The following is a 122,532-nucleotide window of genomic DNA, read 5'->3' as shown; positions in this document are numbered from 1 at the left end:
ATGGTCATGTTAACGTTTGCTCAACCTGTCACCCCTGAGAAGGCCTGGCTAATGTGACTTTAGGATATTGTGTAAAAAGGTCTTGAATGACATTATTAATTCAGTCACTGTCATCAAGGAAAGAAAAACTCACTCATTAAACTTTTGTTTTAAATAAGTTCTGTTGTACTTAAAAAAAAACATGTTAAGAAACAAACAAACAACAAAACAAAGTATAGGATTTTTCCTTTCCCTGTATGCCGCACAGAGCCTACAATAACATAATCTACCCTCCTCTATGATAGCAGTTCATTATGATACAGATAACAATAGCAACTCTGATAAAATCTCTATAGTTAATCTATGATTTCTACATATAATATCCTTCTCTAGATTCTTTATGTTAAGAAAGTTTCAGTTCTTTAGGTCAGAGTTCCCACTGAGCGATAGAGACAAACAGACGATGAAGATTAAAGGCTGGCTGGTTCACTGAGTAGTGCGACTTGGGAGAATCACATCAGTATGGCCTCGCTTACCCAGAAGGACTTGGGGGTTCTTAAACAGAAATGTACACGGATCAAAGGTTTTCAGAAGCACTAGTACTGGATGGCATTACAGGGTTTTCACGACAGATGGCACTGCTGCATCACACACAACTATACATATTGCACAATGAGAATGCATAGGATTTGCTCCATTACTGTAGTTTAAGAATACATGATTTGGTATGATTGTTGAAAGAAGGATGACATGTACGCTCCTAGATTGCCAACAGTCCATTCTGGCAGAGGGAGGGTTTGAGTGTCAGTAGATATCCTGGGGAATGAAGGAGGGGTGGGGCGCAACCTTGCATGAACAGCAATATGACAGTTGATGATGCACTTGTGACACTTATCCCATACAATAGTCTCTGACATGTTGTTTTGCTCAGTGGAAGTCATATAAAAGTTCTCCTGCACTCAAAAGTGAAACAGGAACATCATATGGCGCTGAAGCCGCCTCTCAGAGCAGCTATAAACGGAACACCTCGGTCCAGAGTCGCAACACGTTGGAGAAGGACCGTAAGCATCCAGCATCAAGGCCAGGACCGATAGGCAACCCCTCAATTCAGAGTGGACCCTTGGCTTTGTTGGAGTACTTAATACATTGTTACAGGTGTGTACAGTATAGAATAGATAAAGCCATTGACACACTAAAAACACATCATAAACATAAACTCACAGAATGTATTGCTTTAAATATGAAACTTGTCTTAGTTATGAATGAACCATAACTTGTAAATTCTCACCTGATTGTTTTTTTCTTTCTTTCAAACTAACATGGGATTGTAAAAACATACACCAAGGGCAAAACAAAGGCATATATCAACACAATTTTCATTGCTTTTGTAAGTAAATCAGTTTTAAGGTGCTATTAATGTGGTTGCCATGGCACTGTGCTTTGTTCCCTCCCACGCTGTGCGCTGACACTTCGACAGGATGTCAATCAAGTACTTGCTGAGAAGCCCCCCCCACCCCCCCACTGTCACCCAAACTTTCCGCCGAACACTGAAATCAAGTCTTTCAATTATCCATTGTGTTTTTATCATGTGTGATTTTGCATGTGCGCGTAGTACGAGAGGCTTTCACTGCTCTTTATCATCGAGATCACGCCACACGAAAATCAAGGGCAATGACGAGGTGAAAGCTGGGGGAAGGATAAAGGAAAAGAGCGTTCACAAGGAGAAATAATGGCATTTTTCAATGTAAGACATCCACAGCTTCATACATGTTTTCGTGCAGCTCGCTTGGCGGGAACATGGTGTTGACGCTGCATTACATAAATGACGCACTGAACAAAATAATTTCAAAGACAGACTTGCAAATTGAAATAAAGTCAACTTGACAAGCTGACCTTTTCTTGATCTTAATGAGAGCTTAATCCTGAGGATACAGGAAGAAAAAGAAAGTCTGGAGAGATATGACTGTGTCTGTGACTCAGAAAGAAAAGTTAAGGGCTTGAGAAAACAGCTGGAGGTGCTAAATGGTGGTGGGGTTTTAAATATATGAACATACAGTTATAGCTTCACATACCACCCACAGTGTGGACTGTTAGATAATTACCATATCAGAGACATGATGATCCTTTAAGCTTGTAACATGAAAACACTGATCAATGCCACCCTACTGTCCATTGAGGACGATGCCTCTGGTTCAGCTGCTTTAATGACTTATGATCCTCCAACTTCATTGAACCGCCAAACCAATAAGTTAAAAACCTTTTAAAAGAGCATCAAGTAAAGGGACCTTATTTTGTGGCAACCACACTAAACATACATCTACACTTGTCTATATTTGTTTTCTAATAAATTACACAATAATATCCATAATCCAAACCATGATGACCCATGAAATGGCTATAAAAGCAGCCTCTGTGCATCAGTCACTGTCTCGAGGCCTGTCCTGCTCCTTTGGTCATTATAAGAGGAGCAGAAAGAAGGCATGATGGGGGATCTTGGCCTTTATGATAGGAACAGCTCTCAGGCCTATAAGTGCCTACTGAGCATCAGGACTTGTGCTCTCTCTCTCAATTATAAGTCAGACGGGCTGCATAGTTTGCGTGTGGCCTTGTCTTGTGGGACACACTAAAGGAGGGCCTGGGGTTTGATAAAGGGACAAGGGTGGAGCTCAGATGGGATGGGCATTAAGTCTTCAGTAGGGGGAGAAGATGATGGGTGTGTGTGTGGCCCGCAGCGGCCCCGGGGCAGGCCGAAACAGTGCAGGGCCCAGGAAGGGTGTCTGGATGAAGGTGGTGCCCATTGGGTGGCGTAGAGCTAGTGGGTTAGCCATTGTGCACAGGGTCGGCTGGGTGAGGGGGCTAGGCAGGAAGCCAGTTGTCAAGCTCTTGGTCAGCTGCTTCTGCAAGGCCAGTTTGGTCTGGAGAAGGCAGAAGGAGTGGGGGGAGGGCACACATAAGCATATTGTCACAGTACATGGCAACACTTAACTTTTAAACTCTTGGATGTTAAGATGATGGTTCAGATTCTTTTTCACTCTTTCACACAGAGCAGTAGCAGCAGTTCTAAGATTGATAGGAGTAGTTCTTCAACAGAATTGCTTAAAACAGCACTTATCACACACTATTTCTTCCTTGTAGCATATTTAGCTATTTATTTGCAGAGCACCACTTGTTAGGAACACACAGATGAAAAAAGGCTTTAGTGCAAAAGTAATTATGAATGTTTGAATATGTTTCTGTAGCTGTATCCCGGGGCTGTCATTTTGTTAAATGTGAATCCAAACTGAATGCTGCGTGCGGTCCTCTGAGAATGAACAAACTATAAACTTTCTCAAACCTATAAGGGGTTAGTATTTGATGCGCAAAAAATATGCAAACCTCTCTGTCATGCAACTACCAAAATTGTTTCATGATTCAAGAAGGAACTAAGCGGAGATTCAAGCATCATAAGATGATTGTAATTGCTAGAATTCTGTTCCTGGGAGATCAAGTCTTGTCAGTTAGCTTCATAAATAAAAATAATACCAATGAGCTAAATTAACTATTGTTATACAGCAACACATTTAAAATGCTGTCCTTCAGCTTTGGAATAAAACACAATACCATGGTAACTGAATTGATTAAAAAAAAGACCACAAACTCAGTAATTCATTTGTTTAAGCTGCAGATTGCATTTCTTCTTCAGTGTAATTTTTAGCTGCATCCTTCTGTTATTGGTGCACATAACAGAATTTGAAACAACTGTAATGACATGATTATCAGCTTACTGAAAGAACAATGGGAGTCGTTGCAACTATCTTACACACACCAGGGGCACCTGAAGCATATGGTGGTCTACAGGCGAAAATAGGCTATGCCAATTCAAAAACACAGACAAAATCCACTATCAGATTTTCCTATGAGCTGTACGTATGCACTTAAAGACCACCTTAGAAATATCTCTTTCCATAGAAATACTGTATTGAGATCACCGTTAGCGAATAAATGGGCAAAACATCTTGAGAAAACAGAAAACTAAATGATTACTTTGGCTTCTTCATGATCTCCGCTCAGTCCCTGCCCAACGCCCAGGCTTTGAGTTCAGAACATCTGCTCTTTTAAAACCCAACTTTTTTAGAATGGCTTTTCTTTAGGTTTAATTACTTTTTTTTACTCTCTGTGTTGTATAATGTTATTCTTACTTTGTTTTACTTCCAACTTTAGTTCATTATTCATATTTAATTGTTTTTTTATGTAAAGCACTTTGTAACTCTGTTTGAAAGGTGCTATATAAATAAAGTTTATTATTATTAGTATCATTATAAATCACACCCCAGACTCTCCTGCCACTGACCTGTGCGGAGAGGGAGGTGAGATTGTACTGGCTGAACGCTTTCTTCATGGCAGACACAGCCACGCCTGCATAGCCACTCCATCTCACGTTCTGGAGGAAGATTGAAGAGGAGGAGGAGTGAGAGGAGAAAGAGAGATGGGGAGGTGTGTTTATGACAGGAACAAAGAACTGATTCATCTGGAGTGCTGATCCAGGCTGCTGTTGTCAGAGATGGTCAAACTATTTTAGACCTGTCTCAGGGGAACAGGAATCACAGAGAACAGTGTGCTTAACCTCTATGACAGTATACAGGCACACAAGCAGGCTGCATCACTGAGACATACAAGCCCCTCTGCTCAATGTAACGAGATCTATGTGTGTGTTCCTTTACTTTATGCCTGTTGGAGTGAGGGTCATATCAGTTTACTGTAACTGGAGATGAATTGGTGTTTAAAAATGCATTAGTTTACAAGCTAGACTTAATTTATTCCAACGTGTACAGCTTGTTCGAGCATCTCTGCTGTAAGAGAAAGGCAATTACCAGTTGTTTGTCTTCCCTAAGTGTGTGTGCATGCGCGCATATTTGGGTGACAGTGTTCTGTTTGTCTGTGTCTTTATGCTGAGACTTACCGCTAAGCTGGTGCTTGGCTGGGTCTTGGTGTGGGGGGTAAATTTGGGTTTGGGTGGTTTTCCGGCCAGCCTATCCTTGTGCCTTCTGCTATTCATGTGCTGCCGAGACCAGAGGAAAACACCATCAGTGAGCTAACAAGCATCTGTTGTACCACAGTGGAACAACTTCAAATGTTATCTGCTGATTAATAATGGATACCCATTGAGTATGAATGAAGAGCAGGGAAATTACATCACATTACTTTCTACACTGCCATCTCCCTGTCTTGCTGCGGCACCGGGAGGCTTATGTACTCCTGGGATAGAGGTTGTTTATATAAGACTGGTGGAATGCATTCACGGCCGGTTGTTCAAACACGCCAGTATATCCTGCATCTTTTCCTCACTCTAGTTTATGCAAAGTTTCCAAGAAAATGTGATGTAATATTTAATGAACATCAGAAGAGGAGAAATTACCTCGCCGACTTGGTTCGATGCCAACAAAACCAGAACATTAAATAGAGGAGAAATTAGTAGCTTGCAATAATGAGTGTGAAATAAATGCCTGCTCGCTGAAGAGCTTTGCAGTTAGTCATGGAATCAGATGTTATCTGTCTAATGTGGAAAAATTGCTGCTGCTTGACTGTACTCAATGGCTTCATTCATGTGGCTGTAAATTAAAGTGTTTCTTTAATTTAAGCCATGCTCCAAGAAGGTGGTTTTAAAATGGTCTCTTGTGTTATTATGTAAGGTCTTTACTAACTATATGCAGGCAGATTAATTCTGTGGCTGCATCATCTGTCTGTGGAGGTAAGGTAATTATATGCAACTATTTCTTCACAGCCAGTTGTGATTGGGTATGAGTGCTCTTCCCTGCAGAGTCAACTGTACTTCAATTAAATATACTCGGTTGCTTTGCCATGACCAATCTGCAGGACTTCCTCAAGCCCTCGCTCCCCTGCTCAGCATGCACGTCATACATCACATAAAGTAGAAAGGAATTCTAGAGGGAAAGCTCTATAACCGAAAAGTTTGCATATAGTTTGTGTCTTTTCACAAAGGTCATAAGCCATTGCTTCACATGCACATTTTTGTCCATTTTTTCATCATATTATACCAGATATCATCCATGAACTTGTATAGACTTGAGTTTTTCTTTTACAATGTCCTCAATTCACAATGGGATTGGTCTATTAAGTGGGAAACTAAACATAATATGCAACACAACCTAAAAACGATTTATTTTGACACTTACTTGGCTAAGCTGGGTCTCTGAGTTCACAAAGATCTCACACACTTCACACTGAAAGTTCTTGCTGGGCACACCGACGCTGCCTTTGCTAGCCAGCCTCTTGCTCTTGCAGCCCGATCGAGCTGCCACCACCTTCCCCCTGCGCCGCGGCAGAACACTGTGACCTTCCAGCATCAGTTTGTGCTTTGTACCTGGTGGAGAGCATAGAGAGCTGTTTTAGGGAAAAGTACATTTATAAAATGTATTTGATACTTAAAGGTTCAACCAAACAAAGCAACATATGAAAAAGCGTTTTTAAAAAGCCTCATACCGCTGTTATGTGCATCCAGTTGGGAGGTGGAGTTGACTGTGACTTTACAGACAGGACAATGAAGGTGAGCCTTGCTCTTTTTTGACTCGGGGTCCTCATCTGTTTGTGGCTCCTCCTTTATGCTGGATGCGTCCACAGGGCTGCCTGCCTCAGTGATTGGGCCCTCAGCATCGATGGCCTCTGGGACTTCAGGGGTGCTGGTGTCCGAGGCGGTCTCTGAGAGCTGTGAGGAAGGCGAAATCTGAGGAGTGGAAAGGGTGACCAATTCCATGGAGGAAACCTCGGATACTGCCGTTAGCATTACTGAAATCCTCGACTCTCGTCAAGCTTTTCCTCCAGATTGGCTGGTTCTTGGTCAGACTGAAGACCTGCAGAAACAAGTTCATACAAAGGATAACAATCAGCAAACTGTGTTTCCTTTAAACCTACAACAATTGATTTGTTTTGCCACTTGGGAGCAGCGAAAACAAGCTCTGAAAACCACATTGACTATTTCCTTGTAAGTTGATATGGGGAGCAGTTGCTTAGTTGCTTATTTACACATCCAACAATTACAGAGCAACATTATCATTCATGTGGGATTTGTGCTTTTGGCCACCTGATGAATGTCCAATATTCACTCTGTTGTTAGTCTCTATCAACTCCTGTAGAAAGCATATATCTCATTTGCTAAATGCTCCACTATGTTCACGATTTTGTCCGTTGGGGTCTTTTTTTTAATTGTGTTAAATATTATTTATTGTGTGATATTTATTGTGTGCATGGTTGTATGTATTCGTACAGTACATTTATGAGTATAAATGAATGGATGCATGTGTGTATATATATAAATGTATGTTTTTAATATGTTGTATCATGTTCAATCATGTATAGCTAACTTCCTATATTTCAATGTTTATTCTGTTTCTATTCTGTTGATAACTGTGAGCATGCATGCTGATAATCTCATTCCCAGTTTTCAGAATGACTGAACTTTTTGGAGTTGGTTGAATTAATCTCCAAATAACCTTTTCTCTTTTAATACAACATTTGAGCCAGAGTGTTTGAGCCAATTTAACAGGGCTTTTCAAGTACCAGCTTTGTGGCATTTTGTGATATATTATCAGCCTTTCCTTCAAACCACGTGGAACACACTGGATTAGTTTTGGTTTGGGCAAGAAAATGCCATCAGGCTTTCACCTTGTTCCCTTCTCCTCTCTTCCCTCTCCCCCCTCTCCCCATTACTATTCAAATATCAAGTGGACCCGGAGTCTCAGTCAATATAAACACACCCATCGACTGCTGGGGCCGGTCGATAAGTCACTGGAGTTCCATTACACATCTCCCCTTCACCCCCTCGTCTTCCCGAGGGAGTCACACACTTCACCCCAGAGCACTGTGCGCTACGCTCACTGAATATCTCCATTTCATTGAGTGCGCTTTCTCCCGCACACAGTCACAACCTTCCTCTATACAAGCCTGCTCTATTGATTTTCCCTGTTACTTCTTAGAGTAAATTCATCATTGGAGATAAGGGTCTTCCTCTCTTATTCCCGCTAAAGAAGAAAGAAACTATATAGGGGCAAGATTAGAGCGTCCCCCTGGCATAATGAGAGTGACCCCTGAGGGATTTAAACTGCTTTGTTCGGGGAGGTGGGTGTTGGTATGATCCTAAGCTTATGTGAAAGACAGGGCCACCTGAGAAGTCTCTGGAGGGGAGTGATATTGATCAATGGATTTAGCAGGAACCTTACAGAGGAAGATTTGGAGGATGGAGGGAATCGACGCCCTCAAAAATCCAAAGATTCATATCCTGAAAGACCTCATTCAGTAAAGAATCATTTCAGATGTTCCCTGCTGAGTTTAATATATCCCCATTTAATAAAAAACAAAACTTGAACAGATATAAAACCCAAGTAAAGCTCTGTTTATTGCTCCATTAATCGAGCAATACAGAATTATAATCACTCAGTCATTTATGATGCCGCGGTGACAAAGTGGCATTTCGGCATTTTGGACTGAAAAGATTAATTGATTTAATAAAAAAACAACCAACATTATTGATAATGGAAACAATCATTAGTTGCAGGCCTGGTTCTGCAAGAATGATCGATCAATTATTATTATTAATCAAACAGCCTGTGGAAATGATAAACAAAGACTGTGCCACTGTGCCTGTGCTTGTGGGTTGTCTCTTGCTCTCTGGCCCTCTACGTGAAGAGAGAAACTGACACCAACATTGGCAAACTGTCAGACCAAAGGCCAGCGTATTGGCAGTGCCAGCATGGCGTCTGTGGGGTAGAACTACACAGCAGCAAATTATTGACATTTGGATCAACATTATGCAGGCAATCATCAGTTTTCTTTAACATGAAAATTATTCAGTCAATTTTTTAACAATCCACTTAATTCAGACAGGCTTTCAGAGTGTAAACACATCTGGAGAGATCTCAATTTAGCCTATTGATTTGTTGAGAACTTCCACCACAGCCAAACAGAAAATTAATATCGGACTCATTATGCACAAGCTTGCTGATTCGAAGCATAACATAAACAACTTCCCGGGGTAAGACATCTTTGCTTTAAATCATCATATTTGTGTTGACAATCCCAGTGAAAACGGTTTTAACAGCGGAGTCAATCAAAGCGGAGGCTGATAGATGCTTGTCACAACTGATGCAGGCCCTCATTCTCCAGGCACCTGCCTGCTGATCTCTTACTTGCTCATTCGCTGTGTGCTCACTCCCTCCTTTGTTGGTCTGGGACATGGTTTATATCCATCGATTAATCCCTTTGTATGGTTTAAAACGTCTTCTCTGCGCTTCCCCGTCTCCCTCCATCCTATATGATTTGTTGTGGTATCCTTAAGGACAGAATATCTTTAGAAAGTACAAGATGCTGGAAAGTTTGAATGTAATGTAATAGATTTCTTTGAGAGAAGGAGAAGAGCATGTGTAACACAGGTTGCATAAACGAAATTGACGTAGTCTACAACCAAACGCTAACAACAATTTAGACAAAATGTTTACAATTAACTTTTACAAATTGAAAGTGTAGGCGGAAGATTTAAAGATGTAAGACAAAATTACAAACACCAAAACGAACAACCCTATGGAAGAGAAGACATGTCAACTGGCAACACCTTAAAAGCATACACAGAACTATCTTTTTTATACTCTAAATAAAGCCATAGTGAAAAAAAGATCATCCATTTGTATTGAAGACTTGAAACTAGATATTAAGACCATACATTTATCAGGATATGTTGACTGAGTGAGAATTAGGTCATTTTTTCATAGACTTCTATACAATCTGATGTCTTTGTGCAACCATTGGAGTCGCCCCTAAAAGGATAGTTTAGAGAATGTACATTTAAGACATTTTTGAATTAGTTTTACTTTTCAGACCCAGAAGTTACCCCATGGTAGTGAAACAGACAACATATAGGCCATCTTCATTAGTTTCCAGGTAGTGTCTCTTTACTGTCTACTAAGAAAACTCAGGTGTTATAAGTTAATACAACAGTCTTTTAATAATCCAACTCACCTAATTAATTCATCAACATAATTTGAAAGCTAATTTAAATTAAACCATATTAAAATGAACCAAATCAAATAAGAGTGTTCAAATTGTAATAAGTCATTCATTTAATTAAATCCTACTCAAACAAGTCCATGAAAATTATTAGCTTACATTTTTTAAGAATTAGCAAATCATTTTATTTAATGCCGAAAAAAAACACGTTTCATTTCCACTTTTCTTTTCATTTGTTAGAAAACATTTGGAGCGTCTATTTCATGGACCGACTTTGAGTCTGGCACTCTCAAATTTGCTTTTTAATTCTCAAGTGTTCTGCTCTGTTCTTTTTTTAAATGTTTGACAAGGCCAGGTGAATTTATATGAATGGTAGAGGCCTCTTATGTCTGAAGGTGCATTTGTAGATATGGAGCTGAAGAGGCTGACCTTGGGGGTCTAGAGTGTGTTTATTCTGAGTGCCGACAGGTGTGTTATTAGTTCCTGGTGGCAGACAATGTGAGCATTACCCTCAGACAGCTCCCCACCAGCCGTCAGTTTCATGGCAGACATAACTCATTTCATGGAGTTAATTTGGAGCGCTATTCCATTAAAGGTTGGCATTGTGGTGCATGCCACCACTGGCTTGCACTGCTGCATTTCAATTTCACATTAGGCCAATCACACAATTGGGCTAATTAAAGAGTGTTCCTCCTCACAAAACTGCCTCAGAACTGTATAATTATTCACAGCATAAAAACTGGCAATGACTTATCTGCTTTCTTTCTCCTCTGACCCCCTTCTTCCTCTCTTGTTCCCATCTCTCTGTGTGTCTCCTTCATTCATTTCATCTTATCTTTCATTTTCCACTCATCTTGTTTCGTCTCCACTGCTGCTCCCCTCTTTCAGAGCTCCCCTTTGCAACAGCAGAATATTAAAATGAGATTTGATGAGAGTATTATCAGGCCCCCAGTCTTTTGTCCACTTTCTCCTTTCTGAAGGAGACTCTTAGTGCTCAAGGCAAAAAAAGTGTGCGTGTGAATCCACGTGCACATGAGCATGTCTCATGTCTACCTCTACTCCCAGCATCGTCATATCTCTTCTCGGATATTCCATCTAGCATCCAGGCGCATTTTGAAATTCTGCTCAGATAGTGATCTTCTGTGGGGCAGGGAAAGTGAAGGGGAGGATGAAGTAGGAAAGTAGAAGAGAGGGAGGGGAACTGCTCTGCACCTTGGATGGATAAATGAAAAGTATGGACCCAGACGAGTGCAACATGAGAAGGTAATGGGCTCACTCTGCAGTCAAAATGCCGTCGGGGGAATATTTGCTCTCCTAAAATGCAGCAATGTGGTGCTTGGTAAAAAGTCAACATTCATATTCTGCTGAAAGGAAACCAATGCAGTTTCCTTTCTTTCTAAAACGTTAAAATGTCTATATTTACACCACCAATAACAAACATTTGAACTGTTTGTAAAAGAAGTTGAGTGCCTTTGATTTGACAGCCCCTCATATGGAAACTCTCAACATTATTTTGCTCCCTCTCAACTCAGCGAGAACTGTGTCGATCTTTTCATGCTGCACAAAAACACCATATCTGCTGCTGCAACTACCCTCTGTATCTAACCGAAATAGATAGAAGAGAGCAGAAGAGTCAAGCAGTGGTAAGAACAACCCCAGTGAGGCTTCGATCGATCTCAGCCTGCCCCTTTATTTACACAACATCTCTTGCCCTTAGACATCCCATGATCCCACAGCGTTGTAGTCTACCATCCATCACATGGCACAGGGACAAGTCAGGTCAGGGAGTTGCAGCGGGCTACAGTGCAAGTTGAATAACCTAAAAGTTTGAATGCACAGTAACACAGAGACGACAGAAGGGCAAGAGGTTGAAGGTGCACTGAACACATAATCTCCAACAGTAACACAATGGAGGCAGAAGGGAAGAGATAAGGATATGGAGGAGGACGTTGGAAGCTGTCGATGATGTGAGAGGAGGATTTGTGGAAGGGGTTTAGAAAGACAAAAGGGAGCTCAAAGAGGAACTAAAGCCTCATGAGTGATAATCAAGAGAGGATTTTTATTTACGTACTTGATCCCTCAATTAAGCTCGTATCCATGAGCGTGGGAAGAGCTTCCGATGTGGATGTCTTGCTTCTGTCACGATCTCGTTCCCGATCTCTGTCTCGGTCTTTGTCCCTTCCTGTGGATGAGGCCTCCCCAGCTCGTCGCTGCCTGTTCTTCTGGGCCTCCATGGCTTTGAGCTTTCGGGCGTGTTTGTGGCCCTTATAATGGGCCTCTGCTTGGTTCTGCAGGGAAATGAGAGAAAAAAAAAAACAGGTTAGGAGGGGGAAAGCAGAAAGGAGTGTTTGACTCAATGCATTATCTGCTGGAAAGACGTGCAATAATTGTTAAAATGCACGGCTGAATATTCGCTCTCTAGCAGGCATGCACAGACTGCAAGGAAGAGAGTCTGTTTCCACCTGATAACAGCACCAGCACATCGGGAGGCCAGAGGTATAATTGCATGTGTAATATGCAACAAGAAAGAGGATCCCATCTCCAGAAATACCCTATTAATGTGCTCTGCAAGAGGCTGCAAATCCTAGACACGTGGCAACACATCTGAGCACACAAACCCATAAATACAAATCACACGCAAACACACATTCTGACTGACTGACTGACTGTGATGCAGCATTAAACACGTTTACACACATTTCCCTCTGGTTGCATTGAGGTTTACCTTCACATTCTCATCATTCTCACGGCCCGGTTCAAGCTAAGAACAAAACCCCTATTGTCAGAGCAAGCGTGGATACATAGGAATAGCAGAGAAATCAATACAGCGATTACTCATTAAAAACCAAAACAACCTCCGGGGATCGGTTCTCATCGGCTCCTGGATAGGGCCTTTTTCAGAGGGGAGGAGCAGAAACAGAACCTGTCTAAATGAGGGGTTTTGTTAAATTAAATCCAAAGTGTGAACGGAATCTTAAATGTCCCGAAATAACCCAATTATAGAGAATACTGAGTAATATGTATACATTTTATCCCATCAATATTTAAGAGATAAACGGATTAAGAGTGATGGATTAACAAATAAAGTAGCCTTTTTTTCTGAAGGGTATATTATCTGACATGTGGAGAAGGTACATTTTCCCCCATGAATAAAATGCTTCCTTTTCTAGCTTTCATCCAGCTTTAATTCCTCAAGAAATAAATCATGCAAATCCTCAGGGACCAAACAAGTCAAGTTAAGTTATTTTGAAGGAGTGAGGAATAAATACATGAAGAAACAGCTATACGATTTTTTCAGTTGGAGCAAAATCTGGATTTCTCTGATTACCTGAGCATCAACAACACATTAAGTCCCATTAGCAATAAATAGGATCTATATCTGTAACAGCCACACATACAGCACCAGTGTCATGTGTTAGCTCTCTGTAAACACCAGCAGACTAGGGATGGAGTTAAACATGCACACTTCCCATTAGCAAGCCTAATGGTGTGATATAGAGGAGGCCTATGAATAATGTGGCTGTCAAAGCATCTGTTAAAACAACTCCAATACTTTAGCACATAGTGTGACTGATCTGCCATGAAAAGGCTTCAGATATTAGCGTGATGTGACAAATTTAGCCAGCGCCTTCTCCACCAGTCTCTCCGTCCATTTAAGTCTCAGAGGAGGCAGAGGGACAAGGTGTGAAATGAGCTTCGGTTTTCACATCAGCATGCCGGCCAGCAGGTCACAGTACTCTTCTGAGGGATTTTTTATTGTCCTGCGATTAAGCAATCCTCCGGCTAAAAGTAAACATCGGACAATATCTGGTGCATAGCAATGTGTGGTGGGTGGAACAAGTCGTCCCATAAGCCCAGAAAATGAATTTTCTCTTCCCAAAATTACTCGCCTGTAGCAAAAATAACAAAGACATAGAATTAAATCGGATCTGCCAGTTTGCCTAATTAAACAATCACTGAGCAGCCCGTTTGGTTGTGGACGTGCATCTTTTCCCTGAAGGATGTTGGTAAAAAAAGAATATTTGGCAGTCAGTTGTCACCGTGAAACTTTTTGTAGTTTCACTGAGCTATACATAGTTCTTCTATGTTATCTGGATTTAAAATGAATATGATGAACAAGAGGAAAGACATCAAATTAAAAGTATATAGAGATAGTAGCCTTGTTGAAATGGGCAAGACAAAACCTCCTATCTATTTGTCTGTTTTAAAAAAAGAGAATATATGACAGAAACATTATATAATCCATAACACTCACTGTAGTAACACTCAAACTATTTCATTTCCCTTCTTTGGATTAAAAATGGCAATTTAACTTTACAGCAGCAAGGTTAAATGAAAACCAGGGATATAGTCCTTCCTTTAGTGTGACTTTGCTTATTGGTTATTTTCCAGAGAAGTACTAAAAATAAATGTTGATGTCTTGATGTGTGCAACGACTACTGACCCCATGTTCATGTTGGAAGGGTGTAGCATGGACGAAGGAAGAACCCATGCTATTGTGTGTTGATTGACACAAAAATTAAGTTCAAATCTTTGATTAGAGCATTAGTACAATTTTTAAAAAATGCTCTTTTGCACCTACACTATTACCACACCGAGCAGTTACAGTATGTCACGGTGCACTAAAACGCCCTGAGGTACACCTCTACATCACGGCAGCCAAGAGTAACCACAGGAGGTCAGCAAAAACTTGATTTTAAGCTGATGTTAGGCTGCTCTCTGTGCTACACTGAGCAGCAGAGCAAGGTTATACTTATTTCCCTTTTGAGCATTATGCATAAGGATAACTTGGTATAATATGTGAGCAAACTCCGAGGAGGGTACATTGGAGTGTTAGGAAAGTATCCATGCTCTCAGAGAGACAGATAAAGCAACAGTCAGACCTGACACTCTCCTTTAAGTCGGTGTGCGGAGGCGGGGAATGGGATTTGCTCTAGTGTGTGGGGAGCACGTCGGAGTTTCTTCTCCCTCCTCAGCTCCCTGTCTCCTGTGCATCAGCCCTTCTTTGAAGATGGAGACCAAAAAAGCGTGTCTATGTGTTTTTTTTACTGTGCCCAGACAAGAGTTGTCTTAGGGCTTTCTGGATTATTATCTATTTGTTTATGTGAAGATGCAATAAATATCATGGGATTTTGCCTGTTTGTCACTTTGTGTAAGTCTGTACTCTCATGTATATATTTGCAAGTGTACATTATGTGTACCAGTGTGTGTAAATGTATGTGTTTGGGGCGGCAAAGATAGGAAAAATGGAGCGATGAGCCGAGGATGCTGCTTCCTGCTGGGGCTGCTGATTGTTTCTGCTCTCTGCAGATAAACGACAGCTCTCCCTGCTGTCTAATCCCTCACACCAAAACAACAGACAGACATACATACAAATTCACTGAAAGGGAAACTAACAAACTGCTATATGCACATAAGTAGAAAAAACAATTAAAAGAGTAACCTTAACTTTTACATAATTTGCAAAAAGTTTTAACTTTTGCATAAAGATACAAATATATCCACATTTGGTTATTCACACAAACACTCTGCGTACACAAACACACTCAGAGGGTAATTGAAAGACGACTGTTCAAGAACAAAACAAAGAGATTATGTTCTCTGAGGCTAGACTTTAGAGCACTTTTATGTTGTAGATCTCACAGTATGGCATGCCAGCTTTTTTCTCTCTCTTATCATGCCCACAACCTCTCTGTAATTCCCGTAAACACCAAGACATAAAGCCACTAAAACATCTCTTACCGTTGAGTTAAAGCGCAGGTGGCAAATGTTGCAGGAGATAATCTGTTTCTTCTTGAGGGGCTGAGGGACACCGAATGTGTGGTTGATCACTGCCTTCTGGACAGGGTCCATCTGAAAGACAGAGAGAAAAGACCGTAAACAACAAAAGTCCTGGAAGACATCATTTCCCCCAAAGAGAATTGTCTGAGCTGCAGAACTACTCTGGTTTGAGGCAAGGTGAGGATGTTTCCAAGATAGTGCAACATCCCATGCAAATACTTCCGGCAACTACAACAGCAAGTATAAGGGAAATAATTTCAGTTGTTAGAGGTTAACTGTGTCAGCCCCTCAGAAGAAAAATAGTAAGAGGATAATGTTGGCTAGCTAAAATGAATGCATTCTAAATCAACAGTCCTAAAATAAATCCTTCTGCCATGGAGGTAAAAATGTTAAGTTCTCATTAAATATTTATTAGTGAGGATTAACCTGTGTATTCATTCTGGAGGTTGTAGTTTGTGGTTCTGCCACATCTTAAAACCTCCTATTTGCTACCAGAGGGCATGAAGATCATTTTTCACTGTTGTAGAAAATATTAATATTATGTCTAGCAAGATCATTTAGCTTTACTCATAACACTGTAGCCTAATCAGAAATATTCAGTATATATGTTATTAGTGTTGTTGCTTGAAGTCTCAATGATTGCACCTGTGCCTGCTATATTAAATTTAGCAGTTAAATTAAAAAGTTAATTAACTTAAAAAGTTAATTTAGGCCTTGTTACTAATTCACCAGTACTTTTAATGGTATGACTTGTTTGAAGTGGATACATCTGCACTTTCCCTGTTGTTTGGAGTTTGAATCTTATGGGTTTTTGTACTTATTTTAAGTCGCTTTGGATAAAGCTTCAGCCAAATGTAATTTAATGTAATGAAATGACCTGAAAGCACGTCTCTGTAAGCACTGATGAAAGTCTGGGAGACACTTTATTGTACACATTCAAAGAACACATATTTGGATTTCAGATATGGTTACGGCTGGCTTTTTGATCTTAATTTCCCTCATTGTAAAGACCGAAGACATTCGGCTGGAGTACAATCGGTTTTTGCTCTATGTGAATGGTCACTATGTTTAAATAATGAGGATGTGTGCCAACTCATAATGCATCGCAAGCTTAAGTGATCACCATTGCCGCCCCCTGCTCTCACAGGGCGGAATATATTAATAGCATTCCCCCGCCCTCTAACCACTACAAAGACCCCATAATTTAACAACCAGACCTCAAAAATGGGGCTGAGCCAAAATGGGCCGCATGCTGTATTTAGAGAGCTGGGGCTTTATACAAGGGTCCAGGATGGAAATAGCAACAATTCTGAAAAAATGGCTCCATAAATGATTCTTGCTGACATAAAAATCTAAACGTTTAACTCCACCCAGCCCAAGAATGTCCGCAAGTTAAAGGAGTATTTAGATATCTGATGGATGCCAATGATCTTTTTATGCATTTTTAACTGTGGGGAACACCTTACCAATCACTTTAGATGTTAGTTTATATCAAGAGACACACATGGACCTCCCAGGGAATACGAGAGCTAGGGCAGGCCAGCCTCGGCAGCTAGTATTTTCTCATTCAGGTTTGTGATACTTACAGAGATAGTTGAGCATGCTGACAACATTAGAAGTGGAACAAAGCCTCTCTTCCACTAACACACATCTAGCAAAGCCATTGCACTATAGATCTACCGACGCCGTGCTTTGTATGAATGGATGTAAGGTAAACGCAGAGATTCCACAGTGATTTTCTTCTACTATGTAACAAGATAAGACATGAAAAAATGACATATTTAGTTACTATAGATCAAACCTGATAGGTATCTAAGAGGGACTCCTGTTAACCCTTATAGTATAGCTTTGTTCTTATCACAACTGTGTTCTCACGTTGTAACCAGCCTGGCAACTGCTCATTTTAAATGCACTCATAGTTCATTGTAATCTTAGCAATGTGTCTGTTCTGTAATGATATTGCAGCCCAAAGGGAAGTGTTTACAGTTGGTTTTGGACCAACATAATTCGGTTCTAACCGTCTGTGAATACACTGCAGACGAACAGTCTACTCAGGGTGGCCCAGTCCATTCCTCTGTTCGCATGGCAGAAGGATGTCAAGGGGGCGCGCTGTTCTCACAGACTGCTCCCTGGAACCACAGCGGTGGCACGGCAGAACGCCTCAGCTGCCCAGAGATCAAGGGGTGTTGTTGTATTGATGGCATCAAAGATGGCACACTGCCTTGCCCAGCTTCTGATACAAAAGCCTGAACAGCATTAGCTCCCTTCCTATCACACAAAGAGCTGTGGCTTGCCCAAGGCAGCTGCCTCCTCTGCAAGAGTGGCACCTGTTTACTATGGATTCCTCAAGAAGGCCAGGTGTGAGAGGGAACATAAACACACCTGACACTGAAACCACTATGCAGGAGGTATATCTCTCCCTCAGGGCTCTCTCTGCCTATGTTGCTTTATTCTGGCCTCTTCTACATGACTAAAAACTACCTCTGGGAGCAACTGACTTTTCCCTTCACCAGCCAAAACCTGACCACTGAAACCTAGCTCTTCCAATCCTACTGCCCACCGTCCACCTTAGCAGGGCAGGCTGCACACAGCTATTTGTTTTGGGAACTGAAGAATGTGCCCATTGTCTGTCCGCAGCCATCCTGAACCGACTGCTATAAATGAGTCTTTTGTCCAAGCCCTCCGTCTTCCCCCGCCATCCTGGTGCAGACAGGACTCATCCTGCGCCGGGCGGCTGAGACCATGATGGGGTTTCAGGTTGGTAGAGAGAAATAGGTAGAAAGAGAGGGGGGTGGGGATAAGGGACACCAAGGGACTGGAGGATATTTAGTTTTGAAGACAGGTGCATTCATCTTCCCCCCTGCACACGTCCGGGACAACGTGTGCCTTATCAGTGCTAAGAGAACCTGGGGCTCCGAGTTGATGGACTTTGTGATTAATGCCACAGCTGCACTGACAGACTGTGTGTTATGGAGGCTAATCATCTCCTCCCGGGAATGAAGCAACACTGATTTGATGTTATTCACAATTTCTGCATTCTAGTTGTGGTTGATTTCACGTCCTACTGCGAGTTGTATCGTACTCAACAATGACTGAAAAACGGAGTAACATTTCAATTGATCGCATTTCCTGTGAACTCGCTGTGCTGCAAGCATTAATAATCTACTGCCTTTTTCCTCTTCAATAAAAGGTTTCTAATGCATTTTTGCTTTTTTATTATAAAGAAAGAAGCATTTAGCCCCCCAAAAAGAGTGTACTTTACTTATTCTGAAATACATTGCTGCCAGGCATAGATGTTGGATTGAGAATAGAAAAAGCAATTGAAACTTTGAAACATAATCATAACACTGACCAGAGACCAGCCCTACTGAATCCACCAATACAAATACATGAAGTGAATTATTGTTTTCCATGCTGCTTTTTCTGCAAGGCAAACTCCCTCCTCCATAGGGCAGTATAGGCAACCCCCCAACCTACAGCAGTGTGTGGCAGGCCAAACGAATAAACTGCACTTATGGCACATGAAGAACCATCACACACATGAAACACATGTTTATCCAACCCCTCACGCACCCACTGTCTGAACCAGCCAGCCAGATGTCTGTGGGGCCCTCTCTCCTCCTCGCTGCCTTTTTTCGCTTTGTTTGAAAAGGTGTAGAGTGTATGCTGGAGAGAAAGCTCTGGCTTATGTTTCATTTACAGACTATAGAACTGGAGATGGTTTCACAGTGTGCGATGAGGGAAGTGAACTCACACACCCTCATGCACACACATATTGTAAAACCAGGATCAAAGATATCAGAAGTGCCTACACACATACATACTCACACAAAACGACAATGGATATAGCGCTGGTAAGTAAAGGATCAAAGATACAGGCTTTTAATTCCAGGCACCGAGGGAAGGCAAGCATCAGAGCCACAGTGCTTGAAAACTGAGCAGTTTGCTGCTGACGTTCGAAGCAAAGTAATAAGGGTCTCATCTGTAGAGATGCTGATATGGAGGTGACAACTGGAATGCTGAGAGGTGAAACACTGCTTGAATGAAGATTAGCACCCCGGACCTGAGGAAAGGCCTCTGACAGGGGTAGAGTTTATGGGACACGTACTGGAGGCTAAGGTCTGGCAGTAAAGATAGTGAGTTGGTGAATAAGGACATGATTTTATGGCCTGTCTGTCTTTATCCCTCTACCTGATCATGAGGTTGAACATTGAAACTGAATTTATGAAGTATGGGGCTCTCAACCCTGACACATAAAATTAAGGTTGTTCCTGCCCCAGCGTACAAACAACGTTAAAATGTCTGTTGACGTGTCTTTAATTCAATACCACTGATATTTTGCAAGTGTCTGCAAGACGAGACGAGAACGAAAACATTTTTGTTCTCAAGCTATAAAAAGCAAGTTACAAAACAGTGTAGACATAACCTTTTTCTTCTGTGAAATGAGTCACCTATTCACATGATATTCCTGGTGGATCTAATTGGGTACTATATCATTTACAGGTCGGCCTCTGTCAGCGACCTTCATTGTTTAAAAATCCTTGTAGATAAAAAGTCATAGATCAATCAGTTCCACTTCGTCTAACTGCTATTTTCTATGATATTAGAACCCAAGGAGCCATTGCACTTACTGTGTTGAAGTTAGGAAAGAGGCTGAGGGGAGAGGATCCGTTGAGTCTGAAGGGCAGGAGATGTTTGAGGTCAAGCTGCGGCTGCAGAGGCCGCCCTGGGACGGGCAGGGAGGCCAGTAGGGGGCTGCCCTGTGCCGACGTACCTGGACAACACAAAGAGGTAGATGCTACAAGTCAAGCAACAACTTGAAAAACGAACATGTGGGACTTTTCTGTTCCAGTGTGGGCAGAACTGCACCAATGGCTTCCAAAAGGTGAGGTGCTCTCAGAGGGGGCCTGACTTTGATTTATTTGATACCAGAGGCACCATTACACCTTCAGCTGACACACAGCACACACATAGAACCACTCAAAAGTGTGTGTACAAGTGTGTTTGTATCCGGGACAATACAGTGTGTGTTTCGGTTTTCATGCAGACAAAAGGGGGTGTACACGGGCAGTCCTGCTGGAGACTTAATACTCCCATCACCCCAGCTGAGCGGCCTGATCCCCCAAGGACAAGCCACCTGTCCTCATGTACATACACACACACATCATTTAATTACTGATTTATTGGCTGAGGAAAGGTGCCTGTGCGAGGAAAGATGGGAGATATCGGATTTCAAATGGACCAGGGATGAAGAGATTTCTAATTTTCCGCTTGGCTGCGTTTCAGTAGACCAGTGTGCTCACCGGTGCACAGGCACTTATCCCAGCACCAGGATCAATCATCGGTGTCAGCTTCGGGTCACCGTGGCCACACCAAAGTATGCCTATCATGTAAGCCCTACTGCAACACACACACACGCACACCCACATGCGCACACATACACACATACAAAAAGCAATCACCAACAATAATACTAGCGGCTTAGAAATACAAAAGATTCCCCAAAAGGAGTCTCTTCTCTGGGTGGGAATGAAAATGTGCATTTTCAGAGACAGATGGTGGGATTCCAAAAAGGAAAGGTGAAGAGAGAAACAGTAAAAAGATGCTAATATATTCATAACTGGGAGTGCACCATGTATGGTACTGTTCTGCACTGTATTTGTAACATAGCATGTGAATTTACTATATCACTATGAGAAAAGGACTTAATTCAACACTGAGTCTTAGAAATATAAAGATATACTACACCCCGTTATATAAACACATAGTGTACAAACTCTTATGCTCACTACTTATTACTACTATGTTTGACAAAAACGGACAAATAAAACTACAAGATAAACCGACATTTTTCCGTTCATCAAGACTCCTCTGTTTTGATTCTTTTTTCACTGTGGAGTCATGCAAAAAAAAGGTTTTATCACGCATAGATGGAAACACAGGATGATTAATTGATGAGATTCATTTTAAACAAAACGGATTGCATTCTCCAGTAAGTGCAAAATCCAAACCTGATGTAGCTAAAACCATAGAGGTGAATCTTGACAAATCTTGAACTGAATCTTCTCTAGATCCACAAATACATACCTAAACTATAAATCTGTTTCCTCTACTAAAGCCAAACATGCACATATCCATCTCTTCCCTATTGTTTGGTTCGTTGAATGAGGACATACTCCTACACCTCTCATAGAAAGACTGCATAGACAGGATGAATTATAAAGCCATTCCATTGACCGTTCTGTTAGATTACACAAATATGACTACAAAGCCATCACAGACATCAATAAACAGAAACTCCAATTTTGTGGTTTTTGTTTGTTGTTGCATATTAGTATTTTTTTCTTCTAGCACTGGTTTCAAGGTTATAATTCTGCTCTATGGCCTGTGCGAAGTACAGAACAGAGTGTAAGATGGGAAGTCTGTCAGTAGTCTGGCCCATAGTTGCCGCAGCTTGGCAGGATTTGGCACTATGATGCGAGGTGTATGTTTTTGGTGTGTGGGGGGACAGAAAGAAGGAAGCTCTGAGCATATGCTCCTCAATGCTGGGCGCAGGCCTGCCTTTGCCATGTGTGGGCTCTCCTCTGCTGTCTGTCTGACACCTAGAGAGATGCAGTAAAGCATGGGCGCAGGCAGCCTACAGACACGTGGGCAGCAGCCGGCAGGGGATCACTCACACACTCAACACACATTCACATTCACACAGAAAACGAGGAGAAGCTGAGTCTCCTCTTGGCAGGGCTATCAGAGAAAAAGCTGGGCTTGCAGAGAGGACAGTTATCAGCTCATAGTGCTTCCCCACCTCTCTGTGACTCCAGGCAGCTTATTAAATCAGGGGCTGGCTGTTAGCCTCTTTGGATGATAACGCAGTCATGTAGGCCCAGCCCGGACCCAGGCATGTACGACAGGACTGTGTGTGTTGGAAATGCATGTACGACACACACACACACAAACACACACGCATGTACGACACAAACACACACACACACACACACACAAACACACACACACACACACACACACACACACACACACACACACAAATGCATACAAACAGCCTACGCACCTCTGAAAACAAATAGCTCCCAGGGAGAGGGAGAAGTCAATATAGACAGTCACCTAAAGCCACACACACACACACACACACACACACACACACACACACACACACACACACACACACACACACACACACACACACACACACACACACACACACACACACACACACACACACACACACACACACACACACACACACACACACACACACACACACACACACAGATTCCAGTAGGAGTATACTTTGAAGTAAAAAAAACATCAATTTTTCAAGCCTGTTTCTTATGTTGTTGTTTTTCCTGTGTGTATTTTTTTCTTCTTCTTTGTGTGTGTGTGTGTGTGTGTGTGTGTGTGTGTGTGTGTGTGTGTGTGTGTGTGTGTGTGTGTGTGTGTGTGTGTGTGTGTGTGTAAGAAAATAGGATGGCTTATTTCTGCCTGCAGCTCCTGATAACCTCCTTCTATCACACTGCGTGATTTTCCACTCATTTAATGTGTGTGTGTGTGTGTGTGTGTGTGTGTGTGTGTGTGTGTGTGTGTGTGTGTGTGTGTGTGTGTGTGTGTGTGTGTGTGTGTGTGTGTGTGTGTGTGTGTGTGTGTGTGTGTGTGCACATATGTACATGTTTGCATGCGTATGTGGTTATGAGCACATGTCTGCGTGGAGGCTCAGGTTTATTTACGCCTCACTTGTGGTCCTAGGGTCCAGACAAGTTGAGGCAAGGCCTGAGATCAAATGTCCAGCCTCTTCCTCTCTCTCCCAGATGACTTTGCTAACGGATCTGACTCTCTCCGTCAGTCTCTCCCCAGGCAGACCTCTTCCTCCTCCAACCATCACAACAATGCATTCCTCCCTCTCATGACTCACTGGGCTTAGTTACACAACAGCCGCCGTCACATCGCATCTACTCCGATGCTTGTATGTTTGTGCGGTGCATCTGAGCCATAAAATCCAAATGTTGATTTTTCAATTATTTTTCTTCTTGCACATCTGAATAATGGTTTCCAACATGAACAAGCACACTAACTGAGCCTTCCTTTACGGTGCTCGCAGAATTAGCTCAAAACAACCTTTTAGTCCTTCTGCTGTAATCATTCCTGTACTCTCTAGGTTTCTGACAAATTGTCTTTTCTCACATCTAAATACCTCCACCCCGCCCCCTGTGCTTTGCGTATCACAGCAAAGTGCTGCTTAGCGGCTCAGGAAGGAGAAATGCAGAAGGTCGGGCAGGAGAGAAAACTGCCTTTCTATTTGCGGCCCAGTGTAATTATGTGGGAATAGATGCTGGCACAGCAGGGTCTTAGAGTTGGTTGAATAGATCTCCACCTTCTTTTCCTTCTGCCTGTTGTTGCCTAGCATTACAAAAAATGACCCACAATGCCGTTATGGGCCATGGGCGTCTAAAAAATACAATTTTCATTATCATTTCATTTGAGGTATTTCTTATGACACTGTATGTTAACATTTTCATCTTTCCGATAATGTAGGAAAGCTAGTTTACGCTAAAAAGTGGTGTCACTGCTTGGCTTGTGATTGGTTCAGGCAGGTATTGGCGGGACCTCAATACAGCTGCTCTAGCCACCAAATCACTACTGCGCAGACTCTGGCTTCAAAACGACGTCCAATAAAGATAGCAGCTCCCCTATCTGGGATATTTTGGATTAACTTTGATACAGAAGGAGGAAGAATTGTAGATAAGTTGGTTATCTACACACACAACCTATGCCTAGATTCCAGTACAGCAGAACTGTCTTCATTCCCAGAGAAAAAAGACAGGACAATGTACTGCTGCAGCGATGCACCCCTGTGGACCCTCGAGGAGACACATGACTTGTTCAATTCTGTTTGTATAAAATGTAGAAAGGTTGCTTCTTGAGTAAAATAATGTACAAGACTACTCATGCTGGAAAATCCTTCCAAAACCCCAATAGAGAAGGGAATGTCAGGAAAAGAATTACTTGTATTTTGCAGTTTTCAATAGACCCGAGCAGAAGAGAAAGCATGATGAAATTCTGTGTGTAAGAATATTTTAAAAGAATACTCCACAGATGGAGTTAGCTGGTTTTGTGTTGTTTTTTTAGGAGCGCTTGTCTTTGTTGATTTCTGCTGAATTTAAGGCTATTGTGTATTGCCTGCCTGCTGAGAAACAGTTGGACTGTCAGACAGACCTTCACCATTAAGCCTCTGATCTGATTATCCAGCTGTGATAATGAATATCTACACATACAAAGTTAAATCTGTTGAATAGGGAAAATGGAAGGAAAATTGCTGACCGGTGAAATGATGAGTACTTATTGCAGGCACTATATGAGCATAATAACTCTGCACCATGTGGATGATTGTCTCGTCCGTTGCCAAGTACACATAATAATCGTTCTTTTTGATGATGTTTAGCACCGTTGTTATATGCTTCCACCAAATGTGCATACACTTGAGTCCTGACACACACACACACACACACACACACACACACACACACACACACACACACACACACACACACACACACACACACACACACACACACACACACACACACACACACACACACACACTCGGAGTCATAACACGACGATGCTCATTGTGCATCTGCCACATTGTTGCCACACTGTTTCACCATCCCCCAGCCACCCTACAAATTTCCCAGCAGCCGCCGTCCTACCTCTGATGGGACTGGATCTGACAGGCCAGGAAGAGCCTGCAACGTCATGCCTCCATATAAATATAGAACTGTAGTTCCTTCCTTACAATCACCCAACCAACAAGGGCTTTTTTTTTTCAACTTAAGTGTTCAAATAACCCCAAAAAATGCTATGCATACAAATGGCTATATCACAAGCTCTGTGCCTGGAAATTGTAAATTGGCCTCATAGTTTATTAGAGGCTCACAGCCATTCGAGGGCATGAAATGACATTGCACTGCCTCTTGAAGTCCAAATGTACTCCACTGAAAGACACAGTGAGCGAGACAAACAGGAGGGGAGAGAAAAGTGACTCTCAACAGCCAATTAGCCTCCGCTTGATCAGGAGTTGGTGTGAGGGCCAATGTGGGAACCATTATGGCATGGACGGAGAACATTAACCACCATCAGTTTTAATTAAAGACTGACACTTTTTATGTCTCTCTATCCCCAGCCATTCCTCCCTAACTTCTATTATCCACTTTATATTCTCCATTCCCTTTAAAATATGATCATTATCTGAGAAGCTGACTTTAAGATTGCAGGTTACTGGACTGATTAGATGAAACAGTGCGGAGATGATGAAAGGTCTTCAATGAGCCCGCAATTAAGACATTTTTGATTGGTTCAGTTGCATGAAACAGGCAAGAATTAGATGCTTCTCTACAGCGGCAGATATGATCTCATCATCATGAATACAGCGTTATTCTGAATGAGAAGCAAATTCTAAAACAAGGCCAAATAAATACATCATATCAGCTGCTTTTGTATTCAAATTGACCTTTTTGTAGACTTTTATGTCTCTTATTAACCACTATTATCTATCGCATGTAGTTACATTTTTTACAAAGAGCCATTTCATTTTGCCCACCTACTTCTCCCTTTTCCTCTCCTAAATTCACGGCCTTTAAAGTTGTTTATTTGAATCATTTATTTGCTCTTCTTTCTGGGTCACTCGGCATGCCGTGCTGGCTGCAATGTGACTGTATATTGTGTACTGGAGTGTGTGAGTTGATGACTGTGTGTGCTGCACATGACAGTTTGTATTCTGGTGTGTGTGCAGCAGGCAGATACAGTTTATTCGGTAAATATGTGCAAGGAATATTTGAGCCGAACAGAGCTCCAACTTTACCCTGTTTGATGTGTGAACAATCAAGTGTCGCCTTGTCATCTTAAGTGTGTGTCCATGTGAGGGGAGAAGAGCGGCATGATAAAAAGGTTGGCTGATATATTTCCATCAGAGGAACTGGATCCAAGCTCTAATAAGGTTGTGAAAGGTGTTTTTATGAGGATTATATTTAATCTCAGAGCTCTTACTTTCTTTCTGCGACCCTATTTTAAAATAATCTTTAAAAAAAAAATCTCATATGAAGTTCTGCCCTCCTTTCTCTTCCCATTTCCTGTATTGCAGGAGGTGGCAGATTGCTCCATGTGGCCTGATTATATGCAAGGCTAAGCACAGTTTGCCCTGCAACTGAAAATAGAGCACTCTCAGGAAGGGAGATGACTTCATAACTTTGCTTCCAAATGCAGTTTTAGAGGAATTATACAAAGTAAGACACTGAATCTGTCGAGTTCATCTCTTAGTCAATCCCAACATCTCACCTGTACTCAGCCAGGCGTCTGCTCTCCTGCTGGCTCGGGTAAATTAACATCATCATTTTAGAGCTCCATTAATCACAGAACACAAAATGAGAAGAAGCTTGGCGTGAGATAAGAAGATTTATGAGGATATTTAGACCTCATGCAGCTCCATCATACTGTGGATGAAGGTATATGGTGTAATTTAAAGCCAATAAATAAAATGTGATCTCAAATAATTTATATCACTATTCAGCTGCTGCCTTCAGATGTGATGCTGCCTCACTAAAGAAAGATATGAACCGTTCAGTGTTACTGCCATTGACAAACAACAGGGTCCCTAATACATTATGACAAGAACTGCACAATGAGAGATGAGGCAAACAAGACCTTGTTATCACTATATTTCGTTTTTTCGTTTTAATGTTATATTATGTTTAATCTCAACATTAATTGTTGCTTTTTTGACGTGAAACTATAAGAACAGTTTTGCATAATCCTACACCTATACCATAGACTTCAGAAAGTTTTAGTATGTTTGTTTGGATCTACATTCATGGAAGTCGGATAGTGGTTACAGGACCTCGTGGACAAACTTCTTCTCACGTAGAGTGCCTATAATGAGTTCTGTCAGGCAAGCAGCGAACAGTGTAGCTACTGAACCCAACCTGAGCAGAGGCAAGGCCCATCTGTCAAGCTGAGACGATAAGCCTGGAGCCATCCAGAAACAAATTGCTCAGCTTCCCCACTGTGAAGCCCTACGAGGCAGGCAGCTACGGGCGGGCAACAGAGATGCTTTTGATTTCTGAATGCTACACAGGAAAAAGGAGGAGAAGAAGGGAAATATCAAACACATTAATCTATGCAGATGGTGCCGATGGCCAGTCATTGCTTTGCAGAAGCAGCAGCTGCACACAAAACTCTATGATTAACGGCAAAGAAAATAAAAAAATTGAAAATACATTTTTATTTGCTTACAAGCCTCAGGGTGAGCAGCTTTATTGAAATAACCCACGCTTTTACTAATCTCCTTCCTTTTCTTTACAAAGATAATGACAGCTGTCGGACCTTTCCCTCTAGGTACAAACAAACTTTTATAATGCGCAGTTGATGAGGTGGAAGATGATCAAAGCTAAAATAAAAGCAGTTTAAACATCTGTCTGAGAGAGGCGACGTTGGCATCATCACTGTTTTCATTTACAATAACTAGCATCTTGTCAAAATAAACAAATATAAACTAATTCAAAGTAGTGCAATGACAACACATACAAAAAAATAAATAAACAAACAGGGCTGGGAATTTTACAGGATTGACAGGAACTCAGATGAGGTTCGTTTCCTCTGCAAATTGAATAATTTGTGGAAGTGGCATTAAGTGCGACATCATTTTTTACATGAATAAATATCAGGCTGGTCAACCAAGCGTCACGCAGCCATCATGCCAACTGTGACAAGCCATTATAAAATGATTAGATATGGTGGGCGAGCCGGACTGGTTGGATCTTTGAGAGGGAGGGATGTGGCGTACTAGAGAAATAAGCACAAGACAGAGGTTGCTTTCTAATTTTAACTCCTCAGCTGATGAGTTGAGAGCAGCAAGAGATGAAAACACCGAGGCAGACATAAAGGTGGTTACGAGTCTGTGACGAATGGGAAATGAAATTGAAATTGTAGCTACGCTGAACACAGTGGATCTATCCTCTCCTGAATTTCTCATCAGAGATGAATAGTGTATAACACACACACACACACACACACACACACACACACACACACACACACACACACACACACACACACACACACACACACACACACACACACACACACACACACACACACACACACACACACACACACACACACACACACACACACACACACACACACACACACACACACACACACACACACACACACACACAAATTAATGATTCATTTACACAGCTGCAAGTATTTTGAGATTCTTAAGTGTCGCAGGCGGTAACAGCCCTTTTATTTATATAAACGACACTAGCAAAATGCATGCAGAGAGCATTGCACAGAACATTGCTTGTGTATTATTACATTCATGGTTATGCAAAAGAGCTCCGGCTAAGGTAGTTGTATTAGTAGTAAGCCAGTAAATTGCCTTCCCCAGCAGATCTATTTTTTATCAAAAGGCCTACTGATCATATACCCACGTTCCACCTGAATTTGTTTTTCACATAACAACACTTTCCCACGTATTTCAAGTTCCTAGTTTTATCTTCATATAACATAGCTCATTTAAATTTCCCTTTCAGGTATGTGTTTCTGACCAATTAAAACTCTTAATGGAAATGTGTACTGGCTATAAAAAGGCAAAGCTTTTCTTTTCAGATCCTAGCTGTAGGGCCAAGTTTTTTCTCCCCTAACACATAGCAGGGAAGTGCGAGAGAGCTTTTATAATATTTGAGGAACAGAAATGCAGTTACATGAGAATTATGGGACGAGAATACGACTGTGGTAATAAAAGTCCTCCAGCTGTGAACTGCAGTAATGCATACATAAGCTTACATTCTATAATGCAGATAGCACCTCAAGAAAAAAACAAACATAGTAGCAATTCATAGATAATTAAATACAAAAATCTATTTAATTAGCTTACACAATTGGAACAATGACTCATTTGTGTTGACTGAAAGCCATTTTACAGAAATAAATGAACCCTAAATTGTCCGTGGTCAAGTTAAAAGGTTTGCTGAAGGACGAAGCCGATGTTAAAAAATAATTACCCCTTGGTTGCTTTTTAAAATGCCCTCACTCTCAATCAGCAGAGGCCTTGTGAAATAAACAAGCTAATTTTTCCCAACCTGTGCTGTAATTGTTTCAAATCAACCTCACGCCTCAGCGTCACTGCCAGTATAATTGCTCAGGAGCGTGAAGATTAATCTACAGACGCACATCTGTGGGACTTCATTCACGGGTCGCAGTGCCATGCCTTGTGGATCCAGACTCATTTGGTTTTCAATCTTGTAAAGCATATGCAGCCAAACAAAGGGGGGAACATGGTGAGGGAATGGCTACCAACACCTATACAAAGCGTGCATTAAAGACAAATGCAGAAACCCATGTTCCTAAGCAGAAGGTGATGTATGCGAGTGAGTAACTGTCATCAGCAAATGATTGGTCTGTTATCATGTCCACCTGATAATGGAAGATAACAGTCAGGCTCAGTCAACACATTCTAACAAAAGAGGAAAAGTGTCATAATTTGCAAAACGTTGGACTCCAATCAGCGGCGGCTCAGAAATCAGTGATGGAATTGTGAGCCACTTTCAGGCAGAGAGAGGATGGGCTGTTCGACAAGCTCTCTGAAGAGAAACAGCTGCAAGCTGCAAATTGGAAAGCCTTTGAGAAGCTGCTCTGTCCTTTGTTGTCTTCTTCCTCCTCTCCTCAAAGTGCTGGCATGCAGATGTCTCCTCTCTTTCCTCATGCGTAATTACAAAGATGGGATAGTGGAATAAAGGGATGATTCTACATGAGGCATTGTACTGAAGGCGGCACACCCGGACAGCGCAGCCCCTGGGCCTTTAAATGGGTGTTCTTCACCACAGATTTTTTTTTCAAGCGCAGCCCCGGAGCTGCCTACTTACTTGACGCACCAGACACAATATGGTTAAAAAACAAACAATGTGACCACCCATTGTGGTGTTATATACCCTCCACTTAAGCAGTAGAGTCCTCCTGATCTGCCCGGGTGCAGAGAAGAGACAAGGGGCTGAGCAGATAAGGATTCTTATCAGAGGCTGTCCAGGTGTATGGAGAAGTGAGGCCATAACAGGATTCCTGAGTTACTATTGGCCAGCAGGATTTCACTCAGCGTGAAAAGAGTAAGAATAGAAGTGCAGAGGGATGGATGTGTGTGTGTGTGTGTGTGTGTGTGTGTGTGTGTGTGTGTGTGTGTGTGTGTGTGTGTGTGTGTGTGTGTGTGTGTGTGTGTGTGTGTGTGTGTGTGTGTGTGTGTGTGTGTGTGGTGTGGCGGGTGAGTTGTTGGCCAGGGTGTTATAATTGTGAATCCCCTCAGGGTGCCGCAGCACAGAGCGTCTTAGACACCTGCTGGTGTGGTGATAAGAAAGGAAAAGCAATCACTCCAGTTACCCGGCAGCCCAAACTGGCATCTTGCTGCCTCTCAACCTGCTACTTGGGTATTTCTCTCAAATATAACTGGCTTTCTGTTATAGGTCAGCTCCTCAGTGGGCTTTAGCCTAGGGAGAAGAGAGGAAGAAACAAGAGAAAGGAGAGGACTGAAAAGCAGAGAGGAGATGCTATAGGCCAAGATGGAGGCTTTTTTTTTGTTCAGAGTTAGACTTATAGTGCGTTTGTTTTAACTGTATGGGCAACTGTAACTATGCAAAGCAGGATGTGCGGCAGAAGTTCCTCGTTGCAATACAGGCTGTCATTTCAAACTAACTTTATCACCCACAGAGGTCAAGGACATGCGGTCTGGCTCCGAGTGGGTCCTCAGACTCTCTGCAGAGTATTTCTCATTAGCGTGATTCCAACAGAGGATTATAATGCGAATCCTTGAGATAAATCTTTGCTCGTCACAGAGAGACCATCAGCTGTTGCAGTCAACCAGCGAAGACTCCTGAATTATTCATTTCCTGTTTACAGCAGGCGACAGGTGCGCGACCTCTGTGATGAGTGCCCAGGGTGTCTGGAAGAAGTGGTGACAAGGAAAAGGAAGGAAGGGGGAGGAAGCCTCGGAGGGACGGCACTGGAGACGCTGAGGAGGAGAGGGGGGGATTCAGAGGAAACTGCCAATTTGTCAGACTCAGGTGCTTGGTACGGTTTGGGTCTGCTTTTGCTTTTCATGCTTTTAATTTTAATTATGTGGCAGGACATGCAGCTTTAGCGGACTTTATGTGAGACTGCATGGAAGGTGTTTTGAAGGGAGGGTAAGATTGCCAATTTTAGGGGGAGTGTAGCAAGGGAAAAAAGCAAGTAAATTACTGTTCCCCCAAAAAGTGAGAGTAAAACCCAGGGTGGCGGTGGAGGTCAGGGAGGTCTGCCAAGCTTGAGCTGCACATCAGCCGAGTGGCATTTACTGTAACCTTTCCCCTGGCTTTTAATAACTGCAGCAGAAACAGCAGAAACACGGATCACTGCCATTCACTGGGGAGGGCTGGGAAATGGATCTCCATCTGTCTGTGGCCACACAATGCCCACAAACACCTAGAGAGGAACATGGAGCCCACAATGACTCAGTTTCAGCTCTTTGAAAACTTTAATACAAGTAAAATATTTAAACTGAGGGGCTTGTCACATAAGAAAACAAGAGGAGAATGGCTAAAAGTCAAAAGAACAGGGTGAGTTGGACAGACAAAAAGGGTAGGGGCTGGAAATAAGCAGATGTTGTCAAAAAACACAGTCAACCCGTCTGGTTTGTTTAGTTTAACACCAAAGAAATACCAAACTGAATCACACGGAATTCAATCTGGTTCACTCATCCTGAACAATAGTCTCTGACACCTGATAGCTCAAGAGTAAGCCTCCCATTTATTCTCATATATTGATGTGGACATCGGCATGAACACACACACAAGAATGCATGCAAACAGAAATGCGTGCTCTCTGTGATGCATGGGGTTCACCTTCAGGCAACTGGGAAGAGAGACAGACATTTCTCCCCCTTTGGCTAACTCCTGCTTCAGAGAAAATCACAAACGGCTGGATGATATAGTGAGCTGTCCCCTCTGGTTGCAAAGTGGGAATGGAAGCACATCTCCGAGACAGCAGCTACAAATGGCCCATCTCTGTAACTGGTTTCTCTTTCTCTCTACGCTGTGCATCCACAGAGACCTTGGCAGATCCCAAAGACAGATTAATCTCGATTGAAAGTTGCTGAAGTGTCCTCAAGCGTCAAAGCATTACTACTTATCGCGGGAAAGCACAGTGGAGACGATCCAATGAAAAGACAATAAGCTATGAGGTCATTTGGGATGGACAAACACCCACGAATCGGGCAGTACTGTAAAGAGCCCACAGACGAGATTATCATGATGTGAAGTCTTGATTTTAAAGACTCAGTCTGCCTGCTTTGGCTGCTGCTGTTGGAACTGCATGCATGCATGTTCCCACCACTTGAGACAACAGGAGGATCACAGTTTTGGCATCTGAAAGACACTCAAACTCAACAAATAACATCTATAACAAGGTTTTAATCAGGCACTCAACATTTTCACTTCACCGTGCATCGCTGCCTAAGTAGATGATTATTGGTTAAACACTCTTAAACATCACACAGGACTTTAGTTAAATCGACTTATCTTACTTGCTGTTAGAGTTGAAAATATTTTTCTTTTAGGTTTTTACAGTTTTGAACAGGCTAGTTCCAGCACATCTCAGTGACCTTTAGCATCGTCACCGTCCTCCGAAACACTGAGGTCATCTGATAAGCTGCTGCTTCCAATCAATAAACGTTTGCGACACTGGCTCCTTTTGTTTTTTTATATGTGAACACTAGCAGTGACATCACTTTGTTAAGCTTCTATTGGCTAGTGCTCCAACACACTGTACGTGATGTGGCTAAGAGGTGGGACATAAAGCGGTTGGTAGTTCACCATCATAGCAGACTGGGCTCTGGTTTCAGACAGAGGGTGAAAAGAGACGCTGCAGCACAGACAGTATGAGAAAAATAAAGAGCTTTTGAACATTAGACTATTAAAGTATTTACGCTTCCACATTAAATGCACAATAAACAAATAGGAACCTGAACATTTGCATCATAGGGCCCCTTTAAAGTACATTTTTCTTACAGAAACTAATGCATCATTAAATGTGAGATAAGACTTTCAGCTGTTATCATAGTTGAGTATGCTGGTACAAGATCTTTCCAAACAGTTACATCAGTTCGAACATCTCAGAGAGCAATCCTATATTTATAAAGGTAGCATCCAAGGGAGTCTTCCCTATAAAGTTGATGACATAATTCTGATGTAACTAGAGCTTTGATGACCCGTGGCTAACATGCTGTAACCTCCTCTGACTGCCAGTAGCCTCAGCTAACCCACTCAAACCAGTCTACGTCTGTCTGCTGAGACAAAGAGGATTTAATGTTAATCTGGCCTAAACAACAGCAGGAGAGCATGCTCCACAACACTCCAGGGAAAAGGACTAATCAAGACATCATGAACATCAAACAGGGAACAATTACCTCTAATAAAATCAATTCTGCTGATTGACTGAGAAAAAAGGTAGAGAGAACGAGAGCCAACAGTTATTTGATTGGCTTTAATTACACTTGATGTTTTGTGTAGGATAAGGCAAATGAAAAAAACACCACAAAAAACAAATACCTTATTAGAGTGGAAAGGAAGACCCTGACCTGAGTTAGTCCACTTTCTTGAAAGTGCTACTTAGTAGTGTGGTTTGGACAAATCTGCCTCGTTGATATGCTCAAACATCAAGGCGGTGAAATTGGACACCCAAACATAGGATGATACAGATACTTTTGCACTAAACTAAAATTCTGCTTCTCCTCCTGAATGTAGACTAGCCTTGTGAGATGACTTTGAGTACCAAAAATGCACAAAGGCGACTGATGAGCTGACAAAAAGGTTTGATTTAAATCGAAAAAAACGCTGTATTTGATTGCGGTAATGAGCAAAAGGCTTTAACAGGTGGAGCTGTGGAAGTGTACAATTCGCAATCCCTCCTCATTAGTAAGCAAATGAATTCAATCACCACTCTTTGGTAAGCGGTTTGATAAATCCCTTCAAAGTGGTGTGTGCTTCAACCCCAGCAAGCAGCTTTAATAGATGCAGAGCTGCTAATGCATCATTCTCATTGACTCCGCACTCGCTACTCCGCGAAGATCAGCCTGTACACAATCGTTGGCCTCAGGCAAACAAACCCAGGTCAATGAGGTTGGTGCTCCGCAGGGAGCAGTGGGGTGTATTTTTCTTGCAGTGGCTCCAATAGCTTTACAAATTGTATTCATATGTCCCTAGAGAGAACAGACCGCAGCGTGCTTATGCTTCAGGGGAAGGCAGGAGCCCTTAACAGGAAATGGAAAGAGTCATATCTGAGAAGACAAGCTGTGTCTTACTGAGACTGGAAAAGGGCAGCGGCAGATCCTCCGACCCCGAACTACTACACATAGAGAGATTTTCACCCAGATCAGAAAAAAAGCAGCAGAACACCATTACTTTCTCCTGCTGAAATCCTTGAAACATAATGTCCATGACACAGCAGGATATGTCCCCTGGGACTGATGTGCAAGAAAGACAGAAGCATGAAGACAATGAGAGAAAAGACACTGAAGAAGCATTTTCATAGCATTGCACAGCTCTGCAGGACTCAAGTCCCTAAAGTTACCCAGTCTTATTATGTATTTAGTTTTTTGATGCAGATTGTACCTCCTTAGTGTGGGTAGTGTTACCAGCTCATCACGAGACACTGACCCAACAGAAACACCTGTACATTGACAATTTTACAGCATCCTTTAGCAGGCTGCCATTTTAAAAATCTGGTAGAAGTAAATAAAAGAATTGTGGTAATGACAGTAACCTCACTTCTAAAATCGTGATTATGTGCACGATATCCTGCATTGCACTAATGATAATGATAATTAATGTTTTTTCCTGGTAATCAGTGGTCTGCAGGGTTCTAAACTTTAGCTTAGCTTGCCTGGAACCAGAATCGGGGTGGTGCTGAAAATAAGTGCCATGTATCAGTTAGTATTCCCAACTTTATCTTATGGAAAACCAAAAAAAAAGAACAGTTAAGTAGAGCCATGTCGCACCATGCAGTAGAAATGCGGCTGTAGAGAATGACAATTAATATGAGAAATGAGATGGTCGGGAACAGACTTCTGCTTTTAGTCTGATTCTGAACACATCTTCAATGGCGTCACAACATGTGACGCATCAGAAACCGATCAATGTATTTGTTTACTAAGAGCGGGACAGAACGCAACATTTGGCAAAGGATTAGACTGAGAGAAACACAGACAAAATGTATCTCTCCATGCCTGCTTACAAATCCCCAATCCATTGGTTAGACAGTGTCTTCTTTAACACGTACATGCACATACACACACCAGTGTGGCACTGTGATGATTAGCTTGTCCTACTTAATCACTTCCTATTAGAGACACCTGCAAGGTTGCGGCAGCCTTGTGTGATTATATGTAATCATAGAAATGTCACATTTGAATGATAAGCTGCATGGAAAGACGGCTTCAAGCACACCATAGAATCATCTGCTATTCTCATGCATAGAAGAAATATTCATTTTCAAACAAATACATATATAAAAAAATTAATTCAGACACGTAAGAATATAATCTCCCATACATTTTTTTGCATATGCTGTGAAGGCGTTTGAATACACACAAGCACCCACACTGGGCTTTTTTTTTGGGGGGGGGGGCTATCTTCTTTGGATAAAAGACATTTCTTATCAGCTTCCTCATAGAGGAGCTGGGAATGAAGGCTTTTACTCAAATGAAAGAGGCAGCATTTGGCGATAAGCCGAGAGAGATGGAGCTCAACTAAGCTTTCAGATTGGCCTGGGCCTACAGAGGGAACAGAGGAGGGTGTAAAAAACAGAGGATGGACGGATGAATGGATGAAAGATGGGTAAAAAGTTGATGATGTGATGGGAGGATGGTACTGTGTTGTGCTTGCAGGCAGATGTGTGCCTGCAGAGGAGTAGTGCGTGGCTTTTGTCTGCCATGGAGGTGCTTACCTAAAGTGTATTTGGAGGATGTGGGTGTAAAAGCTATTCTGTTGACCCCTGGTATTTAGTCTGTGCTGGCGTGCATGTGTGCGTCTGTACCTTCTGTCTATCCCTGTGCTCTTAGCTGGCCATGTCTGCACAGCAAGCTGGCACATCTTCTCCGCTGCGCTGGGCTGTGGGCCGCGCTAGAATAACCCACTTCAAAGAGACCCATTGTCACACACTAATGTGGCAAACGGCAGCAAGCGCCACAGAACTCAGCACACAGTGAGACTGGATATTCCCTCTGAGATGGGGGAGCAAGGATGGCGTGGGATGGGGAGAGAGAGAGACAGAGAGAGAGAAAGAGTGAGAGAGTGAGAGAGAGAGGGAGCTTTGTTCACAAACACACTGCTGTGCCAACATTAATCATGTCGACTCTCATAAAATCATTAGAGCTGATCATTCCCAGTCAGGCTCTCTCCACCGCGGCTCAGTACAGACCAAAAGTAGCGAGCATGCCAATTTCTGTAGGAGATGTATCAAACACACACAGATACATTTGTAGTGCAAAGTGAGACTTCTGCACTGAACAGCAGGTGACTTGAGATGTATTTATGTACAAAAGCTTGTACATACTCGACGTGTTTCATATATAATTATGTTTTTCGTGTGCAAAAACACCCACACCCATATTTGTGAACTTGCATCTGCATTTTAAAGACTAATTTATGTATATTCATATTCTGTTTGTGAGTTGCACTCCCATTACACAACAAACCACTGATTGCATTTAAATGTGCGTCTGTGTGAACAAAAATGCTTGGTAGAATTTCAGTTTTTGTGGTTTTTATTTGATTTATGTGTATCATAAATGTGCTAAGCGTGTTCTGCTAGCCACACGCTCTGACAATTTGTACACGTCACTGTGTGTGTGTGTGTGTGTGTGTGTGTGTGTGTGTGTGTGTGTGTGTGTGTGTGTGTGTGTGTTTAAAATGCTTACTATTTATATTGGAGATTGAATTGTGTATGCAAGGAAACTGCAAACCATGTGTTTTGGTGATTGCATTTTGTCAATTGATTTATGTTTATCCCTTTGCTGTTCAGGCACAGCAATTTAGAGCTGAGGAATATTTTTTTAAGTGTGTGTCACAAAAAAAAATACTAGAATTTATGAATTGGGATTACTTTTTTACCCAAAAATTATACATTTCGTACAACGCTCAAGTCTGGGTTGGTTGTTATATGTTTAATCTAATCACATGTATGGGTAAGCGTCTAATGTTTTTGTTTTTATTTCTGGTGGATTTTGTGTGTTTATGCAGTCGTGATTGTGAGTCCAGTATGTTCTTTGTGTGAATCCAGTACAACATTTGAACATTAATTCCCAGCCCCTGTAATTAATCCAGCAAGCGGTGAGCTGTTGAAAAGATGCCGTGCATTACAGGAGGAGGTCAGAAACCCGACGGCTAACAAAGAGCTGGAGCACACACAGCCATTAGAGATGGATCAGAGAGTCTTCTGTTTACACTTACCACCATTTACACACTAGCTGCACTCTATTGTAAGCATTAGACCCTGGAGTATTGCAGATCGGTGGACAGGGCACCAGGTTCTGATTGCTGGAGCTGACTGTAAAATCGATGGCCTTTGTTACTCTCTCAACTGCTGATGATCCTCCTCCCGCTTGGAGAGTAGGGGAGGTTATAAAGACAGTCTGGTTTGATGACTTACAAATACACTTGAGATGAGGACTGAGAAGACGAGAGAGCATAAGAGGGAGATATCCTTTTCAGTTGTATTCCCTTTATGTTTCAATCCTCTCTACTTACACCTGTCTCAGTTTCTATTCTAGCTTGATTCATTTGTCTGCTTTCTTTTCCTTCATGTGCTTCTTCTCATTCTTAACAGCCTTTAACTCTTCTCTCGCTCATGCAAGTCAAGGTCAGAGGATGTGGCCCACTTCAGTTAAAAGCTGCATTACCTGGTAAAGACCGATTCATTTACAAGTGCAGAACAGCACACACACAAACATGCTGCTCTGGGAGATGATGTGCTGCTGCTTGCCTTCAAGGTCTCCCATCTTTAGTCTTAGCAACCAGGGATGAGAGGCTAAGTGGTGAGGTTTTGGTGCCGAGAGCAGCGCAGGACCATTTCTCATGTTGTCAGAGCTCCCGCTGGGCCTCCCATATGCCTGCAGCTCTCAGCATCCAGAAGCTATCACTTCAGCAGGCGGGCTAATCAAACCCTCGCTGTCACTTCAATAAAATGACTTGGACTGTCACTCACAGGAGGGCATTTTCCCCACAGGGGGGCCCCCCCTGAGGCCAGGAAGGTGAACATACAAACTGTGCATACGAACGCTGCGTGTGAAAAGCAGACATGTAGTTTTTGTCACAATACAAATCACACACTTACATATTAACAGCACTACAAAGAGCATACAAGTGTGTCTAGGAAAATAATGAAAAGGATCTCATGAATAAATATGGGCGTCAGGGAAAACCAGCACAGAATTGGAAATGTTTCAGTATCTTCATTGACTTGTGACCTCTGCTCTGAGCTGACCCCTGACCTGCCTGAAAGGCCCCTGCAGGCCCGTGTAGACAAGTTTAATTATTGTCACTTCAACGGTCCACCCACTCTCTAAACCCTCAATACAATTCACACACAAAATCCCCCCTGAACATTCAAACACATTTACATACAAATGTGCATTTCCCTTTAATTTAAGGAGTTCTATTCCTGCATATATCTAGACGGTGGAGTTTGGTGAAGATAATGTCCACTAACTTATATAAAGATAAATCCCAGACACATAGGTGAATAAACACAACATAAATATAAAATGTCTGCATTGGTGTGAGTCCATGTTTTCTCACACCAACAATTTAGATGAGCAGAACCAGAGTCTTGTCAAAACTTGCTGCCTACATTACCAAAAATGAAAAGTATGTGCAAGGCTACACAGACCTAGAAAGCTAACTCTTTTTAACTCAACAACCCAAAAAACGTTTTTTCCTTTTCATGCTTGCATGCCATGTATCAGATTTTCTCTGTGCAGCTCCCTCTGGAGCCACAGCAGCCTTTATGTGACTCCCCGAGACCTGACAACCCTTTACTGCGTAACATTAGTGGTGTTCCCCTTTACCATATTGCCACGATACAGAAAGAAATCCATCAGAAATTAGTCAGGTATTCTTATTTTTTCACCTAGAACCAAAAGAGTGTGCTTCCATAAGATGCGTTGTATTATGAGTAGAAGTTGTGACTCATGCTCTAATAGCAGAACGAAACGACTCCTGAAAAGCACTGAACATCAGACGTTGATGACATACAACACTGTGAGAGCATCCATGAATAGAAATCTCCTTTAAAACTCTCATCACCTCGTGGACTGAGCGCTACTGGGAAAGATAAAACAAGACCAAAAATAGTGTCTACAGCAAAACAAAGAAGAAACAAAGGAATTGTTTAGGAGGGATAACACGCCCAACAGCTCCTGTTTCCCGGACGAAACAACTGACTGGCACATTAAAGTGAAAAAAGCAACACACATTCATCGACTACTGCATAAAAGTGGGATGGAACTTTACACCAGTGGGACGAAGTATAAAATGCAGTAAGATGAGAACCAATAAATATGAAATAATATACTATACACTGAGTGGTAGTACTAGCTATTCTTCTGGTTCTCACAGGAGTCTTTACTCAGATGATGCAGACTAATAGGCCCTCAGGTAATGAAAAATAAAAAAGTCAGTTTGACTACATTATTTGTCAATTTAGGCAAGGTGTTTGTTGAGCTAATAGAGCAGTGGGTTATTCGTCTCTGCTGCTGTGAGATAGAGCGATAGATAGAGCGATAGATAGAGAGAGAGAGAGAGAGAGAGAGAGAGAGAGAGAGAGAGAGAGAGCGAGAGAGAGAGAGAGAAGGTAGAAATGGGATGAGCCTGAGCTGGAGAACTGCCACCTCCATCCCTATGGCCCACTAGGGATGAACAAAGAGACGGGAGGCCCAGGAGATCCATCCATCATCATGTCTCATTGCCTAACACACTTTGCTTTTGCATGCGTGTTCACAGACACACAAACACACACAGTTAGCTCAGATGGAGGCCCAATGCTGCTCAAACCGAACTCTAAAGCAAACACTTGAAGAAGCCCTTGTTTGTCTGAGAGGCTGACAGTGCAGATGTGGAGTTGGTTGGAAGTGGACCCTTAGTCCAACCTTTTAATTAACCCCCCCATTCACTCCCCCTCCACCTGCAAAACCACTTCAACAGACGTGGGTTTGCTGCCCACTGCTTGGGAACCCCTCAAGCCTCAAAACAAAAAGCTGGAACCAAGGGCAAGTGGACATCTCGAGGTCAAGCACTGCTGGGTTATACTTATGCTATCATTATGTTTGTCTACTACAGAAAACTCTCTGATTTGAGTAGAATCTTCTTATGGTCCATCAATCTTTCACAGCCCCGCTTTAAGGGTGTGGCCTGACTCTACTCTATAGTCCCAGCATGTAACCCTAACCTCATGTAATTAGGCCTGATCAAGCTTGGGGCCCTGTTTAGCGCAGATTAGCCCCGCTTCCCATGCATTGCCAGCGCCCCCACCTCAGATCCTGCAGATAAAAAAAGAGTGGAAGAGGAAGAATGGCACCCACCCCCAGAGGGACAGGCCTATAATCAGCCCTCCCACAGCCCAACAGCCTGTCTCCTGCCTGGGGGCCCGGCAGGGGGTAATGGGTGGATGGGTGAAGTCAGACAAGGTTGAGCCCCCACCACCAGCTATTTTTCATCCTCAAGTCAATACTGAATAGGAATAGAGTCATTCCCCTTATGGCAACAACATACTGAATAATCATGGCTGTCATCAAATAACGACAGATATTGTACTGAGAAGAAGCCGATGCAGCCACAGAGCTCCCATTTGAGCCACCAAGCAGCTTTTAAGACGACATAATGGCCAAGCTCGAATCATCAGAAGGCAAAGGCCAGAGCAGTTAGAGCTTCAATTGACAGAAGAGCTGCACTTTTATGAGCTGACAAAAAGGCAGAAAGAGCACGAACATGAGGAACAATGCTTCAGTCAAACGCCCCGACATTGAATGCTGCATCCATCGGATTTGGAAGTGGCGTTGGAAGTAAATATCTGGAGAAATGCTAATGTGGCATCCATTTGCATGAGTCATTGGCCCATGCACCGAAGCCATTTTAAGAGCACGGATATGTCAAAGCACCCCACAATCTCACTTATAGCTAGCTCAATCAGATCGGGAGGTCTGGTGTACCTGTGTGTGAGTGTGTGAGTATATAACCATTAAATCCAATTCAGTCAACAAGACTGTCGGCATATTCCCTTGAGATCTTTGTAATCTCATACTTTTCCCTTTCACATCCTCTTACGTCTTCCATTGCTTCATCTCTGAAATATAACTAAGGACTCAAAGCTTAGTCCACTCAGAAAAACATTGATATGCATGAAAGGAAGAGAAGATTTAGCCATGACTATAAATCAGTTTTTCATGTAAAGCCCAGTGTCACAGGTCTATCCCTCAGCTCAGCCCACACAAAAGAAAAATGTACACCTTTATTATCTGATATAATGAGTGATGAGATGGAGTTTATTATGGAAATGAAGTGAAGTTCTAGATTTAATAGGTATTTTCCCCTTATAGGCAGCTACACAGATATCAAATTCAAGCAAAAGTATCAAATATAATGTAGAACATTTATTCCCTCCCTTTAGAAAAAACTCAGTAGCCTACTTTAATTAATCATTTCAAATAAAAAAATAATAAAGATCAAGTCATTTTCTGAAGCCTCTGGTAAATTGAGTGTGCTTTTATCGTTCAGAAGCATGTTTGACTCGTATTATCAAGCAGGTATGAAGTATATTCTAAAAAAATGTATATCCTGCCCACAGTCACCCTAGCATATACTTTCACTATCAAATGAATTCTGCTTCACAAAATCATTTCAACACAATTAATTCTTTAAAAAGGTGAGGTTTCTCTAGGCCTATATTTTCCAACAGGATGCTTAAGATACTTTCAGAAAAAGACATTTAACATTATCAATATTAATTTGCTGAAGAATGTGGTTTGTTTTCCCAATTGAAGACAAAAGTTCGCGCTATGGAGGAATGAGGAAGAGGCTGAGGTGTCCGTAACTCCGCACCGGTAAAGAGACACGCATTTGGATTTAGGGATCTATTTGCAGCTCTATATAACTTGATATATACGATTAAAAGAATGCACTCACAATTATAATGTCGTGAACAAAGTTATTGATAAATTCCACAGACAATGCAATCATAAAACGACTCTCACTCCCCGTGCGCTTCCGATTTCACTTCCTCAGAAAGAATCCTCCGTATTTCTGATATTCCTGACAACAATGTGACTGTCAGATACTTTACGTGTTTTGAGTGACAGAATAAGAAACTTAAATATCATTACGTTTCTAAGTGTGCCGCTGGATTATTTCTATGACATCCATATGGACCTACAACGTGCCATTTCTGCATTTCAATATATTTCTCGTTCAAGTTACTACAGCCAGCGCAGCCACATCATCACCGATAATAAATAGTGAAGTACTGAAGGTGTTTAACACTCACCGATCAACATCGTGCGTCCGGGAACGTATACGAATCTCTCCAGCTCGCAGAATCACCGTGCGTAAAAACAGTAAATATTTTACGCACTTTTATCCCCGGAGAGGGAGGACAGGTGCGAACCAGACGCGTCCTGTAGTTGTTAAGAGCAGAATCGGCCCCGACAGATTCCGATTGATTTGTTCCTCTCTTGTCTCTGTAATGACAATTTATGTATCCTCTTTTTCTCAGTCTTTGGTGACAAATCCCCGAGAAATCTCAGATCCTACTGATGCGCGGTGTCCTCAGTTAAATCCTCTCGCTCGTGCTGCTGCTCCGCTTGGCCTGAAGGAGGCGAGGAATGGGGCTGTTGGAGAGAGGCTGGGTATACAGCCTGTTTCTGCTCTCTCTCCCCTTCTCTCTCTGACTCCACTATCCCTGTCATCCCTTTTCTCTCTGCAGTCCTACCTCGTTCTCTCTCCTTCTCTCACTGAGCACCTTTCCACTTGACAAGAATGCACAGATGGGGAAATAAACTGCCATTTTTCCACAGTCATCACTACTTGGAAACACAATAGCCCTCTTGTCAAACTTACTGTCTTACAGGTCAGCATCAACTGATGTTTGAGTCATAAGTATGCCCTGCCATGCGGCTAAGGCAGAGAGTGAATAAAAAGAAACACCAGGTGTAGTGGAAAGGCTCTGACAGGCTTCAGGTGGCAGAAGCATGATAGGAGCACTGTTAACATTAAGGAAAAGAAAAGGAGCATTTTCTGACACAGGTTTCCATTTGTGCTCTCATAAGGATGATTTGTTAGCACTTGTCAAGGCAGCTGCCTCGTGTGCACGGCAGTGTGAGTAAGAGCGACGGGAGAGTGACTGCAAGTGATGGTTTCTCCCAGCCATCCTTCTTGCCAGTCTGCTCTCCTTTGTGTCTCTTCTTGTCGATGCATAATTTGGTGAAGCTGACACATTCGGGGATTCGGAATTGGCTCGAGAGCACAGAGAGCCGGCTCGTATTAAATTTCTGTTTGTTCAAATGGAGTGTGTGTGTGTGTGTGTGTGTGTGTGTGTGTGTGTAAGCATAGATAGAGGGTTGAAGAACCTTGGTGCATTCCTGGAGCCAAGCCAAAGCACATCTCCCAGGGTGCTATCAGGAACTTAATTACAGCATTAAATTGCTCCCTCTCTGCTGCTCACCGAGTCTTAGTTCACTTCCCCTTTTACCCTTTTCGCCCCCTTCCTCCTCTCGTCACACTGTGTATCCATATAATGTAACACTTGCCTCTCTCTCTGTCTTCCTCTGCCTTTATCTCTTTCCCCTTCTCTTGCACTTGCCGGTTTGGCAGAAATGCATGCTGGAGCTGCAGTGTTCGTGTCATTATCATGGGAAAAGGCCTTCAAATTTGTCTTGGTCGTTCGTCCCACTGTGCACCCAGGAATAAGAAGAGCTCATCCGCTGTCCCGACTGAATTTTTCTATTTTGTTTTTTCAAACTTGCATATCAATAACCCACTCATGATGCTGCAGTCAGTTTGTTGTAGTGAATGCGCTGTTCTACAGGGTTACACTGCAAGTGTGAATGTGGAGCATGGCAGCAGTGAGGAGTGGAAGAGATCAGATTGCTGATAGAGAGTTCCCTTTAAGCATGAAATATTGCCTCTGACAGAGTGTTATGCCGGGTGAGAGCTACCTTTCCCCTCCGATCCAGGTTTCTGTTTCTCTCCATTCACCAAGGCAGCAGTGGACCCAGAAACTCTCCCCCGAGGCAGAAAGGAGGACACGGGGGCAGCTGGGCTGTCCTGCTGCCTCATGCCAACCATCGGTCTGCTGGCTGGCATGCCAGAGTCGGGGCTAATTAGAAACATGGGAAGGGCTCCAAGCTTTTACATCAGTCAGCCATGATTTCTTTGAACCGTTTTGTACTATATGTTAAAGATCAACTGGAGTAAGAAAAGATGGTTACATCTCTCAGTGGTTAATTCTACCTCTGCAACATGGTTAATTTGATTAGAAAAACCCGGTTATAGCCCTTATTTGCAACAGTTGCGAAACATAATGCCTCTGGTTACAACAACCTTTGTTGAGCATCAGGCCCACCTCCTTTTCCAAACCATGAACTAAGGCAAGTTATTGGAAAACATGTCAATCACAGAGCTAGCTCACTGCTCATATCTTTAAAGACCTTACACTAAATTAATAGATTTTCCGACCTGAAAAACCTAAAGTCACTTACAGCGCTTATCCAGATTTACTCACTCGATTGGTCAGTCAGTTCAGGCAGCTGAGAGACTAGGCTATCATTTGACACCCTGTAAAACTATGTCATGGATAAAATGATTTTAACATATTCACTCTTTTCCAGTTGCTACGTTGCAAGTACTACTAATGCATTTCGGGTCAGCAGAGATGATCTCAAGCATGATTGTTTCTCTTTATAAGTTGAACGTGCAGTTTACAACGTTGGATTTGCTAATGGTATTTACTGAGTTGCAGAGAGTCGAGTATCTTTGGTGATGCTCTTATCTTATGATTGACGGACCCAGGAGAAAAGAGAAGGTCTGTCACACTCAAGTCTGACCAAATTATGTTGTCTTTTACAGCTCTGCACTTTTCTGCTCAGCTAAAGCCACTTGTATGCCTGCAAATACTAAAACGTTTCAATGCTGGATTTCTATACAAGTGAAAAGTGAAAGATTTATGATAAATAAAGAGAAATGTTGGCAGTGCAACGAGGTCTGTTTACATGCTGTGTGTGATTTTGAGGATGGGAAGGTAGGTGGAAACTACAGAAGAGGTGAGCGACTTGTGATTATCATGCAGAGTGTGTTCGCTGTTGCATGCCAGCGCTGTCACCGCAGAGGGCCGGGTTGGTTCAGGGTGGATAAGCAGTGGGGTGGGTGTGGGTATATGGTTGGGAAAGAGTGGCGGGGGGACATTGGGTGCTACTTGAAGGCATGACAGTGAGGGCAAGATACCTGAGAAGAGGAAGTACGTGGAAGCGTGAAATATGGATAAAGCTGTTGTCACCTGTAAAGATGACAGCGCAGTGCAAGTCTAATACCATGTGACGTCTTTTTAGCGGTGGCATCTGTGCATCTCTACAAAATCCAGCCACTCACCTCCCCTCCCTCCTCTGCCTACATTTTCCCAACACATCCCAGCTTTCATTGGTCATTAACAGATGGCAACAAAATACCCAGCAACCCGCTCCCTGGTGCTGATGGGAAGTGTATCTAGCTGTCTCTCAGGAGCAGCCTGATCAATAGCTGTCATGGTGTGACAGCCTTGTAATGTCCAACGTTTTGTTTTCCAATACCCAGAGGGAAAGCAAGAACATGATGAGAGTGACACAGCGGCTGTTGATGAACTGATGTGCATATACGAATGTGGCTTTAGGAGTTGTGTGGTTTACTAAACAAGACGCATGCTGCTGCTGCAACTCGTCTGGTTTAATAGATATTGATGCAAAACTGAAGAATATAGTCATTATCCTGCTGTATTCTCATTGGAAAGGGATCATTGGAAAGTTCACAGCGTACATGTGTGGTGTTCACTATAAACACAACAAACAATCAGCATAGCCAGGCTTCCTGAGCTTTTACTTTACAGTATATGAATGTATGACAAATGCAAATGAGTTTGGAAATTGTATTTTCTGATCCCAAACACATGCCAGGATGTAATGAGTGACAGGCTAATTTATGGACCATCAAAGAGGAAAGCTAGCCCTGCCTCTTTGTCTGCTGTTCCGAGCCAGCGGCCTCCTCAATTAGAGCTGGCGCTGCCAACCTGCCGCTGAGGCCGACTAGGTAATGACTGGCAGCAGCACACAAGGCAAACAGCCATCTATCACTTTCTCTCCCTCTGTCTCTAAAACTAACAATTTGTCTTTCTCACTCTCCAAACTAACAGCTTTAACTCTTCCTATTTTCTTTCTAAACCCTTGGCGCTCTCTAGAGCAAAATCAATGTTTTTGTCTAAAGTAAACTCTGGAGATTTTTGCTCCTCTTTCTCACATTCTTCTAAATCTGTCAGTAAGCTCTCACTCTCTAAATTGACATCGCTCTGTCTCCCTCTCTCTCAGTCACTCAAGCTATTTGCTTATTCATCGGCATATTTTTTCCACTTCACTATGTCTCACTAGACCAAAATCTCTCTACAGCTCTCCACACTTTTCCTTTCTCTGACAAACAATCCAATGAATTGAAGGGCATTAGGAAGGAACACCCTGGATTCCTAACGGCTTGGCCAGCTACGTGACTGACAGAGAGACTAACTAACTATGTGACAGAAAGACTGACAGGAGGCTGGAGGAGGACTGAGCGTGTTGACAGTGAGCAGCCACAGTAATTTAAGATGGGTGGACACGAAAGACTGATGCTGATGGGTGACAGTGTACGATGCCCTGTTGTATGACAGCACCCGAAGGCAACTCTCACTGTGTGTGCTGTAGGTGATAAGCTGGTTGGTCAACCTGCACATGAGAATATTATTCAACTGTCACTGAAAGATTGCTCACATGTATTTCCAATTCACCTGTAATATCTACCCATAACCTTATTGTTGACATTATTAAAACCCAATATGTAGTATCCTTCACTTTGCTAGAAAACGGACATACAGTATATGATAGTGGTTATTAAATGGAGTTGAACGTAAAGCCTTGTTATTATACCAAATCCCATATTTCAGCTTTTCTTATTTAATATTAGTGAAAAAAACTAAAATGGTTCATTAATAAAAACAAACCATTTACCAGAACATCATTTTGGTTGCCAGGTTGTAAAAAATCCATTTGGCTAGGGTACTCCATTATTTTATTAACCACTACTTAGCTTCTGTAAAAGAGCTGCAGAGCATCGGGCCAGAGTACATTTAGTAACTGATTTTTACCAACTGATTTTTACATCCTCATTCTTTGTCTTTTTATATATTCCCTGTAATAATCCATCACATCTCGAGTTATAAATGTTGTGGTAAGAAAAGAAAGATAACAGATGTATGTCCAATCCTTTTAAAGTTGTTTTACATAACAAAGTTTATCTGAAGAATTAATAGCCTGCATATAAAGACAAAACATCAACTCAGACAATGTCTAACAAATTGCTTCTAATTGATATATGCCATTAAATAAAGTTTATTGAACTCTTTGTACAGACTGCTGCCTCTAAAAGAGAAGCATATTATTCTAAGTAACTCTAAATGGCCAGGGTGTCAGTTTCTATATTGAGTCAGATTTCAGATGTACAGAAAACATAAGGTTTGATTCAGCAGGCTTCCCCTGGCAATACAAAATGTGAATGTTGTGGGCGATGGCTGGCGAGACAGCATGCAGCGCACAGTCACTGTGCACTAAACTGCTCCAAAAATAACCCGGGCTACAGCAGATATGATCAGCTGAGGATATTTGGAATTCTTGAAATAAAGTATATTACATTATACATTTGTCAGTAACTAAACAGTGTTGTATGGCAGAATACATCATCGACAGTATAGTGTCACATTGCTCTTCTTTAAAAAAAAAAGCACATAGTGTCAAAGCTCAATCATGTGAGTTAACCCCAGAACTGAACTGTCATCCATACATATCACTGCAGATTGAGGGAGATGTGTGTGAGTGTGTGTGTGTGTGTGTGTGTGTGTGTGTGTGTGTGTGTGTGTGTGTGTGTGTGTGTGTGTGTGTGTGTGTGTGTGTGTGTGTGTGATGTTGTTGTAAGTTCTGCTACCTGCACATTCCTCATTTCATAACAACAGCAGAACGGATGCCCCATTTAGCATCACTGTCACATATGGTTTCACAGACAGACAAACACAAGTAGAGACAGAGGGAAAGTCATTTGTGTGTGTGTGTGTGTGTGTGTGTGTGTGTGTGTGTGTGTGTGTGTGTGTGTGTGTGTGTGTGTGTGTGTGTGTGTGTGTGTGTGTGTGTGTGTGTGTGTGTGTGTGTGTGTGTGTGCGCGTGCGGGTGCGCGTGTGTTTGGGAAAGAGCGTTGTAAGGAAAAGGGGAAAGATGGGTTCCCTAAGATAAATAAATCATTAATGTGTTTCATTGCCTTGGCTGGGTTCACGAGTGGAAGATGAAGGAGGGGAACAGCATGAGTAAGAGAAGGTGGGGGAGAAAGAAAGAGATCAGGTGGGTAGGGGAAACTGCAGGCTGAGAGGAATGACAGGCAGGTGGGAATCCTGATCTCTGCTTCGTGCTTCGAGTGGAATAGGAAACACAAGAGCGTCTGAAGGCATACTGACGTAACTGCTGCCAAGAATAACCGGACGCGTTGGCTGAATGGAAGATCCGTGTGAGAACTCATGCACACAATTATATATTGTAATGTAAAAAAGGCTGCATACATATGGGTTCATGTTGCAGTTTAAACCTTTTTTTCTTTGCCATTTCTGACATGCTTACAGGAAAAACAACTCACTGCTGTTGTCTTCTTTGCAAAGTTATGGCTTTGCATAGCTGTAGCACATTACGATTGTTCTTATAATCTTCAAGGCAACGGCTCTTTTAATTACACAGCACAGCAGTCACAGGGATTAAACTAAAAGTCAGTTGCATGAATTGGTTATTGAAATACATTGACCCTTATTGGTCCCTGAGTTTACCAGCACCTTGTATCCAAATATGTATATATTACTTAGTTTTTGTTCTGTATACCCCTTTTTACCCACCCTTTTTTTCTAGGCTCTTATCTTTTTATGTTACATGTTCCTTTATATTTGCACTGTGGGACTGCCAGAAACAGTATTTCAATTTTCTTTATGTATAACACATGTGGAAACTTTGACAATAAAGTGGACTTTGACAAATGACTAACACTATAAACCACAACACAGTTTCCTAAAAAGCCTGTATTTCTCTTAAATCCACTGCATTTTAATCAGATGATGAACCAAAACTCTTCTCTCTTGTTTTCATTCATTTTCCCACTCTTACTGTAAGGCTGGTGAGAGTGACTAATGCTGATGGATTGTACTTTTATTAATAATTGCTGCAGTGGCACTCCAAACTGTCATAAAAGGGGGTTACACATTTATTTATTTTTCAGACTACTTATGCAGTGTTGCTAGAATTTGAAAAGGAAATAGAGTTGAATCTTAGCCTTGAAATGAATTATTGATTTGTATCAGCGCTGTTCCAACAACCTTTCAGTATTTAAAAGGAGAAAAAAAAGTCTATGTTGGAGTGAAGCCACTATGCGAGTCATCTGGCAAATATGTAAAAGATTATAGTGATAAAAGCCAGGTTGACTGACGTTGAATAAATGATCTTTCTCTGCTCTCCCATAGCAGACAAACATAGCATGATGCCAAAAATCATCTCTTATTTATATCAGCGTAATGGCTAGGGGCTGTACATTACAACAAAATACACTACTAATAGGGCTACTCATGTTCACACACACTGATGAGTGGCACTGTCTACAAACTATAAAAATATATAAATGTCTACACATGCTATTGCATTTTCTAGCTTGTATTGCCTTGAGGCTACAAATAGTCATTTTCATAAAATATCAAGGGAAAACAAAGGGCTATTACACAATATACAGTATTTGTATAGCATATAAAGAGTGAGTATATTTAGGTACAGCAGGCATTGTTGGTACATGTTGGTTGTATTCACCTTGAAAAGCTTGTGTCTTTGGGTCCAATAAATAATACAATGCGGCACTCAGTGGATGCAAGTGTACTCGCTGACACAGATAAATGGAAGGGGAGTCATCTAGTCGCAGAATGCTGCTTTGTACACTAAAGATAAGGCTATTCAGAGTCAAAGGCAAGGGCTTTCACATAATACACGTGGCTATTGACTGTCCTCAAAATCAGCAAGGCCAATATAGCATTTATTTAGATAAAGTGAAAGAAAGAAAGGGGGCGTGTGAGGTATCTTAGACACAACCTATGACCATTAAACCACTTGTTTGACCATGTTTTTACAATTTGTATCTGTTAAATGTGAGGGACAGCATAACATCATCATAGCTGGTTCTGAATAAGGCTAGAGGAGCAGCAGTGCAAATATTGGACACTTGAAACTACCAGAGAGGCATTACAGCGGTCCTGTGGTTACTGTGTGCCACACATCAAAACTGCAGCAGGAATGACATTAAAACCAAAGTACTACAAAGAAGCAAAGGAGCTCTCTTGCGCTCCATGTCAGATTTACACGAAGTGACAGTATGGAAGCAGACCATCAGACAGTGGGGAAAGAGAGGCACAGAGAGGATGAACAGCTATGATTTGAGATGTGGCTCAAAATAAAAGTGGGATATTGAAGGTGAGAGGGGAAAGAATTCCATCGGGAATTATACACTGAGCCAAGGATGGGCCGGTGGAAACACTGGGGTTTCTCTCTGCACTGGAAATATGACAGCGTCTGACGCACCTAATGGTAGGCCTGGAAAATCTGTAAAAAAGGGGGCAATAAATGTGAAAGGCTATAGGGTCTGAGCCTTGGAAAAACCCTGTATGCGGTATCTCCCTGTCCTCTTCCTTCACATCAAGACCAAGTACAGCCCCACCCAACCCATAACCTCACTGCCTGTGTGTGCAGGCCTGCTGCGAGGAATAACTCTGGATGACACACAGAAAAAATACAGAAAAAGAAGTCCTGCTAATAAAGTTCCTTTTTGAGGCATCATCTTCAGCAAAAATTATAATTTTGGTTTGGCATATTTTGGAGATATAATTCAATTATATTTACAGAGAAAATAATTATCAAAAACTAATAAGCAGACCATCTGTATGAGGTAAACCAAGAAAAAAAAAGCATAAATTGGCTGGTCTTTATTGACCAATATGAATGTGCTTGAAAGTTTTACTTTAAGATACAATATTGCCTGCATTCACCAACAGCCAATGTTTTGGCTCATCACAACTAATTGAGTGAATTCATTAAAGGAAAGGATGAATGAAAGATTTGGTTTTTAGATCATTGAGACTGTTAATAATACTAACAGTAAATAGCTATTACACTGCACTGAAGGCTGTGTCTATTCCGTGATCAGGTTGGACCCACCTGCGTATTTGTGTGTGTTCGTGTCGTTTGTGTCTGTGTTCGCGTTTGGTTGTGGCAGCTGGAGCATGTGGAGCTAAAGACAATGGCACGATCCTAAAGGTCTAAAGCCAGGCATGCTGTGATTCATTTCACCGCCATTCAACCGGATAAAATATCACAGCAGTTGTGGCTTGCACCCAAAGTCTCTGTGTGTACTTGTCCGTGTGTCTCTTTGTTTACGTGTGTGTGTTTTCTGACGGTGCATGCGTGTGTGTGCCCAGGTGTTGTGTGTCTTGTCTGTGTTGTGCCAGGCGAGGCTGTGTTTTCTGCCTCTGCTGTTGTAAGGAAACATCACCTTGCTGCCTTCCTGTTTTTCCATCACATCCAACACCCCCGTCCTCACTGCACGCCGGGTCACATGGGTGCTGAGGGCAGTTTCACGTCCCATCATTTCCTGTGGCTGACTGTCAGGGCAGATCAGGGTGCCACGCGAGTCTAATGCTGACTAGCTGAGACAGCTATGCTATGACTGGGAGGGGTCTACTGGACCGAGCACAATCTGCTACCATCACCCCCTCCCCTGCACACATACACACATATACACCAACGAACAAACATACATACTGTGGAGAACAAACCACATAGCAACAGTGTACGAGTGCAAATTCAGTGTGTGTGCATGCGTAACTGTGTCACTACTAGCAGGAGTCGTACCAGAGGGCGTAATGATGCATCATAAAGCTGGCTGTATTTTCGTGCTAGAAGTTATGAATAATGACTGTTATTATAATCATAATTATATAATAATCGCAAACATAAAACCAGTAAAAGCTCAGTAATTCATTCTCAATGTTTGGATGGAGCAGTCAGAACTGTCTAGTTGGCTTCCCGTGGGGAAAATAAAAACAACCAGACACACTTTGATCAACTAATGCAACTATTATCACGGACAGCACAAGGGCCACGAGCAGATGGACACAAATAAAAGTGCAGAGTAGCAACGGCACAACAGTGAGACAATGAGCCGGTGGAATCCATCCTCGTTTCATATTGGGATTTGGACTGGAGGAGGCCATGGCTTGTTATCTGGACTATGTCACATCTTACACCTGCACACAATCTGTGTGTGTGTGCATGCTGACGTGGACCTATGTGTGCACTCATCATTGAGAAGACCCAGGAGAAAGAAGGGTGGGGGGTGGGGGTTCCTGGGGTGTGTGCACGAACAAAGACAGACATGGTTATATCATAAAATGCCTCTTAAAATGAGACAGAGCAAGTGTTGGGATAAAGAGCGGGGGGCCGACGAGTAGACACAGAATGAGAAACTGTTTGACAGAAACAGGTTAACAGTGTGGAGAGGAAGAGAGCGCAGGAGAGGCTGACAGACAGGAGAGTTCGAATAATAGATAGAGGCAGTGACAGGGAGTCAATGTGATGGCGAGACAATAGACAGATAGACAAGCTCTGTCTGGGGGAGAAAGGAGAAGAGGAGGCAGAGGAGCAGGCGGAGGGAAACGGCGCCTTTTTTGTTCAAAAATGCGAAACGAAGCCTCTGAAGCTCTCTGCCTGCCCTTACAGCACTTTCCTTCTCTCAGAACATAGAGAGAGAGAAAGATACTGATGCTCACTTAGCCTATAGTGGCAATATTTTCTGACAATACAAATAGACTATTATTGATTAATTGGCTGAAAGAGAGGACAGTAAAAGAGTGATTTTGCAGGGTTTATATCAATTTGTTTCACTCTGTTTGTCGACTCTAAAACCAGCACGTCTGGCTTAGGACAAAAACATTCCCGTTTTATTTTGTAGGCGGGCCACAACCATGGCAATAAAAAGATCTATCAATCTCATTGCACTGTTTATCCTTTTTATTCACCTATATAACATTTACTCATAAAGGGATATGTGCATTTGTTTGTCCAATGCTACACACCAATGCATTTAAAATCTATTTAAAATTAACTCAGGTTAAACACACTGGATCATTCATTAAACAAAGGTTTGATATTTTATATATTAAAATACAGTCGGTGCTGTGCTTCGTGCAAGCAGTATCCTGAGAATTCCTGAGGAGCAAATGGTTTTAACAGGGGACAAGCCTGAGGGGTATTGGGTGGCCTGGAGAGATTAAAGCAGCACCTCTCAGCTCTTTCCTCTGCCTCTGTTGGGAAGCATGAGATGACGGCACAGTGACCAGTGGCCTCTTCTGAAGAGTGTCTTGTTTAATCTGACTGGTGGGAAATGAATGTTGCCTCCTGACACAGCGAGTCGCGGCGACACACTGTACATGCCAACAATCACCACACTGCAGCGTGGCATCTGCCAGCCATTTTAAATGCAGCTCTTTGACAACCCGGAACGTAAGGGGAAACAGGAGATCCGCATTCATTTTTATGGTGGGAGAAATGGTGGTTATGTGAAGCAAATATTGTGGCAATGATAGTGTGTCATGACACGAAGTCGCACAATAGCTTCATCTTTTAAGCAGCTGGAAGTCCATTTCCCCGATAACGGCTCTGGAAGGAGGATGCGGATTAGAGAGACGGAGCGGAGAGGATGGGGAGTGGTACATGACTGACACTACACTATTTTACTTCTATTAAAAAGTCACTGATCTGTATTAAGCCACTGAAGGTAGCTGTGTTTCTTTTCCTCTAAAGGTCTCAGCTGTTTGTCTGACACAGAAACACACAGACATGGGAAAAACACACACCAAGTCTGACATGCAGGGCAGAACCTTTCTTCCCTTTTTAATTCAAAAAACTGCCAAATTCCTGGGTGAAGTGGAACCAAACAGATCAGCGGGGTGCGCGGCCTGGCAGGAATGTCTCATGAGTACGATCACTTTGGCAGGTATTCTCAGTGGGGAAAAACATGCCGAGGGGAAGTGGGATTTGTGCATCCCAGGGGGAAGTGAGGACGATTTTGCCATCCTCCTGTGAGATTCCCACTGTTTGTTCTGGCATTGTGCCCTTCCTGTGTGCCCCTCACATCCCTACAGGGTGCCAAGGCCATTATCGACCTGTGTGTGTATGTGGGTGTGTGTGTGTGTGTGTGTGTGTGTGTGTGTGTGTGTGTGTGTTTGTTTTCCTGACGTTAAGAGCTGTTGTCGGCCTATCTTTAGTACCGATTTTGTAATAAATTACTCTGGAAGATGCCACAACAAACAACACTACGGTTTGAAAGAGATTATTTTCATACAGATTTAGTTTTCCTGGGATATTATTACATGGATGGATTAGTATGCCTGCTTTTCTGATCCGGAATAGTTTATTACCTGGAAACCAGGACTGCGTGTAATGGAGTTTGATGGAAACATGTTATATTCATGAGCAACACACTGACCTTGACACGACCTTCAATCCATTGGTCGGGATAATAATGCTCAATTTACTTTGCACTTGAGAGTCCATCTTTTATACAAACGTCCATCCTTGTGGTGAACCCAAAGTAAAGGCTCTCTGTGCTATAAGAGACATGTCAAGTGTAGTATTGACAATGGCTGGAAAACGAAATGAGGTTTTATGTGCTAGATGAGAAAAAGGAGGAGAGCTGATTCAGACCTCTTTTGCTGTAGTGTGCCATCTCTGACGGGAAATAAGGGATTGACTGTGAGTTGATATTATTATATATCACACACAGACACAGACACACACAGACACACAGACACATAGACACACACACACACACACACAGACACACACACACACACACACACACACACACACACACACACACACACACACACACACACACACACACACACACACACACACACACACACACACACACACACACACACACACACACACACACACACACACACACACACACACACACACACACACACACACACACACACACACACACAGAGAGAGAGAAACATAGGCCGCACTGGCTAATCCAAGCTAGCTCCATCAGGCCTACAGGGGGCTGGTCTAATCCTGTTATCAGGCCCAACAGATGCTGTTGACAGAACAATAAGCAGGGGGCCAGTATGGCAGTGCGGCCCCAAGGAGGTCATGAGCCAAACTCATTGCAGCAGCAGCAGGATCGCTGGCTGGCTGGAGTGAGCTGGACTCACCGCTGGTCAGACACACCGGCTCTCGCAGGCTGAACACGACAGCAATTTGCAGTGATTTTGTTTCCTTACAGTATATGCATGTTCCAATTTGCTTGGTCGTTGGTGTGGATAGTGACACGTTTAAAGCTGGTATCTGACATGGAGAATACTAAAATGTATATATACCAAGCCCGGAATGTTATTTCTCCTGCTCTTATATTACATCAATGGTCCTAATTTCCGTCACGAGACACACAAAATAAAGCTGCAACGAACGAAAGGACGAATATTTTTCCCAACCATCAACTGAAACTAGAAAATCAAGTTCTACTTGGTGCAATTAGACTAAGTTGAACTATAATCAGTCCAAAAATATTAATTGAATCTACACTTGAGACCCATCATTTCTATTTTTAGAACACTAACAATTATCTGGTTTCTTTTAAAAGTGATGTACCTTTTACGCTACTTTTGGTCTGTTGGTGCTTTAATAAAGCTGTGATGTGTTCTGTGTGTGTGTATGAGTGTATGTGTGTGTTAGGGGTTTAGAAGAGAGAGACTGCCGGGGGCTGCTAGCTTTGTGTCTCAACTTCCAGCTAAGGATCGTTTCTTCTACATACCGACTGTCTACTATACACACAAGAAAATGCTTCAATAGACAGATACAGTATAGTACGGCAAGCGAGCTCTCACACATCTTGCAGCATGTCACCTTGCCACCTCTAAAGCTGGGACTCTTTCCGCACACACATTATGTGGATCTGAATCAGAATATGTTGTGCTGTTAGAGACTGAACCATCCAACCAGCCTGTCATACATAAACTCACACAATCATGCCGCTCTACCTGCGACACACACTGAAGTCACTCTTGTTCACTGTCAACCAACAGAGAATGAGTTGAAAATTAAACAGGAGAAAACAAAAAAAAAAACATGACTAGACACTACAGGATGTCTGTGATTGATATTTATTACAGCAAATGGGAAAGAGAGGTGACACATATTCATTAAATAATCACAGCATGCGAGCAGAAATAACAATGACGTTGGCTGTGATGTGATGAGGAAGTGTACCCCCCCCCCCCCTCGACTTTCTGGTTTGTGTCCCAGTTTAACTAAATCCCATTAAAAAGGCTTTCATCTCACTGCACTTCATTACTGGCATAAATGCTGCGGCTCACCCTAGAGAGGCAGGGATTAGACGAGACGAGCTCATCTAAAATGTTACACTCTCGAACCCCAGCAACTTCTTTTTAATAAAAACACTCACTTTAAATTCTCCATATTGGATTATCCAAATAGACCCTCCACAACATGCCCGGCCTTCATAAGGTGTCATGAAGGTCGGCCGTATTGTGTTATGTATAGGCCTGGTGTAGGTGTGTGTCCTCGTGCCCTTGTAGTTTGGCGATCATTTATCTGTTTTCCAACAGCAGAGGTTGCTGTTACTTTTCCTGTAAAAATGAGGTTGAGTTGACCAAAATCCAGGGAAAATGTGAACAAATTCACAGAATAGGGGAAAATAAAGAGGGAGCTTCACATGCATGAGCAGGGAAAGACGGGAAGAGAGAGGACGTTGGGGAGGGAGCTTGGTATTGTGTGCGTATGACTGGATGCGATGGGTCAGAGGCTTTCACACGCATTTATGAATGCTTATTTTAAGCAGAGCCCAAGCTGGGCTAATCTTTACTGCTCGCCTGAATAAGGGTGCTGATTAAAAGCTAATTATACGCTACAGATTTGGCCTCTGGTGAAGACTCTGCTGATTTGACACGGCTTGGACTCCGGCCTGGGCGCATGCTTGTGGGCTTCAGCTCCAGATAGCCTTGTGTGTGTGTGTGTGTGTGTGTGTGTGTGTGTGTGTGTGTGTGTGTGTGTGTGTGTGTGTGTGTGTGTGTGTGTGTGTGTGTGTGTGTGTGTGTGTGTGTGTGTACAAATCAGGGGGGAACAAGACATAGTGGATGCTGTAAGGTTTGTGTTTAGAGCATGTACGTAAACACGTCCATTTCAAATTACGCTAATGAAGTGCAATTCTCAGGAACCTTCTTGATTTTTAACATTTTCTGGCAGTGTTTACTTACACATACAATTTAAGAGGGAAACGTATTTTTTTATTTCACATTATATAATCATCATATTTCACTGCAGTAAAAGTCACAGTGCAGAATTACTCTGTTACAAAACAAACGTCTACTTCTCAAAAGTATCCTCAAAGTAAACGTACGGCATTTCATAAATGATGGGGTAGACGTTTAAGCTAAGGTACCTTTAGCCTAAGCTACCTTAAAATTGTACTTAAGTATAGTACTTGAGCAAATGTACTTAGTTACTGCCCACCACTACACTCATCTGAGAGCTTTTATTCATACTTACTTTGGAGATTAATATTACAGATAGCTGCAACATTAAATTATTTCTTGCATGTTTATGCATTATCATTCAAAAATATAATATTTGATCATTACACTACTGCATTTTGAGTATAAAAATGACTATTATGATAGAACACCACATCAAAACTGTATTTACCCAGTTTTTTTATTGTTTCATCCAAACATTGAAAAAAAGTAATAAATCAACTTTTATTTTGAGCATTTCACTTGCAAATTATGGTTCTACATCTTCTTTTATTCGCCGTATCTGACGGTAACTGCAAATTAGCATCTAAAGTTTATTTTCACATGTCACATGTCACGCTTTATTGCTCAACATCTGAGTAATACCGCTGTGTGATTGGTTTTGTATTAGGATCTGTTTCTATTTGAACTCTTCCAAGGCCTCTTTCTCCTTTCTTTCTCCTAGCTGCCATTCCTCCATCCAATCATGGAGACAGGAGGGGGTTAATATCTAATAAATGCAGCGGTGAAGAGAAAATAGAGTGAATCCTTCGCTGCCTGTTAGCATCTCGTCTTTGACATCATTACTCCCCCGGCATAGCAATGTTTCCCGTCTATGACCCTCCCGCAGGAACTAACCCCAGTGCCACACAACAACAGCACACACAGAAAACAACATGTCTCACAGCCAATTGCCTACAGGGTGACTAACAGTCCTTGGCTATTTATGTCTCGGGCAGTGACACAGTCAGTTTGTTCAACTGCTTGTACCAAGACTGCATTCCAATGAAGCCGCACATGCAAATACATTAGCTTTTTAGCAGATGCACAACAGAGATATTCATTATCTTTATCAACTGAAAAGTAAAGCCAGATGTTGATGAGAGTCCGAAAGTAGTCTGCTGCAGTTTTTTAAGCCTTATATTACGCACCATATTGAGCTTTAAGTGTACCGTGGGAATCACTTTTCCCTAGTACCTTAATGAATTGTTGCATTAACCATAGCCTTTACTGCTAATCTAAAGACGGAGGAGCAACAGCCTGCATATGCTCAGGAGTCTTGTCAACTAAAGAAAAGACAACTCTACATGCTCACCTTCATGTCAAGGACAAGCCTATTCACAGCTACATCACACCTGGTCAGTGCTTGCATGTGTGCGTCTGAGTGTGTGGAGAAAAGGGAGTAGGCGAGGTGTTTTAGAGGTGGTGTATGACTGGAGGCATCTTGACAACTCCAAGCTCCCATTTCTCTCTCTCTCTCCCTCCTCCCCCTTTTCCTCCTCCACCTTCCTTGCCTGTCTTTATTATTAGTGGCAGCTAGAGGCAGTGGACCGGAAAATTCCCATCGAGAAACAAACCCACATCTGCATATTACAGCCCTGTTTCACATCTGCCATGACCGAATAAATTAATACATGAATAACAATGAAAATGGTCCATGAGTTGCCTCGATCGCTTTCTAAATGGCATTGTGTGTGTTTGCATGTTTGTGTGTGAGAGTCAGCAGGAGCTGTAGTTGTCTCTTTTGGCCCAGCTCACCAGGGAGTGGATTTGAATAAAAACCTCTAAGAACTGGCATACCTACAGTATGGAAACTAAAATCAAAAGTCAGGTGGACGAGAAACGTTGCAACACAAACTGTTTCATCTTCAACCTGTCCTGAGAAACGTCACATCCTGTGCAGTGACTTAGGTCGATCAGGATTAAAACCAAACTCTGCTATTTCCAGGAACGTTAAAGGGGCCCTTTTTTGGGTTTTACCTGTCCTGTAGTGTGATAACCAATCAGAGCAGACTGGGCTCTGGTTTCAGACAGAGGGTGAAAAAAGGTGCTGCAGCAGAGGCAGTATTAGAAAAATAAAGACCTTTTTGAACATTAAAGCACATTCAATTATGAACCTGAAAATAAGCATAATAGGGCACCTATTGACTGCAGTGGCGTTCAGGGCAGGCTTTAACTGGTGTTCCCCAGCTGCCCTGATCTGATGAACACTAGCCCACTGCTCCACAGACGCAAGCCCCAACCTGTGCCTATCCTCATAACCAGCAGTTTAAAACTAATAATTACAATAGTAAAACAATTATTTGCTGAATAAACTATTCCAGCAGACTCAAAATAAGGTATTTCAGTTGACTTTCCCACTGCATCCCTTTGTGTCCTATTGCATGAATAATATGTTAGCACTTAGTGAGGTTTGTGTTATCATGTAATTGAGTTTGAGTATAGTGCAAATACACATATACAAAATATGTCAGTGTGAAATTAAGACACAAGGAATGTGTGTGTTTTACTTTGTGTGTGTGTTACTCTCATCTACCCCAGTGAGATGTCTATTTCTGTTTGTTAGTGCACCAAACGTCCCCTCCTCCCACTTTCATTCTCATTCCACCTAGTCTGTTTACTAAAGATTCTCTGCTTCAGATTGGTGTACGACACAGTGAGTCTCTGGAGGTCCGTACACTGTCTGACACTGTCAGGCTACTTTGCTGCTGATTCATCTCATTTGATGTGATACAAAGGCTCTAATGAGATCATATCACGTTCTAAAAAAAGGATGCCCAAAGCTGACGGTCAAAACATTCTGTGACCCTTCTATAGAGCTGGGTCTTGTAACCCATAGTGCATTGCGTCCGTTGACGAAGCACGGCATGTGAAGGATGGGAGGTACATGTGAACTTTTGGAACTGTGAGGCTGAGAAAACTTTCCGAGGCCATATATAATTTGTCCATTAGCCGACAGCTCAGCCTCGCTTGGTAAATGACAGTGTTTGTCTATGCCTGCTCCACTCTCTCTGTTCAAGCCAGCCTCTCAATCTCTTTCCTCATCTCTATCCCTTCTCTCCGCCTCACTGATTCTTCCCCTGTTAGAGCTTCCATCTTCCTTGTTCCTCTTCCTCATCTGCTATATCACTCTCCATCTCACCTTAATTCCCGCCTCCCTTCTCCCTCTAACCTCCCTCCATCCCTGGATGCAGCTGGTAATAAGTCACTCTGCCGTAATTTTGCCCTTCTAAAGGCCTGTAATGATGGGGCTCAGAGGATGGCTAAGGTGCAGGCGAGATGAGGGGGGGGGGTTAAAAGGACTCGTCTCTGCCCAGAAAGAAAGCCTTTCATAGGCCTTTAACAATGAGTCACTGGGAGAAGAGGGTGAAATTGGCCAAGAGAGAAAGTGGTGGAGTGAGAGAAAAAGTAAGGCTCAGCAGGTCACATAGTATACCTTTGTTGTTTCTATATCTCATGTACAATACATCTATTGATGCTCAGTGTGTATTGCAGGAGCTGGGAAGAACATTTCCTCCATGGCATGTACACAAAACTCTGACGAAGATAAGGAATAAAAAGGACACATTGAAAAGGAACAAAGACAACAGCGGGAGAGAAGAAGAAAGACACGATCATGCTAGGTGACTGAATTGACAAAATACTGAATACTTGAAATTTGAATGATATTTTCTGACATTTAGGAAACTGGCAAACAGTTCAATTCATTTAGCAGATATGTCTGCGGCGGCTGATGCAATATGGGTTTGTGTATCAGACAGGCGAGATAAGGGCTCATAGTGAGATTCGTTTGGCCTTATCCGCAGACAGAGCCGCTCGACCTGTCAGAAACCGGGTAAACACAGACATCGGATGATTTCTGAGGGATGCGACCCTCTCCCTGTGCCCTTATAAACGCCGCTCCTCATGTTTCTCGCTCGACTGGGCTCTGTGTGACGACCCGGTACACCCGCCAACCTTTTTTCCAGATTTTGAACTGCCGTCACACAGAAAGGAGCACCCCAGGCGATACAGAAACGAGGGAGAGAGAAGGACAGCGAGCCGAGGGATTAGAGGTGGAGGGGTTCGAACTAAGTGCACGACTCCACAGCCACATTGCATTTCAGAAGGTTGACAAAATTGCAGAGAAAAGACACTTGTGAAAAGAAGGGTTTTTCTTAATCACTAAAATTATTAAAGGTCATTGATTAACTCATACAAATATAAAACAGGTCACTGAAACTCCTATACATGTCATCATTGTGATTTTTTATACATTTAAAGCACATGTTTTTAGAATAGTTTGGACAATTTGCTTTTTTTCAACGTTATTTAAAACATATGCCTTAATGTCGTAAGGCATACATAGTAATTTCTCCGTAAGGTTGAATAGGAATTGATTAATAAAGGAGAGGCAGGCAACACTTGATGATAACAGAGATCAAGATAACGTTGCTCGCTTCACAAACATGACACGCAGTAAGAATGCACATGTATGTCCAGAGGCGTGGGGAGGGAGAAGTCATTTTACTCCAATGAGGAAAAACTAGGAAAACAGAAAAAGCAGCACAAAAATAAAACGCAGATGCGCAATTGCATTCAAGCAGAAAATCCTTGCCTTTAATCCAATCCGTCACGCTTTATTAAAACAGAGCCAGAGAGACGGAGTCAGACAGGGACCATGATGAAGAGACTCACCATGAAGAGGAGGCTCACATTACCCAAACATACAGTACACTCACACACCCACACGCAAACACACAACAAAAAAAGCACAAATCAAAGGAAACCGAGAGATGGAGGACCATGAAAAACACCCCCCCCCCCCCCAACAAACCCCCACCTCCTCTCCCTTTCTTTGTGTCACAGAAAACAGGTCCACACATGACAGATGTATGCCTCCTCACAAAGCTAAGCAAGATTAACGCAACAGAAAATACAAACAACCACACAGGCAAACAGTGTGTTGTCAGGCGGTTAGATTTACAGAACCACAGGCTCCTCTGTTGGGTCACCTCAGGCCAGGCTGCTGTCCACTCTCTCCTTCCCTTTTCTCTCTCTACACCCTTCCATCAACATTTGATCGTCTCCTCTGAACAGGAAGATTGTTTACAGCAGTGCAGTTTAACCATGTGTATGCTTGTAAGAGAGTCATGCACTGTTGTGAGTGTATGCATAAGGCACTTCCTTCAGGGGCATGGTGTCTTTAAATTGTCTCTTTATGTTGGTGCGACTGGTTGCATGTCTTTGTACAAAATGAATAATGCTTATTATGAAAGATTAAAGACAGACAGTTACCCTCTGGACTCTTTGCTGCTCAGAGGAAGTGAAAGGACCCAGCATCACCACTGAAGAGGAGAGAGAAGGTAAATAGGGTGTCACACTGATATGCACCATCACACATGTACCTGCTAGCTAACTGAACATGCTCAGCAGCTTGTGTCAACTAAATGTGGCAAATGTTACAGCATATTAAAGCCATGCTTGCAGTTAGGGCTTGGTGATATGAGAAAATCTTCCATCACGACATAGGTCATTTATTTTCTCGATAATAATACAGCTGCTGAAAAACATTAGGAGACCATTTCAGCATGATCATTGTCTTGTTTTATTATTTATAGGTATGCCTTTTTTTTTATTGTATTCTATAAACTACTGACAACTGTTGGAATTCAACAGACACTGGTTGCCATAAAATCTGGAGTGGTCTCTTATTTTTTTCTGGAGCTGTATGTCCCACAACCATAGGTTTTTATGGTCATGGTCTTCTGTGAATTATATAGGTTTACTTAAAAATCGTTTTTCCCATCATAACAGAACAATATTATACTCATTTATTTACTTTAATAATATAATTGTATGATTCTTATTTGCTAATGTTTACTGGCTTTCATGTTTTTGCTAAGCTTGGGAAATAATTTTAGTGAGAAGATGTGTGGCGACTTTGCTTTTTACACTCAATGTGCACCAACAGTATGACCTTCAGCTTCTGTTGAAATTCCTGATACTGCCTCCCTAACTTACAGAATGCACCTTTCATTAACGCAAAGCTTGACCCCCTCCCCCTTTCCCCTCTCTGTGTTTGAATACGCAACGCAAACTCTATTCACTCTGCAGACAGTATGCTCTCTGTATGACTGACTGAACTTTCTTGGAAGAAATAAAACACGACAAAGACAGCTGAATGGTTCGATTCTTTATCCACATTTGGTGAATAAAAATGCTACACCATTTAATCAAGCAACTTCAGACCAGCATGTTTTAAATAAAAGTATAGAGAAATAAGTTTTGACTGACTATGTTTATAGGCATACACACAATCAGTTATCAGACTAAGACGACATTGACTTTCCTGGAGTTTGATTTGTTAATCAGAATCAGAAATCCTTTATAAGTCCCACAGCGGGCAGATTTACATTTGTTGCAGCAAAAGTGGCATAGCAGATTAAAAAAAGGCATGCAATAACACAGAATAAGCTTACATATATAGAAGAAAAGCACACATTAGTTATACTACAATAAAGTAAGTAAGTGAGTACACATCCATGGCTAAGAAATTATAAGCAGCAACTTCAGAACTTAGTGACATATGTAATGTAAGGTGGTGAGACATTATAAAAATGATGATTATTGATGATGATGATGATGATGATGATGATGATGATGGTGATGATGATTGCACAGTGTTTCAAGAAAAGTGCTGTTTATTGCACAAGATCTCAACAGTCAGTATTGTGTGGGGTTCTACCAGGGGCCTTGGTGGTTGTACAGTCTGACCGCTGCAGGAAGGAGGGACCTGCGGTATCTCTATAACCATTTATCACATGTTGTATTATAGCTCTATCCTCTCATGTCTCAGTGCATGCTAGGATGGATTGCAGCTCCGCATCACACGATGATGCCCTGACATGGATTGTGAAGTGACGGCCAGATTTTTATGCAAAACATTCACAGAGAGACCTACATAATGACAAGGGAGGATAGCAGAAAATAAGAGTGTGCTTCTAATTTTATTATTTTTAACTTGAAGTGATTTTGTGAGCAAGACTCAAACTATGAGTCATCTTGATCACCTGGGTACTGTATATGTTTTTATAAAATAATAAAACTGATTAAAAAAGTCTTACAAAGTTTCACAGCACTTTTCTTTAGCAGTAAGGAAATAAAGCAAGTGATGTTGACGCATTAAACACAAGTGAGTCTGTAAAATATCGCTTCACCACCAGCTTTTGCTTTGGTTCAAAAAATGTGTTTGGCATTGAATTATTGCCAGCATTGTGATTGTTTTTCTCTTTGGACAGAATGAAATATAGCCAGCATTAGCAACCACACAATAACCATGACAACATAAAGACAATCTTGTGATTTCTTTTCTTTTTTCAGGAAATAAATGTTCCACTTTTAATGGTTACATTTTTCTTGGCCACACCTTGACAATTGAAAGCAACATATGGTGTTAAAAGATGAATATATCATTGGCACATTTTTGATATACTGCAGCTTGTTATGAAACATTACGATTTTAAAGGGTATAAACTTACACCTGAACTAAGATGTTACCAAGACTTCTTCACTCAACCATATCACCCAAAGAACTCTTCAGACTTCTTCTGTCCATCCTGATCTGTTAGCAAGCTTGCCAACATATTACTCTCCAAGATAACCGAGGGAAATCACTTAATCAGTGGTTCATTCATCCTTCACTGGGACTGGTTCCACCACATTTCCAGCATCCATGGCATAAGAAGGGAGAGAGAAAGAAAACAGAGGAAGGAGGGGAGATAGGAGGGAAGGAGATAAAAGAGCCTGAACCCACGGTCAGCTCGGTGAAGCAGAGAGGAAAGACAACGCACGCCGACATGGAGACGATTTGCTTGGAGTTATGTACACATGCACTCATTGATTTAAAGAAAAAAGCATTATATTATTTTAAAGGACTAAAGATCCATACCACACACACAGATGCCTGATATAAACACAGTGCATATATGTCTCCACAGTGCAAGTGACTGTCTCTGCAACATTTAGGAATTCTAAAAATATCTGATCCAGACATGCAGGATGCACGCATATGTACGCACGGCAAAGAAGTTGTGGTGTAGCCGAGGACGCGGCAGGGCTGGCTGCCTGAGGGAGTCAGCAGAAGGTGAGCAGAGATAAGGCTGTTTGATTGTGACTGCATGTCAGAGAGAATCTGCACAGCACAACAGTTCAGCATGCTATGTATACACACACACACACACACACACACACACACACACACACACACACACACACACACACACACACACACACACACACACACACACACACACACACACACGCACACACACACACACACACGCACACACACACACACACACCTTTATATATGCATCACCTCCAGCAGTGTACTCAGGATTTTGACGACACATGGCCTTGCGTTTATGGGATTAAAAATAATCTACTAAAGGTACTCCATGCTAGCGGCTCTGCTGCACCTACAGTACAGTAAGCAGCTAAAGGAGCTATAGTGGCGGTGAAGGCAGCATGATAAAACACTTCGCTTTAATATCTGGACCAGAGCCGACAGAAGCTGACGTGTGTCCTGCACTAATCTGGGAGATGAAGTAACTCATCAATTTGCCATCCAAACAGAAAACCCAAAGACAGAGACACAAACTAAGCACAGTAGTCCTACATTTCACCTCCAATGTGAATCATTTGTTAAAGGATTGGGTTATTAAAAAAAGTTGCAGAACTGTCAAGGTTTTGCATAGAGTTTAAGTGGTCAGTTAAAAGACTTTGTTTGTTGCAAAAAAAGAAAAGGAGAAGATGGAGTCAGGAATTAACGAGTTACTGAATGAAATCGGTACGATCTGCTTCGCTCGGCCAAACATCCAGGCTGACAGCTCCATCTCACCGCTGCCTCCACTGCACACCCAACATGCTGCGTCGGGCAAACAGACGCTGATAAGGGCTGATTAGAAAACAACAGTGCCAGGGCCCTGGTTACTGTGGATTGTTTGTGTGTGTTTGTATGTGAGTGTATGTGTGTGTGTGTGTGCGCGTGTGTGTGCCTGTGAAGGAATGAATATAGATTTGTCATACACGTGCACAAATAGACATACAAAAACACATGTTCCCTTTGGCCCATAAGCATACAGTAATAGATACTATGAGTGGGTGTTTTATGGGTGAATAAATTCTCACCAAAAAGTAAGATCCAAGCACTTTGCGTATAAACATGAAAACACAATCTTCAGCTCAGAATCAGCACATTTCTTACAGTATGTGCTGATCTCAGGCTGTGACGAGATGGAACTGAAAACTCTGTTCACTCATGAAACTTTTCTGTCCACACTTGCGTTTTCAGAACTCATTTCTGAAGGTTTTGTTGCCCACATTGAGAAAACGATTTGACAATAGCTGTTGATGACACACTCCTCTCCTTTGTGATCAGTAGCTGTCTGTAACAATAGAGCCATGTTTTGTCGTCGACATATTTTTTGTGCGTCAATTGTCAGGTGAAGCAAGACTAAATTAGTGATTTGATCGACTGCCATAACTCCTGCCTAACACGTTCCTTAGGTGCTGCATAAGACTCCTGAAATAAATAAATATTTAAAAGTCTTGCAGAAAAATATGTCCATGAATAACCCTGGATTGAGCATTTACAGAAACAATCCAAGGCTACAGGAGATGGCCTCTTAACATTAGATAACTCATTTGATGTAGAGTTTGTTGGCAGTGCAGTTCTTACTTATTGCAATTATTTTATTTTATTTAAATTCTTCCACCAACACAACAGTGGAACGGGGTGAGAACAGCAACATCGCATCCCCCTGTTAGTAATGCAACGATTAATCATTATCCTTGTTTTAAAAATGTCCAGTTTCATAAAATCAAAAACATATCTTGATTGTAAACAAAGAGGTTGGAAAACCTCAATTTAAAAATCTCCATAAGTAAGAGAGGTGTGGCTCCTGTCATGTAATATAATAGCTTCCCCACCAGTAACATTACTAAGAAAACTGCTAATTATAAAGATTAAAACAACAAGCCAATTCTGAACACAGTACACTTTATATATCAAGGTAACTAAAAGGCACTGCTTCACCTGAAAATGTTATCCAAAAAAGTTATCCATAGTTTTTAAAAGGATAACCTTTATTATGCATGTACATATCGCATCACAATTTCATTTTAAAATAACATCCCTAATAAAAATACATCATTTCGATAGTAATACTGTGACATATAGATTTTTGCAGCTATCTTTAAAATGTATTGAACTTGGGCATCAGTCCTGTTATGCATTAGATATATCTATAATATTTGTATCATAATTAGGGCTTGACATTTAGCCATCTACATACAGTATATCTCTTTGCTAGGAGGAGATTAATTAATTTGCTTTGAAGGATTTTCCTATCATGTTATTACGCCTTATTCAGATTCAGCTCTTTCAGGAGCGCAGAAACACATAAATAAACACATACTCAGCATCCGACCAAATCATCAACAAAACTGTGTTGGCAGTGTGCATCTTTGGAGGGCACATGTGGACCGTGGTAATTGTTAATAGACGTTTTCCAGCTCTGAGAACAACTGTGTCGCCGCTAAAGATCTACTCATCTGGCAAATTAAGCTTGAACAAGGTTTCCAAATGGTTATACCTGGGTTTTTATTTTTATTTTTTAAGTGAAGTGTGAACTTATTGCCGGTGTGCATAATTGTGTGAGCATTGTGGGTTTATTTCATCCTGTTGGCAAGGCTGGAGAAAGAGCAAAAGAGAGCCCGAGTCCTAATCAGACTGTGACTAGAATGACAAAACGTTTTACTTCACTCCAGCCGCATCACTCCCAGGAACACAACCATCAAACACAACTAGCACTTAATTAGCGTCTCACTTGCTGACTTCACTCAGCTCTGCTCCAGTTGTGTGTATATGTGTGTTTGTGGATGTGTGTGTGTGTCCTCAGCCCAAGGCTCTGTCTGAACACATTTTAGCAAATAGAATTGCATTTGTTTAACTTCTATTGGATACACGTAGGGGGACTGGCACACAGAGGCTGGTAAGAGTGTGCTGAGAACAGTGTGTGGGATTCTGGTAATGTGCATGGCTTTATTGTGCTAGACATGGGTAACAAAATCCAGAGGCACAGCACTATATCCAATGTTATGCATTTACATCAAATTTTGGAGCGTAGCCCCGGGCCTACCTGTGCTACTTGGCATCTTGCCGTTGCTGATCTGCTTGAGTCTCTTCTGGTGGGATTTGCCATCGTAGTGGATCTGGGCCTGTGCGGCTGAGTTGAGTTGGATGTTGCAGACCTCACACAATGTATAACTCCGCTGCTTTCGCTCCCTTTTGGGTCTGCACAGTCCAGAAGGCAGAGTGCCCCCTGGTGACTCCTCGTCTAGTACTGCATCCTCGTCCTGGGTGTTGCAGCAAAGCTCGTCGTCCATCTGGACCCCCAGCCCGAGGCCCAATACCCTCCTGTCAAGCTCGGGGTTTGGCAGAAGTGATGAACTGTAAGGACGTTTCATACCTGCGATAGAAGAGGAGGACGGGATAAATACAGAAGCCTGGACAACATATGGAAGAGGAGAATATCCTTTAGAGGTTCACTTTACAGCTCAGGTGTCAGACCCCTTCATGAGACTTCACATGTCTGATGCTACCTCCCTTTCTGAAGCACCCTGGTGTTAGCATGTTCAACACAGCGTGGAACAGAGTGAGTGTGTTCTGTCTGCTGTGGATGGAGGTATCATTTTCCCCAGTCTGGCATGACCTGGCTAACACAGCATACAAAGCCAGCCTGTTCAAACCTGATAGCTGCAGAGGACACACAAGCAAAAATACCCCCGATTCCAAAAGCTTTGTAGAGGAGCGCGTGGAATCTGACCTTGTTCGTATCTCATATAAGTCACGGTTGTCAGCACCAACAGAACAAAGTGACACATGCACTGTATACACATGGTCATGAAGACATCAGGAAGCAAAAGGGAGTGGGCATCAAATGTACATGATCACAACGTACAGTGTGAAGTCCAGGCAGCAGTGGTCCTAGGGTGCAGTGGCGAACCACTTGGGGGAGACAGAGTTCTGCAGTGTGGCTCTCTGAGGACCAGTGAGGCCCCTCTGTCAAGCTGCTTTACTTTTGATGACTGCATGCTGTCTGTGCACCCCTACAAGCCAAAATCCTGCAGCAGTAGCTGTGCTGTGGAGGATTTCAGCCAAGCGGTGCCTGAATCAGATCAGCAAACAGGAAATCAACTGGGAGTCTCATGGTTTACGAAACAGCTTTAAGTCTGTGCCGACATTCGGGTTCAGATTAGGATGCTGGAATTACAGACACAACAGCAACTGCATTAAATATACAAGTGTGTGGGAGCTTAAGCTCAAACACATTTTTCTTTGACTGTGTTTGTATAAGGAGACCAACTGTTTACCTCAAAAAACATCTCATGAAATAAAGAGATCTTACATGGATAATGTTATTTTCAGTTTTCTCAGATATGAATATTTAATTACTTTCTGTGTTTTATAGAAAAATAAACAGAATATTCCTCGATTTTGGACTGACTGGGATGGTCTTACATTTTGACTTTAATAGACCAAACATAGATCTTTTAATCTACAATTATGGGCAGATAAATCCATATTGAAAATAATCATTAGTTGAAGCACTATAACTTGTCATAACCTGGATACACGGGTTGGGGGTTAACAGGAAAGTAGAGCAGTCAAACAAGTCATTTTCTGTGAAAACAGCCGCTTAACCCCTCAGTTTTTCCATGGAGGACTCTTTGGTCAGAGAAAAAGTCCTCCCGGGATACACAGCCAGAGAGAAGAGCTGTTTGTTTCATATGCAGCTACTGTCTCTATAAATAAATAAAAAGGTAGGTCTACAGTATCTCTGTGAAGGATTGAGACATCACAACTGGAAAAAGTCCCCAAAATATGCCCAGCTGTGTGTTTCTGCTGCTGGCTGTTTGCCTCTGCTTCGAGTTATTTATGTAAACAGCCAAACTGCTCACACACACATACACACACCACAGAAAAGTGAAATCTATGATGCACACATAGCTACAAGCATGAAAAACACACACTCACACATACATGCACACAGGCATACAGACACACACTCACACACACACACACACACACACACACACACACACACACATACACACACACACTGCTCCAAAACACATTAGTGCAAGCCGCCTCCATGAAGGCTGCTATTCAAGTTGCCAATCTGGGAGCACTCAAGCGGCTCCATCAGATGTTTTCTCAAAAGCTTTGAGCAATGCTGCTCTCTGGCACTGAATGAAAAAAATCTCTGTGGTCCTTAACCACGCAACCTCCTTACACTCCAGCCAAACTACTCAGCTACGCGCCCAAAATTAGTATGGTTGTAAAAACAAAACTGCCAGTGAAGACCTGCAGAACTTAACATACAGAGCATACTTGGTCCCTCTGTCCTCCATCACCTTGCACTGAGAGGCAGTTCTTCATTGCACACTCGTAGTGTATCTAATGGAGCACGATGTGATCTCAAAGATCTCCAGGGTTGCTAAAGACATGATGCAGGACCATAACCCAAGAAGTGGGTCTTAACCTCATGTTTGCCATTTCTTTGATGCAGTTTAGCCTTCTGCAGAAATGGCAGGAAATGACGGCCGTTACCATAGAGACCAGCCTGGCACAGATATGACAACATTTTCTCGCAGTAAAGTGATTTTTGTTTTCTGTGTTTTGCATTCCCATAATATTAATCTTACAGAATAATTTAAAACATCTGCATTTAGAAGTTGAACCTGACATTGTTATGGAGCTGCAGATGTATAAAAAAAACAGAGATTTCTTATTTTCAATGTATTGGTAGGTGAACTCTCGGATTGAGCGTTCTCATTTTTGTAGTAAGAGTTATTTTGGGTTGATTTAGTTTAGTTTTAGTTATTTATGACCTTAACCTTTTTTTAGAGGATCTAAATACCTTAATTTTCCAATTAGCTCGCTACTATGAGGGATGGGTTCTGCTAAATATTATACAATTTTGGTAATATCACATTTGAAATTACAGCTTTTTGTTTATAAATCTACTTTGAAGTGGGCAGGACTCACTTAGAAAAGGGTAATGTCTACTCTCTAATGCACTAAGCAGAATTTAACAACATTTTAATCAGAGAGTGATCACTGGGATTGTTTCTCACTGATATTTATATGAGATTGATCCCCACCCACAGAAGTATGTTAAAAAAAAAAACTTTAAAAAGGTGTCTAAATTATAACTCAATACGATTTTTGTGAATGTTTTGATTCAGTCACAAATATTTGATGAGTCATGTGTTCAGTTCTATAGGGCACGGATTACAAAAGTTTCACCTCTTGACCCGAAAGAAAATGTGGTTTCTCCCCGGGGTCCGAAACATACAAAATGAAATAATGAATTTCCATTTAGATCTACATTAACTCTAGAGAAAAACAACAAACCATGAGTTTAAAATGTATTTAACATGTAGTTTTTGAATTTTAAATGTCTCTCAGCACCTCATAAAATATACATCTAAATATCTCTCACCCTCTCTCTTGGTCCATGCAGCCTTATACTTTGAACAGTATTGTGATATTTATTAAGCGATGCTGTTCCGGCATGTTCTGTTCCCTCTATTATTATTTTGGCCCCCCACTCCAACAGACTCCTTTAGATTACATATATTAACAACCAACTCACATTTAGCCAGCTCATAAGTGTGTTTTGTTCTTTTGTTGAGACTGTGTACAGCGAAACAAATGGATGCCTTGTCTGAGGTTGTTTCTCTAAACCAACCCTGAGAGTCCTGCCCTTCACCCCGAGGTGCCTGGTACCTGGAGAGTGAACAGGACAGGCTACTTTTGTGTACAGTGGCTTTGAATCACCCGGATCAAAAGGTTTTACAGCTCTCACCTGTGCGTAAGTGAGTGTGTTTGAGACGAATAGCCTGCAGAGACTTTAAAGGTCTCGGCTCCAGGTAGAAGCTGTGTGAGACAGGAGCCCACGCTGTGTCTGCACACAAAGATTTGCAGGCTGACACAGGACAGGAGATCGTCAGGGGGTAACCCTGGGGGGGAAGTGTGAGCGAGGGGGTCTGCCAGCGTTGCCATGTCTGCTGTTTTCCGCTGCCTGATGTGCCCCTTAGCCTTCATCGCACACCCTCCCCCCCGGCACATGGGAACCATCAATCACTGATGTGATCTCGCTGAAAGACCCAGGCTCAACCAGCATAGCAGCCCACAATAAAAACTCTATTTATGATCTTGTGTCTGCTGCTCACTTATCCTGAAATACTATCACACTTTCCCAAGCTCAAACCAGCTTTAGCCACTGACCCACCCAGACGAGCACCCCCACCCATCCACCGTGGACACAGTTGGCATGGAGGCGTCGGCTCTTCCTGGTTCAGGACAAAACTGGCCTCAGGATGGACCAGTGTAAACCCCACAGGCATGTTAGCAGCTCCTAAATCACACTGATGAGAGGTGGACGCCGACAATGAGTGCAAGGCAATGGGACACAGCTACTCTCACACATTCAATACAAACTGTCAGCAAGATACAGCTACACTCATGCAGACAGAAATGCTTATGGACAGTTAAAGGAACAGTTTCAAACAAAACTGGCCCTCAAATTCTGTAAACAATGAATGAGTCATCCTGAAAACATGCATATAATCAGCAAACATTAGAATAAATATGTACTCTTCTCAGCATCCTTCCGGAAAAAAACAACAAACCCAGACAAAAAAAGTAATCCAATGAAGCCAACAAGCATCACAGTAGCCAAAATACTCACACATTCTGTACACAGATATACTGCTTTGGAGGATATAAACTGATATGCATGCATGGTGAAAAAGGAAAAGGTAGCCAGTGAGGGTTGTATGCAATATAGCTGTGGGCCAGGATATTTTATTAACATGTTTGCCTCTTTATTTAATTTCTAAAGCTACTCCTTTTGCCTTTATTTGCATGTACCTTTGCTGTTGTAACACTGCGAATTCCCTGATACAGGACGAATAAAGGACTTCTGATTCAGATTTTATCTGATGTATCAGGCGGCTGAAGATCAAAATCTTCCTGAAAATCAACCAGAGCTCGGGGCACTTCACTACATCAGGTCAGTGATAGCAGAGACAGAGGGAGACATATGGAAAAAGTGAAAGAGAGAGAGAGAGAAGAGAGTACAAAGGCACTTGTAAATTGGCATCATCAAAGTATCATTACTGTCATCACCGCTGTATTGTCATTACTGCAACTACAGAACGGGCCTGAGGTCTTTGAAGCTCCATGTCTTTATGTCCAGTATATCAGTGTTGATTATGTCAAGTCTAGGCTACTGTTCTCTAATGAGTGTAATTATACAGGAATCAGTTCTGAGTCTATTAAAGAAACGGAGTTAAAACCACAGTTCGGCCGGCTTCTGAGTGTGAACTAGGACCGAGTGTTTGCAGTCGCTGTCACCACAAGCCCCGGCCTGAAAGTAAATAAAAAGCAGTGGCACAGAAATGGAAGTGTTTTCTCTTATCTTTGTTTGCAGCAGTTATTTGGCAAGGCACAGGCATTCATTTGTAGTGTCTGTGTTTGCCTGTGCATGGGGGTGTGTCAATGTGCCCTGGCCAAAAAATGGGTTTCACAGGGGGGGAAATGTAAATGTCATCACATTGATCCTATCACCAGCAGAGGTGGGAAGTAACTAAGTACAAGTAATGTACGCAAGTAACATTTTAAGAGACTTTTGATGCTTTGCACTTCTACTCAAATCGTGTACTTCAACTCCACTACATTTATTTTGTATCTTTAGTTACTTTACAGATTTGGATTAATGATGTGAAATATAATCAATACTTAAATAAGACTTGAGTTACACCTGGAGTAAATTCACAAGCTACCCTGCAGTATAAAAAGTCATTAGAACTAGCTGCACCTTTACCAGCTTCGATAACACTTTAATGATCAATAATTATAATCAACACTTATCCTATAGTATATATTATTCTGAAATGGACCAATCTGCACAATGAGTACTTTAACTTTTGGTACATTAAGTATATTTTGAGGCCAATACTTTTGTACTTTTACTTGAGTAAAATGTTGAATGCTGGACTTTTACTTTAGGACTGGTGTTTGTGTATCAGGGATTCTTGAGACAAGGGACAAAATGGGTTTTTAATTTCTAAAAATAAAATGTTGATTTTTCCAAAATATATCTATATATTATATTTGTCCCAGGTGCTGGCCTTTTGATGCTGTTGAAATACAATCTCCCAGGTTTAACATTTTAAACATTTTTTTCATGTTTGCTGGACAAGCCTGGGATTTTGTCAACACCGTAAGACACAAAGAAACATAGAAATATGTATTTTGAATAAACTTATTGCAGTTATTTTGACTACTGGAGGTTATTTTAATCTGTGTTATTCAATCCATGTTTTTAAACTAATACTATTACTTTAAAATATATATATTATCAAGCTGCCAATTATTATAACTGGGGAAATATACATGTTCACATTTATTTTTTAATCTCAAAAACAAACAATGTTAGTCAGCAATACAGAAATTACACATTTATTTAGGAAATGCAGTGCTTTTGTTGAGATAATGTGAGAAAATGTAATAAAATATCTTTTTAAAAACAAAAATGAACAGAAAACTCATCTTATGGAGTTGACCAGCTGTTTACGGTGTTGACGCACATCTTACGGTGTTGACGAATTAGAAGAGAACTGGAGATAACTTCATTTAACATGGCCATTGAACTTCAAAAACTCAACTTTTCAACTGTAACATTTCAGGATAAAAGGCCATTTAATATCAATCGTTATTTTTGCACTCACACCCACTTTAAAAACAGGAACTTGGCAGTAGGCATATCGGATCTCTTGAAAAGTCCATAAACTCATATCTGATCTATTGAACAGTCCATAAACTCATATTGGATCTTTTGAACAGTCCATAAACTCATATCAGATCTCTTGAACAGTCCATAAACTCATCAAATTTACAGATCATGGAGAAAAACACTAAGAATATTCATTAATTCAGCCTTTGGAAATGGAAAATTCTCTGTAAATCTTGAACTCATCTTATATCATGGCATGAATTTAAACACCTGGCAACAACCGATTGAAAAGGTCCTCATCTAGGAAGTCCATGACCTCTGAGGAGAGCTGGTAGATATCCCTTGTGCGGCTTGTGCGGACTGGTAATGATGGGTGAATTTTGACTATGATGTCAGTAGATGGAACATAGCAGACATCCTGGCACCCTTGTTTCCTTTGGAAACGACTACATGGCCCATGAGGGTGGAAAAAATCCACTTGAACATCCCCTTGTTCTTGATCTGTTTTAAGCACTTTAGCCAGCCACCAATTGTAGTCATAAACCACAGCAAGCCAATCCTCTGTGTTGATGTCACTCGGCCCCACTGCTGACATTAAGCCCTCAGGTGCTCTGGTCGGCTCCTCCTCCATTGCCTCCACTAACATGGCAAGAGGACTCTGAACAGCCCGATGCTCATCTGCATGCTGTGGTGTGTGTGGTGTGGTGTGGTGTGCAACTGGATTGTGGTGGTGTGCAACTGGATTAAAACAGCGGCAGATTTGTGGCTCATTACAAAAGCATGAACTATGCCTACAGTAGATGGTATTGCCCCGAGCCACCACTTGATGAACCTTTCTTGTTCCTGAGATGGGTCGTAGGGACTTGGGGAGGACAGCATCATAAGCCAGGAAATCATCAGTGCTGACATAGTGTAGGTGGACTCCACTTAGCCTGCTGGACACAAGCTGATGAAAAGTCATGCCATTGACGATGTCCACTCCTCCAAGAACCATTCTGTCAGCACACCGCTTAACTGTTGCCCCAATACCATCCGGGGCGCCCTTTCCGTGGGATGTAGGGAAGAAGTTCCATGTTACATTGTTGAACCCCAGTCGAGGAGGGATGGTGGAGAGGAGGAGAAAGTTCTTTTTATTTTTGTATTGTTTACTTGGACCATCAGACCAAAAGTGAATTGTGTCAATGTGGGGGAATCTGGTATGAATGTCCTTCAGAACTTCATCCATGTAGGTCCATATTGCTGCTGCGTCTTGGCGCTTGGACTCGGAAATTGTGCAAAAAGCTTGTTTTTCTTGCTTGGTGTAAAACATGCCTGTATGGAGCGTTATCAGTGGGAGATTTTGGCCATAGTGGCAGGATTGTACTTCGGAGCTGTATTTGCATTTCCATGCTTCAGAGAAATCGATATGCACAATCACTGTTCTTTCATTGCAATTTTCAATCATGTTTCGGTACTCTTTGGATTGATTTTGAACAAGATGGACATGGGTGGTTGTTTCGTTTCTTAATTTGTCTTGGTAGAGATCCATCAGCTCCGACAGAGTACCCGTACGTTTCTGTAGTCTGGTATGAAAGTGAACTCCATCCTCTGTTTTCTCTTCGACCCGTTCCCACTGCTTCCAGTCCACTTTTGTTTTCCCTTGCTCTAAAGGCAGACTTGATGATTTGTGAAGGCATCTTGCACAGGTGCGCAATAGACACGATTCACTTGGTGGAGAACAACAGACAAGCTGAAAACTCTCTTTAAGCTTGCTGGTTGACACAGCCTGGAAAGATTTCAAAACATCAAGCATGAGCGTGGCGTTTTCATGGATCTGGCACTGACAAGTGTTTCGATCTGAGGTTTTGGGTGGTGTTATGTAGAAGGGACGTAGTGCACAGAAAGAGGAATAACTCAGGCGAATGCTGGGGTTTTGCTCAGTATATGACTGGTGGAGATTCTGCATTGTGTCTGTCATTACCATCCTTTGACGTTTCACTTTTTTTCTTGTGATGGTGTCTTGCTTGTCTGTCGTGATTCTTGAATTGTTTTCAAAAAATGTGTGAACCACTGAGGAGATTGTCTGGAGGTAACTGGGCTTTCTTTGGATTGGTGTGTTTTCTCTGAGTGTTTTGTAGCTAAGGCCAAATTCACGAACCTGATGCATCAGGCGATACTTTTTGAGGATTTTACCAGACAATGTGGTGTGTGGATGCCGTGGTGTTGAATTAAATGGGCAAATGATACATTTAAATCCCATTTGTCAACACCATAAGGTAAGTGGTCAACTCCATAAGACAACATTTCTTACGGAGTTGACGTCTGATGGAGTCTTACGGAGTTGACGATATCTTCAATTTTTCATCATAACATGTGATTTCTTTGCAGAAGCCATCTTGTTTATCACTAGCTGCTAGTGGCCTCAACAATAACGTTAGATTAAACTTTTATTTCTTGATAAAATCACATAAACCTTGAATTTTATCGACCATGGTGTTGACACTCTATGGTTGTGACATAGCTGGTTTTGTAAAAGAAGATAATTAAGGAAAAATATGAGAAATATTTACTTACCAGAGCAGTGGCCTCATGGCATGTCCACCAAACAGCAAGTGGAAAAGGGGTCCTTAGAGTATGAGTTGGCAAATATAATGCCTGTTTTTTTGCATTTTTAGAAAAATCTTATGGTGTTGACAGAAACTCCGGACGCGATTTCAATCACGTAAAAAGTACATAAATATATATTTTTAATTGTAAATGTCTATATAGTTTGAATAATTACTTAAAATACATGATCACAGTAGCTATTGTGTTTGTTTTATTTTAATTTTAACAATTATTTAAGTATTGTAAAGTCATGGAACTTGCTTTCGGACAAGGGTATTTTGGGGTTCAGGCAGCACACTAGGTGATGTAAAATAAAATATATGTGTAAAAAAAGCATTAATTCACATTTTGTGGTATAAATAAGTTCTTGTTTTATTGTTTAATCAAATTATTGGACATTTTTTAAACACATTTTAAGAATTACAATGAGTTTTATCTCTCGGACATGTTTTGTCCCTCATCTCAAGAATCCCTGGTATGTTGATAAGGTAACAGTTAACATCCATGTCAGTCCAAAATATCATTTTTTAAAACACAATTGTATCCTATTCAGCATATATGCCTTTGAGTTAGGGCCAAACATGTGTTTTGTGAGATCACAGTGCCCTTGACCTTTCACCTTTAATTTTAAGGATGATTGTGTCCAAGTTTGGTGCTGATTTAGATTCATGTTAACATGTAGTTTGGAATATTACACTTCAGTGCAAATAAGGGTCGAGTGCAATGTTCATTTACAAGTAGAGTGTATAAATTTGGGATATTGAGACTTTTCTTACATGATAGAAACTGCACTTTCACAACGCTCACTTAGAAACTTTTCCATTAGTGGGTTGTAAATGTAAAGTTGGGCTTGAAGCATCAGATGAAAGGCAAGGTATCTAAATCAAATCAGGGTTTTAGCCGGAGTCCTTCCTTTGCTAATGAAGAAGAGCCCGACGGCGACCCACTCACTCGTTCTTGAGGTATCTTTTCATTCCAATCCCTCCAGAGCTGATGATATATCTCACTCAGGACAGAAGTAGTGGCTAAACAGAATACATGATTAGAGTGGTTGTCACTGAGAATTTGAACGTATATGTCACTCACTTATCTCAAGATGGAGACATTATTTTGGATCAACCTTGCAGCCATAATTTAACCAGATAAACACAAGCATTTGGAAAAATGATTGGTTCATCGAGGCAACATCTATAACAGATGGTCTGGATGGTCTAAATTTTAGACCATCCAGCACAAATTAATAGCTGTAATTAATGCATCATTTTAGACTCTAAAATGATGCATTAGACAGTCTCTTTCTCATCCTTTGAATGTGGTTGTGTGTAACTGTATGCAGATACAAAATTGCATACGCAAAATATCCTACACAACTTTCCTATTTAATGTAACACACTTTGCATAATAACATAGATAAGCATTCAACCCGTGAATTACACATGAAAAAAGAAAGAAAAATAGAGAAAGAGCAATCTTCTAGCTCATATTTTCTGTGGAGTGCAGTTTAATTTTCTCTTTGAAATTATTTTAAAAATTGCTCAACATTCACATTGTAAGTGGTACTTGATAGAGCAGTGTAGAAAGGATGGTGTGAATGGAGCCATAGAGATGTGGTGTATGAGAAGGTTTATCTCATAATGAAAGAAACATCTGCCGATCTGCATGTGATCACACACATCTTTCTGTTTGGCAAAATCAAAAAAGATCTTTTTTATTGATCTCATAACCAATAAGTAATCATATATTGGGCCAGCATGGTAAGTGGAGGTTTGGATGAATTAGGTGATCAGTCTGTAGGTTTTATTTGTATACAATTCAGCATAAAACAGGTTGAACATTATTGCCATTACTATCATTATACGATGCATCCAGTTTCAGGCGCATTATCACTCTTTAAAAAGTAACTTAAAAAACCTTTTTCTACATTGTGACTTTAAGTACTACTGCATGTTTTTCTCTTGACTGTACCCTTGTGATCAGCATTTCATAAATGCTAGTTGTGTGTCCTGTCTCTTTAAAATGTCTTTCATATTATGTAACATATTTCCGGGATGCCAAAAACTAGGTTTTGCAATTTTGAAAAAAATGCAAACAACCGCTGCGCTAAAAAGGCTGACTCCATCCGGTGGCCCTTTCCATTTTTTTTTCACCACAAAAAAACAGACCATTCCAGTTTTTGCACCACTATTCAAACATCTGTCTGCCCAAAGTGTGCTAAAGTTAGCTCATACAGGAAAAACAGTCCCATATTCGCCTTGTTCACATTTCACCACAGACTCAATTGGGGAACTGCCCAATAGGAGTAACCACAGACACTGGGAGAGGTTCCATACAACACTAGATATACTTAGACATGGACCAACCCAGGCTTAGCCACAGTCCCAACATGTGCACACACACACACACACACACACACACACACACACACACACACACACACACACACACACACACACACACACACACACACACACACACACACACACACACACACACACACACACACACACACACACACACACACACACACACACACACACACACACACTATTTATTCTGCAGCTAAGCTAACCCTTTTGGATGTAAATTGTCCAAAGGCCCACTATGCAAGATATTTTTGTGTACTTTGTTGCAGTTACCCTAGTTTTGCACGTTTCAGCAAGCATCTGACAAGCTTTGCATCATCTGAACAACACGCAGCAGCATTTGGAAGAAGTGTTGAAAATGTGTTACCAGCCTGGAATAAATCTATATAATTCTCAAGGAGTGGTCATGTCTATCCTGCTTTTAGCTAAAACAGCTTTTAGCCATCCATTTTCTTTAAGGAAAAGGAGAGCAGTGTAAGAACCATCCCAGTGGTGCTTTGTGCACACTCAGGTATTCTTAAGACCAGAATCAGAAAAAGCATCAAAGACATTTTCCACTGCTGGTTGCATGACTCAGATAATCACTCTGACCAGCCATGGCCTTCCCTTCACTCACTTTGACTCAGAATGATGCCAGAACATCTCAGTCCTCCATCCCAGAGGAAAAGTCTAGGCTTGTGTCATTCTAACCATAGATCTTCATGCAGCTGTATCAGTCTCAAGACACAGTTGGTGTTGCGTGGTCTGTCAGATATCTGGGAAATAGGATTAATTCAGAGCTGACAGGACACAGATTTGTCAGCGAGGGTAAATGCATTTTTCCTTTGAGATAAGAGACTCTATTCCTGCATTTATTTAAAAATGCTGAAATATTCTAAGTAAGAATGATGTTCTTCTATCAACTCATCAGATTCAATCAAACCAATGCAATTATTGTCTTATACGCTCCAATAGTTATCTGCAGAGCCCATATGATCTCAGACACAGCAGTGAACACCACGTTATTTTCCTACACAGTGTGACAAATGGGCATTGCATGTACTCTGCAGAGAGTTATCTCTGGGCTGGATAGCATGACTGATGGAGATGGGGAGAGAACAGATTGCCTTCAGGACTGAAGAAAGGAGGAAAAGGAATGAAGTTGGGAACAGGTGTAGCGTTGTTTTTCATACACAGATGGAAAATGGTTTCATAGAGAGGGATTTCCTTTTCTATTGCACATTCCTGCATCCACAGCACAAAGTAAATTTACAAAAAGAAAAAAACAGCCACAACGTCCTCCATGTAAACATGATATGTCACTAATGTGTTTTAAAGTGATAAGAAGTTTCCAAGTCTTTGAATAAAAAGGGCACCACAGTGAGTCAGATAACACTGCAGCCAAGAACAGCCATAGGGCAGCAGACATTCCATCACAGAGCGTTTTATAACCCGAGTTTAAGAGGAATCCACCAACAACCCACCACTGCAGACAAGAAAACCAATTCAGACACCTCAGCTGGGAAAACAGGGCGAAAGTCAAGAAGTCAAGAACCACTGCTGTCATGACATTAAAACAGTCCTGTTTCCTCTTCTCCAGCAGCAGAAGAACAGACTGAAGTAAAAGCTGCTGGTGTCCTTCAACCAGGCCACCATTGAGAGTGTGCTGCATCTCGGTGTGGTATGCTGGCTTTCCCACCACGGACAGAAAAGCCCTAAAGTAGGTAATAAAAATGGCGGATAGAACCATCAGCTGCCCTCTGCCCTCTGTAGAAGCCATCTCCAGCTCCCAAACCTCGGCAGAGCAAAGACTATTTTAAGGGACAACTCCCACCCAGGCCACAAACTGCTCTCTCCCCTGCCCTTTGGTAGGAGATACAGGAGTTTTAAAACACGGACAAACAGACTGAAAAACAGCTTTTAACCCTGGGCCATCAAACTGTTAAACCATCAGTCCTAAGTGTTATTTAATTAACCAACTCATATGCACTTTTTAGCTTATTATAGCTTCTTGCTTTTAATTATTTATTAAGTGTTGAATGCTGACTACAGTTCAGCATTCAACACCATTGTGCCCTCCAAGCTCATCATTAAGCTCAGGGACCTTGGGCTCAACAGCGCCCTCTGTGACTGGATCATGAGCTTCCTGACGGGCAGATCTCAGGCAGTGCGGATGGGGAACATCACATCCTCCACCTTGACCCTCAACACCGGAGCCCCTCAGGGTTGTGTGCTCAGCCCTCTCCTCTACTCCCTGTTCACGCACGACTGCGTGGCCACACACAGCTCCAACACCATCATCAAGTTTGCTGACGACACGACCGTCATCGGCCTGATCACAGACGGCGACGAGACGGCGTACAGAGAGGAGGTCAGAGCCCTGACATCTTGGTGCCAGGACAACAACCTCCATCTCAACGTCAGCAAAACAAAGGAGCTGATTGTGGACTACAGGAAGAGGCAGAGAGAAGCACACACACCCATCACCATCGACGGGACTCCTGTGGAGAGAGTCAGCAGCTTCAGGTTCCTCGGGGTTAACATCAGTGAGGACCTGACATGGACACATCACACCAGGGTCATATCCAAGACGGCTCGACAGCGGCTCTTCTTCCTCCGCAGGCTGCGGAAGTTCAACATGGACTCCAGGATACTCTGCAACTTCTACAGGTGCACCATCGAGAGTATCCTGACTGGCTGCATCACCGCCTGGTATGGCAGTTGCACCGCCCTCAACCGTAAGACTCTACAGAGGGTGGTGAAAACTGCTCAGCACATCACCAGGACGGAGTTGCCATCCATGGAGGACCTCTACACCCAGCGGTGTAGGAAGAAGGCCGGTAGGATATTAAAGGACCCCTATCACCCCAGCAACAATCTGTTCTGTCTGCTGCCGTCTGGCAGACGGTACCGCAGCATCCGGACCAAGACCACCAGACTCAGAGACAGTTTTATACCACAGGCTATAAGACTACTGAACTCCTGAGCTGTGTGAATGTCTACTCACATCTGTTTATAGTACACACATACATATATATATATATATATATATTATACACATCTGCCATACATATCTGTTTATAGTACACATATCTATATATTATACATATCTGCCATATACATCTGTTATACGTAATATATGCATCTGTCCATACCTCCTCATTCAACAGTGTAAAGTATTTAAATACTTTCAATGTATTCCACATATGTATATATTTCACATCCTCAAATCTGTATTGTTGATATTGTAAATATTCTTCTCTCTTTTTCACTATTTTATTTATCTTTTGCACCATGTATGTTGAGTTGTTGGAGGAGCACGCGACATAAGATTTTCATTGCCAACATATACGCTGTATCTGCTGTGCATATGACAAATAAAACCTTGAAACCTTGAAACCTTGAAACCTTGAAACCTACCCCTTGTATGATTGTCTATGTGTTTTTATTGTTAGTCTGTTTTCGTTTTTGTATAATGACAATAAAGGCTTTCATTTCTATTCTATTCTATTCTATTCATAGTGCCCATTTGAAACAGCTTCGTCTTAAAGGCTTAAGCTGTTCTTCAAACTATTTGACATAACATTATAATAACCTTAGTAAATATAAATATGAGAAAGATAAGTATTGGTCCTTTGATTTCTAAGATGTGTGTAATTAAAGACTGCAATGTCAAATTACTTTGAGGTACTCTAGTCCATAAAATGAATTAGGATATGATAAACATTAGGGTTGAAGTCTATTTGCCATTATCATGATAAGCATCCACACCTATGTAACAAACATCATGTAACAAAATACCAACCTGTGTTCCTTATTCAGGTCAGAGAGCGGCACAGAGAAACAGTTGCATCTTTTCTACTCCCTCTCTCTCCTCTTTTCACCTTGACACACACTGAACACAATCTTTCACAATGGGACAGAAGGACGGTGTCATTGTTCACTATATGTCCTGCCTCATTAGAAAGAATTAAGTTTCCACAAGATTTTACGCTGCCAGATTCAACACATATTTTCAACTCACTGAATGCACCTGATGACACCTTCAAGAGAACAAGCACCTACGCTGTATTTCTTACAAGCACTCCTAATGAGCTGCTACTTTTCATCGTTGTGTCGTATCTGGGCCCCGGCTGGGGACACTTGTAATTACTGCGAGGAAGTGATTGCATTAGCCTCATCGCTACCTGTCCTTAATGACATTAGTTCTGTCGGAGGAAATTCATTAGACAAGGAGAACTGAGTCTCCCTCACATGTGGTTAGACATACTGACAAATTACCTGCTCCATTGTAAACAAATGTAATTTCGAGACAGAGGTATTTATGCAGCGAGCACGCAAACAGAAGAGCAACTTCGACTCAAAGACAACGGCAGCAAATGTGGAAATTTACATTTTTTCAAAGGAAAAGAAGCAAAATTGCTGCCTGAACATAGAGATGCTGTGATTTCAAATGCACCAGACTACATCAAACTTAACAAATGCACAATCACACACGGACTGACACACACACGCCATAAGGGATGCAGAAAGTTGTCTCAGAGGAAAGACCAAAGTCCCAATAAAGGGAGATAAAGAGTCGCTGCTGCTGAAATGCAGTTTCAGCATGTGGGTAAGCGAGCTTGATTCAGCCACACAGTCGTGTTTGTGTGTGTGTGTATGTGTGTTGCGTTATCTAAGCGTGAGTATCCAACTGTATTATCCGGGGATAAACTCTGGTGTTGATGTTGGCATGCAAGCTGTCCTTGCCAATAAGCTTCCCCAGCATCCATCATTCCCCATAGCACTCTCAGAGCCAACTCCGACAAAGAGTAAGGATTACTTTCCCAGAACTGAGAGTATTCTTAAATTATGTTGCCACAATCGCAGGGACAAACAACAGAAAATTAAAAGATTTAGGAGGCCGTTTATTAATATAGATGCTGGGAAGATGAGTGCCGTTACACAAAACAAGCCTAAGACGATTGGTAAATAGAGTGGGCTTAACATATACTGCAAAGAAATCCCTTCAGCAACAAAAGCAAATGTATTGTGTAATCCAGAGCAACTTTTAATATCCAAAAACAAATGTGAGAGTAAGCAGACATTTTTAAAACTGCTTCTTTATATTTCAGCAACTGGTTAGTAGTGGACAAAGTTGAAACATTTACATTAATGAACTAACAGAGTTGATTTGGCAAACGTATTACTGTTTGTTACTCATTTAAACATCTAGCATCCACAGAGCAACATTAGCACCCATTCATATGTCACGTTTCTGGCCAACTGATGAATGTAAGGCCATTGTTCAAGCTCGTTCAAGCAACCAGCACCAACTGTTGAAAAATTACCTTGCTCTTCAGCTGCCATATGTTACACTATGTATAGCTTTACAGTTTATTGTACACTGTGTTATCGGAGTGTTTTGCTGAAAACAGCTGCTGCCTGTAGCCAGAAACTTAGTAGAAAAAAGCTGAATTGAAGGCCAGAAAAATAAAACAATGAGCCTGTGTGCTCCTAAAATATGGCTTGCACACTCTCCCCGGTTTAAAATCTACTTCAAGTCAAACAGATTATATATGAAACACTACTACTGCTTTAATTAAATCGTGTTAAAATAGGATATTATGAGTAACTTGAACTGCCTCTTTGCAGTGCTACCAGGGGCGAGTAAATGGGGTGATGGGAGAACAATGCTGCAAAAAGATGTGGTGAATAGAAGGTAGTGACGCATACAGTCCCTGCTGGTTCATTTCAGTGAACACATTAACTCTTGCCTCTGTTGAAGAGCTCCAACGTCACATTCTGTAAACTACCATGCATCTCACCTAGCACTAAGGCACAAATGACTCTTGAACCATATGCACATCTCTGCTGTTACACACCACATACTAATGTTAGTGTGTTCTCTGGATTTACCCTGTCCACATCTCTACTTTCATCTGATCCAATGATCTAATTTAATCCAATCTACATACACATAATCTAGATCTGTTTGTCAACAAGTCCTTCGCATGGGGATATATTGGAGTTAAAGTGTAAATCTGCGCGGGCTGGAAAGGCTTTACAGAGGATATCCATTTGTTCCAAAGAATTAGCATTAGCACATAATAATTACCTTAAATTACTTCATGTATATTTTAGTTTTCCCTTTTTACAGAACAACATTGTTCAACACCGCTGATCCATTAGTGGAAGTTAACTTTTTATGCAGCTATTTAAAAGGCCGGACATACTTTCAAAAAAATTACAACAATTACTAACATTGGATATTTTAAGGATTTAAAATGCTACCCTTTATGTCTACTGCATATGTATGAACGAGATTATAAATCAGGTCTAAGGTTGAATGTTAGCAAGTGATTGAGCCTGTGCTCCTGATGGGCCAATCAGAGCGAGGCTGCACTTGGCTGCCCCCGCAGAGAAAAATGAAGGCAGAGATGAAGAGCAGTGGGAGTGAGGGTGGAGGGCGACTGACACCGGTCGGGCACACTTCAGTAATCTGCGTACTATCCATGCCAAACCTTTGATGAGGAAGTGTATCTGCTTTGTTAACGCTCTGACAGAAAGACTTCTGGCTCATTCTGTGTTTGGTTGCTCTCCAAAACACGTTCATAAACAGGGTCAGAGCTGACAAGCTCAAGTGAGCAGGCTTAGCAAAACAGACAAATGAATAGACACATTCCCAGTACTGGATCAGCTTTACCAAACCTGTGTGTGGTATCTGGTTCACATGAAAACTTTAAGAACAGAGGAACATGACACTAGGATTGTGCCATGATATAGAAGTTTCAATTAAAGGAACAAACACTGACATTCATGCATATAGGACATGCCTTTAATTCCTTTCCCATAAAAACAAATTGTTTATTTCAGCCAGTAATGTGAATATTATTAGGTTTTTTTAAATAAGAAGAAGAGAAGAATATACCCTTAATCATCCCACAGAGGAGCCATTTTACATTCTGCAATTGACCCGTCCTAGTGTTAGGAGCAGTGGGCCGCCATTATGTATGGCACCCAAGGAGCAGTGTAGGGAACGGTGCTTTGCTCATGGACACCTCAGTTGCACTTGGTATTTTGGGGACTTAACCAGTGACCTTCTGGTTCCCAAGCCAAGTACCTACGGACTTTGCCACCACCGCCCCTATCATATACATTATTAATCATTCATCTGATCTAATTCAAACGCAGTTACTGTAACAAAGCTATAGTATTACACCAGCCAAGGTAACAGCACCTGGCATACTGACTAACTAACAAATCTCATCAATATAACACCTGCCCGTCAACGATGAGCATTTGGCATACCCAATAGGAAACTGGGTTACCAATTTTTATGTATTGATTGATTTTCTTGTTTACCATGCCAGTAATCCAACAGATTTTAGCATGTTCATATTGACAGAAGAACCTTGCTGTCTAATTGAGACCTTAGTTTCTTTGTCGGATTTCAATTGAATTTTTGTATTAGGAAACACACCAGACATGTTGTTCGAGTCCTTCTTGTGATTTGAAAAAAGATAAACTACCCAGACCTTTGACCTCTGTAGGCCAATTTAGTTGCTTCTTAACATTCCCTCTTGCACTGGGACCACATTCATTGCTGAACAGCGCCACATTGTACTCCTCACTTGGCACAGGAATCGCTGACCATGTTATCAAACTATTACGTTTAAGCATATTGCCAGTGTTCTGTCTATACCAAGAAGGTTGAGGGACCTGTGGAGACTACGGTTGTATGAGCCTCTGCAGCACGGCTGCGTGTAATGAAATGATGTAGTGCTAAAAGTACCAGTTGTACTACATAACAACACACACCCACAATCACCAGCACAGACACCATTTGCCCTCCCTCTTTGCAATGGCTGGCACATCTTCCCCCTTTACTGTATCAGCACGTAAAAGACCCAGAGGAACACATTAACACTGTTAAACTAGGCTAATTAGGTGGCAGACACTTATATCACTGTGTGAGAAAATGTGCGTGTGCATAAATCAAGCGTTTGTTAGAAAGCAGCCATTTTCATGATTGTGTGTGATGCGTGATAATGTCTGTGAGTCGTCAATTGCTCTCACGGGAAGTGAAGAGAATCAATCAGGTTGCCACTCTCAATTAATGGGGGCTATTTATAACAAAACACTCCGCTACTGACTCCACATCAGCCATAACTGCTGGAATGACTCCTGAAGGAAAATAGTTTTATCACCATATCAATTAACGAGCACGCTGCACTGAAACAGATTGTGCATGCGTGTATAAGTGTACAGCAATGCACTGTTATGCGACTGTGTTTGTCGGTTGAAAGCTATATTAAGGGGCCTTCCTCATCACTCTTCATCATCTTGGCAGTAGTGACAGAGCGGAGTGGTGCTCATCGATCGATCTGCAGAGGAATAAACATACTACGAGCTCTTAGGAACAGAGCAATACCTTGCAGTAGCTGGGCAAAGTCCAGGTGTTAATGAGCATGTTGACAGTGAGGGCACGAATACCCAGGACCTGCTGTACCTGAGAAGCTCTAGAGACCAGCAATGTGTGGACAACAGGCCATGGAAGTCAGTACTGGTTAAACACTAAAATTGTAAATACTGCTTTGTACTGGTTTTTTTGTCTTTTTTTAATTTTTCTGGGCAAACAGTGACTTGAATTGAGCAAAATATATGAAAGTGAGGGACAGAGGGCATGACACCCAGAACATGGTCCCAGGTTGGATTCAAACCTGGGTCCTCTGCTTGGGGACCAAGCACAAATACATGTTCCATCAGCTCTATCAACTGAGCTAAACAGCCCTTTATTGTGTCTTTATTTAACTTAATTTGTTTTTGAGAGACGGGGTTGAGAATATATATATTTTTTTAATAATCTGAGTTATCCCTTTGATGGATACGGAACGTTATTATAACGATGGCAGTAGGGCTGCACGATTATGGCCAAAATGATAACCACGATTATTTTAATCAATATTGAGATTACGATTAATTATCACGATTATTTGTTCAATTTTAACCAAAACATTTTTTATTGACACATAGGCTCATTATTACTGCTTTCACATCCAGGTGCTACATTCCTGCTAATGTACACATTTGTGCATCAAAATAAAATAGGTCTATATCTCGTCCACACTACTGCGTTTTCGTTTTAATCCGGAATTTTAAAACGAAAACGTGACCATTCACGCATACTGGGCGTGCGCGTGCCGGTTGCAGTTGCAGCATTATAAAATGCAGAATTTACCTGCACAACAACTGCTACCACAGACAACAAGGTAAACAGCGCTTTTACTTCGTTATCCATGTTTACCACTGGTAGTCAAGGCTGATCCGACCCGATACCCAACTGATTGGAATTTTTCCGGGTAAGGAAGGGTCACATGGTAGGAGCGTGACGAATCAGAGAAGGATTCTCGTGATCGATAAGACCAAATCAGAAAGCGCTCATGGGTGCCTACGTTAGCGTTTCCAAAAGTCTGCGTTTCTGCCTGTCCACACTAATCAGCAGCCCTGGGGCCAGCAGCGTTTCCAAAAGCCTCTGTTTTAAAACGAAAACCCAGTATTGTGTATTGTATTGTATACGTGGCTTGTTTTCTCCATCACTCGCTAGAAGCGCTAGATTGGCTTTGGAAAAAAACGTTGATACTGAGCGTTCTATGAACCGAATGACACATTTAAAATATCGCTCGATCACGCGATTTTGATCGTGGGAAGCCAAAATCGTGATTAAAATTCGATTAATTATGCAGCCCTAGATGGCAGTACAACACAATGAGACATTTGTAATGGAGTACATATTCAAAGTAACCTATCCAACCTGGCTGTTTACCAGGAGTTCCCCCCATCAGTGGGTCAGTGTGACACAATGATGAGCTGTTGTTGTCCCACTCTGGTCATCTACAGGATACAATCTTAGAATAGTGTGATGGATCAGTGATGACAAGTAAGTATGTCACTGTGTGTCACAGCAGCACTATACTTAGGTGCTGTGTGATGTATGGTCCTACGGTCCCTCTGAAAGTTGGCCTTGTCTTCTTGAATTATTGAAAAAAAGCAACTCAAAAATCAACAGCAGCAACCAGCTAAACTGTGACTGACTTGTGGGGCTTGAACAGGGAGTCATTCACTCCAGCTGTCCAGTTTGTTTTGATTGTTGTTTGTGGGGGTTTTGCTCAAAAATAATTCAGCTGGAGTTTGATCCAACTCTGGCTGCACAGGCTTGGTGCCCTGATGGTCACACAGAGAAACAGAGGGACTGTAAAAAAACGAAATTCTGGCAAACACAAAGATAAGAGAGTGGAGCCTCACTGCCAGAGCTCAATCTCTCTCAGCAAACCCTGGAGCTTAAACCCTGCAGGCCACCTGGCAGAGGATTATCATCTAGTGTTGGACGGTTTTATGTTTGCCTTTTATTTAATATCAAACAATCACATGCTAGAGATGCTGTAAGAAGGAGAGAGCACAAATTGATACATTCAAGCTAACACACTCTCTTATTCGGAGATTAGTTAGTCATAGAGTCATCATCCATCCCACAACATGTCTGACTCAAGAGGAATATGACAGCATCTTTTCAGGCAGCATGTGTGGGCATATAGTTTGGAAAGCTGATGAAAAGTCAATGAGTGTGTATAAGTGTAGCAGGAGTGTTTTTTGCCCTACAGATGTTTGTCCTGAACATGAATCATTGCCCACATCTCTGCTGGTGAGAATTAAAAAGAATCCAGCAATTTCACCTCCTGCTGTACCATCTTTTTAATGGTTTTCTCCATCAGCTCCACAGTGACAAAATGAATCTTAAGCTTAAGTTTAGTCATGAATACCAGCTTTACAATCATCATTCCTCAACTGCATCTAATCAGCTGATAACAGTTCCCCACTCTTAACCAATCTGCATTCTGCCATGATCCCCAACAGCCAATCATTGCGCTGCAGTCAATCCGTTCTCTTCTCTCCTGCAGTCAGCTGTCATTTCAGGCGTTAATGCTGCGGCCCACCTCCTGTCATATCCAGTGCCCAGTGTGAGCTAATCAGAAGTCCACTCTTCATTAAATCCAGATCTTCAGCATCCTCTTCATCCCATTTCCTCATCAAATCCAATCCCATCAACATCACCGCCAGTGTCTAAACCCTGGGGGGGTGTATGATAGCACGATTGGGGGGGGGTCCAAGCACTAAAGACTATTCACATTTATATCATCTTGTGCACATTTCAATAAAGGTTTCTTTAAGCAAAATAAGCCTCTCCTGATTGAAATAAAAACAGAGTTAAATGTGCTGCTGAGCTGCTTGTTGTAAGCTGTTATGAGGGGAATTTGTTGATATTTCCTAAAATTCATATGCTTCAGTTGCTACTTATAGAATATATTACAGATAGATAACAGGCAAAGATTATGGTTTGTGACTTTTGATACACAGCTAGCACAGTCTGATGGCTGTGGCTGTCAAAGTAATCAGTAAAATGATAATGATGACACATGGGACAGCAGTGGAAAAGGTACACTCATTACCTCTACCTAGCTCACAAACAATATACATATTAGGCATGGAGTACATATTATTTTTTAATATATCAAGCCATCGTCATGAACTCATTCAGTTACCAAATGTATAGAGAAATGGCGGCCATTATAACATATTGTGCACGACAAATGACAAAAGCAGCAGAGCTTGCTGAATGGGAAGGAAATTAAAACACGTTTCCCTCACCAAATAGTTTATCAGCCAAACACAAGAGTGATTGTGTTCGTTTATCACCGAGAGACTCAGATAGGGAGAGAAAAGGAAAGAATGACATAAAAGAGGAGGAGAACATTTTTTAAAATGAGGGCTGGTCCCAAGTCAAGAGATGAGACAGAGAAAAGACGCCATCGTACAGTAAGCTGGAGTTGAAACGATCCAAGACTGATGAACACCTTTCATTGGCTGTGGCAGATGCTCCACTCACACACACATGCACACACACACACACATAGATGAGGAGGGTTAGTGAAACGTGAAAGAGAATTACCCCTCTCCTCCACAGAGGACGCATGGACAACACTTATTTCAAATGACCCTACTCTCTATTCATGAGGCGCGTGCGTGCGTGTGTGTGTGTGTGTGTGTGTGTGTGTGTGTGTGTGTGTGTGTGTGTGTGTGTGTGTGTGTGTGTGTGTGTGTGTGTGTGTGTGTGTGTGTGTGTGTGTGTGTGTGTGTGTACACATTGAGGAAACACTGGAGAGAGATCTGTATCTTAGCTTGTGAAAATACATCACATAGACATTTATTTATCCAAGGAAAAAGAGTATAGTTGCTCTTTTCCAACAACTCCCTGTTTCTTATCTGTGGTCACACAGATTCTTATTAAAGAGTTAGCTCAACCAAAAAGGACAACAACCTGTGGACCCCCCATGCCTCTGATTTTGAGTTTGTTGGCATACAATTACTTTTGGGGGATCAGTCACTGAGATAGCTGCCGTCACCCTAACATTTAGAGCCCAATGGCATTTGGTTGGTGGGGCTATCAACCTTAAAAATGGGAGCTGAATTCAAAGGAAATCTACAAAAAACTTTCCCACCATTGACTGTATTTAACAAGTGCGTGTAGCCACTATGATGTCAAACCCTTGGTTTGTGGACTATGGTTTAAAAGCCTCAAGTTTGGAATTAAGCGGTCACCATCTGGTTTCTGGCTCTGGCAATGTCATGGAACCAGAAGTGACAGGAGAGGGTGGAGCCAAGGACAACCAAACGCTGAACAAGACTATTTCAGGCAAAAATAGTTAGAATTAACTTTATGCTGTATGATGATTTGATGCGAGCATCTGCACGATTAATATTAATGATCAAATATTGGGGAACCTGGAACTATTAACGTCTGTTTCTGGTTTACTAACAGTTTCTGACACTGCTTATTTCACTGTTGAAGAAAGGGTGAACTGAGCTTAAAGAAAAGTGCAATCACAGTCTCCTATCAAATGTTGCATTATTTGAGAAGCAAAGATCTTCAGCTTATTACGAAACACCGCATTAACATTTGTTAAAGTGATTCACTTTTCCTTACTCACATATTCCAGACACAAACCCAGTTATTGGATGTCTGAAACATGTCACCTTCCCTCATCCACTGAAGGGATTTTCATCCTCTGTGCTGATGATGCAGATTTCTGATGATAATGAAGCCTGGACCACCTGGCAGAGGGGCCAAGAGTGACTTCCGGGTGGGGGATTTTTAAACGTTTCTGTGTTAGAGAGGGATAACAGGTGGTATGAGAACTGACTGACAGGAAGAGGGTAAAAGTAATTGTCCCAAAGCCAGTGTCGTTTGTGACGCGTGTGGGGGTAAAATGTCCTTGAGATACTGATCTATTGCTTTGCTGGCATGACTTCTTTTATCCAGGCCGTCTGTGGCTCAGAGGACAAACACGTTGATTACATGTCGCTCAAAAATCACCAAGGGGGGCCTCGAGCCAGCCAGACCCTTCCTGTCCATCTTTTTCAACTTCCTCCATCCCTCCCCACATCAACTTGTTACTGTTGTGTTTTTGGTTCTGTTTGTTTGTTATTAAACATAATTACGTTAAGTCTGATTATCATGAAACTTTGAAGAAGGGTACAGCATGGGATAAGGGGGAACCCATTAACTGGGCAGCAGATTACATGGCTGATACACAAGTTATTTTTCTCTTATGACATTGGCATTGGTGAGGGTCTGAGATCTCTGCGTGGCCTATTAGTTAACTAATGTGTCCTTTCAGGAAAGCCAAAAAAAGCAAAGGAAGTTACTCCCACGGGTCAAACTATGACAGTGGATGAGTCTGCATTTAAGATTTGGCCCATGTTTGAATGTCTCGCACTAATGGCACGTGAATGAAAACACACAAACTTTATCCCACGGATGACCCTCCCAAGCGAAAGGCGAGGGATTACAGCCAGTGGGGGCTTAGCATGTAATTCAAACCATTTTCCATCACTTTTGTACTCAACTGAGGGCTAATCCCACCTGATTAACATGCCAGTCAATGAGGAAGGCACCTGCTGTACTGACTCGGCCAGAAACAAACAGTGACACACACAAGTTTAAATCAAAGTGGATCAGTTTATGTCATCATTTTGGCTGCAATAATAGACCTTTAGCTACGATGTTACTCCAAACAATGTATAAAAGGAACTGCATCTGATAAAAAAAGTTTGTTTTAAATCATAGTATGTCTTTTTGTTTATTGTGAATCAGTGGGATCATTATTTGTTGTTGCAGTTACTCATCCTGTCCATTTTCACTAATGTCATTTGAGACAGAAAGCGGAGAAACAATTGTTAGAGATAAAAGGCTTGTCTTTTATTTAAGACTCTTTTCTTTGTCCCACCTACATACAAAAAATATATGTGGCTCATGTATGCTCAACTCCTCCATACTGTCAAACCACAGCCCTGCATCTAAGCATTTTCTGGTGGATTATTCTAGTCTAGTTTTAGTACACTCACACACACACTCACACATGGACACAAGGGATTAAATAAGGAGTACGTCATGCCAATCATTTTCAGAGTTAATACAGTTTGAGTATGTGGCAGAATCAGAAATCGAGATACGTCAGACTCAATGAGCCAGCGGACATTCCTGGATGAGCCTGGATGTATTTTAAGAAGCTTTTTACTGGTTTTATTTATGAATGGTCTCTCTATATATATACAGACTACAAATACTCAAGCCAGTGAGTATCTTAGATACAGTATGAGAAAGAATTTGTGGGAAATTGGTCATAGCTTCCCAGGCAGAGCCTACTCCAATATGTCTCTATATGTTACGCTTGCATTTCATCTTCACTATGGAGGCTTAGGGCTTTATGTGGGGCTGCATGACCCCAGTCAGCTAATGGGTCTTTCACATATTGGAACATGGCAACAATAAAAAAGGTCAAAAGGCAATTGCTCCCATTATGGCAGGAATCTTGAGTGGCACTAGCTGTAATAACTTGACAAGCACGACAGACAAAAGCATTTAGACATGAATGTGTCTGAAACGAGTAGAAAATAACTGTGCTTTTTAATAAAACACGGCATACATGTGAATGAGTTTACGTTTAATTCAATATAAGGAAATGTCAAATGTTATTTTTATGCCTTAAGGTGTGTTGCTGTGGGTTGTTATCCAAAATCAGTATGGGTGTTTGTACAACCCAGGAGCTTATTCATTTATTTTTTTCTTATATTGTTGAATACAAGAACTGATGCACAGTTTTTCCTCAAAATTTAGTTCTGAATCATATTACATAAGCATGATGTGTATCAACCTTAAAAAAAACCAGCAGGGACCTCCATCAAACAAAGCATCAGAGCCCCTTAGCTGTTCAATGAGAGAGGACTGTTGTGCTTGTTCAAAATATTAGAATAAAAAACAAACTACTGTATTGTCTTTGTTTTGCTGGCAAATGGCAGAACTTTGTATTTGCATATAAAGAAAGGGTACACACTTACATAAAAACACAATACAAAATAGAAGCTACATTAAAATGAACCCAATATACCTGAGGTTGATGTTATATCAAAGGCAAAAACTATGACGGACCAAGATAACATATTTCACAAAACAAGATTTCTTTCTTTATAGACACAGAGTATGGCCTGAAGCAGTCTGACTTAAATCCAAACACGCCTTTTTGAATCTAGACTCTCCGACACGCTGAGTCACACACATATCAGAAACATAACCTTTTGTTGTGCACATTCAGAGCTCTCTCACATCATATGTTTCTTCTACAACAGGGATGAGAGCGGCTCTCTGCGTCACACACACACACACACCACAGGCTACAGAGCTATGTCACTGGAGATTGTACGTGCAGAAGAGGCAGAGAGAAAGACATGAGATGTGACACTGGGCAGACTCTTTGACATTTCTTGTCCTTAAGTAAACAAAATAGTGAGGTCATGTCCGAATGAGTATGTCTAATATTCTGGTTGACAGAAGTCACAGACGGCAAAATGTGAGAGGTAATGTTATGGGAGTAACCTTTTATTTCACTTTTCTGCCACATTTGAACCTAGACTTCTTGATAAATATTCACCTACAAATAAACATACTTTTTAGTCATTTACTGTAAGTCTGAAGATGAACTTCATCCTAATTGTAAATAGCAGGTGTGTATTTTATTTGTGGTGGGCAGGACATTAGTGGCCACTAACAGGGAAGCTGTCCGGACATCCTCACTCTGCTGCTCCAGACCCCTGAGAGCTCAGAGCCAACCTGAGAGCTTGTTCTACTCCTCCCACACTAATTCTCCTCTTAGCCCCCTGCTCCTTTTCAAATTAGACAGAAACACTCCATCTAATCAACCCACGCTTGCCTGACAAAGGAAAGTGCTCTAAACACCGCCTACATTACCCAAAGATGTTATCCACCTCAGGGGAGTCAGAACACTTCAATAAATCATGAAATCTTTCGAAGATAAAGTCTAATTCCTCAGCAGTTTTGAGATGTGACAAATTATGTGTTTTTGGTAGAGCCTCTACAGATTCAAACAGATTAAAGCCTTCTAACACAATACCCACTGCTGTATGGTGCCCTAGACACATTGCACTTCTGCTGAAAGGACTTATCAACAACAAACATATTTAAAGATATGGAGCGATAAGTCCTGTTGCAGCTGGGAGTTTTACTTTTTTACAACAGATGCTACTGAGATACTGTGTGAAAATATAGATCCTATTCACCAGATGATGCAAGTATAGCAGTGATGGTTGATTAAGAGGGGGGTTAATTACACATATTTTAAAAACTAAATCTATTGTTTCTGAGCAATATTGCAGTGTTATAAAATGCTTACTGTTGATGTTTCTGTAAAACTGAAATTTAAAAATCTTTCAAGTCAATAGGAAAGGTCAAAATTAGAAAAAGACAATTATTAATATGGTCCTCAACCTCAAGGAACAATTTAGCCAACTTATTCTTAAGAACAACAACATGAAATGTAACCGTTCTTAACTGAATTACTTTGAGATTATTTTTTTATCACTGAGCGAATATATAACTGCTCCTCTTTATCAAGGAGCTAAATTCATCTGTGATCAACAGCATACATTACCACATTTGCACTTGCACTCGTTTTAGACCCAACCGGTGAGACATACAGGGCGGCTGAATAGGTTGGGATACAACACCGGTTAGTGCCATCATTGAGTAATTGTTTGAATTATAAGCAGCTTGGCAACCAGTTCTATGAATGATTGAAGATTTACAAATGGTAAAGCGTTTTTTGTGGCTACAGTATAACAATAGAAATCCATCATATAAATGCAAGTTTTACCATAAAGTATTACACATAACAGGGAGAATATCCTCAGTGTGACAAAAGGTAGAACCTGCAGTTATTAAAGAAAAACATCCAGTTTTCAGAACAAACAAAACTTTTCAACTATAGCTACATCCTCTCAGCTGTTCCAAAATAAAACTATTTCTATCAGCATCTTGTTTCCGCACACAAAGACCGAGACACAATAAGTACCGGACATCAAAGGCAATCAGCAAGTTATGAAAGCCAAAAACTAGGCTTATACATTTGTCAAGATTCAAAAACAATCAAGCCAAACAAAAACTACTTTCCACTGTGGGAGGAAAGCCTTTTGAAATAGCATCATCATTTGCCTTCATAACTCCTCTCTAATGAAACAAACAAAAGTAGGCCTACAAGAAGCATGCACACACTACTCAGTGCATCAACATCATGGTAAATCACCCTTACAGCACCCTCAAACACAGTGGTTTTAAATCAGGCCACTCTCCGAGAATGGACAGAACATACGGGACAGTGAAGCGCAGACCCTCCCTGTTATGCTATTTTTTCGCTGGAGGTGGAGGGGAAAGGCGTCCGACAGTCAGCCATGCATGCAAGGCCAGTCTGTTGTATCTGGCTCACTTGTTAAAAAGCTAGGTCTTAATTTGTTCACGAAGAGGAAGAGGGGAAACATTCCCCATAGAAAAAAAAAAGTGTAAAACCTTCAAGCAAAAAGGGATTTTAATAAGATTCCTTTGCAAAAGTCAGAGGATCGGTGGGAAAATCCTGAGTTGCCTTTTCACTATCATCATCTTATGCATGCCTGGTTCAGACTACCCGATATCAGACAGATTAGAGCCTGAGCTAGCTATTGTGTTGACTTGGATTAAGAAAGACAATGAGCGTTGGCTGCATCGTTTTATCCCGTGTAGGACACAACATCCAATGCAGCATCTTGGACGCCTCACAACATCAAGAAAGAAAACAAGCATGTTAGAATTACTGTGCCTTTCCAAAACATGTTCCCTCACAACCTTGACCTTGCACAGGTGGAGTGCTCTTCAACTGTAAACAGGGTGAAGTGAACGATCAATGATGCGAAGGGTAGAGATGTTGGTGCTGCATGTGAAATTGTAAAAGCAAAGAAAGGTCAGTAAATCCTCTATTTTTAAGGCTTTGTCAAGCACAAGCAAAGATAGAAAACTCTGATTGGTCTCGGACCAACGTGTCTTTTCTCAAGTTGAGTCAAGAGTTTCCTCGACTCGAAAATCGTCTAATCTGAAAAAGTGACCATAGCAACAGTCAAAAATATTGTGTGGTCAGAACCTGGCATTAGTGCATTACCACTTAGTGTTCTTCACCTGGACTCGCACTACAATGTGCATATATTCAGGCAGAAATGGAGATCACACAGCAACAAAAAAGCTAAAAACAAAAAAAAGATTAACAACTATGACTGCATTAGTAGAATATTATTGTCAACAAATCTCTCTGGATCCAGCAACCATTTCCTTTGTGAATTGTTACCAAATTGCTGAAGTGCAATTTCAGCGGACCAGCCAGTGACTCCTGAACAAACATTTGTATGTGCACACATAAACATAAAACAACTAATCCAACAGATTGACAAGGGAAAAAAGTCTAGTACTGTGATATTTTTGTGGCAGTAATACATCTGAGGTCAAAGACAGCATTGTCAAAGTCTGGGTGGGGACCATGTCTCTATTATAGATAGCATTCAGCATGTCAGACGTGTAAAACAGAGAGATAGTTAAATGGAGTAAATGAGGCAGTAACATGGCTGGAGTTCACACTGACATAAAGTGTATTGCACACATCTACACTGGCACACACACACACACACACACACACACACACACACACACACACACACACACACACACACACACACACACACACACACACACACACACACACACACACACACACACACACACACACACACACACACACACACACACACACACACACACACACACACACACACACACACACACACACACGCACTGCATTGAACAGACGCTTCAACTCTCATCTGGATGATACACAGTTTCCCCTTCGAGACAAAGACAAATGTTCCCCCTCTCTGTTCATATTGCTTGTCAAACAGCATGGATGGTGCAGGAGATCCACCAGAGTCAGAGTCCAGCGGGGTAAATGGCTCAGCTGGCCACAGAGATAATCATTACACTCGTTACGATTCCACTGTGCCTTCGTCAAAATCATTGATGCCCATGCTATTAGAGCAAAACGGTCATGCTGGAGGCACGGCCGAGGGTTTTGGGCCAGCCACCCAACTGAGACAAACTTCTTCACATGGCGGTGCATTTTCTCTTTATTGACAGAACAGCAAAGCTTGAAGCCAGGTTCTAGTTTTCTATTCCTCTTTTTAGTCATGCTAGTGGACCTTTATGTAGCAGTCTTACTGAACCCTGTACACACACATTTTTGGAGATATTTCAGTCAAGACAAAACGTTTAGATTTGTGCAGAAATTAAAACAAAATGATTTTGGTGATCCCCTGGCGCCACTAGCATATTTAGTCAAATAAATCAACATCTACAGACATTAAGCGTTACCGGAGGATGAATCTTACTGACTCTGGCAATTCCTCAACTTTAAATCTTGCACCAGAATTATGTTAACGGTTTTAGTTGAAATGGCTGAAAAACTTTTAATAGATCGATAGCCAATCATTTTGTCAACCATCTACCCATTAGATTATTGTCTAAAAATATCTCACAAATACCATGTCAACATTTCAGTTTAAAGCAGTTTTAATGACATGTTTCTATCTTACTTCTGAGATTTTTCCATTTTTATTTAAATAACTTTAACATTTTGAAATTTTAAATGTAGCTCTACTGATCCATTTCCATTTTCTTAAATTGTAGCTGTGCACATGCTACAAAGTAAGAAGATCAAGGTTGAACCATGAGGAAATCAATGCTTTAGATACATTTTGTATGCAATTAAGGATTTGGACGTATAAATGCTCGTGTTGTTAGCCTGGAACTTTCCGACGTTCCTCATTAAGATGAGTTTTCTTCGTCCCTGCATCTACACAATTTCCTGAGATCGAACAAAGAAAATTGATGTAGCTGCCACTTCAAAATGCAGTTATAAATTTGGGGCAACTGGAACTCTTGTGAATATGTCACAGCAATATCCTGCTTCATTTGCATAATCCTGTAGGTAAGGGAAGTGGCTGGTAATATACCCCAGAAAATCATTAATGTTTTCACATCTTCACTGAATATTGTGGAGATAAAAGCTTATAATCACACAATGAATGTGCTGAATGTTGTTCCACCCACAGCTGGCTGATGGAGCTGAGGCTGACAGCACTTCTGAGTGTGAAGGCTGCCAGATGTGAAGCAATTGTGACATTAACTACTCATTTTACTTTTTACCCTCTTTTGCTATATGTATGAATTGTTATTCCTCCCCATCACCCCATATCTCAGCAAAGGAATTGTAAAGAAACAGGAACACATTGTAGGTTGACCATACAAACAAACAACAATCCAAAAGATATTAATGAAAAGAAACTGTGCTTTTAATCTGTGAGCTTGCAATGCTCAGCCCTTTATATTATAATCTACAAAACAATCAAGTGCACTACATTGACAAGGCACGAGGCAGAGAAAAGGAATGACCCCCTCAGAACTGCTGAAATAGCATTGCAGGCTGAATGATAGGACTACAAAACCAAAAGAAAAGGATGGAGAATGGAATGAAATAATGCAGCGTTCAGTGGTTTATACAGTCTTTGTTGTTTGACACTCGGAGAAAGATTACTGCGTGATGATAGCCTGCTTTTATAAAAGCGGCATACGCCTATTTTTCATTGTGTACCAATCAACCGCTTTGTGTAGGTCTGTTTCTCGGTCTAAATCGCTGTGAGCCACCACCTCTTCCTCCCTCACTTCCCTCCTCTCTTCCTCAGTCCGTCCTGGTTTCTGTCTCTGGTTGGTGAGTCAGGGAGCAGCAAGGGGTCCAAGATATTTGCATCCATACCTCGCCTCATTTCCTTTCCTAATGGGAGACATGGGAGAATGGCAGCAGACACAAGTGGAGGGGGGGGGCTTCGGGACAGGGGAGGAAAAGGTGGGTGTGTGGAGGGGTTGATGGAGCAAGAGATAGAGGGATAGGGAAAGAGAGAGTCTATAAAACAAAAGAGTGAATGATGAAATGTGTTCAAGTAGGCTGGTGGGCCCGGGAGAATACATTAGCATTAAAATAGCAAACAACCAAAAATGCAAATGATTCGCTTTTCCACGAGTGACTCATTTGTAGCTTAAGTGTGTTGATTAAAACCCGGCGTAACACTGTGATTCATTGTTGCTCGCATTATCAGACTATATCAATCTAGAGAACCCCTCTTCCTCTTTGAGATGCTAGAACTCACTGATTCATCCACTCTGCTAGCGCTGCAACGTTTGGTACTTCTACATGAGCACTTGTGTGTGCAAGCATGTGCGTGGTTGCGTTTTTGCGCCTTTTTGTGATGGGCAATCAAGCACTGCTCACTCCACAAGAGGAGGAGAGGCCCACACATCATCCCCATGACAACACTGCGCCTGCTTGCCAATAAGAGTACCTCTACCTATCTAAGTCATTAGGCAGGCAGCCACCGATGCATTACCCATTATCAGATGGTGCATAACAAGCAGCTAGACCCTCACACAGAAATATCCACCAAAGCATACAAGCACATTCTGAGACAAACACATGGGACAATACAGAATCTAGGCAGCTAAAAGACCTATTTGGCAACTAATGGGGAAAAACAAGACGCAATAGGTCCCATCACTGCCTGTTCCTTCTCAGCGCTGCGGGACTCCATCACCCAGCTGCAGGAGTTGATTTGGACCTGGGAGCATCCCTGTTTGCCATCCATCTGGTACTGCAGCGCTGGGAATGCATTCAGGGTATGTGTGTTTCTGTTTGCAGCAGAGGACGTTTGCATGCCAGGCCCCTTGGCTGGCACCACTCCGTGCAGAACCTAATGCTAGCATTACTCTCCAGGGGAAATGGGGTTTGTGTCCCAGCTGAGCAGGCTACAGGCTGAAGGGGGGGCCAGAAAGTGGTGTGTGCCAACTATGGAAGTTTTCACTGAGGGTAAAGCCCGGGGCGACAGAAAGAGGAAGGAAGGGAGGAACTGTACACACTGGGAAACAAACATCCGTCACAGGCTGACAAATCAGAGCACCTTTTTTCTAATCGCCAAGCACTGCAGGAGCCTAGGACTGGAAACGGTAGTGACATGCATCACACCACATTAGTGTGTAGTTGATTGGTCAGCCAACACATCCTATAAGTGTTCTTTTCAAACTCTGTCTTTAAAACCTTTATATCTGGTACATGCCGATGACTTTTAAACTCTTACTCGCAGTTTGTAATGTTGGCTTTCTGTTGTGTCCAATTGCTCAGATAATAGTTATTTTCCCTTTGCTTGCTAAAGCTCCTCCAGAACCAAAGAAGAAAGAAAAGAAGGTTTAAGGGGTGAATAGTAATACCCATGACTAATACAACAAATCTTAGCTTTAACTTCTAAAATATACAAAGAAAATGGAGTCATTAGGTCCTAATCAAATTGTTCATGTTTGAGATTGCACTTCAACTCCCTCAGAAGCTGATAATGGCGATTGTTAAACAACCGTCTTTTCTGCCCTTCTTTAATTGGGATTGACATTTAAATGAAGTACTTAATGTGTGCCAAGGACAGAGTATGCCGTGTTAACAATTAAAATGCTGCTTAATGGGGCCTGCCAGGGCTATTTTGAGTGCATGTTGTAGGAGAAAGAATAGGGCATCTCTATTAGTCAGAAACCAGAGCATTTCCCTGAAGTGGGCCAAGGTCAAATTCACTCCTTCGTTTCTAGGCCAGCTGCTCATCATCCAGGCACTTCAAAACACTGACTACAGTCATTACCATAAACACCGACCTGGGAGAAGGCTTTTAGCATACAAAAAGTGGCCATCGAGGATGTTCTGTCATTTATGCAACATCTCTCTGGCATGTAAAAAAGCAGTGGCTAGCATGCTTCAACGGGGGCTGAGAAGTGCCCTCAGGCCCCATTACTCATCTTTTTGAAAGACAGGCTTCCTCTAGCTTCTCGCTCACTCTCTCTTCGATAGAATTTCTGTAGGTGCACACTGCAAGGAAGACTTGGGTTCACACGTGCAGAGAAAAATTGGATCAACTTGGCTGAAGCTTTTGGGCAGATATCAAAAAGCAGAAAAGAAAAACAGTCAAGAAAGCAGGACGCACTGTACAGCAGCCGCCAATATCAGACGCAACTTTGGGGCAAGTTGTCTCAAAGACGTATGTGTGGACAGGAGGGAAATGGGATGGTGTAGAGAGAGGGCTGTGCCAGAGGGAGGTGGAAGTTCAATGCATAAGCACAGAGCTCCAATGTGTGTCCTTTCCACCAGTCGTGTCCTCCTGCCTTCATCCCTCTGAAGGCTCCAGTGTGCCCCTGTGTCCCGGGCCAGAGGGGGAACAGGGCTCCTCTCTGTGTTTTCCATACCTTGTGAAGGGTCAGTCTCCCTGCAGGCAGGTTTCACTGTGTGCTTTTGGGGTTGGACATTAGCCCCAACCAGAGGAGCCCTATGTGTTCGTGTGCCACAGAAAAGTTTACAGTGAAGGAGGAGTGCCTTGATAGAGGCTGTGAAGTGGGAAAAGGCAATGACTGAGCACAGTGTTAGGAATATGAAATGAATTCTTTACACTTGATACGTTTCCATCCTGCTGTCAAGAGGATTTTAACCCAGTGTATGAAAAGCTGTAAAAACATAGTCTTCCTGTTACTCAAGAACAAGGAAAATGTTAAAGCATCTGAGGAGTTCATACTGTCCTCTTGTAGGACTCACATTTATTAAGAAAATATTTGTTTAAATGTTTCGAACCATCTGACTATTGGGTGAGAGCTATCAACAGGCAACCAATAGAGAGACCAGGAAAAAAACTGAAATTCTTGTTGTTTCTCCCTTATGCTAAGCTAAGCCTCCTGGATACTAGCTGCTAGCAAGAGTATTTCCAAAAATGTCAAACCTGTTCTTTAAAACCAATGAAATGTGCATTTGCAATTGCTCTCGAGCCTCAGTGGAAGTTATTTCCCTTGGATCTAGTTCAATTCCTTATACATCAATGTGTGCAATGGATGTAAACCACCTATATTCGAGCAGGACCCATACAAACATAACTACTGAATACTGGTATACCGGTATAGGCAGGTAGAAGAGAAAGCAAGAGCATGTGAGGTGACCAGCGGCTCTCTTTTTCAGATGTTCCCTGCTGTGTTTTGTCTCCAAGTTTACTATCAGAAAACATTAGCAGAGCCCAAAGCGAGTGTGTTCTCTTTCAGAAATCTTGATTTCAGACTTTTGTGGTTCAATTTGGCTTTGAAGAATAAGAGTGCCTTGTTTTGATTCTTGCCTCGTTTCTTAGAGCAGAGTCACTAATGCATCACTGGATTGCGGGTCCTGTGCAACTGTGTTTACACTTGGGGAATTAAGACACACTAAGCTCCCTATAGGTTATTTTGTATGCCAGTGTGCCAGTCTGTCAACTGTAACAAAAATCACAATTATGTTATCCAGAATGATGGTGAAAATAATATTTTATAAAGGTCTCATGCCTCACCATGAAAGAAATAGAATGGAAAATGTTCTTTGTATAAAACTATTTCACAGGCGTAACATATAGAAAATACTTGATAGAAAAGATGGTTTGAGTGAAACATTTTCCATAAAAGCAGTACAAAAAGGATTATCCAAATTAAAGATGGCCAAATCTTGTCCGTTATAGGTGATAAATAAATCCCTTTAAATAAAGATTCTAATGTGAGGCAGAGCATTATTAGTGTAAAGGAAATGCTAATTGAAAACACAATACTGTTGTTTAAGTGAGCCTTTTAAAGTCAGTAGCTGTACTGTCCTCTATCCTCTCCTACTCTTCAAGATTTGGCTGTACAAACTAAGTGTTAGCAATGTGCGGCTGTTCAAAAAAGCAGGTATATCAATTCCTGCCCTCTCGTTATCTTTTTCTGTGCGCCCACTCTGAAAGCAGTGTCAGTACAATTGTTAACCCAACATCAGCAGCACCTGTTTTGTCAACAAAAATGTTCCCAGGAGGCGAGCGCTGAAAGATGCCCCTTCTTCTCTCTACTGAGAGGAAAAAAATATATGGTTCAATTATAGGGGGCTGTCAGGCAGGCGGGCATGAGTTTGTGATGGCCTGAACTGAGATTGGTTGGGATAAAGTGAACTGATGCAGTGGAGCTCTTTGTAGATCCAGCTTTAAAACTCTGATTGCAAACACAAATGAGAATCAATCCAATTCTAATTTGACTGTGAAAAGTGTGCGATGAATCAGTGGTAAGTCTTATTTAACTTTTAGGACATGCCGGATGTACTGTAGAAGCAGTGACTCACCAAACAGGTAAGAAATGGAGAGAGACACAGTGAATCAATGTAGTTAACGGAAGTGATTTAGTGGATCAGTGAGTCGATGTGCGCGTCAGCCTTGTGAGTTAAGAGCTGATGTCTCGGCTGCTGCAGGGCTGAGAGGGATTTTAAATCGGAGGAAGTGGAGTTAATGTCGGATCTCAAAGAGAAGAGAGCTGTCCTTGCTTTCCTCACCCACTCTCAGCCCACCACTTTGACACACATGATGAGAGGCCCCAAGCAGAGTGCAAAGGGGCATAGCAAACATTCGTGCACTACAGAAACGAAAAACTCCATAGCTGTAAATGAGGAGAAAAAAAGAGGAAGATTATAAAAAAGCACACGCATAAATGACAAACTAAAACTGCCAAATAATACTAAGACTGTTGAAAGGATAAACAAGGTCAGTTTCCTAGAGCTGCTTAGCCCACATATGGTATAAGAGTGATAATCTGACTTTTAATCAAAAGGGCCAGCCCGCCCCTGATAGGTTTGATAAGCCCCAGTTCATTGTGAGGAAGAAGAGGAGGCAGACCTGAATGAAGCTGAGTGATATCAGAAATGTTGAGTCAGCAGCTACGTCAATAGTGGCACCATAGGTCCATCTTTAGCATCAACACAAACGCTATAGGGCTAAATGGTGACCTGAACCACACCTATCAATACTCAGCCTCCTGTCCTCACAGCCGGCACGGTTCAATAAGAGACAAAGTAAAACAAGAGTGTGTGCCTGAGACCCCCCCACCAGATGGTGGAGGTTACTGTGATCAGCATGGATTACATGTCTTTTCAGTCTCGATCCATGAGAGATGGAGTAGGGGGGATGGTAGCTTTGTGGGGTGGAGGAAGCTTTAGTGCCACCTCCTGCGGGCTGTAATGACTCTGATCGCTGATAGTGGAGCAGCGGGGGTCAGAAGAGGAGCCGTCAACTGAGCAGGAGACAAAAACAGACCATGATCCCAAAAGACAGCTGGATGAATGTCAACTGAAAACCACAGAAACAAACGCAGTCAAAAAATGAAGTTGTCATCCTCAAATTTGAAAGATCATTTCTGAATTGATTGCCTGGAAAATTAATTATGGGACAGGCTTTAGTGAGCATCTTCGTCCCCTGACACGCTGTGTTCTAACAAGAGGACTCAGGTCAAGTGCAAGACAAGTGTGACTGTTGAATCCCACAACAGCTTTACTGAGAGAGCCATGAAGCATTTCTGTAAAACAACAAGCTCTTTCAACTTGTTAATTATGTAGTGTAGGAGCAACTACTCGAGAATGGGAGCTGTTAACATTTTGAACTTTTATAATATTTAATTGGAGCCAAAATTGCAACTGTGATAGGATGATGAAAATCACAGGTACAGGCAGTCACAAATTCTCCTTAAGCCCCCGTTAGCTGAATGTGAAATAGATGACACATACAGTAGCTGATCCAGATAGCTGTGGGGCGCCTGTCTTCGCTGATGGCTGCTAGTGTTATCATTTGCTACTATTTCATATCTGGGTGACAGCAAAATATCTTCAGCCTGCAGTTGAATGTTTTTTATGATTTTCAGATCTTAATATTTATTCCGTAACCATTTCCCCCACTCAAATGTTGATGCGTTAGCCACAATGTTTATTTCTCTTCAAAGCTTTATCTTCTTACTTGAAGAGATTAAAGTCCTATTTCAGAATTATACAAGAAAGCACAAGTTCATATATCTATTTTGACACAAATCCTTGGAAGTAATGACTTCAAATGGCAGACTTTAGTGGAGAAAGCTATAAACTTATGTAGCACTTCAACATACAAACATACTTTTGAGACAAAAGCTAGAGTAAAGTAAGGACAAATTGTGTTTAAACATACAATATCATTCAAAAGCTTTTAGAGTGCAGGTTAATTCTGAAATGTGGCCTCAAAATAATCCCTCAGCTAGGTATATTTTACTTTAACTAATGCATTTTATTTATTCGGATTTAGCAAACTATCAAAAAAAAATAGCATGTGATGAGTTTTTGTACTGCAGCACTACTTGGAATTTCACATTGTAAAATGTCTTTAACACTGACTTTCAATACATTTAATGAACTGCCTACATTGCTAATAAAATCTTGGTACGGGAAAGCCTGGAAAGAGAAGAGAACAAGAGCTCAACGCACACAGAGTCTTAGAAAGTAGTCTTCTCAGGCATAAATAAATCAAACGAGTAATACTCTCCCCTCTGTCAACTATTGTGCCCTTGAGCAACACAACTAACCGATGACAGCTCCAGCAACAGAGCTCCACTGAAAGACTGTGGTTGTGCAGAAGTGTGAATGTGTGTAACTGAATATATTAGTGTATGTGAAGCAGGGTGTTGTTGAAAAAAGCCAAGCATACCTACTTAAATAAACCTAAAAGTCAATATCAGACACACAATATCTGCATATTCATGAAAGCGATCTATAACTGCATGTTTCTGATCAAAAGACTTTAGCCGCCACCCTTCCTGCAGTCGGACCCCAACAAGCGGGCTATTTATCACATGTTGTTGTTGTGCGGACTGGTTGAGGAGGTTTACCTGGCCCAGCACACTGAGGCAGTGTTAACCCCCGAGCGCCGTCATTCACCAGCAGCTCAGCAGCATAAACGCACCACTGTGTGCGCGCATGTGTTTGTGTAAGTGAATGCGCCGCTCTAACACTAGGGCCACTGTCAGTGTGAGTCATTACACATCTGTGAGTGTGAGGGCGTGTGTATCCAAGGCTCATGGAGGTGATGCAGACTTCTGCCGCTTTCGTTTAATGAGGATAATGATTTCATAACAACGAATCAAAACGGGATTAAATGAAGCTCAACACAGACGGTGAATGTGCAACTGGAGGGGTGCTGCACTCTGCTTCTGCTTTGGAAAAGCCCGACCCTTGTTCCCCCTTTCTCCTCTGTCTGACTTCTTGCTGCCAGATGACCTCCTGTTTGGGCAAAAGGCTCAGAGTAGAGGTTGAGGATGTGGGGTAGGTAGAAAGTGAAACCTAAACTTGGCCTCACCAGGGTTATGCAGTATCACATCTCCAGCCTGCCACTGCAGAGCCTGAATTGACCATACCCAGGCTGTGCACCTCTGGTTGGGCATGTTAGTCTGCCAGGCAGGGCTCTGGAGAAGGGTGGGGGCTCGCAACTGCAGGCCAGAGTCAAGCTACGTGCATCTGTCAGAATCAGTGACCCCCGCCCTCTTTATGCCACATCAAGCTTCACATAGAGGACTAACCCAGGCCAGAGGATGGACTCCGGGGTTGAAGGGTATTACCGAGTCACTCCTTTAGGGAGAGTCAGAGAGCACGGCCAGTGATCATGGCTTTTTATTATAGAGATTTTACTTTTTTATTTCATGCAAAGCCCTGCACAGCTTGTTACTTGGCCTGTCACTCCTCACCCTACCCCTGTCTGGCAAGGGAATGTATAATTTATTAAGATTGCTTGTTAAAGTCATTTGTGGTACAAAATGTGAATAAGTTAAAAATGTGGGAACATTTCTGATTTATTCTGAGCACCCCCAAAAGACATGTTTAACGAAACAAAATAATGTATCGGTATTTCAATGCACAAGCAATAACTATAAAAAATAGCGGTAGTTTTAGAAGATAAATAAATCAGAATCATTGTGAGCCTGTGATTTCAGAAAGCAAAACCCACAAACAGATGTTAAATGCATGTCTTTTATTTCATTTTAAATTAATTTAGTTTGCACAGCATCAGCTATGACAGTGATTTTCTGTTGGCCTGACAGTGATGTCCTCCAGTACCAAGCTTCCCCAGCTAATTGGGAATAAACTGTGTGTTTGTATTGGCAATACGAAAAGGGACCAGCAAGTGCGTCACAGTTCTTGAACAAAACTTTTCATAGAACTCAACTGAAGGTCACCCTGCTACTCTGACTTTTTCAGCGTTGGACGAAATCAAGGATAATATTCACACTTGCAGAGTAAGAGGGAGGAAAAGAACAAGAGAGGTCAACAACAAGAGGATAAATAAGACTCTGGCCTTGCGGGCTCCAGCTGTGTGTGAGCAGGCCGGTCACCTTGGCTCAGCAGGGGATGATACCACAGATAACAGCAGTAAGAAGAGGATCAAAAGAAAAGTCCAAGCTAAATATTGAGAGGTCACTTGAATAGCAGCAAACTATATGGTAAGCGATATATGAGTCAGAGGCACAGAGTTTGAAAAAGATACTTTGCACACATTTATATTAACCTATAAAGTATTGACCAGAAGTAGCAGAAACATGCTCCAAATACATATACATATTCATTTGTGCCAGACATGATGTAAAGTGTGGAAGTCACAGGAAGGCCAGCCAGGCATCCTGACCCAATCTGTAGGAGACGAGATAAAGGCTGGAGGTGAGTTCAAGGAAAAGAGTTATCGTCAAGACTCAAGAGAGGGCCAGCCGTTTCAACCCACATCGTGCTCATGAAGATAGTGTCCCTATAAACCACTCAGCGCTATGTCTACAAGGACTCTTACACTCCATCTGTCAGAAACAGTTTACACTAACCTCCATCAAGGTATGTTGGCTGTGTGTGTGGATGCTTCCCAAGTTCCCAAACCATGCCCTTTATTTCAAATTGTTTATATTTTACCACTATCAGATTTACTATGATCTCTTTATGCAAGGATGGGATTAATGTTTACAATTCCCCCTTCATGGGAGGTGCAATCCAATGCCAACAATCTCAGATAATGTCTCCAAAAGAGAAAAACCCCTTCCGTTTCCCCAAGTGGTCAGAATACGGAGGAAGGCCCCAGAGTGACCCCTTTCACATATAATATGCATGCTTTGAGTCAAACGGCCCAGTGAGATGAATAAGTGTCTCCAGCATTGAGCAACATAAAGAGCATGAATCCACTTTAATGCAGGGCATGTTTCCCTGCTGGCTTCTGAGGTGGAAGTCAACAAGAGTATCTACTCCGACAACATGTAGTGACGGAGAGGCTGTTTGTCTTTTGCCAGAAATCAGCGCTGCCAACAAGAGACAATTAGAAACTAAGTAATTACTCCCAAAACAAGCATGCTTATATATGTTCTCAGGGTGAAGATACATGAACACCTACAATTCATACTGTTGTTTATGTAAAGCAAGTAAACAAAAATGTAATTTCATTTTTCTAAACTGAGACATTTAACTCTGGCTCCAGAAAAAAAAAGTATAAGTCAATTGAACATAAATAAGCAATCAGCGCAAATTGGTTCAGTGGAAGAAACCCTTTTTTTGTGTTAAACAATGCAGCTAGGAAGTATATGCTGATCATGTTTCATGATTGAATGAGTTGAGCAATGCATTAATGTAAACAAATGATCTCAAGTCTATAAACAGAATACCGGTAATCCCTCTAAATTATGAAATTGGTCTAAAAAAGTTAACATTTTAAGGTTGAAAAACATAATATTGGTAAGGATTATTGAGGGATTAATTTCTATAAAGTTTCTGAAATTAGCAGAGTAATTACAAAATGCTACTGATTGACCGCCTTTTACGTGGCGTTGAGGTTGTGCCAGACATTTCTTGAGTGAGGAAGCAGCACGACGTTTGTTTGTTTGATCATCTTTGTACATTTCTTGCTTTTCTCTGTGGTGTCAAAACACATGCGATGTTACCCTTTTTCTACACGGTAAATCCAATTAATTACTGCAAACATTACAACTGTGCAGCTGGTTTCTATTTATGTTCTTGCTTGTGATGAATGCAAAGAAAAAATACCTGACAGCTACACTAAGAGCTCTGCGTTTCTGAAGAAACTGCATTCTGCTAAACTTGAGCTTGTGATGTGGTTAAGCCTTTTCCACGGTTTAGCACCTACAATTAGGACACTTAAATATCCGCACATGCTCTGTTACAGAATGAAGTGTACAGTATTGTCAGTGTGAGTAACATAAGAGACACTCAAGCACTTCATGCTCTAGAACAACGTCACAATGCTGTTTTCATCTCAATGACTGCTTTGAGAGGGTTATGGTTTATCATTAACAACCCAAAAGGGGGATGTAGATCAAAATGGGACATTTTTCCATAATTGCCTTCTTATTTCTGTTCACCACAATGATGTAGCTGGCCCAAACAAACAAGTTATATGATTTAGGTTAAATCCAACAACTGACACAAGGTTTAACAGGTGAAATCTGCACTTTAAAACAAATGTATATTATGTTTTAGGGTTTTCTGTTATTGTAGAGTCACGACAGGTAGATAAAAAGGGAATAGAGAGGGGACAAAATTCAGCAATGAGCTGTGGGTTGGATTCAAACCTGCCCCCCACTGCCGTAAGGACTCTTGTTACATGGGGGAGGAAGATTGACCAGGTGAGCTACCGGCTCATTTTTTTATTTAGGTTAAACGTTTCCACACATTAGCTAAATTAAAAGACCTTTAGAACAATTTATGACAAATATTTCCACCAGAAAACACCATCTCCTCTTCCTCTGACTCCTCCAATCTAGGTTAAAACTCGTATATGCCGAACTCCTTTTAGAAAAGGATAATAAAAACAATAAAAACACAAAAGACTGTGAGAAAGTCATTGAACACTTCATCATAACAGCAAGACAGATTGTAGCATTTATCAGCCAGGTCCATTCATCGAGAGAAGCCAGTTCTAAAAAGTTGCTGTCCATAAATAAATTCTGTACAGAACAGCCCTACTATGTCAATATCTCTATATAAAGCCTGCGATATATATACCTCTTACTCGTTACAACAGCTACTGAGCAACAAGATTGCAGCAGAAGAGGTGTTCAGTAGAAAATCCAATCTAATCAAGCGAGAGTTACACACTCTCCACAATGACCCTGCTCGCTTAAGGGAGGACGGGCTAATCCCAACATTGGTAGACAAACATACCCTTCTTTCGCTGTACAGTTGAGATTATAAAATCTACTTTTCTTATCAGAGCACTGCCAGCGCTTATGAAATATACAGGTCAAACCTCAGAATTCCTCCAAGAGAACAAAGCAATAGAGTGTGTAAAATGAATGCTCACATGAAAACACATCCTACATTACATGTTCCAGGATCTTAAATGCAAAGTCACATTTAAGGGCAATAAATATTTGCCAGTTATTATGTACAACAGTGATTATCTCCTGAATACTATTTCGTGTTATAACAGATAAAAGTCAATACAATTTTTTTTAAGTTTGTACAAGAAAACTACGTTGAATAGCAAAGTTAATACTGAGAGTCAATAGGCTGCAGTGCAGATCAAAGTACAGGGCCAGGAGATGGACACATTCACAATTGTCAGGCAAAAAATCCATTAAGTAAGATGATACAGTAAATCGGTATGGGGGTATAGTTGTTGGGTACAGAGGATGGAGTTCACAAGTAAACCAAATGTTGTCATTATAGACTCTTAGCTGATTATAAATATAATACCCTTTAATAATTTCAAGAATTTCATTCCACATTTTTGGATAGATTATACTAACAAAATTCCAAAAAAACATGCACATATCCGGGTAACACTGATATATCACCCCCACTAAAAGGATGTAGGGATAATTCTTATAAATTGTAATATGTATCCAACATTTTTTATCATCTCAGATACAACAGCTTTTTTGACAGGACGACAAGTGAGAAAGTTGGTTAGAAGTATGGTGCTTCTGATTTGCAATTTCGCATACCGTTTAAAAACCTACGACCTGTTAATCATTAACGAAAACGATGATCGAAATAAAACTTTGCGACACCACACGTGCAATTAACTCCAGCCCTCAGGACTCAACGATGTACCTTAAACTGTCCCATCAATATCAATTTCCGCCAACTGAAAAACTTTTGCAGAGACAGCACCCTTCTTCATGTGTGACAACAAAAGCAGACAGGAGAGCGCTTACCGGTCCCGTTCCGTTTCCGACTTTCCCGGTGCTCGTCAGTGCCCAGCAACAGTGGAAACAGATGGATACAGACTGGCTGCCAACACAAGAGAAGCAGAGCTTTCCAGTGCAGCGATTTATCAAGTCAGACATCGTTACACAAACTGAGGCCGGAAACGCCTTTTAATAATAAATGCTTAAATGTGCTTGTACTCGTAGAGAACCAGCTATCATACAACAGCTGTAAACATAATAACAATTAATGAATTAAAAAGTAAAGTCCCCAAAGCGGTATAAGTTTTACTTGTATGTTTTTGGTCGAGGTAATATGTGGTAAGCATTATGCAACACAATTGTATTGACCATATGTTACTAAAGAAAACGTTTTAAACATATTTACAACATATCTCAACAATTAACGGATGAAAATACCTATTCTTTTTTATTTTCGACTTTATATTTTATTACACATGAGACATTTATTTTGAAATTCATGACCGGATGTCCTGGTTCTCTTTATCAGCGGTAATGCTCAGGTCACACTGACCACTGGTATTAATGCCAGCAACATATCAAGGATCTAGATTTTTCTTTACATTTGTGACTTTAACAATACAAATAGTGATGTTATAACCTCACCTGCATAGAAAGGATAACCCTATCATGAAAACGGGCTCATTTTATTTCACAAGACTCTCCCTAAAAACCTTTTCAATTAGCAATAAACTGTTTCTAAATGGACTTTGATGTGGCTGCAAGTTATTGTAATTATTATTATCATTCGTTAGACCCTGTAGTGTAGTGGAATGTCCATTTGCCAAGAAAGTGAAGTACTGTTGGTAAATTAGAGTGACAGACAGTGTAGTCAATGAGTTGTTTAGGCTGGCAGATTTGAACCGTTTCCCAGGCTCAAAAATAGTTACTGCAGGAACAATAAACATCCCCCAGTGCCAGCCTTGTGCTCGCCATCAAACAAAAACAGTGTGTCGTATTTAAAATGTATTGATTTTGGGATTTAAATACTATCCAATTTTAGTGCCTTTTAAACTTCATTCTTACCATTCAGTTTTCCATTTGGCGTTATACAGATTTTATTCTGACATGATTAACTGAAAGGACAAGTGCCATGATTGCTGGGGGCTCTTAAAGTAGTGTGACAAACTGAGAGTAATGCAAGGAGCAGGTTGTCACCATCGAGGTGATGAATACTTATGGTTCTCCTATTTATGACCATTTGATATGTCCTTCTTCATGTAAATGGCCTGGCACTCGAACAAGCAGTGACCACAAAAATAACCCACAGTCAAGAACGAAACACAACACCATCGTTTCTTGCCACTAACACCAGCCGTTAGCACCTCTCACTAAGGCCTGAAATGTCTTCAATTCATTAATATTTCTTTTTTTTTTTCATGGTGTAGTGCCGCCTTTGACAAATAATTACTAACAGCATGACATCTTCCTCTCATTCGACTAATTTGTTTAGTTTTCAAACACCATTACTAGTTTTTTCTGCAGGTACACAGAGCCCCTGGGGATGTCTAAAGGGCATGATTTTTTGCCGGATTCAGAGCTAGAATCTTCTGATTGGTCAATGTCCAAACCCTACACCCCATCCAACCAGCATGCCCCTGCCTCACACGAGATTCCACAACACACTGGAGGAACTTGCCCTTTGAGTGCTGACAGTGCTGATTATAGACTTAAATGTAGGGGTAAATAAAGGAGGTGGGTTAAACTGTGACCTTTGTGCAGTGTCTTAAATCAACTCCTCAAAAAAGAGACATTAAATGATGCCTGTTGTCCATTAAGGAAAAGTTAGATGTGAAACTGAGACTCTCATCTGTAGTTTGTGAACAAAGATTTTTTCAGCATCTCAAAGATTTCATGCTTATCAGAATATCAGAATTTAGTTAAGAACATTATAAGACATTTTCTGACATTTTTCTAACAACAACAAAAAAGTAGATCAAGAAAAAAACATCAGATTAATCAAACATACGAATAATGATTAATTCCAGCCATGGAAACAGTTAACCAAGCCCTGTTCAGTAGTATGAACGTACTGTATATGACAGATTGCTTTCTCAACAAACAAAACAAATCCGGAATTATCACTACTTGTATTTTGACAAATGCTTATTCTTCGTCTATTCTCTCCCTTCCTCTGGTGTATACTTGCCACTATAGGTCTGTATAATGGTACAGTTAAATCCATAAATCTTGACAGGCCTCTATAGCCTCCTAAACTCCCTCTCCCACTGTTCTCAACTACCTAGTGTCCATGCGTCACCAAGGTTTCCACAGCAACCAAAGTGGCAAGCTGTGTCCATCCAACGTGAACTTTAAAAAACATCTTTAAATGAAGCCTTTGAAGGACCAGAGTGAGTGCAGTTGGAAATAAGCAAGACAAAACGAGAGAGGTTGAAGAAACGATGGCACTTCAGGCAGTTGATTAACTTCAGCGCGAGTGCAGCCAAAGTGGCATGTACAAAGAAAAATAATGGAATATGGAAATGTGAGGTTTAAAAAAACAAAAAGGCTGAAAAGACGGTAATGCATGAAAACAGAGATCCATTTAGCAGTTTTGTGAATTTCACTTGTGTTCAAAACGTGTCAACACAATAGCTTTAAAAAGGATGTACATTTATGTGTGATTATTTAAGAGACAAAATGTATTTAAAATGTGTAGATACACACCGCATCTTCTTTCAAAAGAAGACTACTTGCCTTTTGGTCTTGAATGAATAAAAACAACCTCAAATTGACGAGCTAATTTTATTCAAGAAAGCATTTCTCAGTTTTCATATTTCGTGGTTTTGTATAAAGTGCTACTTTAATGTGACTGTTGCACACCTGTCTGCTGCAATGCAAAGACACCAAGCTGTGTAAAAGAAATGGGAAGCTACTTAAAATCCCATAACCCATTGTAACATCTTTTATGATTTACTTGTGCTCTTTCTGTAGAAAAGTCATTCTGCTTAGCATTCATGGTCACTTACCCTTGGCATTGGTTTTAATTAGAAGTGACAATAAGAGCACCTAATTATGTTGGCAGTCCACTGAGGCACTAAAGGCAAAAAGGCTGGCAGAAACAAGAAGCCAGCACACTGAATTAGTTAAGATGATAAAAGACAAAGACTCATCCAAACGAACAAGTTAAAGTCGAGGAGACAGTGTCACAGTTTCCTCACACATTTTATTGACTTCCTGGAATAGAAATTTCTTGATAATCTACAGCACAGAAACTGTCAGTCAGACTTCGGACATCTAGGCTCAATCAATTCTCTAGATGCCTGCAGAGGGACAGATTCATTTGTGATTGACAGTTACCAAATGAAGAATCACTGCACAGATGAAGACGGGTATGGGGAGTGGGGTAGCTGATGATTTAATATGAGAGGACTGCAAAAAGATATAAATGGACAAATGTTTAAATTGAAAGTTATGTTTTATTAAGCACGTTGGTCAGTGTGTTTTTATTGTCACATGTTTGTATACATTTGAACTTCTCCATGAATACTATAACCCATATTCCCGAATTCCAAAACAAACAAATATCTTAAGTAAAAGCAAAACTAGATCAAAACATTAGTTTTGAACTCACACAGCTAAGAGGGTTAATTCAAGTCTCATTTATTCCTTTGTTTGATCATTATTCCCCCCAAAAAATAAGCATTTTATGCAAAAAACGTACTTTTTAAATGCATTAAATATGTTTGTGGTAAACATTTTAGAGTGAGCTAAGGACTGAATTTCTCAGTTTTAGATTTCTTTGTTTACAATGGAAGCAAGCAAGAAATATAAAGCACTACATTCTCTTAAATACAGTGTTTTAGCCAAGCGTTTCCCTACCATTAAATCAATTTTCGGCTTTAAATATTTTAAAAGGAACAACTCACCTCCAAGAAAACTTTACTATTCTGAATTGAAGTACGTCAGATGACATTTCTTTTGTCTTAATCTCCAGCTATTTTCATTAACACCATATTTGGTATTTCTGAAGTCACTAGAGGGTGACTTGCAACTTTTCGCAAATTATTTTCTCATTTAAAGGATTTGAAGACTAATTTTAAATGATTTAGATGAATATGCACACTACAGACCTTGCATATGGAATAAGGGTCCCATTGACCGAGCCAAACCTTTTTTTTCTCAATTATCTTACATGACGGTATTGAATGACAACCTATAGGCACAGCAGGAGAGTAACAGCAGCCATATGCTCACAGCACCAAACTGTCTGTGTGATTTATAACTCGGCGCTTAACCTCACTACACGCTATCAGATTTTTATTCCACAGGGAGGACGAGGAAGCAAAGCCTCTACATATTAATAAGTAGAAATACCTTTCCCCACTTTTTAAACAGGGGAGTCTGCAGGCTGTGTTGAAACACTGTCAGTTTATCAGGAGGCCCATCCTGTGGCATGTTCAGTTTAGGTGAGTATATTCTTATGTGCAACCTCGAAAACAGTTTATTGTGCAAAGTCTTTAAAACAGTTAGCTCTCATCTTCATCTTTTTTTACTCTTGAACCTACATTATACATTATTGCCTACCATGTCTCAACAGGAAGAATAATGTAGTATAGATTTATGTAGCCTTTCCCTGTGGAACAATACAACAATACTCCACTCTTGAAGCCAACAACGTACTTTTTACAGGAGAACACGCAGGTTTAGTTACTAATTACCTTTTGGATTTCGATTATTAGATAAATGAAAATATAAAATCAGTTATTACTTGAACTTTGACATATTATTATAATTTCACATATCCAGCAGCTGTATATAAAGCAATTAAATTAAGCTCCAAATTTGCCAGCTGTGATAAACACACTTACTTAATATTAATATTCCAGTCATTTATTATATATAATTCTGAAATCAGACATTACCTGTATTGAGTGCTTTTACTTTTGTTATGTTAAGTATGTTTTAATGCCGATACTTTCATACTTTTACTTAAGATTTGAATGCAGGACTTTTACTTGTATCAGAGTAATTTACTATAGTATTGCAACTTTTACTTAAGTAAAACATCAATCATAGGTGCAGTCAAGGTTTGTATATTTTTGTCGGCCAAATTAAGATAAAGAAATTCAAATAAAATAAAACCATAAAAGTTGTAGGACTTTTAGTCGTGATATCATAAATGTGTGATACCTCCACATTTATTACAACCAGACAGGAAATTATCATTATTGATATGTTATACTTCATGTCTAAACTCCTGGTTATATAACTTTAAATAAACCAACCGCTTCAGTAGAAGTGAGTGAATCACTTAATGGACATCGTGTAAAAACATGTTCTATTCATGTATAGCCTTGGGGGTATACTGAATGAGAAGTATGGTGGTATAAAATTAATAAAGACCTGAATAATAGTGGACATATTGATATCTCATTCTCACCCATATCAGCATATCTTGGCCTATTGAGAAGTAATGAAAGAGTCATTGCTCATGAACCCGCAGCCTTACATAATTACATGGCAGAAACAGAGGGACAGATTTTTAGGAAAGAAATGCATGGATAGGTTGAACACATTTCAGTCTTTACAAAGTTTCTCATTATGGTGACATTGTTATGCTGTGAAAGAAAGACATACAAAAAAAATAATATATTCCAGCACTCGTCGCTCAGCAAGAGTCATTTGGTGGAAATGAGGTCGCTCATAATCATGGTCTATTAGCTGCATCGACTGATATAATCTGTTCTCTTCTGGCTACACAGGCACATGAAAATCTTTCATTTCTCCCACAGTTTCTCCTGAATTCTGTCCGTCTGATGATCACCTGATAAGTTCTCCTAGCAACGCAGTAACATTTAATCAGGAAGCTAGGTAATTTGCACAATTATACTACATCAGGAGAGGTAAGGTGTAGGAGATAGATACTTAGAACAGCAAAAAGCCCCAAACAGTTTGTTTAGAATTGCAATTCAAAACATTTTTTAATCATATAATAGTAATTTTGTCCTGATGTCCCATTTTGGGTTTTTTATTTTGTGCCATGCCTGTGAGGGTTTATGCTTTATACTTGCACAGTCTGAAGGTGTGCAGGTCCAATGAAGTGGAAACTCTGCCTGTAGGTATTTCTGTAAATTGAATTTTGTTAACATCACGACTAAAAGTCCTACAACTTTTATGGTTTTATTTTATTTGAATTTCTTTATCTTAATTTGGCCGACAAAAATATACAAACCTTGACTGCACCTATGATTGAAAAGCGAAGTAACGCGGTGTGACAAGTTATTGACGGAGATGCCTGGTTGTGTTCAGTTGCTCAATCATACAAGACAATAATGGGGAAGAGGACACTTTAAGGTGCACATTACCATGTCAAATCTATTGCAGACTGAAATATTACCTTGCGCTGTTGTGAGTGGCTATTATGATTTATTCATGCTTAATTTCTCTGTCATGTCACATCAGCACAGACGTTTCAAGCGTGAAAGATGTGCATGGTTTGATAGCAGTGCTTAAGAGGTGCAACAAGGTGTGAAGCTGTTGGAAAAGGCTGAAATAGGTTGTTTATTGAACTTTACACTTGTAAATTAGATGAAAGTGTTTTGCTAACCTTGCACAGCATTACCCTTCATTATTCCCTTTATTTTATACCTGTCAATCTGTGCGAGTTTTCCTCACAGCTCTGCATGACCTCCAAACCTCTTTTTTCTATTTCTGTCCATCTTTATTTCCTTCTCCACATCTCTTCTCCCAAATTCAGTTTCCAATCATTTTCGACTCTCCCATGCAATCACTTCACCTGCTCCCTGCCCCACCTCTCCCTCTGTCTCCCCCCCATCCCGTATCTTAATCGCTCTGTTTTCTGCTGAAGGTTACTCTTGCCTGCAGGGGTATGAAAATGTCAGAAAGGCCCACTCCATTTTCAGCTACGTAAATAGCCATTTCCCGCCAGAGCAAACCCACTTTCCCAGGTCTGACCTGCCATGTTGCACATCACACTTCCCACCTCTTTCTCTGCACTACCTGAGCACAATAGTAAGGGGGAAATGAACAGCCCTCTGTCATTTCAATATAATGTGCTGCTTTCTTCATTCTCTGTATTCATCTCCCTCGAGTTCTCCATTTAAACCAATAGACTCACATGGGTGAAGCTCTGATAAATGTATATAATATAATGTACAATGTTGCACATGAAGTTGATATTTTTTTGCGGCTTCTCATGAAATGATTGGGACAATTAGAACTATTCTTGATATATAAAGTGTATATCTTCAGAAATCTTTATTGATCAATCTATTCCAAACAGTGAAAATTAAATAGGAATTAAAGAGGAATGTGTCTGAAAATAGAATTATTCCTACTTTATGGGCTACAGTTTATATCCTCTTGTTATGAAGTTTTTTGCCCATAAATATCCATATATGTTCCATTTAAAAAGAAAATGTTTTTCAGGTTCATTTTTGTATTTTGTACCTCTACTGTGACATGTTTCCATACTTTAATGTTCAAGAAGGTCTTTATTTTTCTCATACTGTCTGTGCTGCAGCACCTCTTTTCACCCTCTGTCTGAAACCAGAGCCCAGTCTGCTCTGATTGGTAAGCTGGCCGGCTCTGTTGTGATTGGTTGTGAACTGCTTAGAGACGTCCCGCCCTTAAGCCTATCATGTCAAATGTGCTGGAGCGCTAACCAATA

General features: G+C 41.4%; 1 protein-coding gene across 1 annotated transcript; it reads right to left on the bottom strand.

The window, feature by feature from the left end:
- Nucleotides 1-1,512: 1,512 nt before the first annotated feature.
- Nucleotides 1,513-114,925, bottom strand: znf385c (zinc finger protein 385C). The gene is given in 11 exon segments (XM_063902976.1): nucleotides 1,513-2,894; nucleotides 4,310-4,399; nucleotides 4,919-5,017; nucleotides 6,153-6,340; nucleotides 6,460-6,777; nucleotides 6,780-6,827; nucleotides 12,044-12,260; nucleotides 15,715-15,825; nucleotides 20,385-20,527; nucleotides 69,729-70,058; nucleotides 114,888-114,925. Coding segments are annotated over 10 exon segments (1,767 nt in total). The 5' UTR covers nucleotides 70,057-70,058; nucleotides 114,888-114,925; the 3' UTR covers nucleotides 1,513-2,669.
- Between the last annotated feature and the right edge of the window lie 7,607 nt (nucleotides 114,926-122,532).

The sequence above is a fragment of the Eleginops maclovinus genome, chromosome 16 (assembly GCF_036324505.1).
Source record: "Eleginops maclovinus isolate JMC-PN-2008 ecotype Puerto Natales chromosome 16, JC_Emac_rtc_rv5, whole genome shotgun sequence".
NCBI classification, from domain to species: domain Eukaryota; kingdom Metazoa; phylum Chordata; class Actinopteri; order Perciformes; family Eleginopidae; genus Eleginops; species Eleginops maclovinus.
The sequence above is the reverse complement of the archived record's forward strand: the minus strand, read 5'-3'. Positions and strand labels throughout refer to the sequence as shown.